Source organism: Emys orbicularis, chromosome 2, assembly GCF_028017835.1.
Source record: "Emys orbicularis isolate rEmyOrb1 chromosome 2, rEmyOrb1.hap1, whole genome shotgun sequence".
Taxonomy (NCBI): domain Eukaryota; kingdom Metazoa; phylum Chordata; order Testudines; family Emydidae; genus Emys; species Emys orbicularis.
Window position 1 is genome coordinate 106,040,135 of NC_088684.1, and position 144,179 is coordinate 106,184,313.

General features: G+C 44.9%; 1 protein-coding gene across 1 annotated transcript; it reads right to left on the bottom strand.

Annotated features, from left to right (window-relative positions):
• Window positions 1-13,322: 13,322 nt before the first annotated feature.
• Window positions 13,323-113,686, bottom strand: PARD6G (par-6 family cell polarity regulator gamma). Its single transcript, XM_065399636.1, has 3 exons — window positions 113,607-113,686; window positions 92,068-92,290; window positions 13,323-14,182 (listed from the first exon to the last, which is right to left on the bottom strand). Exons 1-3 carry the CDS (start codon window positions 113,676-113,678, stop codon window positions 13,323-13,325), a joined length of 1,155 nt encoding a protein of 384 aa, XP_065255708.1. The 5' UTR covers window positions 113,679-113,686.
• Between the last annotated feature and the right edge of the window lie 30,493 nt (window positions 113,687-144,179).

Genomic DNA, 144,179 nt, shown 5'->3' on the forward strand with positions numbered 1-144,179 from the left:
TCCTGATGCGCTGGAGAGGTTTGGGGCTGAAGGTGACGGCTAGTGGCGTTCTGTTATTTTCTTTGTTGGGCCTGTCCTGTAGTAGGTGACTTCTGGGTACTCTTCTGGCTCTGTCAGTCAATCTGTTTTTTCACTTCAGCAGGTGGGTATTGTAGTTTTAAGAATGCTTGATAGAGATCTTGTAGGTGTTTGTCTCTGTCTGAGGGATTGGAGCAAATGCGGTTGTATCTTAGAACTTGGCTGTAGACAATGGATCGTGTGGTGTGTCCTGGATGGAAGCTGGAGGCATGTAGGTAAGTATAGCGAGCCTAGTGTAATTATGCAAAGTGTGGGCCATTAATGGTGGTTTGGAATCTTGAGGACTCCCATTAACCAGGACAATTGACTGCAGATGGCTGTTTTACCTGTAAGTCTTCCTGTATACATGTGTGCTGGCAAGTGGGTAATGAAGTCTTACAGTGACATGTGATCATGTCACCTGAACTGGAATCCATCTTTAACCTGGTGCTTTTCCATTGAGAAAGAGGGGGATGGGAACCCAGAGGGACAAAGGATTCCCGCCTTATGCAAAAGATATATAAATGGGTGGAGCAGAGAAAAGTGGGAGCCATCATGAGGAATCCCCTAGCTACCACCTGAGCTGGAACAAGGGCTGTACCAGGGGAAAGGATTGTGCCCAGACTAGGAAGGCGTCCAGTCTGTGAAAGAGACTTATTGAAACAGACTTATTGAAACATCTTTCAGGGTGAGATTTTTATCTGTACTCAGTTGTATTACTGTATTAGGCTTAGATTTGCATGTTTTATTTTATTTTGCTTGGTAATTCACTTTGTTCTGTCTGTTACTACTTGGAACCACTTAAATCCTACCTTTTGTATTTAATAAAATCACTTTTTACTTATTAATTAACCCAGAGTATGTATTAATACCTGGGGGGGGCAAACAGCTGTGCCATATCTCTATCAATGTTATAGAGGGTGAACAATTTTTGAGTTTACCCTGTATAAAAAAAAAAAAAAAGGATTTATTTGGAGTTTGGACCCTGTTGGGAGTTGAGCATCTGAGTGTTAAAGACGGGAACACATCTGTAAGTTGCTTTCAGTTAAGCCTACAGCTGTTAGGGGATGTGGTTCAGACTGTGGGTCTGGGTTTGCAGCAGGCTAGAGGGTCTGGCTCAAACCAGGCAGGGCACTGAAGTCCTAAGCTGCCAGGGCAGGAAAGCAGGGGCAGAAGTAGTCTTGGCACATCAGGTGGCAACTCCCAGTGGGTTTCTGTGATCCAACCCGTTACACCCACCTGCTGTTCACATACAGGGAAGTGCTCCAGGAACCCATGGGGTTCTCTCCTTTGCAGTTGCTGTATGGGAAGGGAGTGAAGGGACCCCTGGGCTTGTTGAGGGACGAATTGGAAGGGAAGGCCTCCCTGAATGGAGAATCAGTGGTGAAGTATGTACTGACTTTCTGGGAAAAGCTCGCTGAGCTCAGGGCCCAAGGGAGGCAGAAGGTCTGGTATGACCGCTCAGCCCAGATGAGGGTTCTCATCCTGGTGAGGAAGAATAAGCTGCAAGCTGCCTGGGACAGGCCCTTCAAGGTCATCAAGCAGCTGAATGAGGAGAACGATGTGGAGGAACTGCCCAACCGGGCTCACAGCCACTGAGGGGACCAGGTCAACATAATGGATCTATACCCTGACAGGAAGAGGCTGGTACTGGCCGTGTGTGGCCAGTGGGAAGATCCCCTGGTGCGTCTCTTCCCTGAAACAGGAGCTGGCCCCTTGCTGGAATCAATTACTCTCTCTGACCAGCTAACCCCTGCTCAGCAGGCAGAGATCAGAGAGGCACTCCATTAGTACCAACAGCTGTTTTCCAACTGGCCTGGGCTCACTAACCAAGCTGTCCATTGTGTGGAGATGGGAGCTGGCCCTCCCATCAGGTGTTCCCCATTCAGAGTAAATGGGAACACAGCCCAGGTGCTGGAGGGAGAGGTCAGAGACATGCTGGTTTTCGGGGTGATCCAGCCATCCACCAGCCGGAGGCCTCTCCTGTTGTGTTGGTCCCCAGGAATAGAATCATACAATGTCAGGATTGGAAGGGACCTCAGGAGGTCATCTAGTCCAACCCCCTGCTCAAAGCAGGACCAATCCCCAGGCAGATTTTTGCCCCAAATGGCCCCCTCAAGGATTGAGCTCTCAACCCTGGGTTTAGCAGGCCAATGCTCAAACCACTGAGCTATCTCAGATGGGTTGATCTGATTCTGTGTGGCCTATCGGAAGCTCAATGCCAAAACCATATCTGGTACCTGCCCCATCTAGGCCTGATGAAATCCTAGACAAGTTGCAGGGGACTTGGTACCCCACGATCAGAAATCTCACCACAGGCTACTGGCAGGTACCTTTGGAACCAGATGCTAGGTTGAAACCTGCTTTTGTCACCACTTCGGGGCTGTACAAATCCCTGGTCCTACCTTTTGGCCTCCAGGAGGCGCCGGTCACCTGCCAGCACCAGGTGGATCAGTTACTGACGGGGATGGAGAATTTCACCCTAGCAGACATTGATGATATTTGTGTCATTAGCCAGACCTGGGAGGACCAGGGGAAGAGGGGGTTGGGTCACCTCCAGGATGCAGGGCTGACTGTAGAAGCTGGCAAGTGCAAGGTGGGGATGGCAGAGGTGTCGTACCTGGGCCACAAGGTGGGGAGTGGCTGCCTAAAGCCAGAGCCGGCCAAGGTGGAGACAATCAGAGACTGGCCTGCTCCCCAGACTAAAACAGGCCCAGGCCTTTATTGGGATGGTGGGGCAGTACTGGAGGTTTGTGCCCCACTTTAGCTCTGTGTCAGCTCCCATCACTGAGCTATGCAAGAAGGGTAAGCCAGTCAAGCTGGTCTGGACCAGGCAGTGCCAAAGGGCTCTCTGCACACTGAAGGAGGAACTGGACAAGGGCCTGGTCCTGGGAAACCTAGACTTTGACAATCCCTTTATGGTGTTCACCGATGCCTCAGACACAGGGCTGGGTGTGGTGCTGATGCACACTGATGCAAAGGGGGAGAAACACCCCATCATGTACCTGAGCAGGAAGCTGCTGCCCCGGGAGCAGAGCTATGCAGCCATAGAGAAGGAATGCCTGGGCCTCAGGTGAGCTCTGAAAAGGCTGCAGCCGGATCTATTTGGACGCCACTTCACTGTGTGCACTGACCACTCGCCCAGCTGTGGCTGCACCAGATGCAAGGGGCCAACACCAAGCTCCTGAGGTGGACTCTGTCCCTCCAGGAGTATGAGATGGAGGTGGTCCCTGTTAAAGGGAGGGAAAATGTTAGAGCTGATGCTTTGTCCCAGAGAGGGGGGCCTGAACTTCCCCAGGCCATTGGCTAAAGTGGCCCTGCTCATTTTGGTCTCAAAGGGGGGAGAGATGTGACAAAGTGGGGATATTCCCTTGTTATGGTGTATGTGAGCCTATTTGAGTCTTACTGTTGAGCCTATGTGAGTTTTACTGTTTTGCATGAATACTGTGTGCGCGCCTCAGTTTCCCCATGTGCTGCACTAATACCTCAGTGGTGGGAATAGGGGTGTGTGACTTTTGCTGAGACCTCTGGGGTAGGTGAGGCTGCTCCAGCTGTCTGTACATATGCAATGACTGGTGCCCTTCATAACCTGAGACCCAGGAGGGGGATGCAACCAGGTGACTCTTTGCCTGACTGAAGCGAGACAAGGAGGAGCAGCAATGGGGGTGTCTGAGGTCGGGTCACTCGAAGCTGGCAGTCTGCTTGGGGGGACTGGAAGAGGGGAAATCCAGGGCATCTGGTCCAGGACTCCCCACGATGGACTTGGCTGAAAGTCACTGATTTTGTTAGCAAGTTCTGTTCTACGCTGTGTTCCTGTTGAATAATAAACCTTCTGTTTTACTGGCTGGCTGAGAGTCACGTCTGACTGCAGAGTTGGGGTGCAGGGCCCTCTGGCTTCCCCGGGAGCCCCACTCGGGCGGACTCGCTGTGGGAAGTGCATGGTGTGGAAGGGGATTCTGAATGCTCCAAGGTCATTCAAACCAGGAAGGTTGAAGCTGTGTAAGCTTCTTGCCCTGGCGACAGTATGCTCAGCGAGAGGAGGCATACTCCCCCAGCGTCCTGACTGGCTTCATATGGAGTAGTTCTAGAACATCGCCTGGTGACTCGTGACAGAGCCACAGCCTGGCCCTACTAAGAGCTGCATGGGCAGCTGTGAAAAGCCGCAGCGGACTCTCCACCTGCCCATGGTGCAGGGGGCCCACTGAGAGCAGCTGCTATCCCCACGCCCATGTCCACACACCCTGGACTCCCCACCCAGGGCAGGTGGAGGGTCCACGACTCCCCCCCAACTGCCCACAGCATGGCTCTTACCATGGCTAGGCTGCGGCTCCGAGGCCCCCACCCTGCTGGAGCCGGGTCGATGTAGGGTGACCAGATGTCCTGATTTTATAGGGACAGTCCCAATATTTGGGTCTTTTTCTTATATAGGCACCGATTATCCTCCTCGCCCTGTCCCGATTTTTCACATTTTGCCATCTGGTCACCTTAGGTCTGTGAGAGCTGCGTGGGCAGGTGTGGGGAGCCTGGGTCCCTCTACCTGCCATGGCCAGCTTCTACATCAGTGAAGCATCCTGAGTGATCCAGCAGTGCTTGATGTATTCAGTGACAAGGTGGGGTGGTTCCAAAATATGGATGTGTGCGCCATCTATTGCTCCACTGCAGTTAGGGAACCCTGTGGCTACAAACGCATGCACTATTTCCTGCACATTACCAAGAGTCACAATCCTAGGTAGCAGATGATTAATGGCTGTATACACTTGGAGGACAACTCCAAACTGATTGCCCACTGATCAGTAGCAATCCAGCATTGTAAGCTTCCAGAACACAAGCACTACTCACTTCTCCACTGTCAATACAACTCTCATTTTGGTGTCCTTGAGCTGGGGGCAAGCTCACCACACAGATCCAGCAATTCACCTTTTGCATGCAAAAATTCTGAAGCTACTGCTTGTTATTCCCAAACCTGCACGACTAGGATATCCCACCAATCAGTGCTGGTTTCTCAGGGCCAGAAGCAACAATCGACTATGGAGCAGCTCCATGAATGGCAGGAGCAACCTGGCATTTTTTGTCATATTACTATCCAGTTATTGTGCTGAAACGTCTCCCCATCATCTCCATCCCATTGTAATAGTACTTGCGTTAGTTGTGCAAATACAGGAGAATCATGCATCTGTATTAGCAACACCCATGAAAATTGCATTGAGCTACAGAGACCAAAAAGTGGTGCTCAGGACCGTGGGAGTTTTAAAAAATGGCACAAAAATTATGGGACAGAATAGGCATTATGGGATGAACCAAGTGGCACAGCGGGAATTTCACCCCTAACTTCCGGAAGTCCCTGGGTGAACCAGGGGCATCCCACAAAGCACTATAAAAATGTCCCACAAGGCATTGAGCCAGATAGCATCACAGGACACAATGGGATATCTGCCTGCAGTGCACCACATTTTATGTTGCAACCACTCATGGTGAGGACACGCAGCACTGATGCAAGCACCCCAGTGGAGATGCACACGAGTGACATTCTACATTTGGTTCCTATACGCCAACATCACTTGCATTGACTGAACTTTGTCGTTTAGACATGCGGGCACTGCAGTATGCTCTCTCTCAGGCCAAGGTGGTTGAAAAGTAACAGAGTGGTTAGTCCGACACTGCCCTATATACCCTCAGTACAGGGCATGAGATTGATCTGCACATGTGACCTAGCTAAACAGGCACTGCTACCACAATCTCTGATCAGAGGCACATGCACACACACGTGAAGTGGGGCACCCATAGGGACAATAGATGTTTCTTTCCAGCCCAGGTAGAGGTTTACTTATGGTTTGACATGATGGTTTTATATATATATATATTTTTAAAAACCCATTATCTAATAAGCATGGACATTCTAATTACTCATAAGTGCCTGATTCCATTTGAATCCTACTGAACACTTCGCCTCAGTGATATTTTCAAGCAGTGGGTTCTACACACAGCACAGTATATGTTGTTTGTAGAAAAGTATTTCCTTGTTGTGGTTTTAAATCTTGCCAAATGAATGTTGGTCTTGTCTTATGACAAAAGGTAAATTAAATAGGAACAACCAGTTTGCCTTCTCTGTGTGAGTCATTAGTTTGTGGGCACTGAGGTACAATCGCATCTGCTCCAACCCCTCAGACAGAGACCAACACCTACAAGTTCTTCACCAAGCATTCTCAAAACTACGATACCCACACAAGGAAATAAAGAAACAAATCAACAGAGCCAGACGTGTACCCAGAAGCCTCCTGCTACAAGACAGGCCCCAAAAAGAAACCAACAGAACTCCACTGGCCATTACCTACATTCCTCAGCTTAAACCTCTCCAACGCATCATCAGTGATCTACAACCCATCCTGGGCAATGATCCCTCACTTTCACAGACCTTGGGAGGCAGGCCAGTCCTCGCCCACAGACAACCCACCAACCTTAAGCATATTCTCACCAGCAACCACGCACCGCACCATAACAACTCTAACTCAGGAACCAACCCATGCAACAAACCTCGATGCCAACTCTGCCCACATATCTACACCAGCAACACCATCACAGGACCTAACCAGATCAGCTACAACATCGCCGGCTCATTCACCTGCATGTCCACCAATGTTATATATGCCATCATATGCCAGCAATGCCCCTCTGCTATGTACATTGGCCAAACTGGACAGTCACTACGCAAGAGGATAAATGGACACAAGTCAGATATCAGGAATGGCAATATACAAAAACCTGTAGGAGAACACTTCAACCTCCCTGGCCACACAATAGCAGATGTAAAGGTAGCCATCTTACAGCAAAAAAACTTCAGGACCAGACTCCAAAGAGAAAGAGTTCATTTGCAAATTTGACACCATCAGATCAGGATTAAACAAAGACTGTGAATGGCTATCCAACTACAGAAGCAGTTTCTCCTCCCTTGGTGTTCACACCTCAACTGCTAGCAGAGCACCTCACCCTCCCTGATTGAACTAACCTCGTTATCTCCATACTGATTTATACCTGCCTCTGGAGATTTCCATTACTTGCATCTGAAGAAGTGAGGTTCTTACCCACGAAAGCTTATGCTCCCAATACTTCTGTTAGTCTTAAAGGTGCCACAGGACCCTCTGTTGCTTTTTACAGATTCAGACTAACACGGCTACCCCTCTGATAGTTTGTGAGCCTCACTCATAACCCCCTCTTATATCTTCTCCAATGTAAACAATCAGTCCTATGCAGGGCTGGCTCCAGGCACCAGCTGAGCAAGCTCGTGCTTGGGGCGGCAGATTCTACGGGGCGGCGTTCCGCCCAATCCTAGGGCGGTACGGCTTTTTTTTTTTTTGGGTGGTTTGCCGATCCGGCCGCCCTGTAGGGGGCGGTGGCGTGGAGGAGGGGAGCGGTCTGTGCACTCTGTCTGCCCCAGCCGGTGCCAGGTCTGTAGCAAGCCCAGCAGGGCAGCCCATGTCCTTCCCTCCCCGCCGACCGGAGCCCTCCCGGCAGGCAGCGCGGTGGTTGGGGCCGCGTGGCGAGCGCCCCGCTGAAGCCCTGGCCGCCCTTCTCTCTCTCCCCCCTGCTAGCCAGGGCACATCTGCAGCGCAGGGAGTCCCCCTGCACCCTGGCTCCGGCCGCCCCGCAGTTTCTCCCCCCCCCCCTTTCCTACTTTGCTGCTCCGGCTGCGCCGCAGGTCCGTCCCCCCGCCCGGCTTTGCCGCTCCGGCTGCGCCGCAGTTTTTTTTTTTTTTGGGCTTGGGGCAGCAAAAAAGCCAGAGCCGGCCCTGGTCCTATGCCAAATCATATTCATTGCTTGTCTTTGTCTCCCTTCTATTTTTGTGATACTCCTTTTTGAGACAGTAATATCACAGCTGAAACACAGTATAGATGGTGAAGGTATTGCACTGATTCATTTATATATAAATATAGAGCATTGTTTGCCATTCCATTCCATATGCATGCTAACGTTTTGCAAAATAAAAGTTCTCCTGTTCTTTTGCATTAAGTTCTAAGGAAGCTCTTGCTCCTACTCCACTTTTCTAGATCCTCCAGCAAAAGAAAGGGATGGCGAACTGTCCTACTTACTAAAAAATATCCTTGTTTTTTAATAAAAAACTTCAAGCCTTTATGCATCATCACACAAAAGCAAAATAAAGGGTACAAAATCAATTTTACATATTCCATGTGATATTTATTCACAATATTTTTTTCTTCCTCACCCCACTTCTTCCTAAACTGTATTCTTTCTAGAAGGAAAAAGATGAGACAAATGTGCTCAGTTTTTCAAGTGATTTACCTCAGGGCAAAAAGGAAGCTTGAGCAACTGGTTTATTTAAAAAAACAAACAAAAAACACTTTCATTCAATATTGAAACTTAAGATAAGGGACAGGAACTCACCATTGTTGATGGCTGATGATTCAATCAGAATCCGGTAATATGCATATGCAATAGATTATTAATATTTTAACAGACATCAGTAACTTTGAATAGCAAGAACAAGGTCAATAATAGAAATATCCTGATGTCACATGACATTTCAGCCAGTCCTAGCTAGGATCTTTGAATTTAAAGTCTTGTTTGAAGAGGAGTTAGGTAAATGATTAAAATATCTGACATCCTTATTTTGTTTGCTCAGTTTACCAGCAAAAGGATGATTTTTCTGTCACTTCTAAACTCAGCCTGATATGTGAAAAGCAAGCTGTATTGTTTCTGCCACTTCTATCAGTATTAGTTGTACAGATCATCAATTAGAATTGAACTGTCAGTTCTGCTGAGGAGTTGTTGAAGCGGTTAGCACTGAAGCAGTTAGTACCGTAGATATTGTATGGATATGGATATGCAAGAGCCACTTCAATTCTAACAGAAGTAAAAAAAACTTTAGTTAATTAAGCAGACATAAGTTGAAGACATAGGGTGCAGATATGCAAAGTAACATGCTATTTTTACATAACCACATACTAAATTCTCAGTGGCTATCAAACTGAGAAGCTTCCAACTACCTAGCCTCACCCCATAGCCATCAATCTCATGCGGTACTCCAGACACACAGATGTTTCCATCCTGTCCTCAACAATTGATATGCTATCACAAAACTGTCCATGGAAAGGTCTACAAAAGCCTCACTCAACAGCTGTTAGAATAGTAAAATAAAAACAAACAAAAAAACAAAACACCCACTATTGAAAAGATGGCTGTGATATTAGTAAAGGATGAGAGCCTTCCCTGGCCCTAGAATTAAGACTTCTCCCCAGCAGGACATACTATTAAAGTCAAGCCAAACCTGCCCATCATCCACTGACTGGGCCACTATTAACTGAGTTTTCCTTAGAGGTCTCCCATTAGAGTAGCAACTAAGCTTAACTTTGCTTAAAGGGACATCCTCAATTTAAAGAGAAAGTCACTTCTGTCTAAAACTGTTACTTACTATTGTTACAGTTAACACCTTACACTTATATAACAGAACGTTGAGAAGTCTTCTTTCTTCTATTTTTCCAGTTTGTTTACATAGGACATTTGTTAGCATTTCACATATACAGTAGTCAGTGTCAGATTTCTTGTACATAGTCAAGAGATTTTTATTTGTGTGCATCTCTCTCGGAGCAACAGTGGAAGAGAAAAGCTATTTTAAAAAGAAACCATGACAAACTACAGACATTGGTGATGGGGTGGAACTCTGAGCAGTCATACCTGAAACTACTTTTAATTCCATTTTTGAAATGATTTCAAGCTGATAGTATCCCTCAACTGTATGCATTCACGACCCAAAATGGGAATGATAGATTCAGCTCCTAGAACCTTAATTTTATCCTGTAATGAGGTAACATGGGCTATGACTTTCCTTGTGAGAACTATGCACTACCTTCAACTAAGTTGATATGATTTTCCATCTGAGTCAATCTGGCTGGCTTCTTGTATATCCAATTTTGTGGAAGCTTCCTTGAAGGAGAATGTAGTTATCTCTGCTGCCTCAGGCACTCTTATTTGTTAAATACTTCCATTTCAGAGGTAATAGAATCCTTTTATGCTGTACGGCCACTTGCTGAAAAGATTAGATTGAAGCACACAGTCTTGGCTTGTCTGCTTTCTCCACTTGCAGAAGTTTTTTCTGGAATCAGAACCATACCAACTCATTCATCTTGAAGGAGGAATGTAAACTTAAGGTTTAGAGCAATTGGGTACAATTAGTCTAAAGCTTGAGCACCATTCAGGGACAGGTGCCAAAAGTCCTATCTACACTAAAAATGCAAGAGTTTTGATCAAGTCAGAGACCAGCCATATAATAACTGGTGCAAATGAAGCACAGACCTGTAGATACCTTAAAACTCTCTCTTTATTCTGGGAAGTGTCATTCTTCTCATTGAGGTGTTTGCTTGAAAGCCTGATGACAATTTAGATATCAGTTGGTGCTGAGGATCCATTTTAACAGAAGTATTCAGTTAGTCTGCAGTTGTAACTGGACTTCAAAGTACTTCTGCTCGTGCCAATCAGTCTGCATGGAAGTTCCTGATGTAAGTTTTTATCCAATATACATTTTAACAAACAGGAATAATTAAGAGATTTGGGAAGATTTATCCTTCATTTTAGTATTTTGTAGACAATGTAGTGAACTTTACTTATAGCATCATCTACCCTTGACAAAGTATTGTTTTACTCAGAGGGGCTCCAAGACTCCAAATGCACTTTATTTGTACTCTCATGCAGCAGTCTACACCATGGCATCATATAATACATAAGTGTCTTAGGTGTTTTCTGGGAAGTCAGAGCAACCCCATCTCCATAGGGAAAACATACCACTTGAAAACAGACCTATGGAGGACAGAGCAAACTACTCTCCTTCCAGGGGAATCAGAACAGCAACAACTGCATCCCTTATTAAAGAAAGGTCATCTATGAGGAAAAACCCAACCCAACAGAAATCAAAACAGTCTGCTGTGGCCACATGAGCACTGAGGAACAGAGCAACAAAAGTACCCCCAAACACAACAAAAGTGTGACCAGAAACTAGAGTCCAACTGCTTTGACATGACTGAAGAGTCAGACTTTTCTACTGAAAGATGTAGTAAGGGGGAGGAAAGAAGGTTGCAGTGCAAGTTCCAAACAAGTGCCAGCACCAGCTTTGAAGACATTTAAATTAAAAGCCATGCAGAGAGCTATCCCGATTTGTAATCCATGACTAGTCACATTGCTCAACCTGTCATTATTTGCTGAAGAAAATAAAACTTCAGCCAGACAGAAACCCTCTTACTCAGAGAACAGTATACCTTTAAATAAAACTACTTTTATTGATAAACTGGTCTGACTGAAGCACACAATGGAACTGTGAGAAACGGTCTACTGCACCAATATCCATCAGCTAAAAAATGACTACGTCTGCCAGCATACCAATAAAGTCATTGAAAGAGATTGTTGTCACAGGATCAATGTGCCATTCTTGCTGGCCTGACCAAAATAGGGACACATCTCTAAAACTGACAGCAAACAGGAGAGAATGTTAATTTTATATATATATATATATATATATTAATTATATAATTAATTAATTAATTACAGAAGCTTTAAACTATCCAAAAAATTACAGATTTAATTCCATGTCCTCAAGCATATCTGGCAGTGAACAGTGTAACATTGTGTTAATAAAGTAAAAGTTGCTCATTTGTATTTTTAAAAATTAGAGTGAGAAGGAATCCACATACACCTTCCAAGTCCAGAACTGCACCTTGTTAAAACTTAAGTGGTCCGAGTTTTCAAACCCAGTGCAATATTAAAGAAATGCCCATTCCACCACATTAAAAAAAATCAGAAAAGCTTTAATACACAATACTACAAGGTTAAAAAAAAAAAAAGAAAATGACACAGCTAAAAGTAGAAAAATACATTGTAAGACAATTATATTTGTTCCTTAAACTGTTGAAGATATTACAAAATATTTTAGATTAGACCATTTTAACAATTTGTGGCATTTTCTGGAGATGAGAAACAGAATTGGGAGCAAAATTGCTTCCTTTGGGTAATGGGTCCAGGTATTGACTCCCAAGTTAGTAGCTCTTAAATCCCTAAACAACATGGCAGATCCCTCTCTGATGCATCAGTGTCTGAAATATTGAGCAAACTGTTCAGAGATAGGCTAGGAAGTCAGCCAGTATCCTTCAAATAGTGTACTATAGACAGCTAGCCTTTTGTAGCTAAAGTCGTTGTGGATTCAAATTGCCCCTAAAACACAGCAAAAAGCTCTTTCCATCAGTGATGTAGTCTAAGACATGGTGCTAATATGTATTTAAGTCATTCATATTTTTTGTTGCCCTTCTGGCTTGTGTTCTCTAAATTCATACTACTCATGTTACCAAGAGATGGAGACAATGAAAACAACAGTCACTAAAATTGGCAATGTTCTTGTCTAATAAATATTTAAAAAAAAAAATAATGCACTTTTCATGTGATGGTGCTGGAGTCAGTTTAAACTCCTCTAGGTAAATCTATTTTCCTTTTCACATACAGTAACCTAATATACAAAAATGTTATAACTCAGACAGTACTGCCACTGACCAGCAGGTGGTGCTGATCTAAAAGGAATGATGGTATCAACATCCTCCTCTATGCCTCTTACTTAGACTTTAAAAAAAAATTACACATATACACACATCTCATCTCATTTGGTCAAAGTTTTGTTTGGAAAGTGTAAATGCAGCGTTTCCCCAACATTGCTACCACCAGAGTGGGAAACTGCTACTTTATATAGAGCTTGTCCAGATTAGACATAACATGGCAAATAATCTGTGTAAACAAGTTAATGGAAGACCGGTATGTAATAATAGGAGGACTGATCAATTGTCATGAACTTTTAATATTTTAAGAGAAAACTGTGTTTTTCTCTGACCAATTTAAAAAAAGACCCCACCCCAAACTGACATGTCTGTTACTATTCTCAAAAATCAACGCAAACCCAAAAGAGCAGCACTGCCATTTCCTAGCTCATGGATTTTTTCTCAAGTTTGTGTCAACTGAAAGTAATTTTAGATTTGGTGCTTCCATTTGCTCTCTCATTTTAAAACTGGGACATAAACTATATATTTATACTATTTTTCAGAATTTGAAGTAACAGTTTTCCATCTAATCCCCAAAACCATGTTTCCTAGAAAGTAACATTTTTCACACCCATGGGGTCTATACGAATGTAGGTTCTCTCGTTCTGTGCGTCAGGGGTTGCAAGAGTCCAATTTGTTCCAATTGGCACTTAAGACTGAGAACACTCAGTACAGGAACCACCACTAAAGTGTAATCACGGTTCCATCCTCTTCAATGCCTCCTCTGGGGATAACCAAACTATGTCGGGGATCAGTTTTTAAGGAGCTTAGTATTTTGTGGATGTTGCCGTTGCTTTCTCTGCCAGAGTTACTGTTGAGAGCCAGGTCTCTCTGAAGTCTGTGGCTAAGACTGCTGCCATTGATTCGGGAGAGGCTACTAGAGGGGAAGCTGTGCAGTTTGGGAATGTGCTGTGGGTCCAGACCACCCTCAATGACAATGTCAGCTTCCTCATCACTTTCCATCTCATCAGGATGGAAGTTTTGCAGCACGTGTGAGGAAGGCAAGCTGTGGTGACTAGCTGTGCTATCTGTAGACTGGCCTGAGCTGCCAGACATCCTACTGCTTCGGCTATAATTGTTCCTTTGGTTTGCTGGCTTGACAGTGATAATAAGATTGTGGCTGTTGGCGATCATCATGTCCGTTACTTGGTCAAGGGTTTTTCCAGCCACTTCAATGCCATTAACTTCCAGGACCTCATCATTAACAGCCAGCAATCCTGTGCTCTCTGCTAAGCCGCCAGGAACCATACGAGAGATGAAAATACCAGGTACTCGTTCCAGTCCATGAGGAGTTACTCTCATACTGGTCCCATCGCGGATGTAAAATCCTAATGGTTTCTCATACCCATGTCGATAGAGCCTCACTCTTCTGTGTGTTTCAGGAAGAATGTCCACATCAATGATGGAAGACACTGGTCTAAAATCCTGAGGCATGCTGATATTAATGTGGGGACGCCTGCGAAGGTTGTCGTTGCGGAGGGTCACCAGAGCCTTCTTTTTCCTGGTTAGTGTGTTGGCCCCAAAGTTACTATAGTCCACTTCATCTGGAAAAGAGAAGATACTGTTATATATCAATGTTATGGATTATTGGTCAATCTGGAAGGTATACCTAATAAGCAGATCTGGTTCAGTGAAGTCTCTCTCCCAATATATGAATGCCAATGAAGTCCACTGCTTAGCCAAAAATTTCATTTAATTTCATGTTTGTTACCACTTCACTCAGGCAATTCACTGAATTACAATTAATACTTCCAATGGCAATCATATTTTGCAAGATTCATTGTAGATGTTCAGTCTCACTCTCTGTTTTTATAGCATGAGAATACTTGCTATTGCAAGTCTGACACACGGTTCTACTCTTACGGACAGATTTTCAATGGTAGGGATGTGTATTTTATGCACACATCTCAGGTGTGCAAATACCAGATGTCCATATGCAAATTATCCACACATGCCTAACTGAAATCTGAATCTTGGGAATATTTTATGTCCAGGCTACAGATTTGTAAAATTGGGTTGGTACCTGGAATGAGTGTTACTCTGTGTGAAGAATATGTTGTGTGTACATTTTAAAAGTGGTTAAATTTCCTTTGCACAGTTTTATTCCAAGAATGTGAGTGACTGATTCCAATCAGCAAAGAGATGCATAAACATGTTTGGTTATGGAGTTATATATTCTATGTAAAGAGTTCATGCAGCGACTCTGAAAAATGCTCCAAGAGCCACAGAATAACAGATGTATCTAAAATCCTTACCCTAGTTCCCAATACAAATACGGTATCATATTTTAACATGCATTCATTAGAGAGATCTTTCCTCAGAAGTTCAAGAGGACTTCTCAGACATAAGTGTTGATTAATTCTACTGTAGGAAGACAAGCCTCTAAAGATAAGAAGTGGTAAACAGTGAGACTAATATTTTTGATAAATACCACTAAAGCTTTCATTCTTTCCCTCCCACAGCACCAATGGTTTGGGTGTATCAATGTGTATTTGATGAGGAGTGGTCTCTCTCTGCTGGACTTCGTCAAAACCCCAAAGTGTTGGAAAAAAACAAGGTTTAGAACCAAATTTTACAGAAATGCTTAATGCCGGATCCTTTCTGATCAGTTTTTCAAGAGGATTATGGAGATTTATATGATGAATAATTAGAAGATGAAGACTATCAGGATGATTTTAAAGTAAGTTATTCTAAGTTATCCAGCTATTAAAAGAAACTGAAGTTCTTGGTCAGAGAAAGAGCATTTATGGTATTTTCTTCTAGTTGCATAAAACACCCCCATTAATGTCCAAATTCTCTGTTGCCCTACATCCCATTTGCACTGACTATGTTAGCACAAAGCGGCCACAAAGTAGCTGTAGGGCTCTCCCCCACAAGAATACCTCCAGTGCAAGGGGCACCTCTTGGGCAGGTTTGCAACATTTAAAGCTTCTCCCTGTTTTCTCTCATTACAGGTCCCTCAAAGCCACACCAGCTGCTCTGCTACATTACCTTAGTATGCACCATGCTGTGGCATCGTAACTACTCCAGAGCCAACCCATAGGATAAGCATCATCTCCCCCCCCCCCCCAACCCCCCACTCAGTGCACACTGGCAAAGTTATCACCTGTTAACACCTGAAATGTTTAAATTATCCAAATATTAAAAAGTCTGAAACATTGCCAGGAAGTGGCCAGAGCCAGGATAGTGATAAAGTAACGATATAACTTTCTTATTCAACAAATCAGCCCCAGGCACATTCAGAGCTGCACTTATTTTACTGACCAACAGTAAAAGAAATTTTTGGTAAGCAGAAATTAGAGACTCTTTTCTGCTTCCCTCCTTGACAGAATTCTCAACTAAATTTCATCTACAGAATCTCCATCATCGGTGAGCATTCGTGAGCCAGAAAGAACCCAGATTGACTTCAGATTCCAGAAAGTTTGCAAGCAGGTTATTGTGAGCCCTGCAAACTGAAGAAATTTGATGTAGACCGTAATGACAAGCATAGACTCTCACTACCAAGCCCCACCTCAAAAGTCAACACTTGCCTCCCCCTCCCCCCCCCCCCCAACTCCACCTTGCTGGTAAAATTGTTAGAAGTGCCTGAGGGAGAGGTGGGTGGATGGAAGAGATTTAAAATCAAAAGTTCTTCCTCAACCATAACTAAAGCATTGTGGTAGCAGCATTATTTTACTTCAATGAAAAACAATGAAAGCTTAAATGATTAAACTGTGCAGATTTTGGTCAAACCCAAGATTAAGTAGCAATGTTTTAATTGATATTTAAAATACATGAAAACCAGTTTAATTTAGAACTTCCCTCTGCAGTGTTAGAACCATCCCCCCATTATGCTAGTTCATGAAAACCAGAAAGAGATTCTCTTTCACTTTACCCATATTGCAATAAACGTACACTAGTCAGAGTACCTAACCATCCACTCACTCACTCAAAATACCGACAACATAAATGGTGAAAAGTAATGCTTTTCAAAATCACTCTGTTTTAATACTGCAAGGCAGACTTGCAAAATTCTACTTATCCAATTAGCTAAGAAGAGTCTGATATCGTAATTTTCTTTACACGTCAGTGAGTAGACCAGTGGTTCTCAACCTATTTACCATTGTGGGCCGCATATTACCTGTATGGCCCTGAGGATGTCACATGGGCTGCAGTTCTGTGCTGATTGCGCCACAAGCGGCCCGTGGGCCACTGGCTGAGAACCACTGGAGTATACCGTGCATGGATTGATTTACATGACAATTTGCAAGATTGTTTTGAGGTAATATGAATGCCACAACTAAAGAAGAGTATACAAAGACACAGATATCCCAACATGTATAGTCATATCCATGCAACAAGTTCCTTTGTCTTTCCCCGCCCTTATAGTTGTGGAACTAGAGACCTGAATTTGTTTTGCTCTTTTGACCTTCTCACGTGCACTCAGCCTACTAATCCATCTTCTGAGATGACTGCCCACATTCCTAACCTCTGAGCAGCTTTATACAGCTACCTTTTTTAATTAAAAAAGAACCTACCACAGAAATGGTTTTTCTTTTCCTCCAAACATGGATAAAGTAGGCTTTACATTACAAATCACACAGGCTACATTCAGTGCAGGTCCACTGACTCTTTTAGGGTTTAGTATTTCATGACCAGCTTGCACTAGAAACCAAACCAATATCTCATGGACACACTGGGATTTCCATTTTTCTGGTAGTGTCAAACAGTAGTTTTTAGCCCTAGCCAGTCATACAATATTCGTTCTTAAAATCATACCATTTTCATTTCTAGAAAATGAAAGTTTAATTTCTGGATGTTATTACCAAATGTTGTCACTCCAAAGCCCCAGGAACTAAGGCAGCCACTTGGCTTTGGAGATAGAGAGATCAAAATAAGCTACAAATTAAAGTTTTCTAGACGAGCTCAAATACAAAATACATGATGGGCGATGACACAGCTTTTGTTGGGATGCCCTGCTATCTCGCCAACAACGATACATGCAACAATTGATCTCTGTACTGCAAATTTTTCTAAAAGGGAATATGCTTGCTTTATCCTACAGGGAAGTAGTTCCATTGAAATTTGACATCGGTTTCCATGACAGCAGAATGGTGTCAATCGCACATGTGCAGGATATACCAGAAAAACAGTGGTGAGGGTGGAAGTGAGGAGAGTACTTACTGGCTAAGTCAGTTACTTTGCATATAAAAGTTCTCTTTTCCAGTTTGCAAGTCTCTGTCAAACTGTGGTTTATTACTGAAAGTCAGCAATAAACTGTTCAAAAGTCAAATTGTCTGTGACACTGCACTAATTACACAGGTACACAGTTAACAGGGGTTAGGAATATAGTAGTGAATAAGTTCTTGGAGTTTCTTCATCATAAAATTTCAGGAAGTACAGTAATTCCATTTTACTTAATGGAGTGGATCATGTTTGATTACTGGTTCTTAATGAGGATGAACAATTACTGGGTGAAAACTTGTAATATTCCACACAAGGCAAGCTGGCAGAATTCTCCACCCTACTTAATCATTCTGATGTGGAATAAAATTGATCCCTCTGTGGGTCAAAGATGTCAGTGTTTCTGCAAACTTCTGCACAATGCTGGGAACACTGTCTAGAGGTCCTGTATTTCAGTGAGTCAGATTACATAAATAAGAAAAAATGTGACCCCTGCATGCAGCTACAGTGTAAGAATTAAAGTAAATTAAAACTGACTGATGCTATTCACAGGTGACAGGAAGGAAGAACTAGACCAGCGGTTCTCAAATTGTGGGTCGGAACCCCATTTTATGGGGTCGCCAGGGCTGGCATTAGACTGACTGGGGACCCAGAGCCAAAGCTGAAGCCCGAGCCCCACCACCCAGGGCTCAGGCTTTGGCCTCCGCCCTGGGCAGCAGGGCTCAGTTTACAGGCCCTGCCCAGGGATGAAGCCATTGGGGTTTGGACTTTGGCCCCCCCAGCTCAGAGCAGCAGGGCTCGGGTGGGCTGAGGCTTCAGTCCCCACTCTAGGGGTCGTGTAGTAATTTTTGTTGTCAGAAGGGCATCGCAGTGCAATGAAGTTTGAGAACCCCTGAACTAGACTTCTGGGTGCTGAATCTGAACACTGGATCGATTTCTTATTGAAGTGTTATAAAGAGACTGCTTGAAGTTCTGGCAAGCATAAAATGCAGTGCTTACAGATTGATTAGAGAAGTGTCCAGGATCTGACAGATCACACTGCTATCACCGAAATACAGAAGACTCAGACATGAGTTTTAACTATGCTGACAATTTTATTTCCTGTAAAAAATTGTAAATGTCAGAAAGAAGGGCTCCTGAACTTGTCCGTTCCATTCCATCTAACTTCCCAACATAATGCTGCACATACAGAAATACCTTGGAATTTTTCTGTAGACACCTACTATTACTGTTCCTCTTTCCCACAGGGCATTTACTTTTAGTGCATTTTGCGAAAAATTCCATTACTGAGCAGTCTGTTGGACAAACACTTGAAATATTTTTGGCTGCCTCCTCACTTAACAATAAAGGTGTTTTTTTTTTTTTTTTTTTTTTTTAATAGTGAGACATATCTCATTGTTAAAATTAAGACATCTTTTTATTAGTGAAGACGCAGCCTTGCACAGGCGTTCCTGTCGAGCACCCTTCCTCGGGCATTTGAGATTACCAGGATTTTGTTTATGTTGGTGGAACTACCTCTTCTTGTCCCATAATATTGAAACCTGGTCCGACAGCTCACTCCTAAGTCTGGAAACTTTTTCCAGCACAGCTTCTAAGTTTTGTCAACAACTTAGAGCTAAAAATACATTTTTAGCAAGGAAAGCATCATCCCAAAATACAGCAAGTGCGCAAATACCCGTGGCACCCATTAGTTACTCCCGTAACAAACTTGTATTCTGCCTCAGGCTGACTGCTTACAGAACAAATATTTACCTTCCTAGTGGCCACTGGGAATATTCCCCTGGAGTCATGTAATTAATTCACAAATAAATAAATAAATAAATATATCACAGGGGAGCATATTTAAATAGCTATTTATAAGGGAGAAGAAAACTGCTTAGAACATCTGGTTTTAGCCAAAAAAGTATTGTATTTCCTTAATTTACATGAAACAAGAAATTATAGACCTTCTGAAGCAACACCAGGAGCACCACTCCCATTGCTTGGACAGCTGCTTTTCATAGGAACTGCCTGCCAGGCTGAATACCAAAGCTTAGCCAGATAAGATTATATAAACAAGCTGAATTCCACAGAGAAGCAGACTGCCAGTCTCCTATAGGAACAGTTCATTTTAGACACTACATTTTCAGAGTGTGCATACTCTTGGCTTATTATTTCCTCTGGGAACTGTGGAACATTAGTGACAGCTCTGGAAAGTACTTCAAAGACAAAATTACTTCCACTAGGGAGAGCAGCACTTCAGGCAGTTTGGGAATGAGGCCAATGACTCATTAATAGCAATGGGTTGCCCCTCAATCCAATAGATCTCCATTACTGAATGTTAAAATAAGCAGAGGTCCTAGAACAGTTTGCGGGAGACATTATGTTTAGCCCTTCAGCCCTCCTATACACCCACCTACAAACACTATTAATATATTTTACCATAATATGGTTTATGTAAAACACACTGACAGTGTTGATTTTAGACACACTTAGGTACACTTTCACCCTAAACTGTACAGAATGAAAACAAGAGTACACCTCTACCCCAATATAACGCGACCTGATATAACACAAATTCGGATATAACGCGGTAAAGCAGTGCTCCGGGGGGGCGGGGCTGCGCACTCTGGCAGATCAAAGCAAGTTTGATATAACGCGGTTTCACCTATAACGCGGTAAGATTTTTTGGCTCCCGAGGACAGCGTTATATCGGAGTAGAGGGTGTACTGTGACATGATCAAGCAACACAGAGGTTAGCAGGAGAAACATCTTCAGCCAAATGAGATCTGGTGCAAATAGCATGCAAAGGGATTAAAAGGAAACAGACATGAGGTGAAAGGCTTAGGTAAGTTCCTGGGTCTAGATCAGTGATGAATGAGTAATTGGGGGGGGGGAGGGGGGGAAGAGTAAGTTAGTGTTCAAATGAACCTTTTAAATTATTATGCTGAAGTTAAAAAAAAAAATTAAAAAAAAAAAATCATTCTCCAGTAAGCCCCAGATGAGCTAAGTTTATGGTTTGATGAAGAACTGGTTGTACTTACTGTTCTATTTAAAGTAACTTCTCAATTTTTCCGCTTTGATAATACTGTACAATGTGTTCAAAGAAACTGGACAGAATAGAGTCCTATTTTTCAGATGACGGAGTAACCTGGCTGTCTTAGCTGTGCCCCACACAGAGGAGTTTTCAAACAAAGAACAGGACAAACCAATACAGTCTCATTAAGTTAATAAAACAAACAATCACAGGAGAGAGTGTTGAAATTCTTGCATTTCTCTTATACGCTTCCAACCTCAACACATCTTACATTTTATAGGATAAACATTGAAAACTAACGTGTTTTTAGTAGTAACAAAAACTGCAAATGCTTCAGTACGCGTGTTCTACTGTATAGAATGACAACAGAAAGGGGAAACTTTATACTTGAACAGTATGGTTGGTAGCCCCTGCTGCTGATTCTGGTCAACAGCAGTTTCTGTTAAAGAAAACCTGTCATGGTGATTCAATATTAAAAAGGATTTATTCACCTTTCAAAACATGAAATGGACATTAACATGTTTGTAGAGTTTAAAATCTGAAGAGCCAGAAGTGGTGCGTCTCTCTTCTTCTTCTCCCCCTGCCCCCTCCCCACCCCGTTTAAGCCCTGTGAAGCATTCTAGTCTCTTCAGAGTGGCCAACATTTTGCTTCTTGGCCTACCAAGCTATCGAAGACAAAATGTAACTATAACTATGTTAGCCTCAAGGCTTCTCTTCCTTTTCCAGCATCAGCAGCAACTGTGATATTAATAATTCCACAATTTTGGGCCTTTTTTCAAGGCTGCTTGAGAATTTTCTTGGTTACAAGTTCTGGCTGGGCTGCCTGCTGTTGGTGCTGCTGGCCACCAGATGCCACTCTTCTGCTTACTGAATAATCCTGTCTGCTGCTGTGTGCCGGGCCCGGTGCTTCTTCAAATGTCTGGTCCCTGACTGCCCCTGTACACGCCACTCCTCAGGGGCTGTTCAGAGTATGGCCACAGGCTGATTAAGTTGTCTGAGCTTGCCCTATGAAATTGGAGGTTTGGGGAATATGAAAAGTATGCTGCCAGGTCCCTAGTCTTATACTTCTCAAGCTTTCCCCACCTGCTGAGCCCAATGGCTGCAAAGCACTCCTCCAGCCCAGCAGTTTGGGGCTCCCTAGGCAAGAGGAGGTATTTGACCCCTAATATAATTTGCTATCTGGAGAGGCAGGTGGCCAGTAGAGTGGTCACTATGCAATACCTCCTCTCAACGAATGCTCACACCCAGCTGTCACAGGTGTGCGGCTGTGTAAAAAATGATTTTATGCAGTCCATTCTCTCCAGTTGTGAGAAGACATTTTCTCATTGGATAAATATTTGTCCAGAAAGCAGCTTCTGTTTAAGTTTCTTTCTCCCCTGGCAGTTTTCGCTATCTTTTTATGAAGCAAAGATAGAGGAGTTTGCTGTTATTAATTTTGAATTCAAAGCAAGAGGTCTTTCCCTGGCCTGGATTTCACACTTCAACGATAAGTGCAAAGTAATGCACAGGGGAAAAAATAATCCCAACTACATATATACAATGATGGGGTCTAAATTAGCTGTTTCTATCCAAGAAGGAGATCTAGGAGTCACTGTAGATAGTTCTCTGAAAACTTCAACTCAGTGAGCAGCAATGGTCAAAAAGAATGTTAGGAATTATTAGGAAAGGGATTAAAAAAAAAATAAGACAAAATCTTAATGCCCCTTTAAAAATCCATGTTGCGTCCAAACCTTGAATACTACGTCCAATTCTGGTCACCCCATCTCAAAAAGGATATGGTAGAACTGGAAAAGGTTCAGAGGTGGGCAAAGATGATTAAATGTATGGAATAGTTTCCATACAAGGAGACATTAAAAAGATTAAGACTATTCTGTTTACAAAAGAGTTGACTAAGGGAAGGTATCATGAACGGTTGGGGGAAAGTGTCATTTACCCTTTCCCACAATACCAAAACCAGGGGTCACCTGATGAACTTAATAGGGAACAGGTTTAATACAAACAAGAGAAAGTACTTTTTCCAAACAAAGCACAACTAACCTGTGGAACTCATTGCCATGGGATGTTGTGATGGTCAAAACTATAACTGGGTTCAAAAAAGAACTGGATAAATTCATAGAGGATAGGCCCATCAATGGCTATTAGCTAAGATGGTCAGGGATGCAACCCTATATTTAGAATGACCCTAACCCTCTTACTACCAGAAGCTGGGTGTGAAAGACTGTTTCCTTAGAGGTTTTTAAGGCCTGGCTTGACAAAGCCTTGGCTGGGATGATTTAGTTGGTGTTGGTCCTGCTTTGAGCAGGGGACTGGACTAGATGATCTCCTGAGGTCTCTTCCAACCTTAATATTCTATGATGGGACGGATCATTCCATAATTGCCCTGTTCTGCACACTCCCCCTGAAACTCTGGTATGGGCCACTGTCAGACAGAGGATACTGAGCAAGATGGGCCCTGGTCTAACCCAGTATGGCAGCTCCTATGTTTTCTGCTGTTGTAAAATGTTTATTATAGGCAGTAACAACCGTTCTCTCTTTATGGCCATAAGATGGCCCATATAAGACCATTTTGTCAGACAACTCTAAGTTGCAACAACTGAAGCAGAGAAAGTATTTTTTAAATAAAAGCATTATTCCTGCCAGGAAAACGAAAAGTTTCAAGAGGTTATATTTCTCCCCACCTCTCCAAATACAGCCTTCACAGAGTTGTTACTCCATTCACAGCTGACAAAGCCAGTGCAACAAGCTGATTGCTTTGGGGGAATCCGTCACCTCCTTAGCGAGAGCAGCAGGGTTCCCACACTCAGCATTACTGAGCTGACACCTGACTGGTGCCAGTTGTAGGGCAGGGAGAATCACAGCTGCAGGCAGTTCTCCAGCTGGCCAGAGCCTGACAAATGAAATTCCATACTACTCTGAATGCAGGCGGCCCCCTGACATTCCAGAAGGGGGGGGGGGGCGAAATCCCACCTAGCTGATGGAATTAAAGGGAGAGTAGTCTAGCAGGGTAGTCTAGTAGTCATTTTCAAATCAAGGTGCATTAAAAAAAAAAAAAAAAACCAAACCACAAACCTATAATCCTATAATTAAGTGCAATGTGGGGATGTATCATCCTTACGCCAACCTAATGGAAAGTTCCATGAGAAGGTAAGGGTCACGATGGGGCACTTGCCAGGCAATGGCTCATGGCCTTGTAAAACAAAGGCGCCCCCTGGTGGTCTAGGGATTATATAAGATGAGGTAAACAAGGTAATAAATCATGGCCTTATGTAAGGAACGGTTGAACCAATCGGTGTGGGGCTATACATGTGATAAACACATGATTCTCCTTCTTGTCCAATCGGTGGATGTGTGATTATAGCCTAATTGTGTTATGTAATGTTGAGAAAAACTATAAAAGAAAGCTTGTAATAAACAGGATTCGATTCAGCTTGCAACCACATTGGTCGTGTGCTTTATCCGCTCCGCATAGGACCCCACAGTGCAATCTCTTTTCAGTGTGTAAATAGTCAATATGGAAACTGTAGCTCTGATCTAGTCCCGCCTTTAATTATTCTAGGTCTCCCAGTGAGTCTTGATCTGGAACACAAATATACAGTATGGTGCCATTTATTCATCCAAGTAATCAACTGATCAACAGATGTACCATTTTATCCCCATCTGGACACATACAAGTGCTGCATTTCTATAAGAATATACCTTTTTGAAGAAAGAGTGAGGGAGGACGGTATTACTATGCTGTGAAGCAAAGCTAAAGGAGGGAATCAAACTTTAATGGTTCCCTACAACCAACTCCAGTTGTAACAAAAATGTGCACCCTATGTATTAATGACACAGTGAACTACATGTCAGTGTCCCTTTTGTGAAAAAGCATCCTGCATTACATTTTGTTTTAAAGCTACAATTAAGGGTATGTCTACACTACCCGCCGGATTGGTGGACAGCAATCGATCCAGCAGGGTTCGATTTATCACGTCTAGTCTAGACGCGATAAATCAACCCCCGAGCGCTCTCCCGTCAACTCCTGTACTCCAGCGCCGCGAGAGGCACAGGCAGAGTTGACGGGGGAGTGGCAGCAGTTGACTCACCATAGTAAGTCAATCTAAGTACGTCGACTTCAGCTATGTTATTCACTGAAATTGCGTAACTCAGATCGATCCCCCCCCAGTGTAGACCAGGGCTAAGATTTTGTGAGAGGTAAATATAAATTGTTTTCCCCAGTGTTTAAAAAAGCAGAAAATACTTGAAACAACAATTCTGAAGTTTGGAAGGGAACAATAAGATGGGTAAACAGGGTTGGTAGGTATTGCCAGGGTACTGTTGGAATAATTAATTGTGATATCTGGCATCATTCTATGATCTGCAGGGAAGGCATCTTTCTTAATTTGTACTCAAACAGGGAACTTTTACTCTGTGGAGAAGGCTGATCTGGGAGAAAAACAAGATTATAGGATTTATTAATATCAGAGGGAGTTTGAAGAAGCAATTGATGATTTGCAAGGGGAGTAGAAGGGCATTGGACAGCATAGGAAGCAGAGAGAGGAAAACCAGGTAGCTCATTTGAAGAGGATTTACAGTCCTCTGCAAAGGTTTAAACTGCCCCAAAGAGACAGTATTGGAATGAATCAGTACAACTTTTCTACAGACATCTACATGAAAGTTAAAAGTGGAGCTTTTCCCTTCTTTTAATCTTTTCAACTTTTCCCAGAACTGCAAAGGTTCATCTCAATGAGAGCTGCCATTGTAGTGGTACTTGCCAGGAGGAAAAGCAGCATGCCAATATCAGGCCCAATCCTTCCAGATTGTGAGTCTCCCTCAAATTCCATTCGCAACATGATCGATCTGAAGTAGATCTTTACTCTTTGGGACTGGGCTCCATAGTGTGTCACAAAGTGCTAACCCATAGATAAATGGATGAGAAAAGTTATAGACTTTCACAGATGTTTTAAAGTTCTGTTTACTAGTAAAGTTTGTGTAGAAAGTGATATTTGCAAAGAAAGGCTGCTCCAGTGGGTAGGACACTACCTTAGGTCTTGGGAGACCAGGATTAAGTCCTCTGCCTCTGTGACCTCAGGTAAGTCACTTGGTCCCTCTGTGCCTCAGCTCCCCATCCATAAAATGGACATAATAGTTCTTCCCTACTTAAAAAGGTGTTGTGAGGATTAAGGATTGTGAGGTGCTCAGATACTATGGTAGCGGGGCCCCACATAAGTACCAGAGACAGACACACTAAACCAGTGTTAAAGAGAGGTTCTAGTAAACAGTATTTCTCTTAGCACAGAAAGCTGCCAGCCTCTCTGGTGCATTCCTCTGCTGAGTAACGCTTCACTCATCATGAGCTAGTTGAGACAGGCAAGATGGCAGCTTCCTGTTCCTTCAGTAGTTACTGATTTAGAGAAAACACTATCTATACATAAAAAAATTGGACATTTGTATTTAACTAATCAATAAATACTTCAAAAGGAAAACTGAAATGTATCTTTTTAAACATGGAAGATTGAAGCTTCTAAAACCAAGCCTCACACCTCTTCAGGACGAGACACGTTTTCAAGTGGTTGTAAAAGACATCTTTAATGCCACATTTTACATTTTATTCTCGCTCTCTTTAAAGAATACCAACACTACAGAACAGATACGTGTCCAATAATGGTTTGGTCAGTTTTAACTATTGTGCGAAGATGGGTGTTTCCTTCAGACGTGGTACTAACATTTACATTGTTTACATAGCCCTTTTCTTGTTGTTGCCATTAGCTGGCAGATTATAACCCACATATGTATACACACTACCCCTTATCTCAGAATTAAAAGGTTCCAAATTAAGTGTGGCATAAAACATTCATTACAGCATTCTTCTCTCAAGTCCTGACCTTTGGGAGCCTCCCAAACTTTGTGGGCTGAAATTAAATTAGTCACAAGATAAACACTTGTCATGGGTCAGCCTTCTAGCCTAATGGGTCTGCACAGCTGTATCTTCTCTCTAATTAGTTCTATGCAGTTGCTGTTCAGGATACGATAGGCCTTTTTAAACTGGCAGGCTAACCCCACCACCTGCACACCAGAGGATAAATAGTACTGCACTCCAAACTGGCAGAAAGGTTTTGACTCATTTATCATAATCGAACAGGAACACACTGCAGTGACTTACAGGAGACCAATTCCATTTCCAATTCCTTGGCTCCCCGGATGACAGCATTACAAAGGCTGGTGGGAGTGCCCAGAATCAGTCAAGAACAACTCCTCAGGCAAAATAAGGAGTGGCACTGATAAGTTCCAAGAGGGAGTCATACCCAGTCATCCGCAGTTAGGAGTATAGTTGGTAGGATCCAGTGCCTTGAAAACAGGTGTGTAGAGCGTGGGAAAACCAGCAGAGGAGGAAAGAATGCTGAGGACCAAAAAAGCAGGGGACTCCTGGGGGAGAGGAGGGTGCCACAAAGCATTGCTTAGGCGAAGTACAAGGACCACAGAGAAGTTCCTTTGCTGCTTAATGCGCCACTTATTTAAATGGCAAGAGAAGCAAAGAAGTGGTTTAAGGAGGGGCATTAAAATTTTAAGTTTTGTAAAGTGGGTTTAGTGCCACCAAATCCAAGGCTAGTTTTCTTGGGTCTCTCTCCTGAAGAGGATATGGATTCATCTCCTCACAGGCAGAAATTTCTTTTTTTGGGGTGCAACTTTTGCCTCACACAACAGAGGAAATCAGATGGTCCTGACTGACTTCACTGGTGGCACATTCTAAAGCTATTGAACTCATTTCCTTAATGAGAAATGAATCTCATCCTGACTAAATACAATGGTATGAAAATAGATTTTTTCTTTTCAGGGCCCAATTATTCCTGGAGAGGCACAGCCCTGTGATGGATGCAGTGTGGAGCACTGGGTTGCACTCTGCTTATTTCCTCAAATTGGAGGACGACGAGGCAGGACCATGACACCTCCATCACCCCCTCAGCATAGGAGAGCATGCTGCACCCAGTAAAGGGATGTAGCAGCAGGTACACGCTCCCTGTGTATTGGGGAGCTCCAGTAGGCCTTCTGTCTCCAGAGACTGCAGCTGTACCTAAACTTCACGTACAGTGCAGGGGACAGTTCCTTGCATGTGTACCTCTCACATACCTGCATTAGGGACGGCACAACCTAGCCGTGTGTGTGTAAAATTGAAATCCTGCTGGATATAGGAGGAAACTGCACGATACACTCGTATGCTCACTTCAGAAGTGTTGTTTTTCTTTAAACATGTTTAATAAAATATTTCCACACAAAAGCGGTTAGTGTCTCCCCGTCCCTACATGTATTTATGACTTGTCAGTCACATCCCTTAGGAGGAGACAAGTTACAAAGTACTACTCTTATCCTTTGCTATGACAACTGATGCATTTGAACTGATGCATATGTGGGGTCTTGTGCATAAGGGGAGGCATCAGAAACACAAACCCTTCTTTTCCTAAGAAGTTTCACAGAAGACTCAAGTGCAATTTTTTCACCTTTTAAATAAAGCAGCGTTCCTCTTATAACAAACACTCCCTTGGATCCTGGAGCTGGGAACAAAGTAAAAAATGTTTAACTACTTTCAATACATTAGAATAGCAATCACAAAAAGTTATTTCTTTACATACAGAGAGCTCTCTGACTGCTGAACTGGGTCAGCTCTTTGGATTTTGTGCCATTTCTACATAAAATTTGTGCCAATCTAGCAGAACGATCAGATCTCATACTAACTAGGTGGGTGAGATGTGCCAATATTGTCTGAATGATTACGCTAATATTTTGATACTGGAGATAAAAATGCTGCAGATGCTTTCTTAAACAGACCCTTTATCTGCTTATGTTGGCACCCATCGTAATATCTGAGCACTTTGAGGATAGATGACTGGTACTGCACATGCGAGACTATGATTTTTCAAACTCCTCACAACTGCTACAGTCACACTCACTAATCTTGGTGCAGCTGCGGTGGATATTTTGTGCTTAGAGCATATCCAGGCACTTCTCTCTATTCCCCCCATCCTTCCAGTTTATCTTCCCAGGGACAACAGGCCATTTAAAAACTTGCCATCTAAATTGCTCTTTGCCCATCTTTCAGGAGTTCCACATACTTTAGGAAAATTTTTAGGAAACCAAGATTAGAGTTCTCCTGGACAACTCTCAGAATAGTCCCACTGGTTACATGGCTCACCACTCACTTGTTCATATTTTCCACTTATTCTGGATGAGCAGACAAATGGTCTTTTCAAGCCCTGATGTAGGCTCTCTAGAAAACATTCAGTGCTGTATCTAAAGGCCGCAGAGTCAATATACTAGGCTAGTGGAAAGGGTTCTGACCTATCTCCCGTTTTATAAGTATGTTTTCCTTCGTTTTGTACAACAGACAGAGCATTAGATCCTTGTCTAGATATACAAATGCAAACTCCTATTGTTAATCCAGAGCCTGAGCTTAGAAAAAGTATATGGGTCCTGAAAGGATAGACAGTTTTCCAATCAAGTGCTTCTAAGTCCCGGTAGGTTGCAAAATATAGGTTTAAAAAGCATCTGTCTCCCCTAATTTAAGAACTGTTTCCATAGTATATATTCAATGATTCACTAACAATACTTGGTACCTCTACAGTAGTGCATTCTCCCTCCCGTTGGAGCCCCAAGCTACTTGCTATTGTTTAGGTCACTTGCATCTGAAGAAGTGAGGTTCTTACCCACGAAAGCTTATGCTCCCAATACTTCTGTTAGTCTTAAAGGTGCCACAGGACCCTCTGTTGCTTTTTACAGATTCAGACTAACACGGCTACCCCTCTGATACTTGCTATTGTGTAGGTCACTTGCTTATATCTATTGAGGTAGTACCTAGAATCCCCAATCAAAGGTCAGGGATTCATTGTGTTAGGCTCTGTACCACAACAAAGAACAGTCCCTAACCAAGGGAGTCTAGGTGTCTGTCAAAAGATATTGAGGGTATATGTCTACACAGCAACTAGACATAGACTGTGCCAGCCGACTTGGGCTGTGGGGCTGTTTTATTGCTGTGGAGACTTCTGGGCTGGGGCTGAACACTGGACTCTGGACTCTAGAACCCGATTAAGTGGGAGGGTCCCAGAGCCCAGGCTCCAGCTCGAACCCAGAAGTCTACACTGCAATGGAACAGCCCCGCAGCCCAAACCTCGCAAGCCTGAGTCAGCTGGCACAGGCCAGCGGCAGGCTTTTCTTTGCAGTGTAGACATACCCTAAGATGGCCTGACTGAGCCAAATGGAGAAATTGGACTTCATCCTCTCTCTAAATTCGATATTACCTTTTGTCCAATGCATTGGGTTACTGTAGCTATGACGAAAGAATAAAAAGGAGATCCCAGGGTTGCATGGCTTTGACAAAGGCTCAGGCATACCTGGAATTCCAGTCACCATGTGTCAGTCTTCATGCCTCTCCTATCCCAAGAGACCCAATACTGTAAGCCCCCAAAATTGGCTATAAATGAACTCTTTATGCTTGGGATCACCATATTGGCAGGGGAAAATATGATGACTTAAAAGTGTCTCCAAAGACTATATAATGCCCATTGACAAACAGATCCATCTATTCAAGGTAAGTACACAGACTATGCGGAGACAGCGCTGCCTTTTCATCACAATGCGTGGGAGGGAAAGAGTCCAGCCAAACCACAAAATGTATAGATTTTGGGTGAAAAGTAAATGATTTATACCACGGTAAACTCTGTAAGGAGTCACTGTAAAAAAGCACATCTGACACCACGGAGATAATCATCTTATGTAGCGCTGGACATACGTAGATCTCTGAGTGCTAAAAAAAAAATTTACTGGGCACCAGGGATTAAGTTTGTATTGCAACAGATAAATTAGCTGAAAACTGAAGAATACACAACTGGTTGTCTGAGATCCCATAGCTCTGAACAATGGAGAAGGATTGGGGGGTTTTAAAGGCAATGTAGTACTGAGGATATAAAATGACATTGACAAATTATGCTGAATAGTTTATTTTTGTTTCCTGAATCCTCACAAAGTATCTAAAACTATAAAAAGATAAGCACTACTGACAAAACTTAATTCAGACAAGCTTCAGCATACAGTTATGTCCTTGTCTAACGATGGGTCTACAGAGCAATTAAACACCCGTGGCTGGCCCGTGTCAGCCTGGTCTGACTCAGGCTCACAGGACTTCAGCTGCGGGATTGTAAAATTGCCATGTAGATGTTCGGGCTCAGGCTGGAGCCTAAGCTCTGGGACTCCATGAGCCGGGGAGGATCCCAGAGACGGGGCTCCAGCCCAGCCCAACCCAAATGTCTACACCACAATTTTACAGCACAGTACCCAAGCCCTGTGAGTCTGAGTCAGCTGACACAGGCCAGGCACAGCTGTTTAACTGAAGTATTGATATATCCCACAGGTCTTCAATTCCTATTGGTAGTTTCAGATCTCCACTAATTTCTCCCCTTCCTCTTCAGCTCTCTACCCTGTGGGTTCCTTCTGTGAAATTGTAAGTTTCTATCCTCCCTTCCCCTTTTCCCCCACCGCCAAACAAAACAAAACAAAAACAAAAACCACCAACAAAAAATTTATTCCCTCCAGACAAAGCCAGTGTTCTTTGCCATGTCTGTCTTCACCTCACTTTCTAAATATTGTTTGACAATATCAGGAATTGCAAAATCTTTATTAAATAAAAAGCAACAGAGGGTCCTGTAGCACCTTTAAGACTAACAGAAGTATTGGGAGCATAAGCTTTCGTGGGTAAGAACCTCACTTCTTCAGATGCAAGTCTTGCATCTGAAGAAGTGAGGTTCTTACCCACGAAAGCTTATGCTCCCAATACTTCTGTTAGTCTTAAAGGTGCTACAGGACCCTCTGTTGCTTTTTACAGATTCAGACTAACACGGCTACCCCTCTGATACTTTATTAAATAAGGCAGCATTACTAATTCTGTGCTAAATTCCCACAGTGGCAGCCCAATGATGACAGGTACAAGATATTTTATCTAATTACACATCCATCTTCAGCAAAATGAGATTAAGAAACACCAAAGTTAGTATATTCTGCAACTAATTTCTCCCTTTAAAATATTTTAATATACATACGCTTCACTTTTTAGTGGTGTTTTAACATACATTACTTAACATATTAACATGATAATATAGTCTAGTATGCCTGAGACAAATGTTTGCTTCTGTGTGTCCTGGAAGAAGTATTTTGTGTAGCATAGTTATCATATGTTAAAACGCAACTAAAAATTGAAGTATAGACACTCCCTTTGGGTGTCAGATGACTTTCAGAAATGAACTGGATTGTTCCAAGATGTGCAGAGGTTGCCCTACTCTGGGCACTTCCTCCCATCTTGAGCAACAGATGAAGACAGCACAAAAACCTGTAAAACCAGTCTCTTAAAAAGCTACCGAAACACTTGCCCTTGGCTGGGGGAAACCAACAACATTTAAATCCAGACAGCTGCAATGGGAAAAAGAAAGACAGAGAGAAGAGTTTTCTGGGCCTCCATTTGCTTATGGATAAAATCCTTATTAATTTTTACACACTAATCCCCGGTAAATATCTGCATCTGTCCAGTTTTTCTTCTGGATGGGTACATCATAGCATCTAGAGCTTCATGTTAAAGTTCCAACAGAAAAGCATCTCTTTGTTCCGTCAGTTCATTTTAAATGGGTCTGGCCTTTGGCCAGGGCAATGCAAAAGTTGGGCTCAGTCGAAAGGAAACGTTTTAAACTATTAACACCGTATTTGCAAGCCAAACACAAAGACTGCACTTTTAAATAAGAAAACGAAAAATAAAAGGCTCCAGCTACGAATCATCTGCTTGTCTGGACAAGAAAGTTTTACAGAGACAATCTGGAAAATCCTGATTCTAGGAACTCCTGAAGTTTTTTTGAACACCTGCATGGCTCTGCTTCACAGAGCATAGATTCTGAAAATATTTGTGGGGGAGGTGGACTATTTATTCTGGGAGAAAACTATTCAGTCCTTGGGAACACTGGAGTCCTGTTTGTTTTTATGCTTCTCCAGTCAGATCAGTCAAAGGCCACTGTAACGTAAACATGCCAGACTTCATATCTACTACCTCCCCACATGACTGGGAAACTATTTTAGCTGAGCTCTGCTCTTTAGTTAATTTTGGATTGTTGCATTTGATTAAAACATGCCCCTGTATTACACAGCCCACAGGAAGTGAGGAGGAGATTCCTAGCCTTGTAATAATGTTAGTCAATAGCTCCCAGCACTCCCTCTCCAGTACTATGCACAGAATGAACATCACATTGTTAGTCTGACAAACCGTGGGAGTATACTGGGTTGGAGACTCATCACATTGACGAGTCAGCCATAATTCCTTCACAATGGGAGCTTTCTATAGAAGCTGGATATCAAAAAACCGTCCCAAAAACTACAGAACAGAATAAAAGCAAGTTTCCTAAACAGAGACCCAGCTCTGCCAAATCCATCTGAAATAAAACCCACACAGAGGCTGGTGGCTAGAGTTACTGGAGATGGGTATGTCTCTTCCCAGTAAGGACAGACTCCTATCATAACCATCAGATGACACTTAAATGTTAGCATTGAGGTAAAATAGAAGGGCTGCTATTTTGGAGGCACTATTTCAGAAGGCAAATGAATACAACAAGTGAGTCAATTTACATACCTTGGTAGTAATGTGCAAGCCAATGGTGATGTCTAGAAGAAAATAATATCAGGAACAGGCAAAGTGGCAGCTGCATTTACCAGCTTAAACAAGTTTTGCTCATTGAAAATTTACAACTTAAAAGACCAGACTATGGAACTTCAACTCAAATGTTATTTCTACCTTAATATGTGGGTTAGAATGCTGGAAATCCACTGAAGTTGGACAGACAGACATCTAAATGCCTTTGAAAGCAAACATCTTAGGAAAATACTAGGTATTAAGTGGAACAAATTTATAACTACTGCAGAGCTTTGTCAGAGTTCAACAACCCCTCACCTATAAAGTTATCCAGAAAACATGGCAATATAATATTAATAGCTAGCTCTTACATTGTGCTTTTCATCAGTAGATCTCAAAGCACTGCACACAGTCTTTAATATCCTCCCAACACCCCTATAAGGTAGGGAAGTATTATCCCCTTTTTACAGATGGAGAACTGAGGCACAGAGAGGCTAAGTGATTGCCCAAGCTCACACATGAAGTCTGTGGCAGAGCTGGAAAATGAACCTAGGTCTCCCAAGTCCTAGGCTTGAGCCATCCTTCCTCTGGGACACTTGTTAAGAATGATACTGATGTGTCTACTCTGGCAGGCATGTTACTGGGCAGCTGGAGGAACACGCAAAAGGGGCTGACCAAAATAATCTCTCCGTTGAACACTACTTCAAAGGGGAAAATTTATGGGACTTGACAAAGGACATGCCCAAAGTGGCCCCCTACAGAGATGGACAGTGGAGCCTTGTTTGTGTGCTAAGCAATATCGGACCATGAAGGCAGGATTCAGATTTGGAATGAGTATTGTCCAAAGTTCTTCATACGGGGGCAAACTAAGTAAAACGAGACATTTTCTGGGATCAGTTACTCTTATCTACTGAATAGAATGCAAATCAAAGTGGGCTACTGGGAACATCCTAGTAAATGGGACACTGAATAATTAACAGATGTGCTCTAGAAACTATTTTGGGCAGGTACTATGGTCTGTGTTATACAGGAGGTCAGACTAGATCAGCAGTTCTCAAACTGTGGGTCAGGACCCCAAAGTGGGTCACAACCCCCTTTGAATGGGGGCCCAGGGCTGGCTTAGACTTGCTGGGGCCCGGGGCTGAAGCCAGCCCTGGGCAGTGGAGCTCAGGTTGCAGGCCCCCTGCCTGGAGCTGAAGCCCTTGAGCTTCAGCTTTGGCCCCCCTGCCCAGAGCATAACAGCAGTGGGGCTCGGGCTTTGGCCCCCCCGCCCAGGGCAGTGGGGCTTGGTCAGGCTCAGGCTCCTGGGGTTGTGAAGTAATTTTTGTTGTCATAAGGGGGTCATGGTGCAATGGAGTTTGAGAACCCCTGGACTAGATGATCCCAATGGTCCTTTCTGGCCTTAGAATCTATGCAAAACTGGGGTAAACTGGTGGCAGGTAAGAAAATTCATATTGTACAAGAATAGCTAAAGCTAGGAACCATGAGTCAGGAAGTTTGGGTTCTATTCTCAATGGAGATAGGCTTACTATTTACCCTTGAGCAAGTCTCTCATCCTCTGTACCTCAATTTCCCATCTGCAAAGCTTCTTACCTTTATGAAGAGCTTTGAGTGCTATACAGGTACAACACACATAAGGAGATTTTAACTACTAGCAGAAACTTCACTTAGAAGAAAATTCTGAAATAGTTTAGCTTAAAACGTGTTTCCCATTTAAAGGAGTTCTAATAGAGTTGTGTAACATAGTGAACCAAGAGTTAAAGGGACCAGCACAAAAACCAAAACAGTTGCATAGTGGGGTTAGTCTGAAGGTCCAAATTATATTACAGGTGTGGCCAAACTGTGGCTCTTTTACAGTTAGTGTGCAGCTCCCAGAGCCCCCCATACATGTCACCCTCCCTCCCACCCCCGTTCTCCACCTACAAGACTGGGTGGGGGGAGCTCAGGGCTTCTGCCCCGTGGCAGGGTGGTAGGATTAGGGGCTTCTACCCTGGGGGGAGGGGGAGAGGAGGAGGGGAGAGGCTTTAGCCCAGCAGGGGGGCATTGGGGCAGAAGCCCCACACCCCATCAGGTACCACCCCGCAGGGCAGGTTGTGTGTATCTTGCAGCTCTTGAACTCCTGAAGATTATTGTATGCGGCTCGGAGGGTCAGTAAATTTGGTCACTCCTGTTATGTTGGAAGCCATGAGAATACTATAAAGCAGTTATTTAAGAGAAGGCTTGTTAATTAGATGTGGTCCTTAGGTTGAGTTTCTCTCTGCTAATTTATGATGGATCTGTTATTCTGAGAGGATTTGAATATTTTTTGTACAGTTTGTGAAGTTCTTCAGAATCCTTCATTATAAAAGTGCAATATAAAAATAAATCCTGGGCATTCTAACAAAGAAAAACCGTCTATGACAATTGCAGACTCCGGTAGCAGATTTCCTAAAGGTGACATGCAAAGACAAGAGGGAGTTTGTACTCTTTTTACTTCTTTGATGTATAAAAGAGACCCAACGTTCTTCCCCTTCTTTCCCATTCTAAAAAAAATCCTCCTCTCATATACCCCCAGGTTTGTTTTTACGTCAGGAATATCTGGGCTGGACTTCCCTACTTGTGTTGGAGAATTTGTTGGGGGGGGGGGGGGTGACTCTGATGTGGACTGGGAGTTCTCTCAGCCCTCCACTGAAGTGGAAGAGTTTATGAATCTTAAAGACTTCTCCGTTTTCTCCCCAAGCAGTCATAGAACTGAATTAAGTAGGTGTTAGAAACAAATTAGGGGATTAAACAGTCTGACTAAAAATCACTTTCTGTCTCAGTTAGGTTTGGATTCCTTAATAGCATGACGTCTGAATTCCACCAGGTCTCCAGTGGCCCATAAAGTCATCCGAAGTAAATGAGACATACATGTCTAGTGCAGCAATCCAAGCACAATATATAGATCAAATAATCTCTCAGACTCTCTTTATAGATCAAAGTACAACACTAGGATTTCCCACCCACTACACAGGTCACTTAATAAACACCCTTTATTCTCCAGGGAGCCAAAAAATCCTCCCTGTCATTCTCAATGCAGAGGAATTGTTACAGAACCAGTGTTTACACTTCATAATCATAGTGGTGGCCATCCTGCTAAAGAGTGACATTTATGAAAGCAGTAGAAGATTGTAGAATACTGGCAGTGCTACAGGAGTAAAGAAAGGAACATTTCTCATCTCTTTCTCCATTAATTTGCACTAATTTAAGACTGCAGTAGGACCTTTTCCCTTATAATTATCTGCAAGGCCTCCGAGTTACTAAAATAAATCTATACTGTATCAACTGTTTCTTCTTGGACATGTATTGTTTCTTTCCATGTGTCTAATGGAGCTTGGAAGTAGAATGCTTCCATTTACTGTTCTATTCATGCACCATCACCACAGCTGTCCCAGCAATACAAGAAATGGTTAACAGATTCTGGTTCTAGGATTTATACAGAGCTGCTCAGAGACCTGATCTCTCCTCTAGATAATTTCTCTCTGAGGAAACCATGCTGTTAGTTGGGTGGGGTTGATGGGGTGGGGGAGGAAATCATTCCTGTTTACTATTAAGCTCAGAAATTCAGTTGGATGTCCCCTCCCAACTAAAAGTAGCACCTGGATACCACAGTGATTGACACATCAAATGCCTAGACCAATAAATATGTTAAAGACCAGCCTAAAATTGGTTAAGAATCATTAAAGTATGCGCTAATGACCATTAATGTGAGAGGAATAGAATAGGTAGAAAATATTACCTAATATTCAGGCATATTTAAGGCAGGAAGAAACATGAGTCACCTAAACTGGTACTGGAAGATCAACATGTTTGTGTCTTGTTAACAAGAGGATTTCCCACAAAAGGAAATAGTCATCTTGATCCGGTAGGTAATGCAATGTCACGTGCTATTAGACTTTACATTTGAATTGCCAGAACCCATGGCCCACCTATATATTTACAGGGTCTCATGGTCAGCTGCCTAGACTAGACACTGACAGGCAAGAGGAGCAGAAGTTTTCTGTCATGCTGAAGGTACTAATTCAACACTGTCAGTAAACTTGGTGCCAGTTTAGCTAAGCTCTCCACGGTATTCAAATAAAAGTTCATTTTATGACGCTGCTTCTGTGTAATTGCCAATAAATTATTATCAAAGACCATTTGAACTGGATCTCAGAGCTTTTGGCTGGAGCATTTTCTGACAGGTGCCTCAGACATAAAACAATTGTAACCTCCGGAGCAGTAAGCTGTAAGTTACCACAATCTCCGAGCAGGCAGGAGCTGTGATCTCCTTCTTGAAACAGTACTACAAAAGGCATAGCCCCTCCCAGATCTGAGCCACCCCACTGCCCCTGCACATAGCAGGCAAAGCTCTGCCTCTGGTGGTACCAGGGCCAGCAGGACAAGCAGGGTGACTGGTATTTCAAGGGACAGCCCCTTATTTTACAGATTTAGGTGACCACCCATCCCTTATTTTAAGATGTATTGAACTGTATTAAGCCTGATAGTAAGTACCATTTTAAACATTAAATTATGACAATTTATTGTATACCCAAAGGCGGCAGAAATGTACACTTAAGAGAAAAATACATGCTATGCTGAGAGAAATGGTGTTTCCCATTAAAATAAAATGTTGTCCATTATTTTTCATGTGGATTTCCCTTATTTCCATCCAACAAAGGGTGGTCTCCTTAGTCCCTGGAGTACAGCAACAGGGCCCTGTGCAGTGGGCAGAATCTGTCCTGAGTGTGTCCAGTGCCCCGTGAGCTAGCCCCATCCCTGGTGCGGCAGCAGCAAGTCAGTCCCTCCCTGGTGCCTGTGAGGGAGGCAGCAAGTACGACAGAGGGAGGAAAGGACTGGAGAGGAGGGGGGAAAAGGGGTGGAGAGGAGGGAGCCCGACAGCCACATCCAGCTGCAGCCACTGGCACTGCCACACAGCTCCCAGCCCCTCAACCAACCTCCCCCAGCCTATCCCCTTGCCATAGCACCCAACCCATTCCTTCCAGAGCCCCACCCCATCCATCTCCCACTAAAACCCATCCAATCTCCTGCTACTTCATCCCCAAATACATAACCCAGTCCCCCACAAAAATTCATGCCACAGCCCCCCACCCATTCCACCTCCCCAGCACACCAACCTCCATCTTCCCAAATAAATCCACTTCCTGTCACATCCCGCCAAAAACATCCCACAAAACATGATCCTACCAACCCCCAAACCCTCCTTCCACTCCCCAAAGCCCCACATCCCTACCCCCAAGCCCGATTCCCCAATTAACCCCTCTTAAAACCTCCCCTACTCCTCACCATACCCAAACCACTTCCCTTCCCCCAACCTGCCTCTTCACCCCTTTCCACTGCTCCAGCACCCTAAGTCCATCTACCCTACAGATTAGTACAAATGGCTCCAACTCCTGGCTGCACCATCTTCCTCCCCACTTCTTCAGTTGCTCCAGTCCCCTAGGTCTCCCACAGGGACTTCCCCACAGGACTCTCACCCCTTTAGCCTTGGCATTAGCATCCCATCTTCATTTTGGAATGTTATGTGGGGCTATGCCCTTTTCCACCCTTCTCTCCTCCTCGTCTTCTTGGGGTAGTCAGACCACTAGTGCATCCCCCTACCCATTTGGAGGCGCTTGCCACAGCAAATCTGAGTGTGGCAAAAGCCAACGGGCTGGAGTGGGGCCCAGGCTGCAGAACAGGAACCACCGCTGTGGTAGAGTGCAGGGTAGTCTCACTCTCAAACTCCTCCTCCCCTGGGACCTCCCCTCCAAACCAGGCTGGGATAGAGGAGACCGCAACCCCGTGTCCCTCCCCCACCCCATTACACACTGGCCAGTGGGGCCTGACCATTTCACTGAGCCTAGTGCAGAATATGATCACCAGCCACCTATGACAAAAGAACTTGCAAAGTCCTATGTTGCCACTCAGAGATGAATGACGTTAGTATTACAAGGCTTCATACATGACTTGCCTCCACAACCTTAGATAGGGTTTAAACCCTGAGCTCTATGAATACTCAGTCAATAACCAGCTACTGGTGCAAAGCCACTAGAGAAAGAGTAAGATAGCTGGAGACTAAGTTTAAACAAAACAACAAGGCCAATCAGCTAAGCCACAGCTGTCACTCCACTCTTTGTGATCAAGCATGTTAAGAATCTCCAAATAGGTGATCCCAAGTAGAGGGAAATACACATATAGGCAAAACATTAAAGACTTAGATTTTGTGTTTGGATGAAAAGGCCGCCAATAGTTAGCCAAAATACAAGTCAAACACATCCAACGTGATAATAGGACATGCCTAAATTGAGCCTTTTGGCACACTGAGTCAGTTTCTCAACACTGATTCTACACCTTGCCTTTATTAAGCCAGCTCCACCCAAAAACCCATCCTTGCATTTTGGCAACCTGCCATTCACTCTGTGATGCTCCACTCCATTGTATGTACTGGCAGGATGAGAGGTAAAGGTTTTGAATAATCGTTAGTAACACTGCAGCACCAGCTGCATCTTCAACAACACTTTGAAGCCTGCTAACCACAACACAAGGTGGAAGAGTGGCCAAGAAAAGCCATAGCAAATGGGGGACTACGTTATAAACAAATGTACAAAAAACCCCAACCCCCCTGTGGAAGTAAGGGCTTGTCTACACTACAAAATTAAGTCTACATAAGACTGCTTACGTTGACCTAACTGTGGAGGTCAACATGCTGCAATGCTCCTCCTGCCGATTTAACTCTCCTGCTCCACCCAAAATAATAAAACCACCTTGTTGAGAGGCATCAAGCTTTTTGTGACGAAGTTAGAGAGACGCATTGTCAGTGTAGACACTGAGTTGCTTATGTCACCCGAAGTAGCCTCCAGGTGGTGTCCCACAATGCCCATCATTACCGCTCTGGTCACCAGTTTGAACTTCGCTGCCCTGCAGCCAGGTACACAGGCATGCACCCTTCCCTCTTAAAGCCCCAGGTATTTTTGAAATTCCTCTTCTTATTTGCTCCGCGTGGAGAGCTCACATAGCAACTGCCCAGCTGACTATGCCGGCTCCCTGCCACAAATGTGCTCCTGCCTGGAGTACACTGGGGGTGGCGGATCTGCTGGGACTGTGGGGAGAGGTCACAGCTCCATTGCAGCCAAAGGAACTTTGATACCTACGGGCAGATTGCTCATGGCATGGAGGACAAGGTGTACGATAGGGACATGCAGCAGTGCTGTGCAAAGATCAAGGAGCTGAGGCAGGTGTAACAGAAGGCAAGGGAGGCCAATAGTTGTTCTGGTGCGTTGCCAAAGGCATGCCACTTCTACAAGGAGCCGCACGCCATCCTCGATGGCAATCCCACCGCTACCACCAAGAGCCCCATGGATACTTCAGGAGGAGGGGAGGCTGGAGACAGCAGCTAGTGAAGTGAATCCCGAGGACGACAAGGAAGTGGAGTTGGAGGAGCATGGGGAACAGACAACAGGGGAACACCAGGACCCCTTTTTAACTCTGGAGGGGTCTAGCTAGTCCTAGCACTCCGGCTCTGGTGCGCTTGATGCAGGAGAGGGAAGGTCCGGTAAGTACTCATTGTGCTTCGATAGTGCAGGGAGACATGAGGTAGTGCCCTGCTTTTTTAAAACCAGGGTAGAAGAGGGATTGAAATAACCAACACAGGCACAGTTTGTATCTGCTTCTCATTCCCCTGTGCAGCTAGGCAGAGAGGGCCCTGTGGAAAAGTTTGTTTATGCACACCAGGATGTCCTGGGAATCATCCACAGAGATCTCTAGGAAACTTTCCCAGAGGCACTCTGCTATCCTCTGCCGCAGGTTTCTTGAGAGGGCTACCTTGTTTCTTCCCCGCGGTAGAAAACTTTGCCACGCCAATCAGCAATTATTTCCACAGGCACTATAGGAGCACATAGGCGAGCAGCATATGGACCCGGTCTGCAGCAGCACGCATGCAGGAGGTATCGTCCTGCCTGTGGAAAATGGTGCCAATATTCAGAATAGTGGCCCTAGGCACTTGTAGTGATACCCCTCTGAACTCCCCCTCCCCCCGTCCCATCTTGCCCCCTTTCCCCCTGGGCCAAACTCACCATGCTTAGGCTCTTGCCATGTTGCATGCCTGCCAATGGGAGGTGAGAAAGTGGTATTTCTAACTTATTTGGATCAAGGCTGTGAGTACACTCACAATAGTGCCTCTATTGTTTCTTTAGCATATGTAGGTGTGCCCTTGAGGGTCTCCTCCTGCACACCGGCTAACAAGGAGACGAAACAAGAGGAGTAAGGAAGACATATTCCAGGTCATGCTGCAATCCTCTTGTGCTTCAGATTGCGAGCAGAGAGCATAGAGAGAGGCTATCAATGAGAAACTACGAATGGATAGCCAGGATAGGAAACGTGCAGGAGCGGATGATATAGGATCAAACAGACATGCTGAAATCTCCGACTGAACTTCAAGTGGAACACATCTGTGCTCGTCTCTCCCTGCAGCCCATACAGAACTACCTTCCATGCCCTCCCCACGCACCCCCGCCCCCAACATTCCTTGCATGTTGCCGGGCCATCGCAGTACCCCATGCACTCCACCCTGAGGGATGTGTTTCACAATGGAAGCTGGACACACCCCCAGCTCTGAGAGTCTCATTGGCAAATGTGCTCTTGATTTTTATGTTCCTTCAGAACATAGAAATGTTTGCATCTGCGTTTAATAAAAATGTACTTAAAGAGAATGAATCTTTGTCTCCTTCATACGGTGGTTGCTGGTGAAATTCGTAGACCATGGTAATCGGTGCATTTGTACTGTAAAATTAGCACACACACAGTAATCATTACAAAGTTCATACTACAATGCAAGAAAACAATGCCTGGCTTAATGCATTACAGAAACCCACATTACTGTGGCTCATTGTCAAGATGCTCCTTTAGAGTCTCCCTGATTTGAATAGCTCCCCATTGAGCCCCTCTAACAGCCCTAGTATCTGGCTGCTCAAAAGCAGCAGCCACGCAGATCCACCTCAACACTCCACCCTTGCGGAAACATCTCCCCCTTAGTTTCACAAATGTTACGCAGAGAACTGCGGGCTGCTTTGACCATGGAAATATTTTCCTCATTGAGATCTAACCTGCCAAAAAGGCAGCACCAGCAACCCTTTAAGCAGCAAAAGGCACATTCAACAGTCATTCTGCACCTGCTGAGCATGTTGAAGCGCTCCTTGCTGCAGTCAAGGTTGCCGGTGTAAGGCTTCATGACCCACGGGAGCAAGTGGTAGGCTGGGTCTCCAAAGATCACTATTGGCATTTCCATATCCCCAGTTGGAATCTTCTGGTCTGGAAAGGAAGTCCCTGCTTGCAGCTTTCTGTACAGACCTGTGTTGCTGAAGATGCAGGACGCATGCATTTTCCTTGACCACTCTGCATTGATGTCGGTGAAACAGCCCCAGTGTTCCATCAGTGCTTGCAATACCATAGAAAAATAGCCCTCTCTGTTGATTTACTCTGTCGCAAGGTGGTCTGGGGCCAAAAGGCAATATCCGTGCCATCTTTTGCCCCACCACAGTTAGGGAATCCCATTGCTGCAAAGCCATCCACTATTTCATGCACATTGCCCAGTCGCAGTCCTTCATAGCAGGAGATGATTAATGGCTCTGCACACTTGCATCACTGCAACCCCCATGGTGGACTTCCCCACTCCAAACTAGTTTCAACTGATCGGTAGAAGTCTGGAGTTGCTAGCTTTCACACAGCGATCCCCACTCACTTCTTCACCAATTATAGCAGCTGTCATTTTGGTGTCCTTGCACCAGAGGTACAACCAGAACTGACAAGGTTACCCTGGTGCTATTAGAATTACTGTTGCTCTGTATTTCCTGGGAAATGTGAGGTCCAAGGGAAATGGGAGGGAAGGCGTACTTTAACAGTTCTCATCATGGAAGCAGGAAAGCATCCCCTCTGGAGTCTGGACCCTGGCCATTGTGAGAGCAAAAAGCTCAGCATTTCTTGGGGAGGTTGCATGGCAAAGAGGTTCCAGGACAGGTACCTCCAGTGTCATAAAATTTGTTGGACCACTAAAGAGTAGAGCTCCCATCATGGTCCTCCTGAATGCCCACTAAGCCGGTCTGCCAGGGAATTCATGACTCAGTGAGGATGTACTGCAGAGCAGGTGTTATTGTAGTGGATGCACCAGTTCCATAGTCATACCACTTCCCTGCATAGTGGTGTAGGCCTTGCTCCTTCCTACTTATTTACATACTCAACAGTGGTCATGGTGTGTGATCTGGACATGAGTGTATCAAATAATGGGTAGAAGTGTCTGCATGCCTTGGACAGCCTGTAGGAGACTCTAGCAGATTGATATGGGGACACATGCGGAGTCCATGAGCCTTATGCTATGTGTTCATCCAGGGGTGCTCTCCAACCTAAGAGAGATGCATGGGTAGTGAGCGGGTTTTTGGGGGCTGGGAACGGGATGCCTTCACACACACATGCATCTTTTCCCACCATGTGAGAGATGCTCAAATTTGAAGTGGGAGGGAGACTTTCTCCTCTAAGGATTCCATTTGTCCCAACAGCATCAGGCAGAAACGAACTGTGTCTGAAATGGATTTGGGCACAGTGGTCCCTGAAGGCTAGAAACCCATCCAGTGGTAAGTATGCTCCGGCCAGGGTTGGGCCCAGAACTGCTCCACTAAACTCTATAGTGCGTGTAGGTGTTAAGGTGGTCTTCCCTAGATTTACTTGAAGCCCCAAGGCCTGGCTCAGGTCTAGTAAGGTGGTCATTGCTGTGCATATTTCTTGGTGGGACCAACCAAGAGCCAGGCATATTCTCCGCGGGAGAGCTGGCTGGAGTCTGTGTCAGAATCAACAGTGGAGGCTTAGGCATGTGGTGTGATACTGCCGGCATAGAAGACGTATGCACCTTACTATCTTTGTGCCACTCAGGACTATTTCAGAGCAACAGAAACTCCCGGTACCATCAGTGCTTGCTTGATCTCCCCATTAGCTCCATGTGAACCCTGTCCAGATTATGGAGTCTCACTTGAATCTGAGGGAAGAGGCAAAGCCGCTCACTTCTTCGAGGATTTATGAGCAGACTTCCCTGCCCTCTTGTGCCTCTCCTTACTCTCACTGTGTATTCTGTTTACTGGAGTAGCACTATTCAGTGATTCAGGCTAATGAGTTGGGGAATGGGAGGGCCTTCATCTGAGCTCAGTCTCCTGGCTAGCTCCATAAGGTGTTGGCAGAGCCGGAACTCCCAAGCCTCCCTGGTGTGAGGGGGAAACAAACAGCAAACCCCACACTTAGATTAAATGTGTGACACCACTAACCAGTAGAGGCAGGTGTCATGTGGGTCACTCACTTGGAAGACCAAGGGGCAGGCGAGGCATGGTTTTAAACCCGGAATCTTGGGCATAAGGTGCCAGAAAATCCCCCAAAATCCACAAACTGGACTTAAGCTAATTAACTATCTAAAAGTAAGAATGAAATAACTATTGACAATTATTTACAGGTAAACATCGAGTGAAGTAAGAGAATATGGACACAGGAGAACAGGAAAATCCTGTCCCAGAGCTCGAGTGGTAGGGGAGGAACTGAAGAGGCGGTCGGTCCACACCACCATTTATGCCCTTGGTTTACTACACGAGGAGGCATAGCACGCAGCTGGGCGTGGACCAACCAACACTGCTATTGAAGAATTTCTGGTCCTGGGTGCCTGGAGCGCATATGCGCCCACAGCAAACACCCGTAGGGTGCGGGCACTCCAAGAACTAAAACACCCTTAAAAAAAAAAAAAATTAGATTTCTGTTGCAACTGAGCTCTAATTTTTGGCTGAATTTGTGCCAAGCTTTTCAGCTGGCTTCTCTGGCCTCCTGTGGCACAGCAGCAACCCAGGTCCTGGCAGGCCCCTGCTTGATCCCAGCATGACTAGCAATGAAGCCAAGAAACAGCCTAAAGGGAGAACTTGCTCCTCCTATATCATTTCCTGGTTAGGATGATGGTTTTATGGCGAGCCCCTCCTGCACACATCTGCTCAGTCAGGTGCAAACTGGGATGGAGAGCAGAGCTGCTGAAGCAGCAGTCCCAGGGTAGTTACTTCCTTCAAGGCACAAGTCACTAGCCTGAGCCTGCCTCATCAGTCAGTGCTGGTGACTGTGGCTCCAGCAGTGGATCCTTCTTTGTATTCTGATGCAAAGCTATGAAGGACAAAGATCCAGCAGATCAGTGAGGCGGTGGTGCTGAGCCACATACCGTTTACAGGGCTGGTCCTTCAAGCATTCCTCCGGCTCCTTTGACAGCTCTGCTTCAATGAGGCTGTAGCTAACCCTTTCCCTGGCTACCTTAGCATGGGATAGCACAAAACTCCTTTTATTATGTAATTTCACCACTAATACCCTCAACCAGTACTGCAAGGCCTCTCTCCTCAGCACAGCCAGCAAGAACAAGAGAGTGTAGCATTTCCAGGCCAAGCCATTTTGGATATACGAGTCCCCCCAAATTAGAAAAGCTTTCCAGTGAAGCCAGGTACATTTCACAATACCATCACTTTAAAACTCCTTGTCCAATTGTCACCAACCTTCCCAGAAAAACATCGTGGGAGAAGAAGCAGCATGCACAGGTTTAAGGAAGATAGGTTTCTTTCAGGGAAAGCTGGGGGTGGAAGCAGTTTGAAAGTCTGGCTGATAATGGGAAGTTAGCAAGTTAGGGTCAGCCTTATGTTTTGTAGCTAAGGTTGTAAATAGGTATAAGTAGCTACTGTCACTCTAGAATACAAATCCTGAAGGGTAACAACATGGTAAGATATTTAGTGTGCTTGTCTTAACTCAATAACAAAGAATTCCAAAGGTCTGGTCCTGCAGTCCTTGCATAGTGAAGACTTCCTTAACCTGCAGTCCTGACTGGAGTTCAGTGGGTGGAGGACGTAGGGCTGCTCTGCATTAATGTAGGAGGTCTATATATGCTACATGTTTGTCTGACTGCTGTAAGGGATGTTATTGGCTAACTACATGGAGCTAAGTCAAAAGGGTCTGTTAAGAAAAACAAGAAACAAAACTGTGATTAGCAATAAGATACCTTCATGGGTTGGACAGAAAACAATTGCTAGGCTATTAATTGGAAGGGCCCACCTGCCATGGCTTCAAAGTTTAAAGACTTAGGCCTGGTCTACACTAGAAAATTAGGTCAGTTTAATTATGTGGGTCAGGGGTGTGAAAAAAATCTACATCCCCTAAGCAGCCTAGTTAAGCAGACCCTAAGGTCCCATGTAGACAGTGCTACTCTTATGGTATATCTTCCCTTAAACCACTACAGCAGCACAGTTGCAGCACTTCAATGTAGACACTACCTATGCTGATGGGAGGGGTTCTCCTGCCAGTGTGGTTAATCCACCTCCCTGAGAGGTGGTAGTTAGGCTGATGGAAAAATTCTTCAGTCAACCTAGCGTTGTCTACATTGGGGGTTAGGTTGGAATAGCTATGTCTGTCTCTCAGGGGTGTGGGTTTTTCACATGCCGATATAAGTTCCCAGTGTAGACCAGCCCTTATTCTGCCAGGGTTGGGGGCCTAAAATCCAAAAGACCCCGAACAACTAAAAAGTTCTTGTCAGGTGAGGAAGGAAGGGAGGAGGCACAGTTGTCAGTGGAACAGGCTGAAACAGACAGACATTTTGAAGAAGCTGAGCTACCTGCCTAACATCAGGGGGATGGTAAGCTCTAGGTAGATATGCCTACATATACACACACGTGTTTTTCTTAAATCTTTGTTCTCTTACATCATGCAGTGGTCCTACTGCTAATAAACAATATCTTGTTTAGGAAGGGCTGCATGCTCACTGTCTGTATCACTGGTCACAGCTCCCTGAGGGACAAAACTACAAGTACTGAACCTAAATTGGGCTTGTTGAAGTGATCACAGTTAGTACAAAAGGGGTCTGTAAATCAGTCTCTGGGTTACAAGAGGAAGAATTGCAGGATTTCACCTCAGGGAGGTGAAAGCTTAGGGCTTGTCATCTAGGAAGGTGCATTTGGAGAGATCCAGAGAGCAGACAGCAGAGCAGCTGGCCCTGTAACCATGACAAAGGTCCCATATCATTTTAAACCATATCCTCTGCAGACAGAAAGGACAACAGAGAGGTTCCAGAAGTCTGTCACTGCGTGGATCAGTGCAACATACTGAAAAAAGGCAGGTTATTTTGTTCTGTAGGCTTCTGTCGACCAAATGCTATTCCTCTATTGTGTCACAATGTAGTTATCAGTTTGGTTTGGGGGGGGGGAGGGGGGACTTAATTTTTAAGAGATCTATCCTTTCATTTGGCCGAGTTTCTGAATACATTTCACAAGTTCACACACAGAACTAGCCTGTGATGCTAGTTTAGTCTGTTAAAAGAAAGGTCTAAAAAAAAAATCCTGATTTATTCATCTGAAAGTCATTCTGTTGTTTTTCATACCTCCCAAAAGCTTGGGAAAAAGTTCCCTCACTCCCCTTTTACATGGTCTGTTTTCATTTGGCTAACAGGGATTTTCTCCTGCAGTTTTGAGGGGAGCTCAAGTAAACAAATGGCTCTTTTGTTTAAGAACTTCTCTAACCACTTTGTCTTGACAAAACACCTTTATGTTTCTGCACCAATATCATTGACTGATGCCAGCAGAGCTGAGGTAAGTGTGTGTGAAAGAGACAAAAAGTTAACTGCTGCTGCAGAACCAGTAGAGGGAGCACAACGTTGGTTGACCCCACTAAGATTTCTTTGTGTTGAAAAACAGCTGCTACTTTCCCCTCAGATTGGAATGGTTAAAAAAGTAGGCCAGGAAAGCCTGAATGATCCTCAAATTGGGCTCTACTACATAGCAGTGTCAAAAGCCCAAACACACAAGAATTCTTGGGAAGAACCCCTTCCTTTGCTGCAGTAAATGTCTACAGTACAGTGACACAGCTGCAGTGCTGACTGCCACTGTAGCATTTCCAGTGTAGACATACCCCGAGAAAGCTCTGAAGTCAAAGCATCACAGCACCCAAAAAAACAACCATTATTCCTCCAGACAGCGTGAACCTGCACAACACAAACGGGGGCCCGTGAAGGATCATCTCCAATCATGCAGACCTTGGCTCGCAGGGTCTCTCTTTTTGTGCTGGTTGCCCAGTTCTATATCAAGAGGGACTTAAGCCTTGGCCTTTTCTTAGCCTTTGCCACTTTCCCCTTTACAATCTTTTTACAAAGCTCAGCTAGTATTGGACCCTAGTACTCTCAGCATCCAGGGTTAAGAAGCCATACCAGCACAGAGGACGACGGGTTGGGTCACATGCCTTGATACTAAACTACAAGCATAAGCTAGAGAGAAAATTCCCTTTCTTGGTATAGAATTTGCTAACTCCCTCCAGCCACTCTAGTTTCAGACAGCCATTCTCCACCACCCACCCCTTCCCCCACAGTGCAGGCAGGCAGACACATCCTTCTCTCCACCCCAACCTTGCTGGCACTGAAAATCCCATTTCCTAGAAGACTGAAAACCTTACCTTTCATCTTTAAATCAGCGTTCTCACCAGCCAACAGCTCTTACGTGGGGTTTGGTTGCTGGGAAGTTGAAATGTTATCCATTTGTGAAAAAATGGACTCGTCACAGTAACATGTGTTAGTACTTTCTTTACGGTTTGTGGTGCCCAGCAAGACACTTGCGGATCTAGCTTTCACTTCTGGACATATATCATCTCTCTGGTCTGACTGCAGTTACAGGGCCACATTCTCAGCTAGTGAAAGTCACCAGAGCCCCACTGAAGTCAATGGAACTTCACTGATTTACACCAGCTGAGGTTCTGGTTTGCAGACTTGAAGAGTTTTAATGTCAAAGTCAGATCTGCTGCCAAGTTGCTGAGCAATTTACTACCAGTATTTTAAAGATTTATCTACTTTTCACTAAGAAAAAGCGAACCCTGCTTTTTGCTTGTATTAGAGTTCCCAATGTCAGAACCTGGTTTTTATCATCTCCTGCAATCATCTCCCTACTAACGCCACCCCCAGCACATACCAAGGGAGCCCTTGGAGTCTCATTAGACTGTGTCTGAGCCACAGAATCCAGATCTCACCTGAAACTCTACTAATTCAGGGGTGTTTGGAGCAGAGCTGTTACTTGGCTCGGGCCAATGTCTTCTATGAAGTGACTTTATATGGTAACTGGCCTGAGCAGGCTTCATGATGATCTTCCCACAGAGTATAATCCTATGCCCACAAAAGTCACCAGCTACCTAGATACAGAGCAACAGGCTCACTCACTCTGTCGTTAGGGTGCCAAGTGGTTTCTTCAAACCTCACCACCAGGCCATGAACAATAGCTCGAGGATGTGAAAAAAGCCTGCACTACCCCACACTCAAACCTGCCTCTTGAGGGAGAGTACCTCAGATCTGTAATGCTCCCTGCTGTCACAGCCTAGGAAGTCTTAAAAAGATGGGGTTCCCATCCCCTCTCAAATAAAAAGTTTCACTCTCAAAGAAGGTTTGGAGCGAACTACCCCTTCCAGTTCTTCAAGGAAAAGGATTTTTAAGCTTCTGATATCAGAGTTTGAATTAAGCCTTGGCAAGTGCAGCTTGAAATTACCACTAGGAAGTTATTTCCCTTCTTAGAGAAAGCACAATGTCTAGACAATCCCTAGAGAGATGAATATTCCTCCATTGTTGGACAGCAAACATCAAGGTGGTAATTTACTACTCATATAAGAAGGCACAAAGCAGACAGATTTTTTTGATGTAACAGAGGACTGTGGATAATCCAGAGTGTACAAAATAGCATTTCATAAAGCTCCTTTAATGTACAAAAAAAATAAGATAGCTAGTCTGGATTTCAAACTTCTGTAACGTCCAATTTGAAGTGACAGCTACACTACAGCAGGAGACATGAAATGCCTTTTCTAGTGGATCCACAATGCTACAGACAGACTACATCCATGCACCAGGAAATGAGACCATACTGCTTCCACCTTTACAGACTTCAAAATAATTTGTGGACTCTTCACTCTTACTCCATATATCCACTTATTGTTCATTCCCTCTGCTCCTCCCATCTCAACCACTTTACACTCCCTCTCTTGACAATTTCTAGTTTTTGGTCATTTGTGTAGTACCCTAGTTTACATGAGCAAAAGGCATACCATAATGGGAATGATTCCTGGAAGAAAATGTGCTAAAGAGAGGAACTGAAGGATGACAAAAACAGGGGCTTGGTAGATGAGAAGAGTGAGACTGATCACCATGTAAGGGGCAGCCCATGTGAAGGTACAAAGCAGAGAGAGCGGGAGAAGGAGATGAGGACATGGCTCGGAGGAGGGGAGAGAAGTGATGGCCAAGCACCACTCACTTATGCTGTGCCAGCTATGTGGAATTTTTCTTGCTCCCCTTCCATCTGAGCCATTGTCCCTTTAAGTCTCCCTAACTCCTCACCTCACTCAAGTTTATGTCACACTCCTCTAAAGCATCCATTTTCTAAGATAACTTGGAAGATTCTGTGCTATGACAAAGAAAACAAGTAGTGTCCAATGGAAACCAGCACCCTTTTACCATTGGAATAGTTTTCTGTAAGTCTAACGAAGATGCAAGTCATGCAACCCATCTGAAAATAAATAAATACATAAATAAATAAATAAATAAATGCCACAACACCTTACTCCTGACAGTAATGAAGAACAGTGAATGGATGTGGACCTACTAAATTACTGGACATCAGTGTGTGAAGCATACTGAGAACAGCTTTATCTACACCAACCTGCGAATCCTTGTTACCTTATTTTCTATAGGCAAGAGCAAGCAAGCTCATTTCATGCTCAGTTACAGATTTAATCCTGCAAGATCAATACAGGTTTGCAAAAACATCTTCTAGCCTAAGCTTGTTTAAATATAATTAAGTCAAAATATCTTACTGCAAAGATACAGTGGGAAATATTTCAGGAGACCGACACTCACGTGGCCTAAAACATGTCTGTTCAAGTTTGGAAACAAGATACAACCCACTTGAAAAGACAAAACAAAACCCTGCCATGTAATCTAAAAAATAAAGTGCATGCCTTGTTAATAGTTAGAGGAGTACTAACCAGCTATTTTACCCCTCCTCCATCACCTTCATAGCCAAAGGCTGAAGCACGTCACTCTATAAATTAAGAGGCTTTCATATTTGGTCACATGGATGTAACAGGTGAGTTTAATGATAACCCAAGATCCACACAAGGCCTGCAGCACACAACAGTTAGCAAAACTAGAATGACCAAACCTATGCAATTCAGGGGTACCCGAGAGGAGCTATATTTCTCTACAAGCACAGATCCTATTGTTTACTTGATGCAGAATTACTCCAGCCCCACATGAGCAGCACAGACAATCTCAACTGGTTATATTTCCGACACAGAATGGAGGCTTTTAAAATATTTCACACCTCCCAAAGAGAGAGAGACTGCCCCCCCCCCCCACCTGCTTGGGTGCAGAGGCCCTGCACGAGTGGAACTAGTATGTTTCTGCTGTGGAATATCCCTTGTATACAGGGGCTCTGGTCTACCAGCACTTCTTGCAACACAATGTCCAGGGAGCTTTGGGGGCAGGGCTGGTGAATGTGCAGTTAGCCAGATCAATGGACCATTTCCCCCTTGCAGAGACCGTGAGTACACCAGCCACCAGGGCTATTGCACTGCTAGGCACTAGTACAGGGGTCGGCAACCTTTCAGAAGTGGTGTGCCGAGTCTTCATTTATTCACTCTAATTTAAGGTTTCACGTGCCAGTAATACATTAATGTTTTTAGAAGGTCTCTTTCTATAAGTCTATAATATATAACTAACCTATTGTTGTATGTAAAGTAAATAAGGTTTTTAAAATGTTTAATAAGCTTCATTTAAAATTAAATTAAAATGCAGAGCCCTCCGGACCGGTGGCCAGGACCCGGGCAGTCTGAGTGCCACTGAAAATCAGCTTGTGTGCCGCCTTCGGCACGCGTGCCATGGGTTGCCTACCCCTGCTCTAGTAGCTACAGCAGAGCTGTCCTGCTTCCCTTGTCCCCAGAAACCAGCCCAGCACAGCTGACTGGGTGGAACATAGGACTGGTGGGGGTTTTTTTTGGGGGGGGGGGGGAGGGGAGGGTCAAAACTGTTTTGACAGAAGATTAAGTTTTTGATTAAAAGCAATTTTTTGAGCTAGGTGTCTGCTATCAGCCAAAAACTTCTATGGAAAAAAGTTTTGGTCCAGTTCAAGCAGTAGGCTAGTCAGACATGTTTTCTAGGACAATGGAAAGTTAACCTATGAACTCCAAAGTACACATGTTTTTAAAGCTGATTTAGTGTTCTTGATATGTGCTTGACTGACATGCTTGCAACTGGTCCACAGGACAAGGAAGCACAGGCAGTGCAGCACAAGCCTTCCCCAGGATGACTCTCCTGTACATTGAAGAACAACCCCTAGAGGTGAGATGTGAGCCACCAGACTGTTCACTTTTTGGCCTCTCACTGAGACAGCCAGTAAGAATGGTAGGTTCTGAGATAGGGACACCTGTCTGCGTCTGCTAGGGACACCGGAAGGTGATCCAGCAAAGTGTTCTAGAATCTCAGCTCCATGATTCAAGCTACACGGAAGCCAGAAGCTCACCGCAATAGACTAAGAACTGGGGTACACATGTTTGGCTTATTTGGGTGTATGAATGGGATGTTCTTCACAAAAGGGCAATTGAGAGGTGAAATTATCAGGAATTCTCAGCCAGTTAGTTATCAAGAGAGCTGAAAATGGTGAGGATAGTAGGCTTAATCTCGATCCTCTGTATTCATGGAAGCAAGCTGAGCAAAATAAAAGCATTTACTATGCTTGTTTATGTTGATCAGTTCTTGGGAAATGGGCCTTTAATATCTGTTTTTCCTCCCCTTTGCCTGCCTGATGTTCTTTGGCATGTTGTTAGGCATGTCTACACTTATCAGTAGATCAGCACTGCTGCAATCGATGCAGCGGGTGTCGATTTAGCGGGTCTGGTGAAGTCACGCTAAATCGATGGGAGAGCACTCGCCCATCGATTTGCATACTCTACCTCCCTGAGAAACGTAAGGGAAATGGATGAGACAGCGCAGCGTAGCCACCACAGTAAGTGGATCTAATTACGTCAACTTCAGTAACATTATTCATGTAACTGAAGTTGCGTAACTTAGATCGATTTATCGCGGTAGCGTAGACCAACCCTTAGAAGAGATAATGGAGAACTCCAAAACACTGCTTCAGATGTTTTCAGTTATGCTTGGTCAGCATTACCTCCCTCCTCACCACCAGCCAGCCACCTCTAATGGAGCTGTTTGCTGTACAAGCAACATCTGTCTAAGGTTTAGAGTTCATGCTTGCAACTGTCACACTCTCTCCAATTAGAGAGCTTCATCTGCTCATTTTTATTTGCCAGAGATGCTCAATGCTGATGTTCTTGTGAGACTGCAGGGACGACCGGGACTGCGGAGCTGCACAGCAGGGCCTCATCTCACTTCACTCACCTACCAGGACCAGTTTCTTGTTTGGGGATGGGGATTCTCATGGATCTCTGCCATTAGCCTCATCTGGACTCCAAATGGCTGCAATACTTCTGCAGCAAGGCCTGAATTTGTGCTTTCAATCCCCACCCCTCCTGATTCCCTTTCAGATAAACGCCATAAGACACAATAGTTAGTTAATATTTTACCCAACACTTGACTGAACCAGGATGACCAGTATCAAAGGCATTGTTCTAATGGCACCTTCAACATTGATGCATTTAGGGGAGGGGAGCAGAAGAGCAGTATGACCACACATACAGGGAGCAGCCACAGTCTGACTAACAGCATTGGCGGAGCACAAGAAAGCCAACAGTAACAGTCCGGGGTGAAAAGTAGGCCAGTACAGCATACCAGTAACCCTTTTCCCCCCCCGGCCACCGACCCCGGGGGGGGGGGGGAGGGAAGGGGGGAGCAGCACAGCGCAAAAGGGGCAGCTGCCCTGAGACCGTCGATTTAAAAGGGCCCAGAGCTCCTGGCTGCCACTACCACAGCAGCGGCTGGAGCCCCAGGCCCTTTTAAAATCGCCACCGCAACCCCTGGCGGCGTAGGCTAGACAGTGTAGATGGGCTGGCAAGGGGAGGCTGACCCCCTCAGCCCCGCCCCTTCCACCCAAGGCCCTGCCCCTTCTGGGGGCCCGGAGCGGTAAGTGTTTAATATTACTTTCACCCCTGATAATAGTTACCACAAAAGGGAGTCTCTCTCTGAGTGGGGCCATGGTGGAGTGAGAAACCAATGGCTGCAACAGTGCAGCAAGTCCACTGCCCAGCTTGCTCACACAGCATTTCTGCCACTCTGTGCCCAATCCTTAGCCAGTGTAAGTCAACATGGTTCCAGTGAAGTCAATGGAGCTGCACTAATGCACACTGCTGAGAATCTGGCCCTTCAAGAAGTCTTAGTCATTTTCAACCTGTAGGTCTAGTCAATCCCTTAACCCGAACTAGACCGCTTGGACATTTTATAAGTGAAACAAAGAAGCTAAAACTTTAATCAAATTCCTTCCGCAGATAAGAAAATGGATTAATTTAAAGCTGTAAAGCATCTCTCTCTTTAGCTGATAGGCAGAGATAAGAAATAAAGCTATAAAAACAGTTTCAAAATAAGAGATCTAGAAAGTGTAGAGAGATTTCAGTGTCAGAAGACCTGTATGGAGAACTAAAGCAGAAGACTAAAGCCATACACCAACACCAACTATTTTCCTAACCTGGATGTCACCAGGCCTGTATAAACAGAAGTGTAGAACAGATCAGGGGACAAATTCAGCTGGTGGGAGGTAGAGGAAAGCGCGGGTGTAAGGTAGAGGAAACACTGCTCTTACACTCTCAGGCTATGTCTACATACCGCGGTAAGTCGACCTATTCTACGCAACTCCAGCTACATGAACAACATAGCTGGAGTGGACGTCCCTTAGGTCAAGTTACTGCAGGGTCTACACCGCAGGGGGTCGATTGGAGAAAAACTCTCCTTGTCGGGGGTAGAGTACAGCGGTCAACTGGAGAGCGATCTGCTGTCGATTTGGTGGGTCTTCACTAGACCCGCTAAATCAAACACCGGTGGATCGAACTCGGCTGTAGTGTAGACATAGTTATTTCTTTTTTGTACCTCCTGCCTTCTGCCCCCTTGTGTGTATGCTACACCTTTTGCACAGACCCTGGATGCCAATCCAATGCAAGTTTTACCTCTTTACTGCTTACACCTGTTTTCTGACTGACTCGCATCTTCTTTCAAGCCATCATTTATATTAGTCCATGGGAGTTGCACCCACTGACCGAGATAAGAAAGTAGCCCTTTAAGTTTTGGTGACATCACAGACCTTATGAGATTACTGCACATAGAGAAACACACACAAAAACAAACAAACAAACAAAAGATTCTACCCAGCATGCTAAGGCAAAGAGAAACCAACAGGGGAAACCATGTGATAGCTTTCCACTTCCTTGCCACTTGGTGGACTTTATATTAACAGGATGTTCTATGCAAACTAAAACTGGGGCTGGAGAGTCTGGGACTAGCATGTGGCAATAGAACATGTCTTCTGTACTGGGCTTGGTTAATCCTCAACAAGTTCTCCAGCCTGGAAGACTCCACCTTCCACTAACCAAGAACTTGGAAGTAACATTAAAGTTTTTTAGCCTGCGAAGCTCTTCCCCCTTCCCAGCCTCAAAGTTTTCTTGCCTTTCCATCTGCTGGGAAAGAGGAAAATTACACTCTGGTTTCTGCATAGAAAGTCCTGGGTTTCATGAAGGAGCACTGCAGCCCAGATCAGCAGCACAAAAACAGCAGCAAAACTACTTGCTTGATCTCAACTTGCACCTACTGGTGAAGCACAAGTAGTTGCAGTGGATGGGGAGGGAGGTGTGCTACCACAAAACTAACTGAAATAGAGAAATGAACAGTTGGGGCAGGTTTTTTTTAGTTTTTTAGTTTAAAAAAAAAAAAAAAAAAAAAAAAAAAAACACCCTAAAGAGAGACTCATTAGTAGGAGACTACCAGACCTTGACCCCACTCCCCTTTCACTTCAAAAACATTCTTTAATAAAGCCACCTTGCAAGCGATTTCAGAGGGATTGGGAGGAGGGCATACTTAATAACAGAACATGCCTGGCGGGACTTTGTTCTAGCCATGTGGGGGGTGGGGAGAATCAATAGGGAGTAAGTTTTCATTTAAAAACAAACAACCATAAAACCCCTTTTAGTTGTGGCTTTAATAAAACCTTATTCATATTTATTCTAGAGAGAGGAAGGGAGGTGGTTGTTCTCCTTTTACCCATTTCTGAATCCATTTTATTGCTCCCAGCACCATTGAATGGGGACTCTGCTGGTCTCTGAGCTGATTTTGTTCCCAAAGACTGGTGGGGAACCAAGAAGTGCACTGGGTGAGGAGAGGAAAACCCCCTAATTTCTAGCAGTGTTTCAGAGATCAATCTTAACATCACAAAATTAAACTGAGAATGAGCAGAAACAGGTTTTTAGTCTCCCCCCCACCTAATAGCATTCAGACTCTCCCTCCTCCTCCATTTTCATTTCTTATGTTCTAGCTTTAAGAGAAACAGTTACCACATGCCTGACCTTTAGGAAAGGAAAAACCCACAAGCATTCTCCACCATGGTTTTTGATAGCAGATTTAAGAGACAACAGCCGTCCCAATAACACTAAATCCTGCTTTTGCATGGAAGGTTCACATTAATCCTTCAGATGCTTAGCCTCTCCAGACTGCACCAGGCATCAGATCTCAACACTTCTGCTTTTTGTCAATTACCTAAAGTCTATTGGGACCTTAAGCAGAGATAATACCATATGCATTATATGGGATTCTTTAGGAGAATGTACTGCTTTTAATAGGCTCCACACAGCAATTATCTAAAACTTGTATAAGATAGTTATACAATGCAACAGTCAGTGTTTCTACCCTCACTATGTTCAGATCTTGGTATCAACATTGGTGTTCGCATTGTTCCAATGTGGATGGCAGTATTAGAGTGCACACAATTAAAAAATAAACCAGAGGAAGCATGCTGTTGAATCTGTAGCCCAAAAGTGCAGCAACAAACCACCACTACCTCTTCTATTGATGAGCCAGACATCCAAAGAGAGTCTGGTTTTGAGAAACACTGAATGCCTCATCTTGAGAAAACCTATCAGTGCAGAATTAATTGCAATTGCATTATCTGCTAGTTTAGATTGAGAGTGCTACACTGTGTTGAATTGAAGCATTCTGCCATATGACTGTATCAGACATTAGAGATGGAAAAGATCCCCGAGGTCTGCTAGGCTACCCCTCTGCTAGGCTGTCCAACAGCCATCCCCTTATATGCTGAACGGGAACCAGTGTGTATCTCATGAATGAGTTATGGAGCTAAATTAGGCCTATAAACTCCAAGCAGGCCATCAGGTACACAGATTCTAATTAGCAAGACTGCATGTGTTTTTCATGTGCATGGCTTTTCAGTAATAAGATTGTGAGACTCTGTTTTAAAGTAAGCAAAAACCCTGTGTCCTCCTGGCCAGTTCACAACAGAGCAAAATTCGTGACATTTTACGAGTTTGGCTCTATAATATGTCCAGTGGATTGTGTGTTTTTAAAATGGTTTTTACACTATAATTAAATAAAATTGTTTTAAATTTTTATTATCTGAGTCTGAATTTCCATTGGCCACTAACATAGTAAAAAAAAAAAGCATCCCTCCGATTTTACAAGTAGTATATATCTTGTATTTCACACTACACCATCATGGCAAAAAACTTCACCGCTAACACCCAAGCCTTACTAATCCTTTCATCCAGCTTGCCGAAACATGCATCTGCACCCAAGGCCCCGGCAACACTTGGCCCATGAGTTGAAAAGACACTTGTAGAGCATGGTGAGCTACAGAACTTTTCATCCCCTACCCACAAACGAACAGGCATCTCAGGCCAGATCCCACTGGCTCACAGATAAGGATTCATTTGTGGGTGAGAGGAAAATATACATTTGTTTCTTTACAAGTGTAAAAGGGAAATGATGTACAGCCACCACAGATGACCACAGGGATGTAAACACCAAAGCAATTTAAATGCGAGTATCCCATAGAGCAGTGGTTCTCAACCTGCGGCCCAATCAGCACACAGCTGCAGCCCATGCGACATCCTCAAGGCCATACAGGTAGTATTGGATGCATCCCACAATGGTAAATAGGTTGAGAACCACTGCCATAGAGTGACATACTGATGCTGAAGCGTTCCCCTGCTTAACCAAAAAAGACTAAACAATCAGTCAAGAGAGTCTGCTATGCATTTCTAAGGCCTGATGATCACGGATTTTGTTACACACACCTAAGAGTTGAACTGCAGCTTCCAATGTAGTCAAATTCCAGCACTATTCCCAAGTTAAAGAAATTGGACTGGACACTTAATATCTAAAACCAAGTACTTCCAAGACAATCCCGCATTTCCGTGCTGCAACATGGCACGTTGGTGGAATCTAGTTTAGGTCTCTATCCAGGGAGATTTCCTTTCCCAGAACAGACCAATGTCCTGTTTCCCGTTTGGAGATAAAGGCAGCAAAATTAAGTCTTCTGAACTTAACTTGATCCAGCATTGCTGGCATCCAAGCGCTGGTTAAAAGAGTTGGATGCAGCGGGTTTCAATTGCATCTGTGTTAGGTCTCAGGAAATGGATGGCAGAACTAGAGGGAGAATATTTTTCTTTAATAATCCACATACTGAAAGTACTTGATTTGCTTTATCAAAGGATGAAATCATCTCCGCTTGACAACCAGTCATGCCCCCAAAAAGAAAGTAAGGAGCTCTCCCTACTCCCACTCAATTAATTCCATAGCAAACAAACACTTTCTCTCCTACTGGATCAGATCACAGCAGAACCAACAAATAGTTGCCAAAATTACTGCAGGAGGCAAAACCCAAAGAAAACAAGAACTCAAAGATGCTGAATTTACACTTGGTTTCCTTACGCAAGTGCCCTACAGCAGGCTAAGCTGCTGATCCAGGCAACGTTATCAGTTACCACTGAGGCCAAAGCGTTGGAGAGCTGACACACACCAGTACAAGAACTTCAAACAGGAGGGTTTAAGTTACCCAACAGCCACTAACGTATCATTCGCTCATGCTTTCAAGTTTAGTGTGCACATGTGTGGGTGAGGGGAGCTGGAATGTAGAGGTAAATGGATTGCCGGTAACATTCAGAATTGCTGGCTTCACTGAGATTCAAAATATACTATGAAGGTGCTGAGCACTGTATAGGATAGAGAAAGACATGGCCCTGAACCTCATTAGACCTGACATTTTCAGACAAATAACACACTCTGTACACAAAGAGACTTTTTTTTTTTTTTAAATTTTGAGGTGTTTACACTTTTGCCTAGGGTGACCAGACGTCCCGATAAAAATCGGGACCATCCCAATTTTGAGCTGTTTGTCCCGCGTCCCGACTGATCTCTGGTTGGGACGCAATTTTTGTCCCGATATTTTGCGGCGCCGGCAGCACTCTGCTTTCCCTCCCCCCAGTGTCACCTCATCTGATCACCCTACTTTTGCCAATGGAACAACCTTCTTGCTCAAACGAACGCTGGCACAGTTCAAACAAACTGAAATGCTCTAGGAAGTGACAGGGCTCTCGAGTGACCCAAATAACCTACACTGAAAAAAAGTAACAGTAAAAACGCAAACCAAAAATACTGATACCCGAGGAAGTCTGAGCAAATCTGTTGGGTAATGGAAGATAGTAAAAACCGAGGGGTGGAATACATTATGGACATATACCTGGTGACAAAATGGGCCACATGCCACAGCTGTCAATGAGGACCTAATTTGCAGACAATGGTGTTGCACAAGTAACATAGCATGATTTCCGAGAAAATAATTCCGCTAGACTCAGAGCCCGGAGCTGGAGTTTGCAGAACTGGAAGTAACAATCTGCTTGTAGACTGAGCATCTCAATGCCATTCCCCACCCCTCAGAGTACAACAGCGGTGTAAACTCCACAAATTTCTGATAAAAGATACAAGATGTGCCAGTGTGGAACAAGTTACTCATAGTGGGTAAATAAAGTGGAATCGAAGAGGAACCGATTGTCTGCCTGTGAGAACCGTCACTCTGTTCTCCCCCAGGAATGGATTTCCCAGGTGTCAACGAATAGAGCAGGGAGAAGAGTCAATGCAGCTAAAAACCTAACATGCTGCTCTCCAGTTAGCAAGTGGGATAAATTTAACCATGCAGCCAACATCAAGGAAATCTGTGCACATCACACACAGCAATTGGCATACTCCTCCCCACCTCTGCAAACGACGAACTCAAATTAACAAATCCTCATGACCGAACTGACGCTTAACCATTAGTGGATCAAGCCTCTCCAGCAGAATGCACTCCAGTGATCTGAAGTGTCAAGAAAGGCAACCAACTTTGTACAGTTATGGCCCCAATACTCCTCTGCCAATGCCCAGCATAGTCATTTACACCTGTGCAAAGTGAATGCAGAAGACAACAAAGACCAGAACAGTATCATTTTACATAATCACACACACTTACACAAAATGCATGTAACAACTACACAAGTTGCAAAGCAGTGGAGAATCAAGCCCCTAGTGTTTAAGATGGCACTAGCCAAACACCATTTTGCTAGTGATGAAAAATCAGTATTGCCAACTCTCATGAGTATATTATGATTGTGTGTGTGTGTGTGTGTGTGTGTGTGTGTGTGTGTGTGTGTTTTATTAAAGCCTCAAATGTTGGTATCAGCTGCATGAGAATATCAGCTTTCATTTAAAAAAGAAAAAAAAAAGAAAAAAGAAGATCTAGTCCTCATATTTGTGGAGAAAAGCCTAAAAAGGCAATCCAAGTGCACCCTAAAGATAAAGCACCAAGCAAAGTCAGATAAGAACCCTATCTGATTTGGGGGCATGACTCATGATATATGAATGCTTGGGATGAGGCAGTGTTGAAATCAGAGAAAACCATCTGGTTAAAATATCCTGTGCTGAGAGCATGACACACACTTATCCAACTCTCACAAATTAAGATTTATTTTTCCCCAGGCTCCCTGAACACTAGATTTAGTGCATATCTTCGTCTTCCAGAATATCTGCCCCAACCACCCCAGGTTTAAAAAAACAAAAAACAAACAAAAAACCCTTCCACTGGTTCTTAAACTTAAAAAGAATTTCAATTCTAAATAAGAGATATTTAGGGAAACAAGTTACAACAGAAGCTACCTGAAAAGGTAGCTTACCATGGAGCGCCAACTCCACGGTGCCTCTTCAAATACATTTTCAATTGGGTATGATGAGATAAATACACCCTCTTTTCCTCTTATGAAAGAGATCCCCAAGAGTCTCTTCTATGACTTTAAATGGAAGGCTGGTTTTTGTACTCTTATGACAACTTCAAGAAAGTCAGTCTCTCCCCCTATAAAGCAGAAGCACTATTCTCTTACCTTCAGGTCCTACAGAAAGACTTATAGTTACTAACCATCTGACGGAAATTGTAAGACCCATGTATGAGAAACCTATTCAACCATGCTCAAAGGTTGAGATTGTGTCCAGGCCCTGCATGCATGTACATAAGGGCACGGTGACAAGTAAGGTGGGGCTCACTTGAGCACAGTGACTGCTCCTGTGTAGTGCTAAGGATGCTAGCCACCCCACAAGGACAAGGGAAAGGCCCTGTTGACCCTATTCCCTCTTTTATTGTCCAGGAAAGCTAAGATGACAGAGCAGAGAGCACACTGCAGCTTCTGAAAGGGTGAGGCATAAGATGCAACACACCTCTCAGAGGTTGCAACACCTCAGAGCTCCAGCTGCAGCACCAGAACTTCTCACTGCCCCAACTCAGAGCAGGACAAGCATCTAAATAAATCAATAGGACCACCCCTGTGCTTAGTTAAAGTGCTTTGCTGATCAGGGACAGTACAAAAGTACAACTCAAGCCTTAATATTCTCTTTTCTTAAGAGAAAATTGCTGTTTGATTAATTATAGGGAGTTTTAGCAGACATTTGTATTCCTTCCTCCCCTCCCTATCCCCTCCCCATCCACATTAATATGGCTTAGCTAAGAGTTTTGAAGTTTGTTTAAAAGTTTTAAGGAGTTAGTCAAAACACTTCAAAGGTTTCCATTTCCAGCCTCAACCGTACATAGAAGCTTGTACTCTTTTTCCAAACCTCTGCTCCTTCACCCGACACAGGGGAGACTTTACTAAGAAGGGACAATGATGGCCAGTTAAAGGAAGAACTCACTGCATTTCCCATTGCAGAGGGGCATTCTGAGAACAGATTAGATATAGTGGATTGAGACACACACACACACACACACACACACACACAGTTTTTCCTTCTTAAGGTCATCTCCTAAAATAAAAATACTGAGTGGCAGGATCTTTGTGCATGTAGCAATTTCAAGAAAATATAAAAAATATTAGCCTGTGGATTGCAATTCAGAAATCCTACATTTTCGTGCCGAAACAATGCAGAATGGATTACCACACAAAGGATTGTTATGCTGTATAATGTAATACACCCTCTCCTCCACCCTCTCTTTATTGAAGAGTTTTGTAGACACATTGGCATTTGACTTTCTCCCCCAAACATGCCCTACAATTCAGTCTCCAATACAGACAGCCTGATAGGACAATGATTGATTCTGTTGAGACAGAAGATTATATACACACAATGAGCAACGACCATGATAATTTGGTTCATATGCTATATAGTCAGATTGTTTGAATTACAGCTGCTGTGCACACAAATCTACCCGATTCTATTGAGGATTATTTTCCCCTTATTGAAACTAACTTCTGCACATGCAGAGAGTTAGATTTCAGGAACATCTCTGTATTGTTTTATTGGGAATTTCATCTCTCATTTTGGTCTCCATGTTCATGAGTCATGATTAAGTACTGATGTTAGCCTACTGGAAACCACCAATTTCTTCCTATAGGATATGCATGGTATGTCATTGAGTATTACGTTAAGCTTTAAAGAGTTCTCCAGCACTGCAAGGCACATGCTTGTTAGCCAATCTTAAAGTAACAGAACCAGAGTCTTTGCTGTATAAATAACTGTATTAACTATATAGTGGAAGCGTACAAGTGTGAATTTACAGTTTGCAACAAATGTGTATTATTGACAACCCCAAGTGTTCAAAAACAATCACCCCCCCCCAACAATTAGATGGCTTAAAAAAAAAATCCTGAGATTTAAAAATAATTTGGGGTTCTATTTGCCTTTTGTGTTTTAAGACATTGAAGATTCTCTGTTCATGTTTTCAAGTTTTTCCCTCTGCAACCATGAAGGCCAGAAAAACTTTTTTTTTTTTTTTTTTTTTTTTAAATAAAGCTGAAATTCTTCCAGCCACAGGATTTCACAAGTTGGGGCTTTAAACAAAAGACACCCACTATTGTGAGACTCTGCAAGTAGGTTATGCTTGACAATATATTTCCACTTCCTTGGGGAAACCTGCACTGTACCGTTTGAATCTGCTGTTAGGATCAGCCAAAGCCCTGATGAACGGTGCATCTCCCTCCACTTTCACTTCCTACTTCTGCGTTTCTTTCCTTGAAAGTCTCCCCCACCTGCATTACACTCCCACCCAACCACTCCCATGCACTTAACTGGGACTAAATTAAGCTAAAAATTAAAGCCACTTAATTATGTATTAGGCCTAGACAATGTGCTTGACACTACAAGACAAAATACAAGGGGTAACTGAAGAGCTTTACAATTTATTAAAACAAAGTATAGTTTAAATGTAAAAGTATATCTCCCACTTCAGAAGAGCACATTGAGTCCCTATGTTGGTTTAAACCCATCTTTCCCTAAAGTGGGGTGGTGATTGGGGGACTTGTAAAAGCAAACAATGGTAGCAAAACTCATAGGAGGCACCAGCTGTAATTACTGAGATTGTTTGGGGTTCAAACATCCCAGGGCTACACCACCTGAGTGCCACAAACCCTTTCTTTGCCCAATCATGCATTGTTTTAACCAACTGACTCACTCTTTGTCAAGTCTGTCTCCGTCCACATGAGCAAGTGGCAAAAACCGGGAAAAAAGGCTGCTAAACTTCTGAAAGTTTCTATTGATATGCCAAGCGCTGCACCAGCACACATCAGAAAAGGCCCGTCTGGGCCATCCCTCATGTGCTGGGGATTTGATTTGTTCCTGCTTAAGTGAAAAAAAGCCACAGCCATTTAAATATAGAAAAGTTGAGTCACACAGTGTCTCAGGAAAATTCTGGCCACTTAAATCATCTCAGGGGAAGCTAACTGGCGAGCAGACTGAACTGCGTATATTTAGAGTTCTCATGGACATATCAAATGGGATACAGTGATTTTACCCCCACCCCAGCCCCAACCAATGTAACTGATTGCATACATTCAAGAGCAACTCAAATTGTATTTGTTTCTATTAGAATCACACAAGCCTAAAGAGAAGTCACTCACATGAAAAAATAAAGGCTAATTAGGTTCACAGATGGATACATATATCAATTAAGAGTTACTGAAAGAAGGATCTTAAACAACACTTGCAACAAGTTTGTTTTCTGTGAAATGGGGAACAGAGTTTAGTGCATCCCCAAAAAGCAAGTCCATAATAAAATTGAATTAAGGAGTGTCAGTCACTCCTGGCTCAAACTGAAGGAGGACATCATTCACAAGAGATGTATAAACATTCAGGCTATGTCTATACCACAAATTACTTCAGTACAACTTAAGTCAGTCTGGGGTGTGAATAATCCACATCCCTGAGTGACATAAGTTATACTGACCTAAGTGCCAGCGTGGACAGCGCTGTGTCGGCAGGAGAGCTTCTCCTGCCGACATAGCTACTGCCTCTTGCGGAGGTGGAGTTATGAAGCTGACAGGAGAGCTCTCTCCCATCGGCTTAGAGCGTCTTCACCAAAAGCGCTATAGCGTAGACAGCCTAAGTCTCATTGGAAGAGAAAGAACAAAATGGGGGGGGGGGGTTTGTTCCTTACAGCAGGAGTTCCCAAACTGTGCACGGTCTGCTGGTACAACTGCATTCTCCAGTCAACCCAGGGATGGAGATTGGGGGGCAGGGGGCATGTGGGGTGTGTTCTTCCCCCCCCCCCCCCCAACTGCATCTTTTCACTCACCTCCCGACACTGGCCCCTCAGCACAGCTCCAGGGCACACAGCCCCATCCACTTGCCCTGCCTGACAGAGCCTATGCATGGAAAGCAGATGGCGCTGTGCTCAAGGGCTGGAGTCAGCAGGGGGCTGAAAAGTGAATACAAGATCAGGTTGAGCCTCACTAACATATGTCCCCAGCTGGAAAAACTGTGCACATAGAAGCAGGCACTTCCATCCCATTAAGACGCCTCTTGGTGTGTAAGTTATTTTATATTTGTATTTACAATATTTGATTCTTTTCTAATTAGTAGAGTGTAGGGTTGGGTCTTTACTTACATAGTGTAAAAATCTGTATTTCTGTGCTAAGAAAATTGAAAACACAATACTGTTCAAAGTTGGAGAACTTTTTTCTTTTAAAAATCAAACACTGCAATGTTTTTTTAAATCAATTTTGTTAATGTTGTTGTGTTGCTTATTGTTCAGTTTTTACACAAAATTGTGTTTTCCCAGTTTGAACACCATGTTTTGCTCTCAACATTCTTTTTAAAGAGTAGTTTTAGTAAAACTGTTTGGTTGCAAAGATCTTGAAGCATTTCTTTGAGCGCCTATTGCTAGGGATCTCTATCATTACAATTGTTTACATTAAAATGAAAAGGAAACATGTACATGCCTATTGCAGCTGCACAGGTGGGCCTCAGGGAAAAAAAGTTTGGGAACCCCTGCCTTACAGCATACTAAATAAGTGCCTGAAAGCTTTTTTCCCTTCACCCGTATACTTGCAGCTCATGCAATCTCTGTAGCTTCAGCAGGCACTGTGATCACAGCTGGGTTCCAGCCAATCAAGAGTGCAGAACAAGGCAAATTCAGCATTAAATGTGTTCAATATTTTCCCTCTGAGACAAAGATTTAACCACCGTTCTGTCTCTTACACTGCATCTTCCAAGTTAAACTTCCTGTTACTGCTCTCAAGTTAAAACATCCCTAACCACTTCCATGGATGTTTATATGAGCAAAGGGTTCAGGGACTTTGGGGGGAGAGGGGGAAGGGAGGGGAGAGACGAGAGAGGGGGAGAAGAGAGAAAGCACACTGCTGTAGACGTGTCCACTCTTCAGATTTGGCTTAGGTCCTCAGTGGCTTTCCTCCTGCGACTCAGTATACATTTACATGACACCAGTGTGGTTGCCAGAGAAAGGAGGACTGTAATTGAAACCACCAAAAATAACCATTGGCAAAGACACCAGTTATTTAGCACAGACCCCCGTCAGCAGCTCTCATGGTCGTGATTCAGCAGACACTCTGCCAGCATTCCAAAATAAGGGTTCTTTTCTCTCTCTCTTTCCAAAGGAAATCTCAGAGCTGTACAGAACAACCCCTAGGAAAGGATCTCAGCACAGGGGCTTAACTGATTTACCACCACACTGCAGCCCAATGACAATAAAAATAACCAAATAATTCATTGTCTCACACTATCAGTTAAATCTTCATAAAGCCTCTCCCAGAGAACACTTTCCCCATGGTGAAAATAATCTCAGTTGTTATTCCTATGAGTTGCTGAGTCAGGCAAACAGCTTAATAGTTACGAAATGCTTGCTTAAGTCATGCAGTTATTATATTGGGTACGAGAGATGCCACCTCCTTAGGTAACATGATTTAAAAGGTTCTCGATAAGATTAAAATACTTTTTAAAAAAAGTTTTAAGGTGATCTGTGAAAGAGGGAAGAGTGTTCGTGATCATTTTTGCTTCTTTAGAATACATAAAGGTAATTTGAAAGTCTCCCTCCTCCCCATAAAGAGGGTGCTAGTGGCTTTTGCCCATATATTTCTACTGCAAAAACAGGGATATCAAGTTTCATCCTCTCTGCTTTGCTGGTGAACTCCTGGGAAGGTTGGAGAAGTAGAGTGGGAGGTCTCTCTAAACTCAAGCTGAATGGGTGGTACAGTGCAGTCACAATTCTTTTGAAGACTTTTCTTCTCCGAAGTGTTTTTCAGGCACAGGAGCCCAAAAAGTGTTTAAAAAATTGCAGTTTTAAAAGCATTGGAATAAAATTTACTACCCCTCAATTGCTCAGGTTTAAGTCTTTTGACATTTGTGATGTCAGAATCAAACAAGTTTTTCAGTTGTTCATAGATTCCTCCAGCAAAGACAGGTGGTTGTTTTTTTGTTGCAGATGTCCGCAGGCCTTCTTTGCAGCAAACAAACAAACAAAAAGGGCACAAATAGCTTTCCCCCTTCATGTGCGCTAACCTCAAGCTATATACTAATTGTACGGGTTCTTTAAAGGGACTCTGAGTACTTGAATTTTTAAAAATCAGTTTCTCACATAATTTAGTTTTCAGATACCTCATCCTACAAATATTGTGCCTGGTGGTGTTTTTTTATTTTATTTTAAGTTAAGGTTTTTCTGCTCCTGTGAATCTTTGTCAGAGTTTTTTTTGTTGGGCCTGGGAGCACCAACATTGAATCTGATTGGGCTAAACTTTTCCTTAACCCCATTTGCTGCCTACTTGAGTTGCTGTTCTTGCTAGAGCTCTGGAAGAACGAGCACAGGAGGTTCCCCACAGCAGTGCATGACAGCGATATCATTCATACTAGTACATAAAGACAGGAAACCAACTGGGCATCAAAGCAGCAGCGAAATCAAGTACATGCAAAATGCTGTCAAAATGCACCAAGAAACCCAAATGGAAAAACAGTTTATTCTTAGGGGTTACTTACAACAGAAGTTAAATTGTCAGATGGCAATATGATTTCCAAGATGATGTACCTTTAAACAATGTTCACAGTAGACATGAACCAGCGCAATACAATTTAGTGATTTTCCTTCCCCATTACACCAACAAATAAAATATATGGTGCATTATAAAGCAGCTTTGCAGAACTGTCAAAAAAGTGCATTGCTCACCCTTTACTGGTATGCTAAAGAGCTAGAAATTTAACTAGCATGTCACAAAAAGCTTACCTGCCTCAGGCAAATGAGAAAGTAGGATTTCGCAAGGCAGGTATAAAGTTTTTATAGGCATGGGTTTGAAATAACTACATTACTCATGAGTTGCTAGTGGCAGTGGTTCTGTGCTTCCAGACTGGTGAATGTAGCATGCATGAAATGGAGACTTTGTGATAGGTTGCTTCTTTTTAAAAAGAAATCAGCAGTTGTTTGAAGCAGCTCAGCAATTCAGAGTGTCAAAAGTTGTCCTCAGAGTAATGTTAGCAGGCAGGTGAGGTGGCAAAAAGCTGCATGAGAAATGTAATTGTTCACATACATACCACCCCCACACATTGTGAAGTCCTGACCCCAAGCTCCCCCCTAGGGTGGGGTGGGGGGGAAGAGGGGAAAAAAAAAAAAAAGGCAGAAGGATTTGGATTCAGGAAATAGGAGGATCCAGGCCCAACTCACATGCATCCACACACATTTTCATTCCTTCTTTTTCTTAGTGCTTATATCAGCAGCGACATGCTCTTGTAACCGCAAGTGATATCAACCACAGTCAACTCAATTATTCATTGACAGAATTCCTCACCTAACCTCCCTGTTGTCTTTGACACTGGAGAAGGGGGTACACCTCAAAAAGCAGGTCCAACCAGGTGTCAGCCACAGTGCATGCCAATTCTCTGGGCATCTCATCAAATAGCTGCTCAAAGAACAGTTTCCCTGTAAGGCTACTAAACTGCGTTAAGCATCACACCATCCTTGCACAATGTTCTTCATGATAGCAGGCTGCCAAACGCTACATGGACATGTTTTTACTGAAAAAAAGAAGTGATGCTTTTTATAAAGGGCTCGGCAACAGAAAATAGCTACCAAACCTCACCTACGCAGTTCTGGAACGCCGGTCGCCATGGCATGTAGACATCAGTCTACAAAAAGCAGCAAGAGCAGAGTAAGAATGAGGATGTATAACAGGAGATTTTGATGGTTTCTCAATTCTCTCTCTAGCCCTCAATCCTCTCTGCCTCTCCCATGGGGCCTTCACCAAGCTCTGGTCATTCTTTTCTCTACTCTCACTTCCTTATCAACCCTGAATTGTGCCAGCTCTCTTTCTGGACACAGAGACAGGTTGGCTCTAGAAGGAGCTATGCTGCTTTCACAGTCCAGAGGGGCTGCTTTCACCTAGGACTGACAGACTGAGCTAGTTTGGCACCTCAGCAAACTCTGCTGGGATGACCACCTAGTTTGCTTTAGAAAGCAGTCTGTGCACGGATGAGGGATGGAGGTTATGGAGAAGGGTTACTTATGAGAAAGGTGCTGAAACACCACCGCTGGAGATAAGAGTTTCCTTATCCAAAGGGGAAGTACAGCACAGTCAGCATCCATGCACACATCCCCACACCACCCTGGCACCATGGCTCTGCCCTGACATGGAAGTGCCGTCTCCAAGGGGATATTTCAGATTTCCTCACTGGATATTTGGGAACCGCTGCCCTACAACATGGGTAGAGTAGAGCCAGAGGACCAGTACAGAGGTAGTAGAACTGAATCTGCACCACACGCTACAACCACGGAACTGTCACATGAAGCAACATCTCTCTGGACCCCCCCCCCCCCAATTTCATCATGACACTTTACACACAAGCTAAATAACACTCCTTGCTTAATAGGTGATGCTGACAGCAGTTTCCCCCTTTCTCCGGCACACTGTACCTTAGCCAAGCTTTCCAGTTTGTTCCCCTTACCCACCCCCCATCTGGTCTCAAGCCAACACACCTTGAACTGCCAAGCTACTATCCTTGCACTGTCTATACTTGGGCTCCCACCTTGGCTACAGCAGGTGGTACAACAGTGGGAAACTGGAAGGAAACTGCTACTTTAGTTAAGGCCTGAAAATTATCGAGTTATCTCAAAAGCTTTCTGCTTGGCTTTCCACCCCCGTTTAGTTCTGTGCACTGCTCCAACACAGAAGAAATCTTTCTGCTGACCTGGGGGACATGGAAAGCATTTCATGCCAACAACAGCATGTCAGTGCATTGAGAACCCCATCTGTTTCCTTTGAGCATGACTGTTAAGCACACTATCCTCCACAGAACTCCGAGATTAGTAAAACATGTACAACATGCAATCTGCACTCAACCTGCAGCGCAGCTGTTCTTTCTCCTCACATTAATGCTTCGTAGTGGACTCTCTTCATATTTAGGGCTCCAATCTTAAATGTGTCACAAGAACAAAGTTTAGTAGCATTTTGGGGAAGTCAGTACATGAAAAGAAAGCTATTTCAGCTTGGTATCTCACACAGAGACAGACACACCCTCCAAGATAAAGGCAAACATTTGTGTTTCTTTTGATGCTAACAGAGTCAGCTCCAAATCATGAGAACTAGGTAGTGATTAACCCAGGCTGATCATGCCAGTAATGGTTTCTTGTTATCAGAGGAGGACATCCAACAATATAAAAGGGATTGAGGAAAGAAAACCCTGCTTAATCCTTTGCGAGAAGGAACAAGAAAGGGGACATCGTAAGGAGACTCCAGTCAGTGCCTTTCTTCTAGATCAGAGCATCACAGCCGTTTCACCGGGAGCTGTTACATCTATAGATTTCTTCTAATGGAAGTATTTTATGGACCTCAGATTTCATATTTTGATGGGAGTCACCAGGTGGTGCAGTTACAAGTTCTTTTTGTCACATGAACACTGTTCAGCCTTTGAAGAAATACTGCATGGTTAGCTTTGTGATGTGGATTTGCTTTGTGGTGGAGCTATTGCAAGCAGCAGGAGGGGTTTGCGATCTGCCTGAATCTCTAGAGCCAATTCTTGGTTTTGAGTTGTACCCTGGAAACTGGCCATTGGTGTTTGGGCTGAGATTGCACAGAGACTATTGTTATCTTTCTGCAGTTTGTGACCTCCTCTGTTCAAGGACTGATGTATATAGTGTAAAACAGACAAGATGCACTAAGAAAAAACCCAGACTCCCATATCACGGATTTCTTCTCCAAAAAGAAACTGCCCTGCAAGGCTTGAAATCTGCTACCACTTAAAGAGGCAACAGTATAGTTATTCAAACTGCCTTATTGGGATTAACTTTAAAGGAGGGCCCAGATCCTGCGACTTCTTGATATCAGTACTGCTTGATATCAGCGGAGATCCACATGGGCACATGTTTGTTTTACAGTCATACAAATCCCTTGGTATCCATTGGGCAAATCTGCAAGGAAAGCCATAAACCCTTATAATAATAATGGAGATATCCTATCTCCTAGAACTGGAAGGGACCTTGAAAGGTCATCAAGTCCAGCCCCCTGCCTTCACTAGCAGGACCAAGTACTGATTTTTGCCCCAGATCCCCAAGTGGCCCCCTCAAGGATTGGGCTCACAACCCTGCGTTTAGCAGGCCAATGCTCAAACCACTGAGCTAACCCTCCCCCACAAAGCTAACCATGCAGTATTTCTTTCTTCATAAGATCTGCATTTACAAGCCTGCACATGTAGGAGCAGGTATTGTCACAGCCCTCTCCTTAGGCATGAACGGTAAAACACGACAAAGAACAAAACAGAGTTTATGGTGCTTCCTACTTTTAAGGATTCCCTCTGCATTCAGAGTCAAAGGCAGAAGGGAACAAAAAACTGGAAACAGATTTCTTTAAGTTTCCTGTTTTTCCCTATTTAGGACCAAGTGTGATGATAGATAAATTGAAGAGGTCACACAAAGCCAGCAGCCATACAGAATTATTAAGCTCATCAAAAACAAGAAAGAGTCAGACCAAGTGCCAGAGGCACATTTATTTATGCAAGAATAGATTAAGGGCAAAAAGAGACAATCCACTATGGTGACAAGTGTTACGGGAATGATCATTTCCAGTAATCACTGCAGATTCAGAGCCCGCTAGTACACATCAGCACAGGGTTTACACTGACTATTAACTGTGTAGGGGGAACCTTTAGGACATGCCCTTTCAGGTCCAATGAGCTGAGCTGACAAAAGGAGACTTCATCTGGTTACCCACATGAAAAAAAACTCTCTCTCATGGAACTACTTAGCAGATGAAGAAGTGACCTTTCCACTATAGCATCATGGGATTCAAGTTCAGCATGACACTGGAAATGAAAGTCTGGCATTTCTGGTGAGCAGCTTAGGTCAATTAACTATTCACCGTAATGTGTTATCGGTTTAGTTTTACAAGTAATGCCCACGCAGGAACAATTCTTGTATTAGAGCTAAATACTCATATTCCACTTCGTATACACAGCACAGCGTTTCACCCCATTACTGAAACGCATCCGCCTTTGCAGTGGTATATAAAGTTAAACTAGGTTATGTAGGTTTCCCAAGGCCAGCCTTAGGGAAAATGGCACTCTGAGAGAACTTTTATTTTGGTGCCCCCCCCCACCCCCATCACTCCTGCCATCACTCCTGCCCCCTCTCCCCCCCCCCCCCCGATTACCTCTGGGCCCCGCTGCCTCCCCCAGTGTTTAAATTTGTATTGAAAGATGCCAGAGGCTAGAGCTCAGCCTAGCACAAATTAAGCACTGTCAGGGCGGCCTGATACTGGCGGGTGCTAGCTGGGCATCCAGCTCTGAAGGCAACGCCACCGCCAGCAGCAGCGCAGAAATAAGGGTGGTGCTGTCACAAGGGGGCTGCATCTTGCCAGAGCCCACGGCTCTCCTGCAGCCCTCTGGCCACTCCTGACTCACCCAGGGCGCCATTTCAGATTTGGCGGGGAGGGAGGAAACTTTAACCATGATTCCAGGGACTACTTAGGCACCTGAAAACTCTAAGATTTTTTGCAGATAACTTAGGAATTAGCGGACAGGAGCAGTGTATCTAATTGTTATATAAAGAAAGCAAAAATAGATACAAACTCCAATTAAAGCCACGTTTAAAGTTTAGATGTAAATTTAGAACAATTAGGAGATAATACAACAGAATATTCCCAATCCCAAGACTTGAGGTATCAGTTCTGGAGTTTTAACACAGATATCAGAAACACACATTTGATACATTGTACACTATCTTTAGTGGAGATAAATAAAAATAAATAAAATGTGCTTACTTTCTCTAACAGACACACCGTGTTACTACCATTATCTACTCTATTTTCGTCAATTGTTTATCACTAAAAACATAATTTTAACATATGTGATTAAGGTTTTTTTTTTCTTTTATTAAGAATGGGAATTTATTTTTCTAATTGTTTTGGCATTTAAATTTACTGATCACAATCATGTATGTGATTCACTAACATTTGACTCCATCATTGCTATTGGTATCATAGTTGGAACCGCATTTATTTTCATGAAAATTTTAAGTTATTTTACAGATACAACTAAAAATACAAGTTGAAAATAAGTGACCTTCATCTGCCCAGTGTCTAAAGTTATATGTTAGCTAAAGTTTTTAAACTGGCACTGCTAAGCTTAGTACAAGCTAAAGTTACATTCTAGAAGGTTACTATTATTTTATTGTACCACAATAATGAATGACAAAGCACAATAGGATAGAAGTAATAACGATAATGACTCCAGCCAGGACAGGTTAGGCCTTTTAGAACTCACCACTCAAAGAATTAAATGTCAGCAGAAGAGAGAAATAAAATTATGAAATGCACAGACCAGTCAAAAAACTAAAACAACAGTAGTTTGAAAGAATAAAATCAGAGAATATATGTGCATTGCAGGAAATGCCAACAAGTAACAAGTAACAACACCACCACAACAACAGAAGTATGTGTTGGGGGGTGAGTGTGAAAGACTGTGTGAGCTTAGGGAGTGAGTTGGGGGAGCATATGAGAGACCGCACGCTGCCCCTTTAAGAGAAGGCACTCACCAGTCTGAAGGAAAAGCTCCTTCAGACACAGTAGCAGCCCTGCAGCTCCGTCCCTCTCTTGGTGAGCCCTGTCCCCAGCCCCCACCCTGCGGAGATGGGGTACATGGGGGGGCAGGGGACACCCTAACGTAAGTGGCACCTCGCGCGCCCCCCCCCCCCCAGCAGACAGGAAGCTCCGGGGAGCAGCTGCAGGCTCGGCTCCAAGGCAGCGGGCAGGAGCCGCCAGGCTGCAGTCACCAGCAGAGCAGCAGGGGGAGGGGCACCCCTGCTCCGGAGGCACCCCCGGCCTTTACGCAGTTCGCCCCTATGTAAGGCTGGCCCTGAGGTTTCCTGTCAAGTAGCTAAAACTAAATCCAGTGGACATTACAGGAGTAGTTTAGGTAAACAGGATGCAGGTACCCAAGTTGCTAACAGCCCTAACTTCATGAAGATGCTCCAGATTCTCCTCTGAAGGAGACCATTCCAGCAGAACAGTGGTCCGGTATCAGGGGTGCTCAACCTTTTTCTTTCTGAGCTCCCCCACCTCCAATAAAAATTCCATGGCCCACCTGTGCCATAACAACTGTTCTTCTCAATATAAAAGCAAGGGCCAGCGTTAGGGGGTAGCAAGCAGGGCAAAGCTAAGTTGCACACAGGGCCGGCTCTAGGCACCAGCAAAACAAGCTGGTGCTTGGGGTGGCACATTTTTAGGGGCGGCATGGTCGGCGCCAGAATGCCGCCCCTAAAAATGTGCCCCGGCCGCCCTAGCTCACCTCCGCTGCTGCCGCTGCTGCTGCTGATGGCGCGCGAAACAGCTGATTCGCGCGCTGCTACTCGCCCTCCCTCCCAGGCTCTCAAGCCTGGGAGGGAGGGGGAGCAGCGGCGCGCGAATCGCGCACCGCGACCGCTCGGGGTCTCCCCCTCCCTCCCAGGCTCTCAAACCTGGGAGGGAGGGGGAGATCCCGAGCGGCCGCGGCACGGGCGCCGCTTCTCTCCCTCCTAGGCTTGAGAGCCTAGGGGGAGGAGGCAGGGCTGGGGATTTGGGGAAGGGGCGGAGTTGAGGCGGGGCCGGGGGTGGGGTAATTAAAAAACGGGGGGTGGGAGGGCAAAATTGTTTTTGCTTTGGGCAGCAAAAATCCTAGAGCCGGCCCTGGTTGCACAGGCTTCAGCTTCGGCCCCGGGTGGCATGGCTCAGGGCCCTGGGCTTCAGTGGGGCTTCAGCTTTCTGCCCTGGGCCCCAGCAAGTCTAATGCCGGCCCTGCTTAGCAGCCCCCCTGAAACCTGCTCGCAGCCCCCCAGGGGGCCCCAGACTCCTGGTTGAGAACCACTGCTGTACGCTATGTAGCGGGCACTGGTTCAATGGTGACTCAGAGGGAAGCACATCACCATCAGTTCCTGTAGCACACTCCACTTTCCTTTGGAGATCCCCATCCAAGTACTGACGAGACTGGCCCTTCTTAGTGAGAGAGATATAAGAAGAACATAGGCTGAAGGAACACAGATTCAGTCCTGATTAACTGCTACAATCTTAAGAGTACTAAGGTGACCACATTGTTTTCAAGTTTTGATTTAAAGGTACAGGATCAATACTACTGTAGACTGAGCATAACATTTTTCAGAAATATGGAAATGACTTAGGTGCCTAAGTCTCACATGCTGGTGGAAATTTTAAGATGAAATTGTATTTATCTGGAAAATAAGTACAGTGGAAGCATCAGAAACGACTCTACACTGCCCAACCTAGGTGCATTCATACTGAGCGAGAGAAACTCCTCAGAGGCACGACAATTCAGTGTCACTGTTCATTCAGTCCTTGACCTCTGCTAAAACTACATACACAGATGCCGATTTTGATAATGGCTTTTGGTGATACAAAAACCTGTCCACTGGGAACAGGGCCCCATCTCAGTCTCATTAATAATTTTCCATTACAACTGTCTGACCTGATTTAGTTCTGAACTAGCAACTTAAAGGGACTAACGATCCCACTACCAGCCTCCCAAGCTAGCCAGTCCCTAAAGAGTGAACAAAGGAGGCAGCTCACTACCACCCTGGAATCAGTCACGACTAGGAATAGTCTTTCCCCAGTAAGCGGAGTCTTCACAACCATCAGCTCTGTCGCTGCTTTTAGTGCTATGCTACTGAAGCCCAAGCCCCTTCCCAGTGACACAGCCTGCTGAGAGAAACAGACAGGAACGCCCACTGGCTTTCACTCTGCAGGGGGTGCCTTGGAAAAGGAGCTTTTGCTCAGTGTGGTGGCAAAGAGTTCTAACACAGCTTGTCAGCATGGTTCAAAGCTACTTACAAGCAGCAGAAAGTAGAGACAGGCAAAATAGGGGAGAGCGCTTCATAAGAGGAAAGAAATGCAGAGAAAACTGGAGGAGTGAGAGGAAAAGGATGATCCAGAAGTGTACTACACTTTGTAACAAAAATTGTTCAGCATGAGTTTGTAGGTTACTACGAAAGTTAATTTGTTCAAAGGGACAGAAAAGCAAGGAGGACAGCAAGGTTTTCTAGGTTAATGGTTTCCTTAATATTCCTGCTGGATTCTTTGCCACTCTAAACATAGCACAGAGAAAAACAAATAAAGATTCAGCTGGATCATCAGGAGCAGGTTCAAGAAACAGTTCTCTTGCCTCTCAATAGTTTTCCTTTTGGAACATATAAAGAGACACTAGTCCCTTGCTGGTTATAACATTTAAACACTTATTTAAATCTGGAATAATTAAATCCCTTCACAATAACGTAGGCAGAGTAGTAGTATTTGAGTCATTCAAAAATGTGGTTGTAAAAAAATCCAACGTGTAAACGCCTACTACTGATATACAATACCTAGTATAAATATGCCTCACTGAGCATCCACTTTCAGTGGCAGTTGTGTAGTGTCTATTAAGCTGTATTTCCTTCTGAATTTTGTTGAAGGTTAGCAGAGAGCCTGGAATCAGCGACCGCAGAACCTTGAGCTGCTGTATACAGCTGCCCCTCTCTAGTCTTCCCCATAACTACAGCAAGAGCTAATCTGAATTTGTGAGGACTCCTAGAAGCAGTTAGGAATGTGTCAGGAGTGATGTCTAGTGTTTCATTATGACCTGTACGCTGCATTGCTTTCCAGCAGTAAGAAAATGGAAACTGTAGTCATGCAGAACAGGCAAAATAAATAATCTAATTGTGAGGAGGAAGTAAATCCCTTGTTTTGATTGCTGGGGAAAGGAAATATAAATATTGTGGGACGGTTCTCTAATATTGGACCTTCATTAGGGTGGATTATTTGATAGATAAACCTTCCCCATCATCTGTTTTAAATGGACAGCATATTTTTTGGAGCTATTTCACCACCTTAATAAAAGGGAAAAATGATCAGGTTTTGGGTTCCTCTTATCTTTTTTTTTTTTTAAAGTACTAAACTCCCGTCCCTGTTGCCAAGATGTGCATACATTCAGGGAGAAGGGGGGGGAGGCAGAACAGTTGGGGGTGGAAGGACAACAGAAGTAGATTATTTTCTCTTTATTCTTATGTGGGTGTGAGTTATGCATAGATATTTAAAAATTGACTCATGGCATTGCAGTTGCAATTCCTTAATTCAAACTGCAAGAGTTTCCATCGTAGCCAATTTTTTAATGATATTAAGTTAGATTTCTAGCTGTAACTAGACCTTTGTAATTTTTTTTTACTAGTGTATCTTGCGAACATCAATAAAGTAGTATTTTATAAAACACTGTTAAACTTAAAAATAAATCCTGGGTAACTGTAAAAAAAATCCACTCAAAGCTTTTGCCCGTGCAGAATAAGACAAAGACTTTTACAAATGGTTACTTGAAAGTTTTGGTATAGGCCAATTAAAAAAAAAAAAAAAAAAAAAAAAAAGTAGTTTCAAAAATATACCCAGTTCAGTAAGACCGCCTCAATGCACAAATATTAATTATAGACTTACATTAGTAATCTAGTTTTGTAACCTGCTCTTAATTTCCTCCCTCACTTAATATTTTAATTGGACCCATAACTGCTGGCAGTAAGAATGTAAACAAGAGTCCCAACTCTCCATATGGAAACACAAAATCCTTTCAGGGAGAAGGAGAGAAGCAGCCCTGTCTTAGCTTTAGTCTTCTGTTCTACTCAGTCACTAGAACAGAGGTATACCCCTAGCTATGCCAACCACAAAATCTAAAGCTGACTGACTGTTTTGTCTCTATGCCTGACAAGCTGCAAAGACAATGTTATGTCTTCTAGTGGTTTAAGGACAATTATTATGTGCTCCTTGTCTTTTACACAAGACTGGTAGAGCAAGGAAACTCACTGCAGTTTGTTGCCAGGTTTAAGACGAATGAACCACCATGTTATATTGATATCCAGCTCCCAATGGAGCTGAATGGTGCAAGGATTACTCGGCTTGACAAACAAAGCAACCTCCTGCTCAGTCACATGAAGACTTTGGATGAGAATTTATTGTTGGCCTGGTAGCATCTCTTACCTCCTTAATTGTTATAGTAACCCCACACCTACCATACTTGTCACGACTAAGGAAAAGGTGTTTCTGGGGGCGGGAAGAGGGGGTTGCTTTTTTGGAAACATGTTCACATTTTAACTAATGGTTTAAAACATGTATAGACAAGGCAAAGTGTATTGTAACATGTTAGCTGGTAAAGTGAGCCCTATTGACGAGCCTAGGTTTTCACCTCAACCAGATACGGTGTTGTAATACAACTTGCCCCATCTATAGTAAGGTTTTAAACGTTCATGAACTTGTTTATTTAAACCACATTTTTCTAGTATAGACAGACCCTGAGAGAAAGGCTCATTTTCTCCATTGCAATGTGCAGGCTCATTTAGAACAAGTCACTTTATCAAGGTAGGACACAGACACATTTTGGGTTAACTCCGTACGTTAGCCATGGTGCTTAGATCTACAGCAGTTTCTCTCAACCTGGGGGTTGCAGGACAGGTTTAGGGGGGTTGTAAGTGCAGAGCTGGCATTAGGGAGCGGCAAGCAGGGCAACTGACTGGGGCCCCACACCACAGGAGGCCCCACAAAGCTAAGTTAGATGCTTCAGCCCCAGGGCTGGAGCCCCGGGTAGTGGGGCTCAGGCTGAGAGAGGGGGAGGGGGAGGGGGAGTGAGGCGGGGGTGTCACAATTTTCTTTTTTTAAGTCCCAAGCGGGTCACCAGCACAAAAAGGTTGAGAAACACTGATCTACAGTGATGGGAGCAGTATTAGATCAGAGAGAGAGAGAGAGAGAGAGAGAGAGAGAGAGAGAGAGAGAGAGAGAGAGAGAGAGAGAGAGAGAGAGAATCATTTCTGTTGGGGAGGGAATGGCAAGAGCCAAAGAGATGTTTTGTTTTAGCCACAGATTAAAAAAAGTAACGGAATTCATAGAGATGAAGTGATTGAAAGTGGGCCTCAAAACAGTGTAGGGCAAAAATCAGTCAACTCTAGAACAGTCCTATTGCTCTCACCCTGAAGCTTTCTACAAGAGCTCTTCTCAGCCATCTTGCTAGTATCCAATTCCAGTGCTCTACTCTCAGCCTCAAATACACAGCACGAAGTCATTAGAAACATAGGAACAATCATAATCGGATGACGCCTAGGGCCCAAGTAGCAAAGTACCTTTGTCTCAGACAGTGCCAGAGCCAGCAATTCTAGCACCTTCCCCTTGAGTAGAGGTCAGTTGTGGAATGAACCTGCCCAGAGAGGGAAGTTTCACATGTCATTAGTTTGCTTGTGCTCTGAATCGTAAAGTTTTTAATTCCTATCTGTTGTAACATTGGGTGCTCTCACTATCCAGAAAAAAAACAAAAAAACACTAATCCTACAAAGCTCTTTGCCTCAATGATCATTTGTGGCAATGAGGTGACACAAACTTATGCTATATAAAGATAGCGTTTTCTTGTATCAGTTCTAAGTTTGTTACCTTTCAATTTGATTAACCATTTCCCTGTTCTCGTATGAGAACAGATCGATAGAGGCACTCAATTTATCTTCTCTACACCGTTAACTTTACCTCTATCCTATCCCTTCAAACTGCAAGAGCCCTTTTGAAGTGTCCACAAAGCTCAATTCAGGAGCAGAATCTGAAGTAATTCAAGAGTAAAAACCCCTATCAGCTGCTGCTATAGTATCAGGACTCTGGTGCCCTTCATTACCCCATTAGGACCCTAACAATGCTCATCAACGGAAATCACTCCTGTTTGCTCACTGCTCTGACGCGGATCCATTTCCAGCTGCTAAAGCCATTAAGCTACTGACACCGGTGGAGTTCTTAAATGGATGGGGGTCACTCAAAGACTTCTGGAGGAACCACTGGCAGGACAAGAGATATTTCTCCCCTTAAACAGCTCCAATTATACCTCATCTGCCCAGCCACCCAGTAAGCTAAATAATGCATTGGGTAGCTGGTTGTACATTTTACTTTGAAGCAGCAAGCAAAATTAAAGTCCTGCTGTCTTACATATGGGGTTTGACAACCAACCATCATTGCTGGAGATTATCTGCTTAAAACATGAAAGACCTTAAAAAGCCCACCACCAGTACGGTAGTCAGTCCTGGATTTGTTTCCCATTAGCTTTCTTACGTTATGAATCTGGGGATCATGCGAGCAAGAGCATTTTAAAATAAAATAGTGCTAAATACAGGACTTTGCTGTCAGGCACATTACAATGGCTAATATCACAGAGGGTATGCAATAGCTTTTGTTGCAAGGCAGAGACAGCAGTTTAGCACATTTTTCACTGTATGTTGTTGGGGGCAATGGAGTATTTTGAACAGCCTGTTAAATCAAGCCAATAATCCTGGACCTAACCGAAAGCCTACTGAAGTCATCAGAAGATGCTCATGGACTTCAACTGAATTTGGATCAGGCTCCTAACCAACACTGATGTTAGATAGCAGCTCTAACTACTACGTGAGGAAAACGATCAGTCATCTTTAATGGATCAGTTTACCGTTAGACAAGAGTGTTTTAAAAAAAAAATTAAAAAAAAAATTTGAAATCTCTCTCAACTTTACAAAAACAAACAAAAATATGTATATATAAACAAAAATACAAATCGGTTTCTAAGAATATGGTTTCACACACTAAGTACAAGTAATTTTTCAGGCTCTTAAAAAAAAATCCAAAAACAGTATTGGAACCGTTCTCATCTTTCAGCCAGCTAGAGTCACTAACTTGAAAAAACAAAACCTCCCAGTGTCAAGTTATGAAGCTACCTGAAGAGTCATCCTGTCATAAGGCATCTCTGCAAACACACAGCAGCTGTGTGTTTGCAGCATTTCTCTTCAAAGGCTACCTTGGGGCCCATTTCCCTGACAGGACTTGTGGCTGTTCGTTCTGATAGGATCTTCCTTGAATTTTTCCAGTGTCATTGCTCTCCCTGTGCGGATTCTTATGGGATGGATCAGAATTGGTTAACATTCCCTTCTCTCCATTTCTCCCTGCATCAACTCAGTCTGTACCCTTTGAGAGGAGTGGGACAAATAAATGGTGGTTTTACAGTGAGCTGAAAGAAGTTTTATTCATTGATCCCAATGCTCAGTGCCTGTCGCCATTACCACATTACATGGAGGGGCTTCCATTACCCACACTTGTTGCCTTTTCAGCCCTTCCCCAAAGGCAATGCATCTGGGGACACACAATGTGTCCAGCTTCCAGCCAGGACAGTGGGAATGGGTGGAGTGCACATGGAGATTTCTGAAGAGACAAAAAGGTCAGAGACCGCCCCAGTGACCAGTATATCAAGCAAGAAGGGGCATCCCATTTTGTCTTCTCAGTGTCTCTGGCGTTTCTAAGGCACCTGTCACCAGGCCAGATAAAAACCTTATAATTTAAAAGCTAAATTACCAAGTGGGAAGATGAAGAAATGTATCATGCTCCATACTTAAGGCTGTATGATGAGCCATTTGCCCCATATACGATTCTTGACTCTCTTGTGCATATTGTTATGAGCAACTCTCGCCTCTTGTCTGCTTAATGGGGGTCTCAAGTGTATGTCAATAAAGCTACTTCATAACAGTTACATAAGTTTACCGTTCTTTTCCTGCCCTATTACATGGGCCAGGTTCCCTCACCAGTTTGCGAGAATTCTTCTGTTGGAGGCAGCTTTCAGTGGAATGAGCAGGTTTGGGCCCTGGAACCCAAGATCCAGGCTGGATTTGAGACCTCTGCCAAAAGTTGGGCACATCTACCCAAAGGCCCTGAGTCTTCAAACTGGCTCCAGGACAGCCTGCTCTAGCGCAGCTCCAATTCAGCTGTGATGCCAGGGACTCCGCACAGCGGTGAGCAAACTTTTTGGCCCGAGGGCCACATCTGGGTATAGAAATTGTATGGCAGGCCATGAATGCTCACGAAATTGGGGTTGGGATGCGGGAGGGGGTGAGGGCTCTGGCTGGGGGTGTGGGCTTCGGGGTGGCACCAGAAATGAGGAGTTCAGGGTGCAGGAGGGAGCTCTGGGCTGGGGCGAGGGGCTGAGGGATCCGCCTGGGAGTGCAGGCTCTGGAGTGGGGCTGGGGATGAGGGTTTTGGAGTATGGGAGGAGGGCTCTGAGCTGGGGCAGGGAGTTGAGGTATGGGGGTGTGAGGGCTCTGGCTGGGGGTGTAGACTCTGGGGTGGGGCTGGGGCTAGGGATGAAGAGTTTGGGGTACAGGAGGGTGCTCCGGGCTGGGATCAAGGGGTTCAGAGGGCAGGAGAGGGATCAGGGCTGAGTTAAGGGGTTGGGGTGCAGGAGGAGCTCAGGGGTGCAGGCTCCAGGCAGTGCTTACCTCAAGCAGCTCCCGGAAGCAGTGGCATATCTCCCCTCCGGCTCCTACGTGGAGGTGCAGCCAGCCAATGGGAGCTGTGAGGGCGGTGCTTGGGGCAGGGGCAGCATGCAGAGCGGAGCCCCCTGGCTGCCCCTGTGTGTAGGAGCCGGAAGGGGGACATGCCGCTGCTTCCAGGAGCCACGCGGAGCGGACCCCGACCCTGCTCCCCGGCTGGAGTGGGACAAGCCCCAGACCCCCGCCCCCCAGCGGGAGCTCAAGGGCTGGATTAAAACAGCCTGTGGGCCAGATCTGGCCCACAGCCCATAGTTTGTCCACCCTGCCTTAGCGCCGCTGTTCTTAAGGGGGTTCTTTAGTACAAAGGGGCTCTGTAGGAAAGTTAATTCAACCTCAAGCTAAGATTGGAGCTGAAGGTAGGCTATTTGCATGCCACCCAGTCCTCCCCACGTGACCCCTCCCTGAAAAGCGTTTTGTGCTGGCGTAGGAACAGAAAGGGACACCACCACCACAGAGGCAGCTCTCCCCCTACCGCACATAGGTCTCCTTTACGTATGGATAAGGCTACATTTTAGTCACAGGTATTTTTAGTAAAAGTCACAGACAGGTCCCGGGCAGTAAACAAAAATTCATGGCCCTTGACCTGTCCATGACTTTTACTAAAAATACCAGTGACTAAAACTTGAAGGGGGGGTTGCCCAGCGGCCCCATTGGTGCTGGGGAAGGGCAGCCCGGGCGCTGGGGGGCGGGGCACGCATGGGGGGGCGGGGCACGCACGGGGGGGGCCTAGGTGCTGGGGAGGGGCACGCGTGGTTGGCAGGGCCAGCAGGCTGTCTACTTGACTCCGTGCCCCCCTTCTCCCACCCAGCTGCAGCAGAGTTTGGGTGTGGGAGGGGGTTGGGGCACAAGACAGGGTGAGGTAGGCTCTGCTTACCTGGGGGGCTCCCCGGAAGCGGCGACATCCCCCTCGCTCAGCTGCTAGGCAGAGGCATGGCCAGGCAGCTCTGTGCGCTGCCTCCACCCAGGGCACCGCCCCCACAACTCCCATTGGCTGCCTCACCCCGTCTTGTGCCCCAACTCCCTCCCACACCCAAATTCTTCTGCCCCAGCAGCGGCCAGTGCACCTGGCACAGGGGCTGCCTGAGCTGCCCCTGAGCCAGGTGCACTGGCCGCAGCAAAAGTCCTGGAGACAAACTCGCAGCCTTACATATGGATCACTGGGATCGGGAGAGATCTGGCCACCAGTTCTGAGTTACACACCCACATAATCACAAGTGCCTCCACTGAAATCAATGGAATTACTCTAGATTTCCACTAGTGTAACAGTAGAATTAGGCCCAAGGTGCACTGAATTTACTATGTTTTCATACTGTCTTGATTAAACAGATCATCCCGCATTCTCATGTTGATTTTATGCACTGTTTGCTCCATGGATATATTTAGTGGGTGGATGATGTGGTAGTTTTCACTGCATTTCCTGTTTAGAGTTTCTAATTGTCATTTCTTTGACTAAACAAACCATAGTGTATATTGGAACATCCCTAGCTACAGTTGTCTGCCAAGACATCCATTCAATACCTGTGCCCCACTGGAAAAAGTCAGGGAAGAGGTTAGAGTGAGGCACTGGATTTATAATAGAGCTAATCCATAACTGCAGCTTCTCATTTATGGCATTATGTTAATTTTACTTGGCTGCCATTAGAGTAACAATGCAGCTTGTTCTTGTTTGAATATATACTAGATCAGCCAACTGTACCAAGCTATTTGCAGGGGCTGGTGTGTGCGCGCGCATGTGTATGTAGAAGATATTAACAAAACCTCCTTTGAAAGCAATGTCCATGGTATTAATTTTTTTTCTATGTTTGATCAAATGGAAGGGTAATATTTTTGAGAACAATTGAATAGTAACGGATGCACTTTTAAAGTTTTTATAGTGTCAACAAGATCGGTCTCTGCTTGACTTTGTAGCTCACCTTTATTCATTTTTATTGTATTCAAAAGTTTAACACAAACTACAGTATTTGGGATTTCAAACCACCCACACAATAGAGAAAGCTCTTATCTCACACGTACCTCCCTAGGGCAGAGTAAGAGAGTTTATTTACTCTGCAATAACTGATGTCAACTATCTAAAACTCCCTGCACTGTTGTATGGTTTTTGTAACGCAGCAAACATTTGCCACAATGTGAGGAGTTTTAGATATGTTTGACAATTATTGCTGAGTAAATAGACTCTTGGGACCAGAGCCTCAGCTAGCATAAAACAGCATCAAGCCACTGAAGTCAAGAGAGCTACATGGATTTACACCATCTGAGGACCTGATCCTAATGCCTTCAGATTGATCAAGTTTTGTATTTGTAACTGTTTGCCAGTTTAAAACCTGCACTTGTATTAGTCAACTACAAATCTTTTGTGGGCTGCTACAAAAATCATACTAGTATCAATGCTCACGGTAAGGCTCGTATAGGAGCCTAGTGAACTAGAAGCAGACTGGTACAGTCTGCAAAATACATTACCCAAGGCCCTTTCTGCACTACTGTTCAAATCTTGAGTCCAATCCTGCATTCCGAATGCACCCCAAACTCCCTGTGACATGAGTGGGACCTTCAGCATGCCAAGAATGCTGACTGGGTTCCTTATTAGAAAGAACCTTTCTTGTTAACAAGGTACTGACACTTGTTTCCTTGGTCAGGGACAAGCTATGTTAGCATGAGTTTGTAAAGTGACTGTAGAGCAAGTTGAGGGGGTGGAAAAGAATGAGCTGACGTAGCCTCAGCAGCCAAGTGAGAAGACAAACAATTACAACATATATATTTTTTTTTAATCTGACCTTATTTCTTGCATTGAATTCTCATGGAAATCTAGTAGAGCTTGAAACTAGAATATTAGAAATATGAAGTCCCTCTGCCCACACAAATAATTAAATTGTTTTCATGCATTAAATATCCACTTGGCAGGGGAATGGGGATAGCTGAGTTGTAAATGAGGAAAACAGATAAACACAGAAGAACATAAGAACGGCCATACTGAGTCAGACCAAAGGTCCATCAAGCCCAGTATCCTGTCCTCTGACTGGCTAATGGCAGGTGCCCCCAAGGGAATGAACAGACAGGTGTAATCATCAAGTGATCCATGCCCTGTCACCCAACCCCAGCTTCTGGCAAACAGAAGTTAGGGACACCATTCCTGCCTATCCTGGCTAATAGATTCACGGAAGATAGCCATTGATGGACCTATCTAGCTCCCTTTTGAACCCCGCTATAGTATTAGCCTTCACAACCCCTCTGGCAAAGAGTTCCAGAGGTTGACAGTGCGTTGTGTGAAAAAATACTTTCTTGTGTTTGTTTTAAACCTGCTACCTATTAATTTCATTTGGTGGCCCCTTGTTCTTGTATTATGAGAAGGAGTAAATAACACTTCCTTATTTATTTTCTCTATACCACTCATGATTTTATAGACCTCTATCATCATATCCCCCCTTAGTCGCCTCTTTTACAAGCTGAAAAGTCCCAGTCTTATTAATCTCTCCTCTTATGAAAACCATTCTATACTCCTAATCATTTTTGTTGCCCTTTTCAGAAAAGCTGTGTTTCATTTATATAGTGTATTAAACTTTTCATTTGGCTAGAAGAGGAATGATGCTGAGCTTCTAATGAATTAGGAAATCCAATTTGTTGTCATATGTCCCCCCCTCGACCACCTCAGACTAATATTCCCTTCTCAGGCCTCAACAGAACAAGCTTCTATCTCCCAGTCAATTAAAGAGAAGTAGTAGTGATCAGCACCAAAGGGAGATGTGGGAAAGCTGAAGTGTGGGTCCTACATTGTTAGTACAAAAGGGGAAGAAAAAGGACTGGCCCACTGCTCTAGTGTTGTAGGGTGACCAGACGTCCCGATTTTATCGGGACTGTCCCAATATTTGCTTGTTTGTCCCGCATCCCGACCAATGTTAGGTCGGGACACTGGACAAACAAGCAAATGCTCCAGAGCCCGGAAGTGCTCACGGCCCCCCCCCCCCCGCCCCGACTCCGCCTCCTCCTTCCCCCATTGGCTCCCTCCCCAAATCCCTGCCTCTTCCCCAGGCTCACCATTCCTCCTCCCTCCACAAGCGCTGGAGGGAGGCCCTGGAGACGCTGGGGGAGCGTGGGGCTGGGGTGAGTGAGAGTCCGGCCTGGCCCCGAACGCAGGCAGGACTCAGTCGGGCGGTACCTGGAGGGACAGTAGGGGGGCGGCCCGCTGGGCCAGGCGGCGGCTGTTCTCCCCCCCAGGCAGCGGGACTCAGGAGCAGCCGCTGCTGCAGCTCCCACTGCCGCGGGGGGGAGGAAGCGGCCATGGCGCCCGGGCCTGAACCCCCCGAGCCCAGGCCTGTTGCGGGGACCCAGCAGCGCGCACGCTGCGCCCAGCCCCTGGCTAGTCGCGTCTGGGCTGGCTGCCCAGCTGGTGCAATCCTGCAGGCGGCCCCAGAGTGGGGGCAGGCGGCCCCAGCCCCCCCATCCCGCTCGGGTTCCACAGGGGAACGAACGGGGCTGGGCTGCCGATACCTCCGCCCCGGGGCCGCCGTGGGATTGCACCAGCTGGGCAGCAGCCCAGACGCAACTGGCCAGGGGCTGGGTGCAGCGTGCGCGCTGCTGGGTCCCCGCAGCAGGCCCGGGCTCGGGGGGTTCAGGCCCGGGCGCCAGAGCCGCAGCCGCCGAGCACCATCGGCCGCTTCCTCCCCCCGCGGCAGTGGGAGCTGCAGCAGCGGCTGCTCCCGAGTCCTGCTGCCCAGGGGGGAGAACAGCCACCGCCTGGCCCCGCGGGCCGCCCCCCTACTCTCCCTACCGCCTGACCGAGTCCTGCCTGCGCTCGGGGCCAGGCCGGACTCTCACTCACCCCAGCCCCACGCTCCCCCTGCGTCTCCAGGGCCTCCCTCCAGCACTTGTGGAGGGAGGAGGAAGGGGGCGGGGTTGTTGGTTTTTCTCTGCCACTTTTTTTTTTTTGCCCCGCCCCCCGCCATGCCATGCCCCCCGCGTCCCGATATTTGACCTGGGTGATCTGGTCACCCTATAGTGTTGTGTCTGTCACTGATTTCCCTCCTCCCCTCTCACACCCTAAGCTGGGAGCGCTGAAGAAAGAGCAGAAGGATGGAGGGGTTCTGCACTGCACTGCAGTGTGGGCCTCCAACTGAAAGAGCAGTATGGCTCTAAAGATAAGCAGATCCAGCCCCTCCTCAGACAGACAGAGAGGGGAAAGGCCACCACAATGCAGGGTGTGAAAGATAGTAAGAGATAATTGAGTTAACAAAGAAAACACCAAAAAGGGACCTGATAACAGTCTTCAGATATGTTAAAGGCTGTTAAGAAGAGAGCAGCAATCAATTGTTCTTCAAGTCCACTGAAGGTAGGACAAGTAGTAATAGGCTTCATCTGCAGCAAGGGCTATTTAGGTGACATATTAGGAAAAGTTTTCTAACCATAATAATAATTAAACTCTGGAATAGGCTTCCAAGGGAGGTTGTGGAATCCCTGCCATTGGAGGTTTAAGAATAGGTTGGACAAACACATGTCAGGGATTGTCTAGATATCCTTGGTCCTGACTCAGCACAGGGGGCTGGATTAGATGACCTCTCAGGGTCCCTTCCAAGCCCAAATTTCTATGATTAAGAGGTGATATCAAGAACAGTGAAAAGACATTTCAGGAGATTCCTAAAGTATTGGCTGACATAGGGTTTCTCAAGGCTCTATCCCAGACAGAAGAGATAAACTGCTCACTTGCACACAGCAAGTAGTAAGTTTCCACAAATACCAAATACCTATTATTTTATTATTAAAATATCAATATTTTAGGGTTAAAATCCCTCTATTAATACATTCTCATGTATGAAAAGGCTAAGCCAGAGTTCTCTGTGCTCACCTTAGCTTCAGTGAAAATGCACACAATGCAAACATTCAGGTCCGGCTAAAGGTTAAGAGCTTATAGTCAGTTTCACTGTTTCCCCTGCATAGTCAATTTCCTGTTTTCCCTGCACAGTCAATTTCCTCTTTTGTTCATGTGGCTCTTTCACACAACAGGGCAGAGAAACACATTTAAACTAGAAAGTGCAACCGCGCAGCTACTGAAACTGGCAGAGGACTCAGAAGATGGAAACTGAAACTACTTTTAATTCTTTACCGACTATACTGCAGGTTGATGGTGTCCCTTCAATAAAAGCATCCACTCACATCCCTTCCGAAGAGATAATTGCCTAAGATTAGCACAGCCTGAGACTTTGCTTTTACACTGAAGAGAAGTTGAGGCATCATTTTCCCCACTTGACTACTTTTTTGATTAATAAATCACTGGAACAGTAATGCCCTACAGATATACTGATGCAATGACCAAGTTTAGTTAGACACAGTGCTTTCAGCAGCATATATCTAAGCTAAGCGCGGACTGCTGCCCTTTGAACAGGACTGATCTAGCGATGTGTGAATAAACTTGAACTGACACAGGCATGAAAAAGCCACAGAAGTGGTTTCTTATGACTTGGCCCACCAGTGGTGTTCACATGACTGCACAGATCTAACAGTCTGGGAACCAAATTTGCATTGTAGAAGGAAGATGTAACAGATCTCCCGTCCAGCTTCAGTGATGGGGGTAGGCAACAATCAGGAGCTCTCGCACTCACCCCTTCCCCACACTCTCTTATTTTACACATGTATGAACTGAAAAAACCACTCTGGGCTTGCCACTGCCTGGCTTCTAGTGTATTTATTTCCATCCGTGTGAGTGAGTGTAAGTGAATATACAAGATTCTAGGTAGTGGAGAATCCGGCCCAGGGTGGCCTGAAGTCACAAAGCAAGTCAGTGACAAAGCCAGCAACAAGCCACAGAAGTTTTGACTTCCAACCCTGTGCTCTAAACTACTACCTGACATTAAACTATGGGGGAGGGGGGTGGCAGTCTGTTAAAGTGATATTAAATTGCCAGTTTTGAGCAAACAATGAAATCGTGTTGCAACTCACAACATTTAAAGCAAGATTTGAAACTGAAGTAGAGAAGAAGTGGTTGAAGTCATACTGCTCTTGAGTTACTGGCAAAAACTGAATCTTTAAAGAACTCCTTTGATTTCAGTTACTGAATTCTTTTGTTTTCAGTTAAAATACTGAAAACTTCAGTATTTTTAATATTCATTTCCCCATCAAAAAACTTGGATGAATAAAGTGCTATGTCACATTAGACTAATCTTACTCAAACATATGAAAACCATTTAGAATAACCCTGACATCATCCTGATGTTTACGCATCTCTGCCTCCAGCTTGCTTGACCTCTAGTAAGAGGTTAGTAAAAACCCCACATCTGAAGACACACAGCAGATTACCTTAATTCAGCCATCTGCCCTTAAAGCCATGCCTACACACAGTAACTCCTCACTTAACCTTGTAGTTATGTTCCTGAAAAATGCGACTAAGTGAAACGATGTTAAGCGAATCTAATTTCCCCATAAGAATGAATGTAAATGGGGGGGTTAAGTTCCAGGGAAATTTTTTTTTGCCATACAGTACAGTACTATAGTTGGGAGGTGCCCCCGCCTTACCCCACACACGCACAGCCCACTGGCACTGGAGACAATGAGGCAGGCAAGGAGGCTGAAGGTGCTGTAGGCTAGGAGAAGCACGTTGTGCAGCGTCAGCTTCCCCTGCTCTGCAAGCACCAGGGTTGGGGGGGCTCAACCCTCGGCCCGTCCACTCCACCCCTTCCCCCAAGCCCCCACCCTTAACCTGCCTCTTCTTCCCTCCCTTCCCCCTTTACTACGCATGCCGCGTCCTCACTCCTCCCCCCCCCCTCCTCTTCCTCCTGCCTGCGGCAATCAGCTGGCTTGCAGCGTTCAGGAGGGAGGGGGAGAGGAGCGAGGACACGGCGCGAAGGCTCCCACCCTCCTACCCATGGCAATCAGCTGGCTTGGGGCGTTCGGAAGGGAGGGGGAGCCTGCATGTCGAGACCTCGCTCCTCCCCCCTCCCTCCTAAATGCCGCAAGCCAGCTGATGGCCGCGGGCAGGAGGCGGGGGAAGACTCTTATCCGCGGGGTCTGCCAGCAGGCAAGAGGCGCTGGGGGGGGGGGGGGGGGACACGTAGGGGAGCTGATAGGGGGGCTGCCAGCTGTGGACAAAGCATGCAGCCAAACGACATTATAGCGAAGCATTGCACAACTTTAAATGGAGCATGTTCTGTAATTGAGCAGGGACACAAGATCGAAACAATTTAAGCGAGAGGATGTTAAGTGGGGAGTTACTGTATCTAAGCATGCCTTCGATTACAGTGTCAGAACTCAATCTTTCCAAAATGGATAGATGTGCACGTGTCCCTGTTCAATAAGGGCATGAAACGGCCGGCTAAAGCTAAGTCTTGAAGACACATCTGGAGATGAAGACCTAGGCATGGTACAATATTTGGGTTTCCTTTTAAATCAAAGGACTCAAGTAGTACGTTGGCACAAGATTCTGTGCCACACCCCCAAGCTGTGCAATACTGAACTTGCAGCCCAGGGAGAGAGAAGGCTAAGGGGACTTTTAAACCATTTTTGCACCCTCCCATTCCTGTGATGTTCCAGGTACTAGAGAAGCCCCTGGTGTAACTTTGAGGAGACAGACCCCCCCCCCCCCCCAGGCCTGCCTAGGTTACAGCAGTCTCCTCAGACAGCCCTATGGGCCACATTGCTGTGGTCTTTCCCCCAGCATGCTCCTCCAACCTCTGGCCTTCCCCCATACCATGGCTTTTGAGGGGGAGGCAGCCTTATGGCCATCTCCACCATTCCTGTGACGGGGAAGTCATGTAGAGGAGACTTTAGGGTCCTTGTACACTACTCTGACCCTTTTATACCACCCAGCAGGGTGGAGTGTCTCACCCTTAGTGCGTGTATATCCCCTTCCCAGGCCTTAGTTTGTTTTAGACCTTTGAGATCACAAGAACCTCTGGCGTAGGGATCGTTTCCTCTATGTATGTGCAGTCCCCATCCCTCCGTGACCATTGGATGCTACTGCAATGTGATTTCTAGCACTAATAAAGGATTGGACAACCCAGGGCTCTGAAGACTTAATAAATGTGAAGATTTTACCTTGTCTTTGTATAAAAACCCTGAGCAGCGGGTTTGCACTCGAAACAGCCTTGAAGAAGTTATCATCATTATTAATAGGAAGAAGGTCCCCATGAACATCAGCATATCCAATCATCACCTCCATGCTGGATATGTGGTGGATGTGAAGAACGAGCTTGTAGAAGTCTTCAAACTTTCCTGGCTTGTAACGATCCAGAGAGAATCTTCGGAATTCTGCCCCAAACTACAATGGGAAACAGAAAGGACGTGAGTGGACGATGCTACAATTAAATAATCAGGTTGTGCGCAATTTAATAGAGCATTTGCTGTTTTCCTCTCCCCTACACTGAACATGGCTGGCCTGTGTCCTTCCAAGTCTACAGTTCCCAGATTATACTCTTGTAACAGGATTTGTATTATGCTAGAACAGACTACTTTGTAAAAATGTTATCCCTAGTACGAATCAATGCTTATTTACAAGCTTCTTAAAGGGTCAGTTTAAAAAAAAAAAAAGGGGGGGGGTATTTTTTGTAAAAAAAAAAAATGGTACATTTCAACTAGAGCTAATAAAGCAAGATTCCGCTAGAACTGACATTTGAGTTCAACTGTTCAATAGCAGTGTCTCTGGTGTCCCTAAAATTACTCTTCTCAAACCAAAGTAGAGAAACATTCTTCATATCCAACTTCAAAAATAGCTAATCGGCTGACTGAAGTCATTTAAAAAAAAATCCACAAAAAGAACAGGAGTACTTGTGGCACCTTAGAGACTAATAAGTTTGTTAGTCTCTAAGGTGCCACAAGTACTCCTGTTCTTTTTGCAGATACAGACTAACACGGCTGCTACTCTGAAACCTTAAAAAAAATCCTTGACATTTCCCCATCAACAGCACAATGAACCTTAAAAAAAAAAAAAAAAAAAAAAAAGCCCACACAAGACATTTAGAGATGTGTTGTACAGAGTACAGTCTTTCATTAAAAAGGGACAACATCAATTTCTACATGCTCTATAGCAGGGGTTCTCAAACTGGGGGTTGGGACCCTCATGGGGTCGCGAGGTTATTACATGGGGGAGGTCAGCCTCCACTCCAAACCCGGCTTTGCCTCCAGCATTTATAATGGTGGTAAATATATAAAAGTGTTTTTAATTTGGGGGGGAATGAGGGGAGGGTCGCACTCAGAGGCTTGCTATGTGAAAGGGGTCACCAGTCAGAAGTTTGAGAACCACTGCTCTATAGTTTCTTGGTATTCAAGTCCCAGGAGTAAAAGTTCTTCAGATTCCAAGTGAGTGGTTATAGGTTTTTGAATTCTGCCACTCCATTAAATCAATTTTTATGGCTGGCTAAAGAGCTACAATTTTTGTGAGATATACAAAGTTTCACATGTTCTCACTCTGATCCACAGCAGCAGTTGAAAGGAATACTGTTAATTTAAGTTTGACCCAAAACAATTGCATAAAGAACAGCTGTTAGAACACTTAAAACCCCAACAGAAAATTTTCCACACTTGCTTCCTAAATACCAATGAAAACAATTCTTACACAAATAAATACTCCCGGCAGTGTCAGAAATGAAGACATTGTTAAGAACATAAAAGGGGAACTGACCAAATAAAAGTGAAACTAGTCTCACTGATTGTGGAAACTGGAATCCAATATACTTTCACTTTTACTAATCTATGGGGCTGTTACATAGTTTAAAAAATTCTAAGTGGGAGTCTTACACTTGTCCCTGCACATTGGGTAAAGGGGCCGGAGTGGCATGAAGGGGTTTAAAAGAGCCATATCCAGCTGGCAAAAATTCCTCAGAGCCTGAACTGCAGACTGCCTTCAGAGGACTCCTCACAAGCCCTGGTGTAGAGGGTGTCCTCCAGCAGGAAGGTCGTGGCCACAGCATGAGGATATTCCAGTCAGTTTTACTGCCCCTGGGCAGCTGGTTACAGGCTGCTATAACTTGTGCAGTCCTACAGAACTAAGTTTACACTGGCAGACATTCTGGCTCGTGAACCAGTTCAGGATTGGGCAGGCACAAGGGAGGCTTAAGCAACCTTAGCCTCCCTTCCCCTGCAAATTCAGTATTACCCCCCCTTAGAGGTGCAGCACAGAATCTCACTCCCTATGTTGTAAAGTTGAGAGTCACTATCCCTTATGGAATTCAATTGAGAATGATACCTTTGTTAGAATTTTTAGTCCAATCTCTAGAATTCTAAACTAGGATTTCATTTTCCACTAAATTTTATGTGGGGAGGAGGGGAGAAGGGGAAAGGGTTGTGTTTTTTTGTTTTTAAGAGTAATTTCTTGGTTTCATCACTATTAAAATTCTATTGGATTTTTCCACAAGGATTTAGATACCAGCATAGTGCTATTGCATTCAATGTTTAGAGAGAGGCCAAATGGATGTCCTGGTATAGAAGACAACTTAAGTTGAAGCTGTAAGCATTAATGATCACTTCAGCCCCAGTTGCAGACAGGGCTTTGGAGCTGTGCTCCAGCTCGAGGCAAAAAACCTGCAGCTCCACTGCTCCAGAGCTGCTCCGCGCTCCAGCTCCGGGCTTCGCTCCAAAGCCCTGGTTGCAGATTCATCCCTTCTCTGCCACCCCAAGAAATGTCTGACAGAGCCCTAAGGATTTACCCTCATCTTACCTCCCGTTGCCCGCTAGGCCCACTGAAACCAGCCTCTCTTTTTGTAACATAGGTTGATCAGTAAAGCTGGCCAGAGGACAATTCCATTTCACAGCAACTTCCAAAGTTTCCAAATGTTTCTGTTCCCCACTGGAACAAATACAAAACTTTTCTAATATTTTTGCATAAGTGAAATTGTGTCAAAACGCTGGGTTTCAGATCAAAACCTGAGCTTTTCAATTGGGGAAGGAGTGTGTGAGCACGTATGTAGCCTGGTGGGTAGGGCACCGCCTGGGATGTGGGAGATCCACATTCAAATCCCTGCTCTGCCTGACTGAGCAGAGCTCTTCATCCGTGATCACTCTGAATCAGACAGAACAGAGATTGAACCTAGTCTTCCAATATCCCAGGCCAGTGCCCTAACCACTAAGCTAAGGAGAGAGAAGGGGTAAGCAGGTGTCTCCCCTCCCCTCCCTTCCTTCCGGACAAAAACTCTGTTGAAATCAACATGTTTCCTTGAAACATTTTGGCTTCACCAAAACAGCACAGTTCAATTAGACTTCACTTTCATTTTTTGAAACTGTGTCTCCAGGCTTCTAACAGAGTATGGTAAAACAGACACTAAAGAAAGCATCTGCCCATTTTAATTCTGTAGGTATTAAAAGGAGCCTCAACCCTGAACTTTGGGGGAAGTTTTGATCTGCACTCAAACTCAGGCCCATCTCGAATAAGTCAAGGTTTTTCAGTCAAGTTTCTTTTTGACTATTACTGTAAACCAGAATCAGTCAGTACAGGCTCAAAAAACACCCATTAAAGCAGGGGTCTCAAACTCAATTTACCTTAGGGCCAGTGCCGGTCCTCAAATCCTCCCAGCGGGCCAATAATGTCACTGAAGATGGCGTTCACGCCACCTCCCAGCCCGTTTCCCACCCTTTTCCCTCGCACCCTTGGCCTCATGCCACCCCGGCTGACTCTGCCCGGAGACTAGTGACGCTGCCTCCATGGCTGACTCTGCCCAGCAACTAATGATGGTTTCTCTGTCCCTCTCCCCCAGCCAATGGGAACTGCGGGGGGCAGCGCCTGCAGCAGACAACCAGCAGCGTGGCTGCATGGGTCTCTCTGCCACAGCTCTGCCGGCAACAGCAGGGATAGGGAACCGCTTGCAGGGAGCCGAGCTGCCTGAGGTGAATGACACATTGCCGAGTGCAATCTCTGGGAGGGTCCCAAGCAGGGCCACCCCAACCCATACGCAAAGTACCCAGCTGCGTGGGGCACCGAATTTCCTTGTGCCCTGCGCAGCTATGTATTGCTCCAGCCCCTGCCCCACCTCTTCCCCATGGCCCCCGCTCTGCCTCAGCCCCACCTCTTCCCACCCCTGCTCTGCCCCCACTCCACCCCTTCCCCAAAGCCTCCGCCCCTGCCGTGCCCCAGCCCCAGCCCCACTCCACCCCTTCCCCAAAGCCTCTGCCCCAGCCCCACCCCACCCCCAAAGCCCCCACCCCTGCTCCGCCCCAGCCCCACCCCCAAAGCTCCCACCCCTGCTCCGCCCCAGCCCCAGCGCTCCCACCCCTGCTCCACCCCAGCCCCAGCCCACCCCCAAAGCTCCCACTCCTGCTCCGCCCCAGCCCCACCTCTTCCCGCCCCTGCTCCACCCCAACCCCGCCCCCACTCCCCTGAGGACTGCAGCAGGGCCAGGCCTGCACTCACTGGTGGCAGGAAGTGCAGCAATCCGGCCCCATTCGCACCGCCGATGAGTGCTGGGGGTGGTGGTTCCCCCTTGCCCCCCAAAGACCTGGTCCTCCCACCGCCCCTCCCCCACAGTGGGGCTGCGTAGGGCCCCAGAATAGCTAGGGACGGCCCTGGTCCCAGGAGCAGCAGGATGGAGAAACGTTGGGGGGAGGGGCATGTGAATCTCTCCTGCCTGCTCCCCTCCCGCCCCCCGCTTTGGCCAGCAGCCATGAGGGCCGGATGAAATAACTTTTTAAAAAGTTTCCGCGGGCTGCAGTGGGGAGGTTCTCGGGGCCGCAGATGGCCCACGGGCCGGGACTTTGAGACCCCTGCATTAAAGGGTCCTCCTCTACCCCATACACAATTTGTTCTTCAAAAATCCAAGAATTCTTTTTGTTTAATTAAATGAAGTTCCTGGTTAAGACAACTTGCTCTGTGCAAGTCACTCCAACCCAAACGTCTTTGTTCTATAGTTAAGACAGCCCAATGATAACATTAATGCAGGTATGAAATAATATTGTTGATCCTGAAGCAGTGGAAATGATTAACTTTGGTTGGGATTGTGCTCCTAAATTACTTAAGTGCTTTTGAAAAATCCTGTCCTTTGATCATGGCCTAGCCCTGATGCTAATTTAAATGCTTATTTAGTCCAAATACAACAACAAATTAAGCCGCTTGTTTATAATATGAACAGCTGGGTCTAATTTAGATTTCAATTCAGACTACCCATCCAAATGCACAAAAGCCAAAACAAAGTAGACCCAATTTCAATGGAGTCAAAACTGCTGTTCAAACTTTCCAAGTTTGAGTGAGTGGCATGTTACTTCCACTGACACGTAGTTTAAAATGTTACTCATTTGTATTAACCTGCATTAGAATGAGTACATGGCAGTGTTTTTAGTGGAAAGAAGTTGATTACACATTCTTTTCTGCTAGATTCAGATAAGTATTACATGCCACCAGTTTAGGTGGAACTGAGTACTGACACATTAAACTCAAGTGACAAGACTAAAACATTTTCCAATTGCAATTAAAGTTAGCCACACCTTCTATTCCACAAATTCAGGATTATTTGAATCTAAAAAATAGTAGCGACAGACCAACATACTGTTGATTAAGTGCCAATTGATCCAAATTTGTTTCACTATTACTTGTTAGGCACCATGTACATTTATGGTGCTATACAGATAAACACAGATTTCCTACTCTAAACAGATTACAATCTAAGGTCATGATCCCACAAACTGATCCACCCATGTAGATCTTTATGCATATGCAAAGCCCCGCTGATTTCAATGGAACATCAAGCAGGTATAAGAGTCCACTCTCATGGACCCAATTGGAGAATCAGGGGCATCAGGTGACTGATCCCACTGAAGTCAAAGAGATTACTCACATGAGGTAGTAACAGAACTACTGACATAAGCATGTGAGAAACAAGGTGGGTAAGGCAATATCATTTATTGGACCAACTACTGTTGGTGAAAGAAGTACACAGAGCTCTTCTTCAGGCAGCTGGATGTAGCTCGCAAGCTTGTCTCTTTCACCAACAGAAGTTGGTCCAATAAAAGACATTCCCTCGCCCACCTGGTCTCTCATGCACTGGGACCAACACGGCTACAACTACACTGCAGTAAGTGTAAGTCTAAATTAAGACAAGAACACCATAAGGGGATGCTGCAGGAAGGAGTAAGAGAAGGGAAGTTGCTGGGGAGAAGAACAAGTTTTAAGAGGTAATGAAGGGTTTGGTTGTTTTTTTTTTTTTTTTTTTTTTAAAGGTTGGTGGTAGATATTATAGTAATTTGGTAGATTAAGTTACACTGGGATATACAAAGACTACAGCACTATTGCCAATGGGTTCCTTTCAGAGAAAAAAGCTTCCGCAAATGATAGACTATTCATCCTCCCTAATGAAGCTGATAAACAGTATCACCGTAATAATAGATTTCACAGTAGCACACAACTTGAACAATCAGTACTTCATTGTATTCAACCATGAAGACTTTTTCTAGATAGCCTCCCCTTTCCCTGTGTATCTTCCAGGAACTCGAATTCTAACTGTTTTTAAAGATAGCAAAGCAGATAGTTCAAGATGACTAAGATAAAAGTAAATGTTAGAGTTAGCACATCAGACAAAGAGAAACGAGAACTGAGACTCCACTGAGAGCCACCACCAGAACAATCCTTCGTTAGAGAAAACTAATCTACTTATTAGAATGTTAGTTTATTGAACAATGAATTACAGTAGTGTACTTTGACCTACTTACCTAATGCATATATTCCAACTGATATTGCAGAAGTTGAAGTGGGAGGAGGAACAAAGGGGATTAAAGATAATTTAGTCTGACAGGGCTACCAATGACTAACAAAACAGAGAGAATTGCAAATGTTTGCTTTTCAAACAATGTATCCTGTCCTAAGATCCTTCTAAAGATCAGCCAGCCATTAGCTTGACTATTTGCAATTACAAACAGCAAAAAGTACCCAAACTAAGCTACATAGGAACTCTGGTATATTTCCATAATAAAGGAATGCCAAGAACAATAAAATAACCACCAAAGTGGAAAAGGCCAAGAGCTCTGAAAATATATGTGTAGTTTATGGACAGAGCAATGAAAGCTCTGTTTCTGACTCACAGCTTCTTGACCCAACCGTAGGCTATTTCTCACCATGATCAACATAGGCTGCAAAAGCAAGCAACCAACCCCAACACAAACACACATATACTAGTTTAAAATGTTCCATTCAAAATATTTATGGGAGAGTGAAAAAATGAAGCACTAAGTGCTATTTCCCTGCCTGACCTTAAAAGTTTATTGCTAGCTGTGAGTTTGGACAATTCTCTCTAATAAGACTTATAACCCCTTCAAAGACCAACATTTAGCAATAAACATGAATTACGTTAACCGCCTACTTCTCATGAAGCAGGATCTCAGATCCAGGTTGTTCTTCTTTCTGTGTTTCAGTTAACGCTGTACGCTCCACAGACAACAGCTATCAGTCAGTGATGGCCTAATTCTGCTCCCATTAAAGTCAACGGGAGTTTTATTGTGGACTTCAACAGGAGTCTGCTCCCATTGAGTTTAATGGGGGCAGAAGCTGGCCATCACTGAGCATTCTTAAGTCCTAGTCTTACACATATCAGAAATTAGTCCAGAGTTCAGTTTTTAAATATGCTGAACTTCACATTACCAACAGTAATGAATAGGCCCCTAAATGGTATGTGTGCCATGATGGGCATCATCTCTCCATGTCAAGAGAAACAGAAGAGTAACAACGTAAAGGGTTATTTTTTAAACTATGTTCCATTCTACAAATGTTCAGAATGCTGCTTCATTCCTTAATGGCCACCTGCAATGGTGACTCTCAAATGCTATGGTGGAACTAATCCTTTAGCTCAAGCAGTCATGGCTCATGCTTTTGGAGGCAGCATGGCTTAGTACACAGGGCCCTACAGTCACTCAGAGTCAGGAGGCTGGGTTCTATTTCCAGCTCTGCCCCTAAGCTGCTGGATGACCCTGGTAAGTCACTGCACCTGTTTCCTTTCCCAAGTCTGTCTATTTAGGCTGTATGCTCGTCAAGGCAGGGCCAGTCTCACTGTGTCTGTGTGCAGTGCCTACGACAATGGGGCCCCCAAACTTCTTTGGTTCCTTCTAGGAGCTACTGACATACTAACATATTGAAATACAAAGCCACTCCGCTCCCATCTACACACAAAATATTTAAGAAGTTTTCCTTCTCCCCCCATCCCTACAAACAGTAGAAATACCAGGCCTTCACTTCCCTCTTTACCAGAGGACCTGAAGAATAAGGTCACATAAGGTACTTGAACTCCAGCTCTGTCGGCCTTCAGCTGAGCAAGGAAAGAATGCTGAGAAGACTGACTTTTCCCCTTCCTCCCTTCCTGGGAGCGCTTCTCTAGCTCTAACTCCCCAAACAGAATAAATGAACATAAACTTACACAAAAATCAAAACAAAAACAAGACACCACACCCCTACCACATGCTCTACGTGGCCAAGTCTCCTTAATTTTCTTCTTATTTGACTTAACGCTGGAAGGTACGCAGATACCATGGTGACGGATACAGCATGGGAATATAAATAAGGAGACTGGCTATCTTCATATGTGCAAATTTTTAGTCTGAGTATTTAAACTATGCAAATGCATAGTCTAAGTTGATCGTGTAGAAGTGGCAGCTTCATCCAAATCATTAATTGTGGCCATAAAAATCTATTACCTAATAAATTACACTTACCATATTGTGGAGCTAGTGGCAAAAATCAGCTTTCAGCAAATGGATATTTAGTGGATCGAGTGGGAGGGGCTAACAATTTTGTAGTGTCTAGTAACCAGTCTGGTAGAAATTAAATAAAATACAATTGGGGACTGGGTAAAGCCAAACCTAATGTATACTGAGACCACTGCCTATCATGCTGACCAATACTGTCTCACTGTTTACTTGTACTCCCCCCATCTGTGTGTATCCATCTGTCGTCTTCTACTTAGACTGCAAGCTCTTTGGGGGCAGGGACTGTATTTCTGATTTATGTTTGTTCAGCGCCTAGCACAACAGAGTCCTGAGCCATGACTGGGACTCTTAGGCACAATACATAATAAATAAATAATTTACACTGAACGAAAAAATAGTTCTAGTTATTGTTGCATCAAGGTGGAATGTAGGCCCTGCCCACACCAGAAGTTCAACTCAGCTTTTGTAACCAGTTGACAAATACAGTCTGAGTTGTGTTCTCATAGCAGCTCCCCTCTGTCTCTTTCAAGGGTGGCTGAACTAAGCCCAGAAAGCACTGAAACAAACAGTCAGGCAATACAAGCATGAACAGCTATGCCACACTACTTCAGTGTGGAACAGAGCAGCAGGAGGACATGCTCACAGCATGGTGCAAGAAGCATGTGGGGCGATACACTCTAGAAGTCTTGCTACACAGACAGCTCTGATGAAGAGGGCCATACATGGTTAGTGTTTTATCACCAATGCTGAACGCAAATAAAAGCCAGTTCACCAAACCAATCACAGGAAAGCAACCAAACGAGCTTAAGCCTCAAGCAGCAGACAGACACTTAACTGCCGTTTACTAACAGAGATTGAACCATGTGGATATAAGCCACCTTTACAGCCAACCATGCCATTTGGGGCATAGGCGCCGACTTCCCCGCTGCCCGGTGGGTGCTTGACCCTCCCCCACCCCTGGCCCTGCCCCAGTCCCACCCCTTCCCCAAAGTCCCCACCCTCTTCCCTCCCCCATTCTAGTTTTTCTCCGTGGGTGCTCCGTCGGCGCCTATGACTTGGGGTATGTCTTCACTACACAGCTAACCGAGGTGATTGGCACCCAGGCCTGAGCACCAGAATAAGCTTAGCCTGAGTGTGAAGGTTGCCTCTTACAGGTGTATCTGGGAGCGTAGCCCATGGTTCTTTGTGCTGAGATGTTTTAGGATTCTTTCCTAGTCAATTGCAAGGGAACTTGTCTGTCCTTTAGGGGTGAGGGGAATTGTGGGAAGGCACTGGTGGAGTCTGCATCCTCATTGCAAAATGGGTGGGATTCAGCCTGACCTAAAGTGAAGCCTGGACTCTAATCCACCCTTGGCCCCCCAGCTATCGCAGCTAGCCAGACTTAAAGCATCTTCAAACCTGGATCAGAGGTTTTTCTGTGTGGATGGTAGGGAGATTTGAGCTAAAACCCAGGTGAGAGCCTGCAATGAAGACACACCCTAACTGGTTACAAACTCAATTAAACCCTCTTTTACACTCTACCAGAGCCTTTCCTTTTTAATCCTATGTTTATAGCACAAACAACTATCAGAGTCATTTGAGGCTCACATCTGACCAAACCTGACTGGTAATTGGGAACAACTGTGTAGGGTGGAAGCAGGAGAGATGTCTTGAGGCAGGATGGCTATGGGATCTGAGTGCCACACCCACCTTCTCTTACACATTCCTAACTTACTAAGTGAGCCTGAAGAAATTCTGCTGGGATCAGCTTTAACCCTGTATTCTGAGGTTTGCATTCAGTCAGGGGTAGTGAGCATGGAAGGTCCATTTTGTCTTTAGCCTTGTTGTCCTTAATTATATTCCTAGGGCAGAATTTACATTTTTGTTTTTTAACCACAGGCTAGACGTGAGAGAGACAGATCAAGTCTGTTAAAGAGGAATTACAAGGGACCACTGAGGACGGCAAGTGTTAATTGCATGCATGAAACAAATTATCTTTGGGGCCTGTGCAGAAGAAGAGCCCTTGCATAGCTTGAAAGCTTGTCTCTGTCACCAAAAGAAGTTCGTCCAATAGAAGACATTACCTCACCCACCTTATGTCTCCAATATCCTGGGACCAACACGGCAACAACAACACTGAACTCCCTCTGCCAGGCAAAACTTCCATCAATTTCAGTAAAAAGAACAGGAGTACTTGTGGCACCTTAGAGACTAACAAATTTATTAGAGCATAAGCTTTCATGGGCTACAGCCCACTTCTTCGGATGCATCCGAAGAAGTGGGCTGTAGCCCATGAAAGCTTATGCTCTAATAAATTTGTTAGTCTCTAAGGTGCCACAAATACTCCTGTTCTTTTTGCGGATACTGACTAACACGGCTGCTACTCTGAAACCTATCAATTTCAGTGGCAGTTTTAACTGAATTACTGCAGCCTTCAGTTCTATTTAGGCTGTAAGCAAGTTCTCAATATTAGTTTTCAGGGGCATTCTTAAAAGTCCCGCCGTTGAAGGTCCTCACTAAAGAGGTTTGTGCCAGTGTTGCAGGAAGGAGACCAGAGACTAAAAAAAGATGAATAGTGATATGCAAGAACATCACCGGATTGGGTCCTAGATAGATGCTAGTAGGTTTAGTCTTCTAGCCCAGTGGTTCTCAACTTTTCTAGACTACTGTACCCCTTTCAGGAGACTGATTTGTCTTGCATACCAAGTTTCACCTCACTTAAAAACTACTTGCTTACAAAATCAGACATAAAAAAACAAAAGTGTCACAGCGCACTATTACTGAAAAATTGCTTTTTTCCTCATTTTATCACAGAATTATAAAATAAATTGCAACCCACCCCCCCAGGTTGAGAAACATTGATATAATACAAAGAGCAGAATTATAAACAAGTTATTGTGTGTATAAGGGCTGGTCTACACTGGGGGGGAGGGGTCGATGTAAGATACGCAACTTCAGCTACGCTATTCCCGTAGCTGAAGTCGACGTATCTTATTTCGACTTACCTCGGGTCCTCATGGCGCAGGATCGACGGCCACGGCTCCCCCGTCGACTCCGCTACCGCCGCTCGCCCTGGTGGAGTTCTGGAATTGACGGGAGCACGTTCGGGGATCGATATATTGCGTCTAGACGAGACGCGATATATCGATCCCCGATAGATCGATTACTACCCGCCGATTCGGACGTACCCTGAGATTTAGTTTGTACTGACTTTGCTAGTGTTTTTCACGTAGCCCGTTGTACAACTAGGCAAATATCTAGATGAGTGGACGTACCTCCTGGAAGCCCTCTGCGTAAGGGTACATATACCCCTGGTTGAGAACCACTGTTCTAGCCAATGGGTATCTGGCAACATTTGCAGAAACTGTATTTAACATGGTAACCACATAAATAACAAGGTGCTGCCTTCATCAGCAAAAGGTTGGCACATGGCCATCTTCCAGCAACTAAATTTTCCAATATGTACTTTCCAGTGTAGTCAGGACCCCATAGTAGTTTGTCTAAACAATATGGCAGGTACTCCATCACACATCCTGGGACAGGACATCCCAGAGCATGTTGCCTCATGTGCATTTCCTGCAGGCACCAGCTGCCCAAGGTCTCCCAGAAAAAACAGTTACACAGCCCGGGGGTTTCTGTGGTGTAAGAAACGCTGCTGCATGGACAATTCAACTGTGCTTGCTGGAGCCAGGTCACAGAAGCGGATCATGACCCAATTACAAACATCACTGTACTTGGTGCTGCCCCCATCGTAGACCCTGTACATGCGAGGAAGATGGAATCTTAACAAATCTTTCAGAGTAGGAAAGGTTTGAAAGCTTGAGCTCCTTAAAGTTTTCCACAGAGTGGGTTATGGGTAAATGAATGGGACGGTGAAAGGAGAGAAGATGCAAGACATTTCTTCCCTCCGCCATCATCCTCAAATAAGTCTGTCAAACATATTTCTTTCCCTCCATCCTCCACTGAACCTGTTGCAGATGTACTGTATTTATCATTTGCTGAGTGGAATCCCTTGTCCATTGATGCTCTCCATTTAGCTCAACAATTACTTGGCATTTTGCTGCTGCCAAGACTACAGGATCTAAAACAACTGACTGATTAATGCATAAGTTTCATAGATATGACCACTTAAAGGAACCTTCCCAGGATCAGAATGAATGCTTACAATAAAACGGAGAAGACATTACCCTATTTGCTTGGCACTGATAGCGTAGTAGGTGCTGTATAATACACAAAGACAGATAGTACCTGCCCTGAAGTACTCAAGTGTTTTTGGGGGACAAGCCTATTGAACCAGTTACATAAACTGCTATTTCAGCTCACATGAAAGATTAATCTTTACATGCCAAGTGTGTTTTTTGTTTTTGTTTGACTCTGCAACTGGCTTTTGTGGAAATCCAGAAATAAAATACAGCTAATCCAGAATGACTGAAGTCAATCTTGCTTTGGCATTCTGTCTTAATTTAAGATGGCAGCAACATATTGTGGTTTTCTCCAAGACTCTACTACATTTGGTTTGGATACAATCACTTCTGTTTGGAAACTTAGAACAAGAAGTTAAATGTATTCTTAGTCACATTATTTTTGACAGAGTTCATTTTAGTTTGACTCTAGTTACCAGAGATGTGATCGGACTTCAGGAAGAATTCCAAAACATTGCATAAAATCTGTGTTAACATCCTGGAGGTTCAAAGCATCACATTTTTAGTAGTGTACCTGAATATTGATTTAAAAAGGTAAAGCTTATTCTTTTAAAGACCAAGATTTTCAAGGCGCTCTCAACTGTAGAAGGACATTATAATCTAGTATAGGCTGAGCACCCACAGAAAAAAATAATAATAATAATAGTGGGTGCTCACCACCCACCAGCCACAGCTGTTTGGCAGCCACCCGATGAGCTAATCAGGGGCACTGCCAAAGATCTAATCGGTAGCTGCTGCCAAACAGCTGTTTGGCTGGGGGAGGGGCTTGTGGCAGGCAGAAAGCGGTGGGCACTTTGGGGGAGGGGGTGGAGCAACTTCCTCCCCCACCAGGAAAACTAGAAGTCAGCACCTATGTAATCTAGGATCAAGGTACAATCGATCAATCAGGCTACTGAGCATTGACCAGCACCAATTTACATACCTATCTTGCTCCCGTGGAAGTCAAAAGGGAGTAAGAGCAGTCCTCTAACATTTTCATTCTCTTTAAAGGGGACTGGTAAAGACAAATTTGTTTTTACTGGAATGCTAAAGGTTGTAAGAGAATACTACATTATAGACCTGCAAAAAAAAAAAAAAAAAAAGGTGTGTGTTTAATTTCAAAATGCTTATGTGGGCACATCATATTTCAGTTGCTAAGGTGTTTGTACAGTAGTAACACTGATTTTTTGCAGCTGAGTGTCTTTTGCACAGGCACACGTTCCCATAACAAGCAGCAATGTTAGCAGGACAAACCACAAGCTGTCTGAGTGTTTCTCCACCCTAGCAATTGTTTTTAATAGGGCAGAATTGCTGGAGGACTATTTGACTTCTGCACGTGTCAGAGATCCAAAACATGCTCTTTAATCCACAGTGTTCATTGTGCAGGAGAAGAGCACTGTTTCTAAAGAGCTGTGCTCTGTATCGGAAAGCCTGACTCGGTATCATGAGCTTTATTTTTTGTGCACTGGACACATCAGAATGTCAATCTTAGAAGCATATTAAAAATCTAATTACCACCTTTGATAGAACACCTAATAACTGAATATTGGATTTGGATGAAGTGGAATAGTAGATATAACATAAATAGACCTACTGTATTTATTACTATTTAAATTTTATGATTGCCTGTAATAAGTGTGACTGTTTATTGTAGCAGGATGTTAGTCAGGATTGGGTTTTAATAAAAAGGTCAATCAACTTGACAAAACAGAACATTGTCACTTTTCCTCATATTGTTAGTAACTTGTCATTGCACCTGACTGCAGTGCTGTTTGCAAGGGGGTGTTATCACATCCCTAACCATAATTTTAAAAATAGTTTCATTTTCTGATAAGAGGATTTGGCAATTAAGCATCTCCTGAAGAGGTTTTTCTTTTACAGTCACTTCAAAAAACAAACAAAACCAAAACACACAAAGTGAATCTATATCCACTCAAGAAAGATTGAAGACCCTTCTCCAGTTACTTTTCTGCTTGTACCTCTAGTCAAGAGGAAATAAGGTAAGGCTATGGCTACACTACAACTTAAATTGATATAAATTATGTTGCTCAGGGGGGTGAATTAGCCAACCCCCGGAGCGACATCACACTAGCGTTTAAGTTGAGAATGCTATGTCAGCGGGAGAGCTTCTCCCACCGACATAGCTACCGCCACTCATTGATTAAGCCAACACTTAGGCCTGGTCTACACTTGCGGGGGGGGGGGGGGGGAGGAGAGGAGGAGGGAATTGATCTAAGATACGCAACTTCAGGTACGGGAATAGCATAGCTGAAGTCGACGTATCTTAGATCGAATTAAAATTACTTACTTCGCTTCCTCGCGGCATGCCGCGGCTCCCCCGTCGACTCTGCTTCCGCCTCTCGCCGACCTGGAGTTCGGCAGTCGACGGGAGAGCGATCAGGGATCGATGTATCGCGTCTACACTACACGTGATGAATCGATCCCCGATAGAGCGATCCCTACCCGCCGATCCGGCAGGTAGTGTAGACGTACCCTTAGAGTGGCTACACTAGAGAGCTTGCAGCTGTGCCGCTGTATCAGTGCAGCTGTAAGCTCTCTAGTGTAGCCATAGCCTTGGTGTGTGAGGATGATACACGTCTCTGACTCTTTTAAACAGAATCTGACAAGAGACAAACTTAAAGTATTATAAATCTTAAAAACAGAACCTTCAAGAGTGACAACTGAGTCAAGTAACTTCCTTCAGGTTATTACAGACATTTTAAAAACTTACAATATTCCAGAATGTCCTGCTGGATGGAAAAGAAATGGAGTCTCCATACGTATCCTGCCATTTAGGCCCGCATTTGAGAAATTGTGAAAATTATTGAAAAAAATCCAAACAAAATTTTCTTATTCAGTTTTGGAACAAAACAAAACAAAACCCCAACAACCTCTTATTTTAAGAAGTTGTAAGTTTTCACTCTTTAAGTGGTAATAGTGAATGAATATCTCATGGTGGATGTAGGTATTTCTCTCCAAAAGTTTGTTTTGTTTCTAGAGCATCATAGCTATGCACAGGGTTTCACACAAGACGAAGATAATAGGTCTAGTGCTTGGGGGGATTTTTAAATCTGAATGGAGAGGAAATGCATTAAGAGTAAGGTGTATATTTGTTTTCTAAGATGGGATCTACCAGCAAGCTGGAGTTTTTAAAAACTTAGGGAAGAGGTGGGGGGGGGGCGAGTGGGGGGAAAAAAGTCCTTTTAGAATTATTTCCAGAAGCCAGTAATCTGAGACAGCATCTTCAAAAGGGAAAAGGATATTCTGCTTGCTACCAACTGACAGAGGAGTGGCTATAGAATGCTAGCTGCAGGAGAGAATAGTAGTTATGATCTGGTAAGATTACTTCAGATTATGAATTTGAAATTCCTGCCTAACCCTGGAGCTCAGTATCTACATCTGTAGCTCAAGATAAACTTCTATCTGCCTCAATAGGCTGTGGGTATTTTGGTTTTTATCCTCTAGAGAAAACCATAGAACAAAAACAAAACAAACAAACAAACAAACGGGTCAATAATGTATTAATACTTCCATATCTATCTGGGAACCTGTTAATATCTTCCCCTAAACAGGTTTCCCTTCCCCCGCTATCCCATCCAGCAACAGGATATAAAGCCCTTGCAAGTTTCTTTTGGGAGGTGTGGAGGAGAGAGAAGTCAGGAAGAACTATTAAAGATTTCAGCAATCAACCTCATCTGAGGATGCAAGTGTATAAAGACAGCTTGTTTTTTGTTTTGCCTTATTTAGCCTTTGAGAAGACATCAGATCACCATACCATGGCAAGCCACTTGCACTAGGAAATCAATTCTGACTTGTTTTATGAGTCCTTCACAGCATTCACAACATCATTCATTTTGTTAAGGGCTTTTAGCCAGAAAATCTATAGCTTTGAATATTCCCTGTGGATAAACATAGGATATTAAACATTCAGGGAATAAAGTGGCAGATGTTGAAAAATGCTCTGGGGCCAGATTCTCAGATGGCATAAGTCAGCATAGCACCACTGAAGTCAAAGGAGCTAAAATGAGTTACACCAGCTGAAAATCTGACCTTCTAGATTTCCCATGAAGCTTAGAGGTTGCCAACATTGGGAAGATGCATGGGTCTATTTTTTATATCAATATCAGAAATGAGTGATAAGGCAGGAATAGTGTCTGATAATCAGATCACTTGCTCTCAGGGGATATGAAGGATGTGAAGTGGGGCTCAAGACTGTTTGTTTCCTCAGAGGGCAACCATAGAAATAAGCAACTTTCTCCAGGGTTCGAGACCCTTTCTTTAGCGGTAACCTGAATCTGGAGTTAAACTTTAGATTAGTCTTAATTAGTCTGGAGCAATTCTGCCCTTAGTTTCAATCAGGACTAAATCTGAATCAAAGGTTGCAATATACTACATTGCTGGGTGTTTATATAAACAGATATCTGCTTCAGGATAGAAGGGGATGAGTCCAAAGGAAGCATAATTAAAGTTGTCAGCTGTCCCATGGCAATCTTTTTGGAGCTCCTACACATCTTGGTCAGTAAAAGCCAAAGAAAATGGTTTCAGGAACTTGCACAAAGGCACCTCCCTTCTGCTTACCTTCTCCATTAATAGATTCCACCCATCCAAGGTCTGCCACCAGGGAACTCCTGGATCCCAAACCAATTACACACTCTAGTGAAAGATACTGTACTGTACCCACCTGACTCTCTCTCTCTCTCTTTGACAGGCCATAACATTAGAAGATAGCTAAGAAAACAGGAGTTCTCATACTCAACTTTCTAGTTCTCAGACAGGTTTTTGACAAGCTTCATGCTTACAAAATAAAGGTGACTAGATTCTAAGTATTTAGAAGGCTGTCTCCACACAGCTGCCAGGAACAGTTGCATTGACTAGATGGTATTTAACTCATCTTTTTTAACCATAAGAGTCCAGTCAAACCAAACCGGAGAGTAGCTGGTATTTCCAGGCAGGTCAGAGGAACTGTCATACCAGGACAAACCAACCTAGCCTGGTATCCCATCTCCAACAACTGTGAATCATAGATGATTCACTGAAAGGTAGAAAAGTCTGCAGAAATGTAAAGTACCTTTCCTGGTGTGTAATATTATATGTTGGGAAACAGTTTCTTCTTGACCCTGGCTCATCAACTTACCCCTGAAGTATCAGAATTAGCTACCTCATTCTAATATACCTAAGAGCTCTTTAAAAAATATAAGAGGAACTTATTTCAACAGTGACCTTGCTACAAAAACTAATCACAAGAACTTGCTACATAATTAACACATAGGCTAGGTCTACACTACAGCGGGGGTCCGACCTAAGATACGCAACTTCAGCTACGTGAATAACGTAGCTGAAGTTGCGTATTTTAGGTCGGCTTACCTGGCTGTGAGGACGGGGGAAAGTCGACCGCTGCCGCGCTGCCGCCGACTCCGCTGCCGCCTCTTGCCGTGGTGGATTTCCGGAGTCGACGGCAGAGCGATCAGGGATCGATTTTATCGCGTCTTCACTAGACGCGGTAAGTCGATCCCCGATAGACCGATTGCTACCCGCCGGATCGGCGGGTAGTGAAGACAAGCCCATAGTGTTACTACAAACAATGGATAACAGTTGGACTAATGCATCATTAAGGCTGACAATTTAAACACACAAAAGTTAGGAAATTCAAGAGTTAAGGTTTCCATCATAACATTAACCCAGATGCATTGCATGTGTAGTATTTTGGATCACTTATGGATGTATATATATATCAGGGTTTTGTTTGTTTGTTTGTTTTGGGGGGGGAGGGGAGGGGAGGGGGGTTTGTCTGACATTTAAAGATTCTACCTTAAGAATGAAGTAATGTGTTTTTCTGCATTTCATTTCCTTGGCTTAAAAATAACCTCTTGACATCAGCAGTGAGACCCCTCCCCCCCACCTCATCCCCAACCTTTAAAGCCCTCCTCCCACACAAATATTCTCACTATATCTACCCCCCTCTCCAGAAATCTACAATCATTAAACCACACATGCAAGTATTAGACGAACTGGTGGGATAAATCTGGAGGGTTTCTGCAGCTGAGAAAGAGGCTGTCAGGTGCTTACTAGTAGTGAGATTTAAAAAAAAAAAAAAAAAAAAAAAAACCACAGAAAATAAACATGGAAGACTAGGTTACTGCATATTACAATGGAGAGAGTTGGAGCATTAGCTTGGCCAATCTGCAGATGTTAGACATGTGTTTAACAGTAGAAGGCTTGGTTTGAAAATGTGGGTCAAGTGCACTGCTTAATTACCAAGTCATACATACATTCATCTCACTGGGTCTGCAGGGTTTCTTGGGGTACGCTGGGTGGGCAGAGCACTTCTGAATAAATTATGCTTTCACAGCAAGCACACCTGGAAATAGACTGCCAGGATAAGGAGATAGACAAAAAAGTTTTCCAAGCCTGCTAACACCCTTCCAATGCTACCATACAGGTTGGAGGGTAGAAAATAAAGTGTTCTAAACCTTCATTTGAGATGTCACCTCCAAAATCATAAATACCTCAGAAATTAAGGCAGCGTCTCAGCTCAACCCAGCCCCACAGGCAACCATTACACATTTTGTACTTTCTCAAGGGCAGAGGTAGTGCTGTCTGAATTAAATCAAACTGTCCCATTAACACCAACTGTGGTAGATGAAGAGACCAGGACACATAACCAGGTTTACCACCATCTTAACCTTAGTGGTTTTTCAGTGAATCTGGAATGCTGCATAAAGTTTTACAAGACACTAATTTTATTCCTTATATTTTTTCCAGACTTGCATTGTGACTCGTCACTGAGGACGAGTCACATGATATGAACTTTTAAAATCAGATTGCTAGAGTTTTAAATATATATTTATATTTATTTATTTCAATATTTAAGTACTAAACATTTTTTCACTCAAAAGTGCCTGGCAGGATTTTGATCAAGTTTTGAACAGAAACAAACTCACCTCTTCTTGCTGAGACTAAATGGTAGGCATTTCAACCCCAAAGGATTGTTTGAGAAATTTACAGACACTTGAAAACAGGATTTTAAAAGCTGGATAGCCAACTCAAGCTTCGACATAGCTGCTTTGCAACATTCTAATTTTGTGTGCTATGGTCTTCTAATTTAGAATTCATTCTCTAACAATAATATTTAGCATTTATATAGAACCCATAGATATCGAAGTGGTTTATAATGGTGTGTGCGTATTATCCCCATTTTACAGATGGGGAAATTGAGGCACCGGCATTGAGACTTATCCAAAGTCACATAGCATGTCAATGGGAGTACTGGGAATAGAAGCCAGTTTTCTTACTTCAATTGAACACCTAGTGGTAGCTCAGACCCTTTAGACTAGCAAACAGGGCCACAGTACTGGGAGTGTATTTGGCATCATGCACAAGACAGGAACTTAAAAAGATCCCACTGAAATCATTTTGTTTGTTTTTTTGGGGCTCTGTTAATTTACTACTATTACTTGGGAACCGGAAGCATTTGGAATTCTGCCTCACTTCTCTCAGCATATATTTAAGATGTTTGTAATTTATGGCTCATTACAAACACACGCCCTGTCTTTGGTCAGGCTTGGTCCTAAAGCAAGACAGGCAGGCTCACTCAAGTTCAATATTCCATAGGAGACTCTTCAGAAAGCCATCAAGCTCTCTCTCACACACACACACTAATAGATCAAGATGCACTTAGCCAGGGTCTCATCTTTGTAAAAGAAGGATCACCAGACAAAGTACTTTTAGCAGGATCCTTAGGAGCTGAGCCTTCCTCCCAACAAAGAGAGAAGAAATTCACTAGATAATCAGATGATTACAAAAACCCAAACAAGTTTAAACAGGATTACAGAGTTGAAGACGTGCAACAAACATTACAGCACTGACTCAGGCTGAGATCTGTACGTGAGCCTGAAAACTTGAGACCAAAAGTTGATTAGCCGTTCCGAAGGTAAAGGGGGAGGTGGGACTGAATTCAGATTTAATTCATCGGGGGGGGGGGGGAAGAGAGAGAGAAAAAGACAGGCTGAGGTTTTCCTCTTTTCACAGCTACATTTACCAAATTCCACAACTTCCGAACAGGTCTATAAAGCGAGACAATGGGTCGTTTTTTCTTATTAAAAACAAACAAACAAAAACAAAAAACCATCTTCCAAACGTTGTGCTCTTTCTTGATTCAGACTGAAGCAACGAAAGATCAAGTTTAAACCGAGTGGGTTCTAAAGCTGCAGCATCACCCCCACCCCCCCTTCGGGATTAAGACGAGATTGATTGAACTAACGGGCTTTCACCCCATTAAAAACCTCGGCTTTTGTGTAAACAGCCCATCGCAGCTGGGGGGAAGGGGGGGTGCAGTTACTGACTCACACCGAGCCAAAAACGTGCAACCCAAAATAAAGAGTTTACACTGGCCACAAAACTTGCCCGGCGAAGTCCTCCTCATGACAAGTGCCCTAGATCTCCAGACAAGCTGCTGTGTGAGTCCTTGCTCATTGGGGATACAGGGATAAGGGGGGAGGCGGGGGGAAGAGAGATGAACGTCCCTACCTTTCCAGCTCAATCCAGGCGGAAAAAAAATATGAACGCTAGAGAGTTTGAGCCATGTGATCGCAGCTACATACCGAACGCAGCTCAGCCTTTTTAAAAGTTGCCACCAGGAACAACCTCTATCCTTTGCTGCAACTTAGAAAATATTTTCAATCGCAAAGAGGGGGAAGGGAGATAAGTGTGGGGGGGTCTCCATTCATTTGCAAAAGAATCCGGGGGAAGAGGGGGGAGGAAAGCACCGGGCTGCTTCCAGATTGTGTCCAGCCGCAGTCTCCTTACCTTACTCTTCACTTCCACCGCGCTGCAATCGAAATACCGCAGAGTCTGAGATTTATTAAAACTCCGATTCATCTTCTCGGTCCCCAGTTTACCCCCCCTTCCTCCTCCTCTTCGCCCTCGCTCAACAAGGGCTGCAGGATCCGCTGCCTCCGACTGTGGGAAAGTTTCCCCGGGCTACGTGTTGTTGCCGCTGCTCCGACCCTGGAATGTATCTTTCTTTGGAACGTTCAGCCGCCGGAGGTTCTTTTACTTTGTCCCAACGCTCGAATCAGAGCGCCCGCCCAGCTCGTTCTCCGGGCTTCTGTTTGTAACAATCGCTCCTCCAACAGAGCTCGCAACGCGCCCGTGACTCAATGAGAGGAGGTGGCACGTACTAGACCCCGCCTCTGGCGAACCTCCCCCTTCCATCCTCGCCTCTTTCAATTCCCGGAGAGAAAAGCTCCTCCCGCTCCAGAGGGTGTGCTTTCTGGGCTGTGATTGGCTACTGAAATCCCTAGTTAGTTAGGGGAAGTCGCACAAAAGAGTGGGAGCTGTGGACAGAAGTAACTACGGAGTCCGCGTATTAGAGAAGGATGCAAACCAAAACGCGGGTGGCCAGATATTCCCTCCTCTCCTCCCCCTCCCGCAGATTTGGAGAAGTTTGCATACAAATCTGATCGTTGTGGTGCAAACCCATCTCTGTGTAATGTATTTACAAATGATAAGGGAAACTACTAACAGGCACAATTTCCAAGAAAATTTAGCACCCCTCCCCCCGGTACAATATCTAGTTTCCAGCCCCAGACCATAATAACCGTCAATAATATTGCCAGTCCTAGGGTTTTGATCCTGCAAACATTTCTGCCTGGGCTTAATATTACTACCATACATATTTCAACTTATTTCAATTGAAATTCCATATAACTACTCACAATAAAGTTAAGCACGTGTAAAGTGTTTGCAGGGTTGGGGCACAAGTGTTCAAAAATCATGATTGGGTTTTTTTTTTTTTTAATTATCGTCTGAGTTTGGAACCTGTAGGGTTCATGTTTTCAAGCTTTTCTTTGCAACCACGAGGGTTAAAAATGTACTTGATTTTAAAATGAAAGTTGATAGTCTCATCACATAACTCAAGGAATATAACTTTAGAGAAAACACCAAATATGAAACCTGTGATAAAAATCACAAGATTTGGCAACACTGTAAAAATAAAAGGAAAGTAATGAAAATTTTCCTTAATATTAAAAATCACTCCAGGCAGTAGAATCAGTAGAATTTTCTTAGTTTAAATATTTTTCTATCCCATTGCATGAAAAACCCACAGAAACAAGAGAAACGGACTGATGTTACAGGGGAAATCGTTAAAAAGACCATACACAAAGTGCTGGCAACTCTGTAAAGTGAACAAATTGAAAATAAAGAGATTTCTTTTCTCTCTCATAGTATTTTATGGCCGGGTCCTGTAAAGATTTGTACACACTGTGAGCATTCCTAATGTCTTCAATTGAAGTACTCACACTGCATAAAGTTAAGCACACTTCTACATCTTTACAGGACTTTTGCACCCTTGTAGAGTCATGGGGTATGTCTACACAGCAAGTAGCAGCCCATGGTAGTGTCAGTCTCAGAGCCCAGGTCGACAGACTTGGTCTCGTAGGGCTCATGCACCCCCACCCTAGGCTTCAGAGTCAGAGCTCCAGCCCAAGCATGAATGCTGTTGCAGGCTGTGTGAACATATCCGTTGAAATATAAGGCCCTGATCCTGTAAGGCGTTCTGTGGGTCTGTAGGGGTGGACCACAAAGAACTCTTTGCAGGTTCAGGGCTAGTGTTTGCAAAGTGCTTTGGGATCTTTTGAGGGGAAAATTTTCTATATAAATGTAAGATGATGATGACTATAGTGATTTAGAGTCTGAGGACAGAAAGTTTAGATGGGAAAATTTCCCTCACTTCCTCCTACAAATCAGTGCTTATTGGTCTCTCTCCCTCAATTGTCACCAGTTATTACTATTATAATTTATAATTTTGTATTACAATAGCACCTAGGAGCCTCAGTCATGGACCAGGACCCCATTGTGTGAAAGACTGTACAAATGTAGGTCAAAGGACAGTCCCTCCCCCAACGAACTTACAGTCTAAGGCCTGGTCTACACTACAAGTTTATCTCGAATTTAGCAGCGTTAAATCGAATTAACCCTGCATCCGTCCACACAACGAAGCCCTTTATTTCTATATAAAGGACTCTTAATATCGATATCTGTACTCCTCCCCGACGAGGGGAGTAGCGCTGAAATCAGTATTGCCATTTTGAATTAGGTTTAGTGTGGCTGCAATTCGACGGTATTGGCCTCCGGGACTTATCCCACAGTGCACCATTGTGACCACTCTGGACAGCAATCTGAACTCAGATGCACTGGCCAGGTAGACAGGAAAAGCCCCGTGAACTTTTTAATTTCATTTCCTGTTTGCCCAGCGTGGAGAGCTGATCAGCACAGGTGACCATGCAAAGCTCATCAGCGCAGATAACCATAACCATGGAATCTGAGAATCGAAAAAGAGCACCAGCATGGACTGTACGGGAGGTACTGGATCTGATCACTATATGGGGAGAGGATTCCGTGCTAGCTGAACTACATTCCAAAAGACGAAATGCCAAAACATTTGAAAAAATCTCCAGGGGCATGATGGAGAGAGGCCACAATAGGGACTCACTACAGTGCCGTGTGAAAGTTAAGGAGCTCAGACAAGCCTACCAGAAAACCAAAGAAGCAAACGGAAGGTCCGGGGCAGGGCCGCAGACATGCCGCTTCTACGCTGAGCTGCATGCAATTCTAGGGGGGGCCCACCACCACTACCCCACCCCTGACCGTGGATTCCGAGGCGGGAGTAATCTCAGCCATGCCTGAGGATTCTGCAGACAGGGAAGATGAGGAGGAGGAGGAGGAGGACGAGCTTGCGGAGAGCACACAGCACTCCATTCTCCCCAACAGCCAGGATCTTTTTCTCAGCCTGACTGAAGTACCCTCTCAACCCTCCCAAGGCAGTATCCCAGACCATGAAGCCATGGAAGGGACATCTGGTGAGTGTACCTTTGTAAATATAAAACATGGTTTAAAAGCAAGCGTTTTTTAATGATTAATTTGCCCTGAGGACTTGGGATGCATTCGCGGCCAGTACAGCTGCTGGAAAAGTCTGTTAACGTGTCTGGGGATGGAGCGGAAATCCTCCAGGGACATCTCCATGAAGCTCTCATGAAGGTACTCCAAAAGCCTTTGCAGAAGGTTTCTGGGCAGAGCAGCCTTATTCAGTCCTCCATGGTAGGACACTTGACCACGCCATGCTAGTAGTAAGTAATCTGGTATCATTGCATGACAAAGCCTGGCAGCGTATGGTCCCGGTGTTTGCTGGCATTCAAGCAACATCCGTTCTTTATCTCGCTGTGTTATCCTCAGGAGAGTGATATCGCTCATGGTAACCTGGTTGAAATACGGGAATTTAATTAAGGGGACAGAGGTGGCCGTTCCTACTGGGCTGTTTGCCTGTGGCTGAAAAGAAATCCTTCCCTGCAGTTAGCCAAGCCGAGGGGAGAGGGGGGATCATTGGCGCTGAGCTTTTCACGTTTGGCTAGCAGGGATCTTCCCTGATACCAGCCACGCGGTGGGGGGAGGGGTAAAGTGATCATCCCAGAGAATTGGAGGGGGGGGGGGGTTAGTTTCGTTTCTGCTGCTGCACGTTAACAGGAAAACCGCAGCACCCAACGGGCTTTGCTTGGTATTTGGGAAAGGAGGGCACTGGATATATGAAGGCTGCAGAAGCCTAAAGGCAATGGCTTACCATAGCCGCATGCAAGCCGAATTCTGTTGCCCGGACCTGCGTCTGTGATCTCTAACACTAAAGCCACAGACACTCAATATTAAGATGCAAAATGCGACCTTGTACTGAAATCACATGTGCTATGTAATGTGAATAGTGTTGTTCACCGTGAAAGAGTATAAGCATTGTTCTGTAAAATGTATCTTTTAAAATACTTCTCTCCCTCCCGCAGCTACAAATTTTTCAAGCCTCCCTCTTCCGTCCCGAAGGCTATCTCAGATAAGGCGGCGGAAAAAAAGGACGAGAGACGAAATGTTCTCGGAAATCATGGAATCAACCCACAAGGAAAGAGCTCATCTGAATGAATGGAAGGTCACCCTATCCCAGTACAGGAAAGCTGCCAGTGAACGTGAGGCCATGAGGGACGAACGTGAGGAGAGGAGAGACACTCGAGATGAGAGGTGGCGGGATGCAACACTGGGGCTGCTGCGTGATCAAACTGACATGCTCCGGCGTCTGGTGGAGCTTCAGGAACGGCAGCAGGATCACAGACTGCTGCTGCAGCCCCTGTATAACCGCCCTCCCCCCTCACCATGTTCCATAGCCTCCTCACCCAGACGCGTAAAAACGCGGGGGAGGGGGGGGGAGGCTCCCGGCACCCTCCCACTCCACCCCAGTGGACAGCCCAAGCAAAAGGCTGTCATTACTTTGAACTTTTTTAGTGGCCTTTTCCTTCCCTCCTATCCTCCTCCCAAACCCCACCCAGGCTACCTTGTCACTTCTCTCCCTTTTTTTATAATCAATTAATAAAGAATAAATTATTTTTAAACGATAGTGACTTTATTTCCTTAGAAAGCAAGCTGTGATCGAAGGGGGGGGGGTGGGTTGCTTACAGGGAATGAGTCAATCAAGGGGGTGGGTTTTCATCAAGGAGAAACAAACAGAACTTTCACACTGTAGCCTGGCCAGTCATGAAACTGGTTTTCAAAGCTTCTCTGATGCGCAGCGCTTTCTGGTGTGCTCTTCTAATCGCCCTGGTGTCTGGCTGCACGTAATCAGCGGCCAGGCGATTTGGCTCAGCACAGCAAGCAGCAATAACACAATGGGGATATTGGTTTGGCTGAGGTCTGAACGAGTCAGTAACGTGCGCCAGCGTCCCTTTAAACGTCCAAATGCACATTCAACCACCATTCTGCACTTGCTCAGCCTGTAGTTGAACACCTCCTGACTACAGTCCAGGCTGCCTGTGTATGGCTTCATGAGCCATGGCATTAAGGGGTAGGCTGGGTCCCCAAGGATAACTATAGGCATTTCAACATCCCCAACGGTTATTTTCTCGTCTGGGAAGTAAATCCCTTGCTGCAGCCATTTAAACAGAGTAGTGTTCCTGAAGACGCTAGCGTCATGAACCCTTCCCGGCCATCCCACGTTGATGTTGGTGAAACGTCCCTTGTGATCCACCAGTGCTTGCAGCAGCATTGAAAAGTACCCCTTGCGGTTTACGTACTGGCTGCCCTGGTGCTCCGGTGTCAAGACAGGGATATGGGTTCCGTTTATCGCCCCACCACAGTTAGGGAATCCCATTGCAGCAAAGCCATCCACTGTGACCTGCACATTTCCCAGAGTCACTACCCTTGGTAGCAGCACCTCAGTGATTGCTTTGGCTACTTGGATCACAGCAGCCCCCACAGTAGATTTGCCCACTCCAAATTGATTCCCGACTGACCAGTAGCTGTCTGGCGTTGCAAGCTTCCACAGGGCTATCGCCACTCGCTTGTGAATTGTGAGGGCTGCTCTCATCTTGGTATTCTGGCGCTTCAGGGCAGGGGAAAGCAAGTCACAAAGTTCCATGAAAGTGCCCTTACGCATGCGAAAGTTTCGCAACCACTGGGAATCATCCCACACCTGCAACACTATGCGGTCCCACCAGTCTGTGCTTGTTTCTCGGGCCCAAAATCGGCATTCCACGGCTAGAACCTGCCCCGTTAACAGCATGATCTCCAAAGCGCCGAGGCCCGTGGTTTGAGAGAATTCTTTGTCCATGTCCTCATCGCTCTCGTCGCTGCTCTGCTGTAGCCACCTCCTCCTCGCCCGGTTTTCCAGGTCCTGGTTCAGCATAAACTGCACGATAATGCGCGAGGTGTTTACAATGTCCATGACCGCTGTCTTGAGCTGAGTGGGCTCCATGCTTGCCATGGTATGGCGTTTGCACAGTTCACCCAGGAAAAAAGGCATGAAACGGTTGTCTACCGGTGCTTTCATGGAGGGAGGGGGAGGATGTACCCAGAACCACCAGCGACAATGTTTTTTGCCCCATCAGGCACTGGGATCTCAACCCAGAATTCCAGTGGGCGGGGGAGACTGCGGGAACTATGGGATAGCTATGGAATAGCTACCCACAGTGCAACGCTCCTGAAATCGACGCTAGCCTTGGTACATGGACGCACACCGCCGAATTAATGTGCTTAGTGTGGCCGCGTGCACTCGACTTTATACAGTCTGTTTCCAAAAACTGGTTTCTGTAAAATTGGAATAATCCCGTAGTGTAGACCAGTGTTTTTCAACCTTTTTTTGGGCAAAGGCACACTTGTTTCATGAAAAAAATCACGAGGCACACCACCATTAGAAAATGTTAAAAAATTTAACTCTGTGCCTATATTGACTATATATAAAGTAATTCTCTTGAATAGGAATCAAATAAACACAAATAAAGTATTTTATAATTACTTTATTATGAAATAGTAAGTAAACAGAAATATGAAAAATTATAAAATACTTTATTCAGTGCGCAACCTGGGCCTGTTTGGCTGAACACAAAGCTGATATTCTGAGCTATTTATAGTCCTTAACATCAGTGGTGGGATTCAAAAATTTTAGTAACCAGTTCCGACATTCAAGCATGGTTTAATATTTTTTTCCCACGGCACACCAGGCAACATCTCGCGGCACACTAGTGTGCCGCGGAACAGTGGTTGAAAAACACTGGTGTAGACATACCCTAAGAAAGCCTTTAGAACTTGTTCATTCCATCTACATTGATGGAAACATAAAATTGGTAGGAATGGAATGTCTCTTTTTACTCAATAAGTGTTTATGCAATAGACAGAATTTTGAAGATCCAGGATGGTGTTTCTCCTCCAAAGTCCTACCAAAAAATGTCAATATGAGGAAAGGCAGCTGAGGGTAAAAAAACATATTTTGAAAATTAACTGTGGACCTAATTCTCCACTGTCTTGCACCATTACAGTTATTTACACCTGTGTAAAGTGAGTGTAATAAATCACTAGATCTGAATGGTAACATTTTACACCCATTTTGTATTTACTTTACACAGGTATAAATGACTATCTAAAGGGTCTGATTCTGCACTGCCTTGCCCTGTGTCTTTCTTCCTGAATTTCAGGGGCAAGAAGGGAATGGGACAGCACAGATTAACAAAGTTGAAACAAGAGCCTTCATTCATTTTTACTGGAAAAAATGTGTGAAACTAGCATTTACTAAATGTGCTAGTGTTTTACTTTATTGGAATTTCAAGTTTAATTGTAACAAATAAAACAATGGTGGTTTGAAAAATTAAATCCTTTCATGAACTCAAGATTTTTCCTTTTTTTTTTTCTTGGTTTCACTTTTATATCTTGAATGAGATGGGTCAGTTGCTAAGATTAGGAGAATTTCCATCAATGCCTTGGGTGTCTGTAAAATTATTCTGGTCTGTTTTGGCATTCAAAATAGCTGTTTAAGGATTCACAGAAATCATACAGCTGGGTTCACATTGGTTAGTGGTTTAATATCTGGAGCAAAAGGGGCTCCCCCTCCCTTAATAACTGCTGCCTAGCACCTTGACTATATAAAGTCATATCTGTCAACTAATAGCCAGACACATTAGAATGCATTTAATCAATTATCAGTATCCAGTCTAACAAACAGCTCATGGGGGATGAAATCCTGACCTTATTGAAGTCAAGGGGAGGTTTCCCATAGATTTCAGTGGAGCCATGTTTTCACTTTGAGTGCATCCAGCACATACATAAGATGAGGCTCAAAACTAGACCACTGTATTCCCAAGGCAGCAACATTACCATGTAGGCCATAAAAAGAAAACTCAGGATCAAGGCAGTAGGAACTGGGCTATCAGTCTCAGTTGAAAGTAGTTCTCTACATCTTACACTTAAGATGAGAAAACATACAACCAGGACAAATCTGAGAGGGCGTTATTTGTGGCCCAATGGTAGTGCTACTTCTCAATTGCTTGCACCCTGTCCCCATGTGGTTCCACTGGAAAGGGCATACAAGTGTCAAGAAAGGTGTACTGCTACACAGACTGAGGCCTTGTCTACATTAGCAAGTTTCTGGGCAGTAAAGCAGCTTTCTGCATTGTAACTCCCGTGATGTACACACTGCCAAGCCACTTAGTGCGCAGAAACTGCGCAGTTGCAGCGCTGTAAAAATAACACCTCGACGAGAGGCGTACAGATTTCTGCACCGGGGATACAGCACCGCGGTGCCAGTGTGGACACCCTGGTCGATTACAGAGCTGTGACTGGCCACTGGGAGGTGTCCCACAATGCCTGTTCTCGCCTCCCTGGTCATCGGTTTGAACTCTACTGCCCTGCCCACAGGTGACCAACTGTGAGCTCCACCCCTTAAATTCCTTCGGAATTTTGAAAGTCCACTTCCTGTTTGCTCGGTGATGCATGCAATGGTCTCACCGCATCTTTCCAGGTGGCCATGCCTGCTCCATGCACCAGGCGATCCCCCGCTTGGAGCAATGCCGAGCTGCTGGACCTCATCAGCATTTGGGGAGAGGAGGCTGTCCAGTCCCAGCTGCGCTCCAGCCGTAGGAATTATGATACCTATGGACAGATTTCACAATGCATGACAGAAAGGGGCCATGACCGGGACACACTGCAGTGCAGGGTCAAAGTGAAGGAGCTGCGGAATGCCTACCACAAGATGCGGGAGGCAAACCACCGCTCCGGTGCTGCGCCCATGAGCTGTTGGTTCTACAAAGAGCTGGACGTGATACTCGGTGGTGACCCCACCTCCACTGCGAAGGCCACTGTGGATACTTCGGTGGCTCACGTGCCAGTCGAGAGTGGACCGAGCCAGGAGGAGGAAATCTTGGATGAGGATGTGGAGGGGGAGGGGGACCCAGAGGCAGAGGACGACTCAGAGATCAGAGATGCATGCAGTCAGGAGCTCTTCTCTACCCCGGAGGAGGATAGCCAGTCACAGCTGTCAGAGTTTGGCGAAGCGCAAACTGGAGAGGAGGCCCCTGGTAAGTGGCTTTGATTTTGGAAATCGCTGAAGCAAGTTGTTGGGGACAGGCAGGACCGGCTTTAGACCAATTCAACCAATTCCCCTGAATCGGGCCCCGCACCTAAGAGGGCCCCGCGCCCAAGCCCTAGTATGGCATACCGGCGTGGCCCAGCTTCCTCAGGGGGCAATTTAAAGGGCCTGGGCCCCCAGGCCCTTTAAATTGCCACCAGAGCCCCACTGCTGGAGCCCTGGGGTAGGGCTGCGGGGCTCTGGGGGCTATTTAAAAAGTCCAGGGCTCCCACTGCATCTACCGCCCCGGCCCTTTAAATAGCCGCTGGAGCCCCACCGCTTCCCCAGGGCTCCCTCGGCTATTTAAAGGGCCGGGGCGGTAGAAGCAGGGGCGCTCTGGGCCCTTTAAATAGCCCCCAGAGCCCTGGGATAGCAGGGGGCTCCGGGGGCTATTTAAAGGGCTGGGGCTCCAGCTGCCTCTGCTGCATCCCCTGCCCATAGCCAGCCCCTGTCTCCAGCCAGCCCTGCACCCCCTGCCCGCAGCCAGCCCCTGCTGCACCCCCTGTCCTGCTCGCACCAGCCCTGCACCCTCTGTCCTGCCCGCACCAGCCCCACCCCCCCTGCCCTGCCTGCAGCCAGCCCTGCCCACAGCCAACCCTTGCCGCACCCTCTGCCCTGTCTCCAGCCAACCCCTGCCGCACCCCCCTGCGGCCCTGCCCGAAGCCAGCTAGCCCCACACACACCCCTGCCTGCAGCCAGCCCTGCACCCCCTGCCCAGTCTCCAGCCAACCCCTGGTGCACCCCCCTGCCTGAAGCCAGCCAGTCCCGCACTCCTCTGTCTCCAGCCCTGCCAACCCCTGCCACACACCCCTGTGATCCTGCCTGAAGCCAGCCAGCCCGCCCCATACCCCCCTGTCTCCAGCCAGCCCCGCACCCCTTGCCCTGCCTGCAGCCAGACCCTACCTCCAGTCAGCCCCTGCCCTGCCTCCAGCCAGCCCCATGTCCACTGGTGCCCTGCAGTTCCCAGGGCAGTAACCCTGCACACCTGCTTCAATGAGGGGGGCAGGGAGCAGCTGGGACCCACACATGTGCACACCACCCCCAGGGAGTGGCGGGGACCCACACATGTGAAACCGAGCTCATTAATAACCGATCAACAGCATATATGTCGCAATGTACATAATATATAATTTTATTATTTATATAGTTATGGAAAGTAAATAATACATGGAAGAAATGAAAGGCTTTTTTTTACATGTTTTTTTTTTTTTGTTAGTCATCCCTTCTGGGGTCCCTGCCGAAAATGTTCGAATTGGGCCCCGCACTTCCTAAAGCCGGCCCTGGGGACAGGAGGGTTGCAGAAAGCAGGCTTCTGTCTGTATGATGCGGGTACCACCACATGCCTAATCTGAGCAGCAGAACAGGGTGTTGATTAACTCCCTCACTTTACGGGAATCTGCCTCAGAGATCTCCATGAAACTCTCATGGAGATACTCGGCAATCCGCTGCCGCAGGTTCTTTGGCAGAGTTGCTTTGTTTCTTACCCCATTAAAGGTAACTTTCCTGCGCCACTCTGCCATCACTGGGTGGGTGGGGGTAGGGGACCATTGCTGCACACAGGCGAGAAGCATAAAAGCCAGGGCGGAAGCCACAGTCTTGGAGAAGACCCTCCCTTGATTAGCTGCTCACTCTCAGCAGCGAGATATCTTCCATAATGAACACAGCCTGTGGAAAATGTGGGGACAGGAATTATTATAAGTCCCCCCCCCCAGTGCTGGCCAAGTGCCACGTCCCTAGTGTACAGTATGGACCTGGAACACTGATTTCCCCTGCTCTTGCAGTTACTCACCATTTTGGGGGTCTTGTGGCTCATGTGTGTTTGCCTGGGGTCAGCCAGTTAGTGACAGGTATGTGAATAGCGGCTGTGTTTTAAATCAGTGGTCTGTCTGTTGCAAACAATACTGCTTCTGTAAAATATTGCATTTTGGCTTCACAGATATGATCTTGGGAGCCCAACATCCTTCTTTGTTATCGCCAGCTGAATGGCTGCGCAGAATTAGAAAGCGGCCATGAAGAACTGAAGAGGACTTTCAGCGTGAGGTCATGATGAACTGCGCGGCCGAAAAACAAGAACTGAAGCAGTGGTGGGACAGCGAGAAGAGGGACCAAAAGGAGAACGTGGTGCGCCCGAATGAAGCCATGGAGTGGCTCTTAAACGTTATGGAGTGCCAAGCGGACACGCTCCAGGCGCTACTAGCACTGCAAACCGAGCAGCTCCGCGCCCACCCTCCTCTGCAGCCGCTGTCGCAAAACTCTTTCCCATGCGCCCCACACACACGGCCAACACACTCTTATCAACCTCCTGGCTCCAGTCTGTACTGGCTGCATTCCACTCCTCCCCCGTCACAGTCCAGCCCTGCAGACTCCCAGTACTCACTGCACTCAACACCCGTCCCTCTGCAGTTTGGCCCTGCTGAAGTACAGTACCCGCTGCACTGTACTCCAAAGGAGAATGTTGGATATGATACCTGGACATACACAAATCTTTAACCGTCCCGGGACCCCACCTCCTCCTGGGACCCTCCCTTCCCCCATCCCCCTCAGTGCTGATGTGTTTTTTTGTCTCTCTCCTCCAGTTGTTGTTTTTAATAAAAGAATTGTGTTGGTTTGAAAGCAATCTTTATTCCATTAATTGAAAGCAAACAGAGCCCTGCAAAGCAACAGGCAATTTTCTTACACCTTCATAGTGCGTCGTCTGCACCAATCACAATCACCTCCTAGCATTACAAACACTGCACTCCCGAGCATAGCAACAAATATTAGTGGCTTTCAGCTTCAAATTGCTGCCTCAAGGCATCCCTGATTCTTATGGCCCCACGCTGTGCCCCTCTATAGCTCTGGTCTCTGGCTGTTCAAATTCAGCCTCCAGGCGCTGAGCCTCAGCGGTCCAGCCTTGAGTTTAACTTTCTTCTCTTCACAAATATTATGGCGCGTACAGCACGCGGCTATAAGCACAGGAATATTGTCATTGGCCAGATCCAGCCTCCCATATAGGCAGCACTCCAAAAGCACACTCCACAGTCATTCTGCACTTGCTCAGCCTGTTGTTGAACCGCTCCTTGCTGCTGTCAAGGTGCCCCATGTATGGCTTCATAAGCCAGGGCATTCAGGAATAGGCGGGGTCTCCCAGGATCACAATGGGCATTTCGACTTCCCCTACGGTGATCTTCTGGTCCGGGAAGAAAGTCCCTGCTTGCAGCTTCCTGAATAGGCCAGTGTTCTGAAAGATGCGTGCGTCATGCACCTTTCCGGACCAGCCTGCGTTAATGTCTGTGAAACGCCCATGGTGATCCACAAGCACCTGGAGAACTATAGAGAAATACCCCTTGCGATTAATGTACTCTGTGGTTAGGTGGTCTGGTGCCAGAATTGGAATACGAGTGCCATCTATCACCCCACCGCAGTTAGGGAAGCCTATTTGTGCAAAGCCATCCACAATGTCATGCACGTTGCCCAGAGTCACAGAGCAGGATGCGATTAATGGCCCTGCACACTTCCGTCAACACGAGTCCAACGGTCGACTTTCCCACTCCGAACTGGTTAGCGACCAATCGGTAGCCTTCTGGAGTAGCAGCTTCACCAGTGCAATCACTACATGCTTCTCCTATGGCAGGGCAGCTCTCATTCTCTTGTCCTTGCGACGCAGGGCGGGGGCAAGCTCATCACACCATCCCATGAATGTGGCTTTCCTTATCCGAAAGTTCTGCAGCCACTGCTTGTCATCCCAGACGTGCATCACGATGTGATCCCACCACTCAGTGCTTGTTTCCCGAGCCCAAAAGTGGCGTTCCACTGTGGTCAGCACCTCCATGAATGCCACAAGCAATCTCGTGTCATAGCTACTAAGCGTGGCAAGATCAATGTCACACTCCTCTTGCCTTTGTAGTTTAAGGAATAACTCCACTGCCACTCATGACGTGTTAGTGAGAGCGAGCAGCATATTGGTTAACAGTGTGGGATCCATTCCTGTAGACCGATGAGGCAGAGCAGAGCATGCAGTACACAAACCGTGGAAAGATGGCGCCAAATGCAGGCGGAAGCACAGGGATTGCTGGGATGTGAAGCAATGCATCACGGGCACTGGGACAGGACCCAGGATGTCCCGCAACCCCTCCGCCTTCCTACAACTCTTAGCAGCAGAAGAGGAAGAGATATTCTATGGGATAGCTGCTCAGAGCGTACCGCTCCGAATATCACTGCAAGTGCTGCACGTGTGAACATACTATTGCGCAGGCAGCTGAAAAATGTGAACACATAACAGCGATTTCCCTTCAGCACTCTCTGAGTAGTGCTGTAACTGCCAGCGATGTAACTCTACCAGTATAGACATATCCTGAGTCTTGAAACCAGCATAGCTGCATGGATTCTCAAGCAGTCAAGATGCTAAGGAAGCTATTGAGCAAGAGAAAGAGATGAAAGGCAGAAGAGCATAATCACTTGCTGTGACGGGGTCTGCTTACCCCACACTAGCCCAGACAGGGTTAAGTCCATGTTATTGACAGTGGAAGTCCCGCCTCCCTGGCAAGACTGGGCATGCTCCAAGTGCTCTAATAGTATAAAGTGAGGGAGCCCAGCTCATTCTGGGCTGGACACTGCAGAGGAAGGACCTGCCTAGGAAGTTCCTGCGGAGGGTCAACCACAGCCCCTGACTGGACCGGGAATCGAAGTCGTCCACGACTGGAGGAACCCTTGGAGACAACTGGCCCTGCCGAACACAGAGGACCTGACATCTCATGGGAAACCCCAACACAGACTCTGGTAGGAAGTGACCCAGGGAGGGTGACAGAGCGGTACCTCCCCCTCTGGGAAACTCAGCATGTTTTGGTAGTGCCCCCCCGCTGAGTCAGTGGCAAGCTGCTATGCCACTGTTAGGGCCCTGGGTCAGGGCCCGGTGGAGTCGGGTGGGCCCGGGCCCCCATACCGGGGCTGCCACACCTCCAATGCTACAGACTCTGGCCGCTGGGCCACGCTGCCCTGCACCCAAGGGCAGCGCTACAGACTCTGGCCACTGGGCCATGCTGCCCTGCACCCAAGGGGGACGCTACAGACTCTGGCCGCTGGGCCATGCTGCCTTTACCTGAGGGGCGTGGATCGTCACACTTGCCCTCAGTTATCTAGGGATTTGCCATTATCTGGCTATCTCCTCCTCAAGGAAAAACAAACACACATTAAAAGACAAGTGTGAAAATATTATTATGGTTTTAGTTCAAAGTAATAGAAACTGTATAAGAAAGTCAGATATGTACATAGAACTCAGATAGTAAATTACTCTGAGTCTAGTTTTACCTCTATTGAGTCCACTTATTATGAGCTTAAAATATGTTTTCTTTTAAGTTCAATTACACTTCGGTCTCCAGAACACGGCTGAGACACATGGGTAGGGCACCCTGCGTATTATCTATACTGCACTTGTTGTGTAGGTGGAGGACTTCAGTCTCTAGTCAGTGCTTTCACGAGCAGTAAATTCATGCCCACATACAAAAACCAACCAAACATATCCTGAATTCCTGATGCACCAAGTGTCTCAGTTTTTGCCAGCAGATTGCCTCCCCAACCTGCTAACATATTTCATGCACAGGAATGTCTTTGAGTAAACACTGTTAATTCACATAATCATCTCTTTAGTTGTTTTCTTCGGCTTCTGGTCATCTGCCAAGCATTTCAAATTCCTTTAATTTCACATATCTCAGTAATCTTTATCTGTCTTTGTGATCCTTAACTATTTTCATTACTTCTCCTTCAAATGTAGAGTTCATATCAACATTATTTTCCTTATATTTCAGTTACCTTTGCTTTAACTCCTCTATCTCTACCCTCTTTCCCAAGACATGCTTCCCATGCTGTAGCCAGGAAGGGGGTGGGTATATCAACCTTACACCACACAAGGATTCCCCTATGCTCTGGGATTCTAGCTGATTGCTTTCCCCCACGAGACTAGCACAAATCAACCTCACCAGGGAGAAAGATCTTGCCCATAAATCTAGCACGGACGCAGCACTGCGATACCAAACGGCATTATGTTTAGGAAGAAAATGTTCAGATACTTCTCTTTTCCTTCAGTCTCTATAACATTTATTTATCAAACCATTAAAAGGTGTTACTTCTCTACCTTGCCTATACTATCTCATTGTGATTCTTCTTGACCAAGCAAGGGGGTTTATTCCCCTCTTGATGAATGTCTTGTTAATATTAATGACAGTCACCTGGCATGCTTTGAGAGGTGAAAATACCCCATAGACTTTCATCCACTGCATATCAGATTTATTTTCTCCCATTTTGAATTCAAAAATGTTACAAACTATAAATCAGGAAAGGCTGTGGGAGCTGCTATATTGATGGACCATCTTCAGTTTCTGTAAGTTGAAACCAAATTAAATATCACATAAAGCAGTGAAGACTTGTAATATTTGGGGGTGGTGTGCTTGGGCATGCATACTGAATGATGTGCCTGCTGGAATTATAATCTACTGCAGAGGGGAATTCCAGGGAGACTAGACAGAATAATGTCATCAAATCAATGGGAGTTTCAGACACACAAGAAAAGGAGACTAGACCCTAAAAAATATTTCTGCTGTCTGTTCCCTGCTGGTGAAAGGTCATCACTAGCTTCTAGAGAGCCAATCTCTTCCCCTCCTTTTAGAGCTTTTATATTCTTGGCCCCTCAGAGTTTTGTCTTAACATAAAGAGCAAACAGCATTTTACTCTAAAGGGATGGGGAAACCTGACGCTTCACCACTACCAGGAAGATGAAGTTTGAGGAAAACCTCCTGTATGACTTGCCTGTAGAATACCCAAATTACAAGAAAAGAGAGATGAAGGGCCTGATCTGCAGCGGATAAAAATTGGCTTGGAACACTGAGTCTTGCCACAATGTTTACCAGTAAAAAAGGGTTTGAACATGTAATACTACACTTTGCAACGTTTCCTTGGAGGGAAATGTACCATGTTATTGAAGGACTTTGTTTTTCTAAGACTCAACTAAACAACAACACCCAACACAATGATGACTTTGGCTTTGGAAGCTTTAGAAATTTTGGCTCCTACATTTGGTATTGCCCTTCCTTTTCCCCTTTGTGGCTGGAATGGCACTGTGCCATCACATGGAAATTAATCTGAATTCAGTGACATCTCTGCATACAGAATCTCTGAAAATCATGATTACTTTACAGCTCTGAACAGATTATACAGCTCTGTTAATAGTGTAATTTTGTATGGATGAGAACACAAGTAGAAATTATTTAGAGAGAATATGGCAACAGAGGTATGTCAGATGAAGTACATTTTATGGCTACATTTCTTTCTTTTACACATAAAACAAGTCTGATTAGCATAGGAGAAATTCACAAGTACCCTGTTGCATTTCTACCATGTTATAAAGTGAGTATGATGCCTTGTACCTCACAAAAGGTGAAGTCTGTGACATTTCTCTCCCAATAACTAGATACTGGACCCAACACACCACTTGTGTAACTGGAGAAGTACATTGACTTCAGGGAGGTGCACTTGTTATTTGACTGGTTATTTGCATGCAAGCAACACAGGAACTTACCTACAGCTGAAACTCCAGGATCCCAGTAGCTAATTTTAGAACATTATCAGATGGAGACTATATTTGGTCACCAGGATAATTGACCTCTCTCCAAATTACCCAATTGTTAAATGGGGTACATGATAATGCTTGCATACTTTACAAAGGTGCTGAAGTTTAACAGGGCTCAGATGGGGGTGGGTGGGAAGGCAGTGATACTTTCCTAAGCTCCACCCACAAAATAAGCTCCACCTAGGTGAATCACCAGAATAAGAGACAGCTAACAGTAGATTGTTCAAATATTCAAAATAAGTTTATGCTGCCTCTTGCCTCAGCTGGGATTCGGGGCTTGAACATACCCAAGGTTGGCTCCTTGGCCTTATCTCCTTCTTGCCTGGGCGGCGGGGGTGGGGAATAAGTACTGTAGTGGCATTTCCCAAACAACCGCCATCTATAGCACCAAAATGAGATGTCACTTACAGTAAATTGTGCAGATCCATGACATTCCCTCTCCCTTCCTACATGAGGGATGAAACAGCTATCAATGTTAACATTTAATTTATCATCATGGTGCATCTGAGTTAACCCCTCACTGAGATGACCAGGGCATTTCACACCTTTCAGAGCTATTGTTCTAGGCTCTCTGCATTCTCTACATTAGTTACACTTGAGTCACATTTTTGAGGTTTTTCTCCATAGCCATAACAGCTAGAGACTAACTTAAAAGAAAAACCCAACAAGAAAGAAATCTGAGATTCTGAAGAACAAGCTAGTAGCTTCAGAGAAGTGCAGTATAGCATTTGAGCCCGTATCAGCTATTTCCAAGCCCTGAGTTAATGTTTGTAATGCACTTTGAGCACCTCTATACATACAAAGTATTTTAAAATGCAGTAATATTATTAACTGCTACATAACTGATTTAAAGATAATCAGAATTACTGAGCAGAGCCAAGGAAGCTGGGAGCTTCTGCCAATCACACAAGCTGTACTTCGCTTGTTTCTCGACACAGTATTCCTGGTTTTACAGTAATGCTACATAACCATAAGTTGACCAGTTGGAAATTCAATTTCTTTGTGATCTAATCAATCCAATATTATCAATTTTTTGTGCAACTAATATCTTTATCTTCTCATGAACCTCTTCTAAGTGGAGCTGTGGTTTCTGTTAGGCTTGGTCATCAAAATACAGACCGATAATAGCAGTGTATCACTTTTTTCCAGATGTTAATAAATTATTTAAGTTGCTTACTCTAACCAGATTTCTACTGGTTAGTGAAATGCAGAGAGTAATACTAATTTATTAATACATTGTGAATTATTAGGAAACATGCTTAAATGCATCTCTCTCTCTTTTTTTTTTTTTTTTGGTCCAAGCACTTACATAAATTATTTATTGAACCAATATAAGGTACTATATTATCTAACTTGTCTATAGCATCTCACTGTGATTCTTCTTGATCTTACAAGGGGGTTTATTCTCCCCTCTTGGTGCAGGTTTCATTAATATTAATGACAGCTATAATTTTTGTGATCACAGGCAGGGCCGCGGAGAGCGGGTTCGGGCCCCCAGCAAGGGCGGACCAGCTAAACGGGGCTGACGAGGGGGGGGGAAGCCGGGCCTGGAATTTTTCGGGCCCCCCAGCAAGGGCGGACCGGCTAAACAGGGCCGACGAGGGGGGGGGGGGAAGCCGGGCCCCGGACCCCCTTCCAGACCGTCGGGCCCCAGTAATATGTACCGGCATCCCTCCTCTCGTCAGCGCTGATCGCAGGTGGGTGGAGCTTGGGCCATGAGCACAGCTTGGGAGAGTACCGCTTCTTTCAGTCTGACCACAGTCTACTGTGCAGAGTCAATTAGAGATCTTTCAGCATGGCATGAGATGAAATTGATCAGAAGGCTGGAGAATCCAGAATGAATTGAAAAATATAATGGTTTGTTAACTTTTTAAAAGATTACTACAAATGAATGTTTGCAGTGTTGTTATAGCCATGTTGGTCCCAGGATATGAGAGACAAGGTGGGTAAGATAATATCTTTTATTGGACCAACTTCTGTTGGTGAAAGAGAAGTTTACTGTGGCAAATTGCCGGCACTACTATGATGGGTCTCGTGCTTTCTCTTCTGGGGGCGAGGGTGTTCAGGGTGCCATTTCTTGCCCCTGAATTGGGATATTAACTGCCCCACTAGTGTCCTAGAGGAGGGGAGTGGAGAGGGAGGGACCCGGGCCCACCCTCTACTCCGGGTCCCAGCCCAGGGGCCCTAAGGATAGCGGTAAACCACTTGAACTAGCGGTTCCTTCCCCTGGGCTACTTCCCTCTCCTGCCCTTCAGCTTGTGGGGGCTTCCTGCCCTCCCTCTGCACAAGCCAGGTGTCCCTTTACCTAGGGTCTTGGTCTTCTTAGCCCACCACAGCACTTCTCCAAACTCCCCTCTGCTTCCCTCCAAACTGCTATCTGCTCCGATACCAATCCACTGTTTCTACTCCTTCAAATTGCTCTCTGCTCCAACACCAATCCTCTCTGCTTCAACGCCTTCCTCTGTCTGATTGAAGCAGGGGTTTTTTATCAGGTGACTGGCTTCAGGTGCTCTAATTAATCTATAGCAAACTTTCTTCCCTCTACAGGGAATAAGGCTCCCTTCTAACCCTCTCCTGCTGCCCTCTGGCCATGCTGTATCACATTACTCACAGCTACAGAAGACGGGAAGAAGAGCTCTGTGTAGCTCAGAAGTTTCTCTTTCAACAACAGAAGTTGGTTCAATAAAAGATGTTCTCTCACCTGCCTCGTCTCTCTACAAATAAATGGACAATTGTCTGAGATAAAGACCATGCTTGTTACTTTCCCCATGTGCATTTTTAAAATATTAAGACTATTTTACTTTTAGCTGTCTTATCTTTTGAATTGTTTCCACAAAAACAGTGTTTAACTGCCTCACTTATTAGTAAAGGAAGAATACTGAAGTTGGTTTGATTGGGTTAATGGATGTTATACACAGCACTCAGTTCTCCGCTGTTCCCTTGCTTCGCATTGATTTACAATTGCGCACCGATTGGAATCTCTTTAAAAATAGGACACTAAGGCTGCAAGCCTGTTAAAGTGAATTTCCAGATGACTAATTAATAGTCCTTCACAAGAACTATTGGGCATTTTTGCTTTTAAATCACAAGTCAGCTAAGCCTTTTTTTTTTTTTAAGCTAAAGACAGATGCTTGTAAGGAGTTACATGGTAGATTTAGAGATTTAGCCACTGCGTAATAACAAAACAAAACCAAAAAACAAAAACAAACAAAAAACCCCACACACTGATTATATGGAGAGTATCAATATATTTATTCCGCAAGAGTTTTGATACATGCCAAACAATTGTCTGTGGCTGTACCCCTCTGAAAGCACTTGATTTTGTCAGACTTACCAAACCCCAAAATAATTCACAGAAGACATTTTATCCATCATTGGGTGGGACTAAACAGATTTTCCCTTTCCCAACAGACTGGCAAGGACATGTGCCAAGAATCACCTTACTACTTTAGGGAATTCTCTCAGTATAAGTACCCATGCTAAGCAGAAATCCTCACGTGGGATCCTTGCAAGGACTTCCAGATAGGAGGACAATCAGCCTCATCTGAGACTGTAAGGAGACTCTGAAAACAGCTGTTTAGGGACGCATCAGCACAATTCACACTTTATTCCCATTCCCAGAGGCTGAGGTGCAGACGTTCAGCTGGAAGAAATCAGCATAGCCGCACTTTGACTTCAAAATGCAGCTATGCTGATTTATACAAGCTGGCCCTAAGAGAGTTTCAGCCTGGTGCCTTTCCCCAACACCTGCCAACATCAGATCCAGTGCTGCTAGATGTGATCCAGCCTAGAGCCTGGTCTGCAATTCTTTGAGGAGTTTTGGGTGAGCAAAAATTGCAAAATCATGTCCCTAAGAAAAACTCCTAAGGTCGCTCCTGAACCTGATTCTCCAGCTTAGTGCGCTGACCTAACCACAGGACAATGACCAATGTTTACCTGTGGCTTTCAATTAGATGTATACATATTTTTCCTTCCAGTTTTTCCATGCTCAGAATTCATGGACTTTCTTTCGCATGTTTTCTCTTTTGCAGTCTCATAAGCAAGGCCGGCTCCAGGCACCAGCGAAGGAAGCAGGTGCCTGGGGCGGCAAATAGAAAGGGGCGGCACTTCATCCGTTATTGGGGGTGGCACGTCCTTCAGTCCCTCGCTTCCTCTTCGGCGGCAGCTCAATTACTCTGCTTCAGTCTTCGGCGGCAATTCGGCGGCGGGTCCTTCACTCCCTCTCTTCCTCTTCAGCAGCAGCTTACTTGGGTTTTTCTTTAATCTCTCTCTTTTTTTTTTTTCCCCGCCACTTGGGGCAGCAAAAAAGCTGGAGCTGGCCCTGGTCACAAGCTCATGAAATAAGAATATTTCTGTGTCTTATTTTCCCGCCGCTTGCCATCATTTATTTCCTGTAGGTGCATGAGTGAGAATTACTCACTAGAGTAAGGTTTGCAGGATCAGGCCCATATTTCCCTTCAATACCACCAGTGGAAACAAAAGTTTCCCAGAACTAAATAATTTTATTGCATTCCAGAATCATGCGTAAGACAGTGTTCTCATCTGTTCAACAGCATTTCCAGTGAACATAACTCTGCTTACAATCCACCAGCCTATGCAGCTGAACTCGCAGTCTGAATGGTGAGGTTCCTTTCAAAACACAGCCATTGAGGCACGTCAGAAAGCTTTAGAGGAGCTTGCTACTAAATCAAGATCTATGGTCTTTATTAGTATTTTAACTGTCAAGATCACTGCAAGGTAATATGGTGAAACAATAATTGCTCCATAGTTTAGGTTTCAGCTGAGCTCAATTTTGGCAGCCCCTCTAAAAACCACAAAAAAGTCATATTTACTTCAAACTGGAAGTTTGGGGTTGGGGCAGAGGAAAACATTTTCTGTAAGGTCTCAAGTGATTTGGACAAGGGGTGCCTGAACTATGACACCCAAACTATAGGGCTGTTTGCCAGATTTTTTGTTTTTAAATCTACCTTTTGTTTACCACGTTGTAGTAAAAAAGACCACAAAGAAAAGGAGAGAGAGAATCTAGTTTATTGGACTCTCCTACTTGAGATCTAGTGGCCTGGACCACGCTTTAGGTCAGGGGTGGGCAAACTTTTTGGCCCGAGGGCCACATCTGGGCATAGAAATTGTATGGCAGGCCATGAATGTTCACAAAATTGGGGTTGGGGTGTGGCAGGGGGTGAGGGCTCTAGCTGTGGGTTAGGGCTTCAGGATGGGGCCAGAAATGAGGAATTCAGGGTGCAGGAGGGGGCTCTAGGCTGGGGGTGGGGATGAGGGGTTTGGAGTGTAGGAGGGTGCTCCGGACTGGCACTGAGGGGTTTGAAGTGCCGGAGGGGGCTCAGGGCTGGGGCAGGGGGTTGGGATGTGGGAGGGGGTGAGGGCTCCAGCTGGGGGTACAGGCTCTGGGGTGGGGATGAGGGGCTTGGGATGCAGAAGGGTTCTCCAGGATGGAATCAAGGAGTTCAGAGGACGGGAGGGGGATCAGGGCTGGGGTAAGGGGTTGGGGCATCGGAGGGGCTCAGGGGTGCAGGCTCCAGGCGGCGCTTACCTCAAGTAGCTCCCAGAAGCAGCAACATGTCCCCCCTCCGGCTCCTATGTGGAGGCGCAGCCAGGCGGCTCTGCTGTGCGCTGCCCTGTCCGCAGGCACCGCCCCTGCAGCTCCCATTGGCTGCGGTTCCCGGCCAATGGGAGTTGCAGGTGGTGCTTGGGGCAGGGGCAGCGTGCAGAGCAGAGCCCCAGGCTGCCCCTATGCGTAGGAGCCAGAGGGGGGCAATGACGCTGCTTCCAGGAGCCACGCGAAGTGGCATCCGACCCTGCTCCCTGGCTGGAGCGGGGCAAGCCCCAGACCCTACTCCCCAGTGGGAGCTCAAGGGCTGGATTAAAACGGCCGGTGATTATTATATAAATTTTAAACATTCACTTTTTAATTTGGAGAATCAACTCCAACAAGCTTAATGTAGCAAGCACATCAAGATAGTGCACTTAGGCTCTAATAATAAAAATTTCTTCTATAAGCTCCAGGCTTATTTGTTGGAAGTGACTGAGGAGAGAGAGACCTGGGTGTGTTGGTCAATCACAGGATGCCTATAAGCTAGCAATGTGATATGGCTGCGAAAAGGCAAATACGATCCCAGGCAGGGCCGCCCAGAGGGGGGGGCAAGTGGGGCAATTTGCCCCAGGCCCCGGGCCCCGCAGGGGACCCCACGAGAATATAGTATTCTATAGTATTGCAACTTTTTTTTGTGGAAGGGCCCCCCGAAATTGCTTTGCCCCAAGCCCCCTGAATCCTCTGGGCGGCCCTGATCCCAGGATGTATCAGGCGAGGCATTTCCATTAGAGACAGAGAAGTATTAATGTCACTGTACAAGGCACTGGTAAGTCCTCATTTGGAATACCGTGTACAGTTCTAGTCATCCATGTCAGGAAAGATGTATTCAAACTGCACCAGGTGCAGAGAAGAACTACTAGGTTGAGCAGGGGATGGAAGGGTGTAACTCATGAGAGGAGAATGAAAGAGCTTGGCTTGTTTAGCCTAGCAAAATGAAGGCTGAAAGGAGATATGATTTCTCTCTATAAATACAGCAGGGGGATAAACACCAGGGAGGGTGAAAAGCTATTCAAGCTCAAGGTCAATGTTGATACAAACATGGTTATAAACTGGTCATGAACAAATTCAGGCTAGAAATTAGGCATTTTCTAATGAGGACTGAAGTTCTGGAACAGCCTCCCCATAGGAATTGTGGGGGCAAACCATTAGTTTTTAAGAGAAAGTGTGACACATTTATGAGATAACATGACAGGGCTGCTTGCAGTGATGGGAGGCAGGGCTCAGCAGCCCTGTGTCTCCCTTACAGTTCACATCTTAAGTTTCTAAAAATCTTATGGTTCAGGGTGTCAGCCAGTCACCTGCAGGGATCGGGAAAGGATTTTTTGCCCCTTCTGCTGTATTCTGGGTTGTTTATTTTTTTTGTTTAGTCTCCTTCTGAAGTATCACAGATGGCCATGGCTGGAGATGGGACGCTGGACGGGGTGGACGGTTGCTTTGAGGTAGTACAGATCATTCTCTTTTCTCTGGTGTATGGCTGGCTTGTTCTTGTTCACATATCTAGGCTCTGACTGTTTGCCATAGGTGAGGCCAGGAAGAGACTTTTCCTCCAGGTAAGCTTGGCAGTGACCTTCAGGAGGGATGGGGGTGGGCGGGGTTCATGTTCCTCTGCAGCCTAGGGCACAGGTCACTTTGCCAGAATCATCTGGGTAGCTCTCACTTTATCAGTGTGCTGCCATGGCAGAGGCCTCAGTCCCGTCTGTTTTCTGCTTGTGGCGCACAATAGTTTAGGCTCCTGAGGGCTAGACTGCAGTGTCTGAAATCCTGATTGTTGGGTTTTGAGTGCAGGTGGTGGTGGTGGGCTGTGATCACAGGAAGTCAGACTACGTGAAGCCCATCCCCCGCCACTCCCATGGCTTCAGAGCCCGAGCGCCGGCCACAACTTCAAAGCACTGGCTACACAGCTAATTTTGGAGCGCTTGTGCCAGCGCCGCTAGCCTGAGTCCAGGGAAGTGGGCTGGGAGGCTCGCTCCTGCATCCTCCAAAATGCTGCGTAGACACCCCCTCACTTCTCTCATCTGTAAATCAGGACTAAATAATACTGACCTGTCTTGTGAGAAGTTAATGAATGAATGCTCGTCATGCCCTTTGAAATCCTCTGCTGGAAAGGTGCAGAACATATAGTGGTTATATAAACAAGAGCAACCTCATGTATGCACTGGGCCCAGCCCAAGGGAGTCCTGCTCTCTGATAAAGGCATCTAGGAACTACCACAATACAAATAATAGAAAGCAAATATTAAAAATACCATGACTTATTTTAAATCATGTCAGACTGCTTTAAATAAGCTCACTCAGATCCTCTGTTCTGTCTATAGGCAAACAAAACCCCGCTGGCTTCAACAGCACTTCCTCCTGCACAAGGACTGCCCTCCCTCCACAGCTTAGTTGGCTGTCAAGTGAGGAAGGGGTTTGGGTTTTTTGAAAGGTTTTTACATGTTTTATGACACTGCCATCATTTAACTACCTTCTAATAAGCAGCCTAATCCCCCAGCCTTTTCCCAGAACCCTTGCTGCAGGCAACTGTGAAAGGAGGGGCCTGTCATTTCAAAGGACTTTTATTGATGGTGTTAAAAATACAGCAACATCATCTCTAAGTCTTTTGAACAATAGTCCCGTACACTACTGTCCTGGCTTTTGTTTGTTTCTTGCTGGCATTGCATGATTGATTAGGATCTGACGTCTTTTCTGACGTTGGATGCCAAATAAAACATTGGCTGGAGGCTGAATAACCAGCCTCCTCAGGAATTCTGTTGCATGGGGAGTCAGTGAAAGCATTTTTTCAGGTGTAATTATTTGACTTTGGCCAGTTCTCTATTCCAGACTAGTAATTCGTTAGAACAGTCCATAGCTGCAGAACTGGGTCCTACTTATTAGTATCTGAGGTGCCTGAGCTAACAACCCTGATTTAAACAAGGAGCTGGAGTCAGGGTATTCTGGGTGAGGTGCTGAACTTCCTTCACCCCAGGCAGAGTGTGATGATTTCCAGTCATACTGAAGGAGAGGAAGGATAGTCCAGTGGGCAGGGTGCTAGCCTGTGATTTGGGAAACCAACCGTTTCCATTTCTTTAGGCAAGTTGCTGTCTACATCGGCATTTAGTTTGCAGCAAGCTGGAGTGTGAATCTACCCTGCCTCAGGCACTAACCTGGCACCATTGTCAGGCACTATCCATGTGGACCCTGCTGATGCACAAAATAACAGTTCATTAATTCACTTCAATCTAGTCTGTTTCACAAGAGGACTAGATCAAAGCACATTAACTAACTGTTAGTGCATATCAAGAGAATCCACACAGACAGTCAGTACCTGGCAGAACGATGATGGGTAGATCTACATCCCATCTTGTCGCAAACTAAATGTTTGTTTACACAGTCCCTTGGCCTCTCTGCGTCTCAATTCCCCATCTATAAAATGGGGATAATAGCACTTCCCTACCTCTCAAAGGTGTTGTGAGGATAAATACAGTAAAGATTATGAGTCACTTAGGTCACTTAAACAGCTGCAGGGGCAGCAATTCAGCTACACTACTTAGCACTTCAGTGTAACCACTCACTACAGCAACAGGAGAGTTTCTCCCATCATTGTAGGAAATCCACCTCCCTGAGAGGCATTAGCTAGGTTGATGGAAGAATTCTTCTGTTGACCCAGTACTGTCTACACCAAGGGTCAGGTTGGTTTAACTATGTCGTTCAGGGGTGTAGATTTTTCACGCCCCTCAGCGATGTAGTTGGGTCAACAACTTTTTAGTGTAGTCCTGACCACGGATACTATGGTAAAGGAGGATATATAAGTACCTTATAGAGAAGGTAGATCCTGGAAGATGCACCTGCTTTCCAGACCCTTTCTGGGATGAAAATGTTACAGTTTTATGTAGTGGAAGGTTCTTACATGGTCTGTCTTTGTAATGGTTTATGTATATTCAGTGCTACAGAGCTTGATGGGGCATCTGCAAAGATACATGATGCACATAGTTACTGCATCAGACCCAAACTCCTTAATAATCACACACACAAAAACTATATTAAAATAATATTAAGGTTGCAAAATCAGGAATTGGAAAGTTAGGAAATGCCAGAATTCAGGTGGCCTGTGCAACTGTAATTCAGGACCCCGGTGCATCTGTATTATGATACAGTTTTTAATTTTATGATCACATACTTCCCCCTCCCTCGCTTATTCAGTGCACAGGAAAGATCGTGCGCAATTAATGAGCAGCTATTCAGTATTTTGTTTTATGCCCATTGTTCAGCGTGTGGCCCCATGACTTATTTACTGCACACTATTCAAGTACTGCTCTGAAGACAGTTATTATTTTCCTCATGGGCTTTTCTATGGTGCTTGTCACCATAGAATCTGAGTGCTTCACAAAAAAGTTATTTTTACAATCCCCCTGTGAGGTGAAGGGGTGGTATTATCCCCAGGGTACAGACAGGGAACTGAGGCACAGAGAGATTAATGTCAAAAGTATTCCCTGATTTTGGGTGCCCAATTTGAGATGTGTAGGGCCTGATTTTTCAGAGTACATAGCATTATATAGTACTTTGTATGCTCAAAACATAGCTCCCATTGATTTCAATGGCAGCTAAGAGTGCCCAGAATATCTGCTAATCAGACCCTGGGGTCTCAAGTTGTGTGTTTCTCATTTTCTGGGTGCCCAATTAGTCACCCCCTCTGAAAAGTTTTAAGTGACTTGCTAAACATTACACAGGAACTCTGTGGCAGAAAGGGATAGAATCCAGCTCTCCAGGGCAGCATTCAACTGCCTCAACCATGAGATTGTTTTTTCTCTTCCTGCAATCCTCTGCCTCACTCACTAAACAGCTTCCAACATTGGTAATAAATGAGATATGAGGCCTACAGACCTTAGCCTCCTTCACTACACAAGCCTGTTTCCTCCACCGAACAGGTCCATTCTGTGATCTGAAGACAGTCCCAGTCTATTCCTTGTCCCCTGAGCCCAGCTCATCCTCTTCAAAGCACAGGGGTACAAGAGAGGCGTTCAAAGAATAGGTTGTCAGAATTTGTATTTAACATGGGCAAAACAACAATATTTTTCCTTAGCCTCATTCTCAGAAACCACTGAACTATTTTGGCTGAACTTTAAAACCAAAAACCAAACAAAGCCTGAGGCAGATACCCAGCATGGAAAATGTCAGACCTGAATGGGCTAGAGTTTGGCAGGGTCTAATAACGGGAAGTGTGGGTCAACCTTAATAATAGGCTGTCTACCAGCTCTACCTGTAAATACTTAAGTCGTCCATAAAACCCTAGCACGCAGGCAAGAGCAGTGATTGGTCAGCCTGTCCAGTTTTAGTCACTCATGCAGCACGTGGCAGGAGGTCTCCATTATGTATTAATGCAGGAAGCCTGTGAGCAAAAGCAGCCCCAAAGAATGTGTTTAAAATGGAACGCAGTATGGAATAGTTGAGTGTGGGCAATAATAATAATTCTGCAAAGACTGAGTACAGTTTCTAAAACAATAGTAACATGGCTTCAGGCTGCACTATAACTACTGTGATGCACCACATGCAATTAGAGTACGCCAGCTCAAAGAGTTGGTAAACAAAGAACTATGTTGGGACAAATTAATCCCAGTTGCGGAGGATGGATTTGGCCAGTTGTCTTCAAGTAGAAATAACTCCTTTGAAAACGAGACAATACCGACCAACTTTAGTCAGTTGTGCTACTAAGAAAGGATACAGCCTGTGCAATCACCCAAATCAATGAACTACGCAACACTTAGATGCTAGCACATTCCTTTTGTGGAAGGAATGAGATTTATGAGATTGCTCAGCATTTTGAAGTACGTTATAAAATGCCGTCAAAAACATTTCTCAGAGGAACAGTCACTCCTGGAAAAGCATGCCAGCTGAGAATTAATATTGATAAAAAAACATTTTTCACTGTGAGGATTCCCCTGGGAAATATCTGGTACTGCAATTTCAAATTCTTTTCGGAAAATGTGCTACCAACTGTGTGTGCTTTGAAAATATATTAAGCACAAGCACAGAGCTGGTGAGACAAAATATAGAAGTAGAAATACTGAACTTTACTTCACCATACTTCTGCTGTGTGTAATTTGAAGAATCCTGCACAGTTCCATGTGTGATAAAGAATGCAGTAAGTTACATCCTGCAAAAGCAGCAACTACCCCTAGATTGCTAAAGAAATCAGGCTAAAAATGCATATCCAGGGGATCTACTGGGTTTGTGGGTGGACCTACAGTCTATTCAATAGGCGGGTAAACCTCAACCCCCATGGAAGAGATTTTTTTGGAGTCATTGTGGATAGTTCTTGAAAACATCTCCTCAGTGGGCAGCCACAGTCAAAAAAGCTAACAGAATGTTAGGAATGAAAGGGATAGATAAGACAGAAAATAGTATAATGCCTCCATATAAATCCATGGTATGCCTGTAAGGATAAGGCCTTTGTCTGCAGCCATATTGTAAGGCCTAAAGCCTAAGGCCTTAGTCTGCAGCCAGATTAAAAGAGCAGCCAAGCAGCAGCCATTAGCTGTGAAGCAGGAAGTCACATCCTCATATTCCATCTAAATTACATTAAAACAATGTAATATCAAGCTGCTAAGAAGGAGACCCTGTCCTAATGGCACCCACTATCACCAGATAAAGAAACAGATCTTAAGATGGTTAAAGAAAATTTAGTTTGATAGCATTCTGCCTGTCAAGAAATCACTTATCAATAGTTGTGTTTGTGAAATCCTCATTTCTTCATTGTTTTGTCATTGTGGTCCCCACTTCCCTATTGTTTATCAGTATGGTCTCTGATTCTATAATTGTTTGTGTGTGTTACATAATTAATTTTGCTAGGTGTATATTTATTAAGGTGGTGGGGTAGGATTGGTTAAAGACTTTTGTTACACTATGTTAGAATTGGTTAGTAAAATTTTAGTATAATGATTGGTTAAGGTACATCTAAAAAGGACTCAAATTTCACTATATAAACTGGGGTCCAAAAGGAAGTTCTTTGGGAACCAACTCACGACACAGCTCCAAAGATCAGAGCTGCCAGACCTCAACACTCTGCCAATGACTCCGTGCAGAAACTTGAGTCCCCCAAATGGACCTGATCCTGACTGGTCATCAGGAAAAGTTCATCTGTCTTATTGGGAGTCATGAGCACTGTATGTGTAACGTGTGCAGTCCGTTTTTGGTGATCGTTAATAAATAGAAGATAAGAATATTACTGTGTAAGGCTCTTTCACTGGTAAAAGGTCCTGCAAACTCGCAGGGTTACGCCTTGAGCCCTAGGAACTGGGTAAAGGTGGGTTCCTCTCGATTGTATGAGTAACAGAGAATTTTGTGCAGGTAACACACCCACACCTTGAATACTGAGTGTAGATCTGGTTGCCCCATCTCAAAAAAATATATTGCAATTGGAAAAGGTACAGAGAAGGGCAACTAAAATGATTAGGGGTATGGAACAGCTTCTGTATGAAAGCGATGGAAAAGACTGACATCTCTTGGAAAAGAGATGACTAAGGGGAGATATGATGGATGTCTATAAAATCTTGGCTGGTGTGAAGAAAGTGTTATTTACTCCTTCACATAACACAAGAACTAGGGGTCACCAAATGAAATTAATAGGCAGCAGGTTTAAAACAAACAAAAGGAAGTACTTCTTCACACAATGCACAATCTGTGGAACTCTTTGCCAGGGGATGTCGTGAAGGCCAGAACTATAACAGAGTTAAAAAAAAAGAACTAAGTAAGTTCATGGAGGATAAGTCCATCGATGGCTATAACTAGGAAGGGCAGGGACGTAACACCATGCTATGAGTCTCCCTAGCCTCTGTCCACCAGAAGCTGGGAGTGGATAACAGGGGATGGATCACTTGATGATTGCCTGTTCTGTGCATTCCCTCTGGGGCACCTGGCATTGGCCACTGTCGGAAGACTGGGCTAGATAGATGGACCATTGCTCTGACCCAATATGGCCGTTCTTATGATCTCATGTCAGAAGAGGTTAGAAAACAATGTGCAGAAACAGGGCCTGAACAACCCACCAAGCAACGTGTGTGGATATTAACCTGCCTCTTAGAAAACAAATACAACTAGAGGGTCAGAATACCAGCAGCACCTCTAGCTGAGTAGGCAATTTGGCAGCTAGAACATGAACTCTAGAATCTGAAGAAATAAAACCTGCATGAAGAAAGTACATATTTCCACAGATTGTAACCTTTCCTTAGCAGCACAGTCATTTAAGGTTAGTTATCTGCTTTTCTACAGAGTT

What these genes read in the sequence shown, in the direction of transcription:
- PARD6G (XM_065399636.1), bottom strand. Translation starts at nt 113,678, where the DNA reads ATGAATCGGAGTTTTAATAAATCTCAGACTCTGCGGTATTTCGATTGC. An exon ending in CGGTGGAAGTGAAGAGTAAG is followed by an intron (nt 92,291 to 113,606) that starts GTAAGGAGACTG and finishes TTCCCATTGTAG; the next exon opens with TTTGGGGCAGAATTCCGAAG. An exon ending in GGTTTTTATACAAAGACAAG is followed by an intron (nt 14,183 to 92,067) that starts GTAAAATCTTCA and finishes TCTCTTTTCCAG; the next exon opens with ATGAAGTGGACTATAGTAAC.